Raw genomic sequence first — 142,774 nt, 5'->3', positions numbered from 1 at the left:
CTTTAGACATAAAGCAGCAGGCTGCAGTGCCACACACAGTAGGTGCTCAGTAAAGAGATCCTCACTCGAAGCACAGAAACACAATGTCTGAGCCGAAGGGTCTTTGGAGATCAAAGACTCCCAGAGGAAGCTGAAAACTCAGAGGTCCACAGGGGCCCAACAGTTGCCATAAATGAAGGGAATGGGCCAGTGTGGGTCATGGGGAGCTGGAGAGCCCCTGTTCTGGATGCAGGGACTCCACTGCCAAGAGCCGTTGACCGTGGACCTGCAGGGGTGTGGGCCCAAGGTGCACAATGGGCTCACATCAATGGCTTCTCCCCTCATCTAAGGCTGTCTTTCTATTGAAAACAAACTGGAGTCTCCAAGAATCTTAGTGGCCCAGCTATGCACAGCACCAGGACAGAAGTCTAGCCCAGGTCCCCAAGGAGCATGGGCGTGGCCGGGCTGGTGAAAGCAGCAGGTGGTGTTGGTGCCAAGCCCAGATCTCCCTTGTCAGGAGGTGCACCCATCCCTCAGCCATTGCCAAGGTCTCCACCATTGACTCACAGCCATACTTTACTGGAGAAGCACCCACAAGCGCCCGGAAATACCAAAAAGGTTTGTGCATCATCCCACCCGCACCCCCAGGGCTGCCTGTAGCTGTTACAAGGTCCTGTAGGACTGGACTTCAGCTCCACTGTGCCCTTTACTCCCCAGCACTCCCCATGGGGTCAGGCTGAGTCTAGACTTCTCCTGCACCCTCATGCTTGCTTGGTGTCATCCCCCACCTCACCTGCTTCTCTCCGTCAGTAACCACAGGCACCCAACCCCTGTCTCAGGCTCTGCTCCTAGGGAAGCAACCTGAGCAGCAAGGGTGGCAGCGGGAAGACTGGGTGGGCACAGCGAAGGCCTGAGCACACCTGAGGGTGAGAGGAGGGAGACAGATGCGGTGTGCAGAGAAGGAAGCTGCTGGGGAGAGGGGTCCCCATGCAGCCGCGACCGGCAATCTCCAGGGGAAGTGTCCAAAGACACCAAGTGGATTGATAGTCATTGTCAATGTGGAGGAAAACCAGGGAACCATCATTATCACCATCTTCCCTAAGGAATTCCGCAGCCAGTCAGTCAAAACAACTCATTGAGGGCCTGCTGGGTGCTGCGGCTGTGGGGGACACATACAGGTGGGTGAAGCCGCAGCCTCTTGAGCCTCATGGAGGTGGCTGCCTGCTTCTATCCTTCCTTTTGTCCACCTGTCCTTTCTCTCCAGATCGCCTTTCAGCCCTTACATTCTTCCACATTCTGTTTATAATAGATTTCATGTGTGCAGCACAGCTAAAGTTTCTTGAAACCCTAAGAGAGGAATCGAAGGAAAGCAGCTCTGGAAAAGCCCCAGAGAGGGAGATACTGAGTCAGAATGCAAATCCCAGAGGGCTTCAGAGAGAAGGAGACCCCCAAGTTGCCCTGAGGGAGGAGCACATGAAGGGTGAAGCAAGATTTGATCTGGGTAAGGGGAAGACTGTGATTTTTTAGCTGGCAGCATCTCATCTCTCTCTTCAAGCCCCCAGATGTTTCTCAGAATCTCCCCTTTGCCATTCTAGGGGCCCTCTTGGCAGAAAGAGGCGCTCGCCTCCCACCATGGAAGTTCAAGGCTCCAGCTCCCTGCTCCCTGCCCTATGGCAGCTCCAGGTGGGCATGGATATGGGCTGAGCTGGTCACATGTCCAGCCCAGGACTCTACGTCTTGAGAGAGCCACCCACAGGCTGCAGAAGACTGAGGAAGGCTGAAGGAAGGCCACATGGTCCCTGCCAGCTCCCTAGAGAGCCCTTCAGACTGGCCCCTTTTTGTAAACATAATGCCAGATTCGGTGGTGGTTGAGCCCCTCACTTTTCTGTCCCTTTGCTCTCTGTAGGCACGTATCTGTGAATTACACACAGTATTATTTTGACTGATTTTGCATTTTATACAGAATTATCAATTGCAAGTATCCTTCTTGCACCGTGCTTAGTCTGGTTCAGTGTTGTATTTTTTGAGATTTATCTATGCTGACCTTGGTAGCTCAAGTTCATTCATTTTAATAGCTGTATAGTTATTCCAAAGTATGACCACCACAGAACTGCCCAGATGAGCCACAGATTTAAGCACAATAACAAAAGCTTATATTTTAAGCAAGCAAGTTTTGGGTTGTTTTGTCATGTAGCAGTACCTAACTAATGCAGACAACATGTGTCTTCGGATTTAGCTGCTACAGACAGAGAAAACAGGCTTACATGTCTCTTGGTGCCCACACATGTGAGCAATTCTTAGAAGTGCACTCAGCGTTGGTGTCACAGGTGGGGAGAGTTTGTCCATCGTCAGCTAATCTGGATCTTCTGGCCGCTTTCTGGACTGACCCCAGTGATTCTGTGCCCTCCCACTATCTCTTCAATGAATTCTCATTTCCCCTAGACAATGAGAGGAACCAACCAGCGGACCTGAACTTCTAAACAATAATCAATGGTTATTTTCTAACTTCTTTTTTAATTATTGTTACTGATTTGGGGGATGTTTTGTTACATGGCAATTGCTGATACAGCTACCTAAATCCAGCTGCAATTGAAAAGCACCCATCAGCCAGGCGCAGTGGCTCATGCCTGTAATCCCAGCACTTTGGGAGGCCAAGGCAGGCGGATCACCTGAGGTAAGCAATTTGAGACCAGCCAGGCCAACATGGCGAAACCCCATCTCTACTAAAAATACAAAAAAAAAAAATAGCCAGGCTTGATGGCAGGCGCCTGTAATCCCACCTACTCAGGAGGCTGCAGTAAGAGAATCACTTGGACCTGGGAGGCAGAGGTTGCAGTGAGCTGAGATCATGCCACTGCACTCCAACCTGGGCTACAGAGCAGGACGCTGTCTAAAAAAAAAAAAACAACAACAAAAAAAACACCCATCCAGCTTCTTAGATCCAAGTTCTTTGAAATCAAGAGAAGGAATTCCCAAGCAGTCACACTCACAGCGGCTGGTTGGAGCATCCTCATGCAAAAAAGTGACTATCAGAGCTCTTTAACCCCTCTAAACTGGGGCTCAGAATAACTGGTCCCATTGCTCCTGCTGGAATATCATGCAAAGTAGGGCAGCTCCCCTCCCATCTCTGAGTCTCAGTATTCTTTATTGTCTGTAAAAAAGGGCCCTAATTTCTGACTCACAGGCATATTGTGAAAATTGAGTAAAATGACAGGATCTAGCACAGTTGCTCTATTTCAGTTCCTCTCCCCCGATGACAGTAAACTGGGGTACACCTCTGTCACTTTTTGGACTTCTTCATCTACAGTTTAGGAATAATCACTACTATCTCAGGAGAATTTGTGGAGTAGATGACAGAATGGATGTCAGATATTGCATCAGGAAGGATGCCTTTCGTGACAAGTCACAGAAGACCCATTTTAACTAGTCCAAACTATAAGGGGAATGTATTAGATCACATAACAGAACATTCCAAAAGCGGATGGTTTCACACATGGTTTGATCAAGGCTCCAACTTTGTCTCTCTACAACTCTTTCTCCTCTACAGCCCTTTGGATGTTGGCTGTGCCTCAGGGTGACTGTCCCCATGCAGTGATTGACTTGGGCACTCACTATGGCTCCATCACTCTGACAAAAGAAATGAGACTGTGCCTCCTGGTTCAGGCTAAGCAGTGCTCATGGCAGAGCTAAGGTAAAGACAGTCACCTTCAACATGTCATGATCACTGCATAGTGGGGAAAGGAGAGGACTGTGTGTGAAGAGGCCACACTAGGACCCTGACAGGTGTCCAGCCCTATGACAGACATATGGGTTAAGGTACCACCTCCTCTATCACTGGCATGTCCCTACCTGGGCCTCAGTTTCCCCTCCAGTAATATAAGGGGGCTGCCTGGATGTTGCCTCTCAACTTCCACCCTGCCCCAACTCCCAGAGCCCAGGCCTTGATGGACTAGTTTGAGTCTTAAGTGGGAGGCTAGGGCCCACTACCTGCCACTTGGGTGGAGTGGGCTCCACGGGCAAATGCGTCTGAACAGAACAAATTGCTAGGGCATTGTTTCTCATTCTTTCTCAGGGTGAATGATTTCCAGCAGCCGACTGGGTGGGTGAATGATTTCCCAACACTGCCAAGCCCTTTCTAAGACCATAATTGCATTTCTCGTGACAGGTTCCCAGTCGGGGCTCCCCGTCCAGGGCCAAGGTCTGGCAAACTCCATTCACACATTTTAAAGCCATCTATCTGTCTGCTTCCCGGCCACCTTCTGCCCGCAGCCTGGGGTCTGGACCCTTGGGCTACAACTGAAGAACTGAGAGTTCCAGTACTGGCTCTCACACTGCATCATCCAACATAGGGTAGCTAGCCGCATGTGGCTGTTTTAAAACCCATTCGTCAGTTGCACTAGCCACATTCCACGTGCTCAGTGGCCATATGGCTAGTCTACCATATCAAACAGCGCAGCACGGAACATTTTCATCGCTGCAGAAGGTTCTATTGGCCAACCTGTCTCCAGCAGAAATTCGGTGGGAGACCCCAGGTAGTCCCTTCTCCCTTCTGACGCCGATGAATGTTTCCATTCTTTCCAGCTCTGACCCTCAGTTTCCTCCTATGTAAAATGGGGGCGACAGTGCTAAGGGATATGTTTGTGAGATAAGGGCTGTGAAATGCTGAGCCCCGGGTTCAGGCTTGGGCCACTCCAGGGGAGGGGGAAGATGTCACAGGGGAGGGGCCTTTGAGCAGGCTTCACACAGGGAACTTGCTTGGTGTCCAATGCAACAGTCACTCCTTCTTCCTGTGGGGCTAAAATGCATAGTCCTAGGGAATAAATGATGATTGCCCATGCCAGTCATGATGCCCATAATCATTTGTCTGCAATGGGGCAAGGGGTGACCATGTGACAGCAGGGGAAGTCTGCTGGAGGCTTCTGGGAAAACGTGTCCTCCCTGATAACAGAGAAGCACATCCAAAGAAGGCCCCTTTGTAACCTGCACTCCCACTTCCTGCTTTGGCTCTATAATGCCTGATGCTTTTGCAGCCATTTTGGGGCCACGAAGCACCATCCAGAAGGGGAAAGTGAACACACTGGGGAAGCTGCGTGGGAGGACGGCGAAGGCTGGTCCCTGATGTCTTTGTCTGCCCCCTCACCTCCAGGCTACTTTAAGATAAAAATGAATGTCCTTGGTGGATGGATTATTGCAGCCAAAAGCATCCTTAGTAATCCTCTTCCAAGGGTGAGTCAGTTTGCCAGGTGAGCAAGATGCAAAAGAACATTCCAGGCCAAGAGAGCAGTGTGCTGAGGACACAGGGGTGGGGGTCGAGTGCTGCGTCCTAGGAATGGAGAGTGATAGGTGAGTGCGGTTGTAGGTAGAGCTGGAGTTGGGTGAGGGCAGCTCAATGCCAAGTGACAGAGTTCAGACTTTCATTTGCAGGCTGGTGGTGGAGTGGGGAACACCGGAGGGCTTTAAGGGATGGTGCTGAGTTACAGGGTGAACCATGGGTCAGGACAGGTTGGCAGGGGGAGACTGGAGGCAGGGAGGCCAGGGAGGAGGCAGGGGGCTGATTGTGTGAAGCCAGAGTGGAAAGGAGGTAAGGGAATCGGGAGGGAGGGAGAGGGAAGGAGCAGACAGGTGTTGGTGACTGCGCTACTGAGGTGATGAGGGGAAGAGGAGCTGAGGATGGAGAAGGAACCAAGGACAGGGCCCTGGGGATGTGGACACTGATGGAGACTTGGGGAGCAGAGGGAGCAGAGAAAGCCAGGAGACGAATGCAGAGATGGTTTCCAGAAGGAAGGCTGGGTACCTGCGTGGAATACTGCTGAGCCCTGGGTGCTGTCTTCACAATGGATCCAGAGCTGCCTGTACTAGCACCACCTCCCAACTCCCACCTGAGTCCACACCACCAGCCTCCCAAGCAGCTACAGCTTCCTGCTTCCTCCCTCACTTCTTGCACTCAGTCCTCTCACAGCAACCAGAGGGAGCCTAGCAAAACCTAAGCCAGTCACACTCCTCCTCTGCTCCACAACCCACAACCCCTATGACTCCCACCTCCCTCAGAGTAAGCACCAAAGTCCTCACCGCCACCTTCAATACCCTGATAGACCTGCCACCTCCCACCCCCCCTCCCCAGTCTCATATTTCCCTACTCTCTCCCTATGGTGTTTCAGCCACGCTGGCCTCCTCACTGTTCTGTAAACAAGCCAAGCATATTTGCACCTGCGGGATTTTGCGCTGACAGTGGGCATCACCTGGAACTGCTTCTTCAAGATTTTGCAAAGCTCCATCCCAACAACGAGCAGGAAAGACAGGTCTTCCTTAGCTACCTCATACAACACCCTGCCTCCCCACAGCACTCTGCATCCTCTTCCCTGAGTTATTTCTCTCCGTAGCGTAAATACTGGGCGATTTAGCAGCTTGAAGCAGCTCCATGTGCCTTTTCTGTTCGTTGTGGTGTCCCATGCCTAGAAGATGCCTGGCCTATAGTAAGTGGTCAGTGAAATTGGTAGAATGAATGAATGAATGAGGTTCAAGTAGGATAATGACTGCAAATAGTCCTCTCTGAGTTTGGTGATGAATCCAGAAAGTGGGAGGACTATCCAGCAAGTATCGAGGACTCATTTAGCAAGTTTGGTGGTGAATGGGAAAAAGAAACAGGATGGGGAAAGGAAGTGAGGGAGGGCTTTATTTTTCTGATGCATGTTGTTTACACATGTTTAAAGGCTGAGTGAAGAAGCCAGTAGAAAAAGAGAGTTCAAGACCCAGGAGAGGGTTGACTGACAAAGCTGGCCAGGGGAGGTGGGAGGGAGACAGACCCAGAGCCTTGGACGGTGGCTGCATGCCTTTGGCGGGGACAGGAAGTGGGGTGTAGAAGGAGGCCCAGTTTGATAATGTACCTCTGAAAGTGGTTCCTGCAGTGGGCAGGGCACATGGAGGATGCACAATAACAAAAGTAATTCAAAGTAGTTTGGTTTATCCAAAGGGGGTTTTGACAGGCCACTCACATTCCACACAAACAGAAGAGTCAACAATAGCACCTAACAAACCAAACATTGATCAGGGGCCCACTCTCTGCCGGGTACTAGGCCCAGGCACTGGGCAAAATTCTGTTTGTGATGTAGCCCAACTAAGTAATAGGAAAAATGGAAACTCTGAAACTCTATTTTCAACACCACCTCTTTTTTTTTTTTTTTTTTTGAGACAGAGTCTTGCTCTGTCACCCAGGCTGGAGTGCAGTGGTACGGTCACTCACCGCAACCTCCGCCTCCTGGGTTCAAGCAATTCTCCTGCCTCAGCCTCCTGAGTAGCTAGGATTACAGGCGCACACCACTGAGCCCTGCTAATTTTTGTATTTTTAGTAGAGGTGGGGTTTCACCATGTTGGCCAGGCTGGTCTTGAACTCCTGATCTCAGGTGATCCACCCGCCTCAGCCTCCCAAAGTGCTGGGATTACAGGCATGAGCCACTGTACCCGGCCCAACACCTCCTTTTTAGGGATGATGAGAATGAAATCCATGTTGGCCTTTCCTCCTTTACTTGGCCACTAGGAGGCTCAAAGCCAAATTTGGAGGTCAGCTTGTAAAGCTATGTAGAATTCTGTGACCCAGGTGGGTGCATTCCTACTGCCTTCCCAGACTTGATTTCTAGTTAGATTTTTATTTTGCCTTTCCCTGAAGTTTTTGTTTGCCATTGTATGTCTGTGAGGTTGCACAGCATAGAAAACCTAAACAACAGTGGCTTAAAACATAATAGAACTAGAAGCCAGGAGGTATACAGAGCAGACCTAGACACTTACTCTACACTATTCCCAAGTACTTGGGCTGCATTCCACCCTACTCTACCTTATTTCAGGCGTGCCCCTTTCTCACGCTCATAAAGCAGCTACAGAGTTCCAGTCACCACATCCACATCCCAGGCAGAAAGGGAAATAATTGCCAGGGAACAAACAACAAAATGAGTTTCCCAGAAGCCTCTCCCAACAACATCTGCTTAGAATTCATTGGCTACAACTGTGTCCCATGTCCACTTGTAGCTGCAAGGGAGGCTGAGAAATGTTTCTTTACCTGGGCATAGGGCAGCTCTGAACAAAATTGAAGCCCTATTACTGAGAAGAGGGGGAGATGAGTATTGGTTAGCTAAATAGCAATGTCTACCATGGTCACCTATATTTTTCTTTTTCGTCCTTTATAGAATAAAGAAACACACAAACGTTGGAATGAGCACTTAAGCCCTACAGTTTTCGGGGCAGCTATAAGCTCAGTCTGCCTTGTTTGTGGCTCTGTCTTCAGTTTCTGGAGCAGGATCCGGCACATACAGCTGGCATTCAACAAATATTTGTTGACTTGAAAAGGAACTGAGCACCTCTTGTGTGAAGAAGAGTGTCATTATCCCCATTTTATAGGAGAGAAAGAGGCCTCTTCTCCTAACCTCAAAAAACATCAATCCACAGAGTCACTGGGCTTAAGGCTGTTATTTCACAGAAGAGGAGATGTGGCCCAGAAATGTTGAATGACTTGCCCAAGATCACACAGCAAATTCATGGCAAAGGCTAGAACCTAGGTCTTCCAAGTTTTCTTTCAGAATAAACCTGGTCCAGACAGAACTCAGCCTAAAGGTTGTCTAAGGCAGGGTTTCTACAGTCCCCAGGACACCAGAATTCCAGTATCCACAGTGAACTTAGACATGGGGCTCCATGAGGTGGGAGACTGGAGTCATCTTTGAATCATACAGCTGCCACAATGCCAAAGGAATGGTGAAAATAATTTAAAAATCACTTTCAATCAAATTCAGGGTGAAACTGGTAAACAATGAACTTGAGGCAGAGAGGGGGGTTGTTTTCCACTAAAAGTCCATTTCGTTAGGTCAAAAACATTTTTGGCAGGATGGTTTTCCAGTAGACCATGAAGACCTGAACATGCCCAAAATATGTAATCCCTCAATAAGTGCCAGAGAAACCCCACGTTGGCATCCTGACAAGTTGCCACCCAAATCACAATACAGTTTCAGCCCCCAGAGAGGAATCAAAGTCCCCCTTATTAAAATGCATTATTTATGGCTTCCAGAAAGTCTTCCAGACCCCTGACAGCTTAGGAATGAGCTCAGAAATTAACTCTTTGATATTATCAGGGTCAATCCATCTCTCTGGATTCTTTGCACCGTGTTCTTTTTTTTTTTTTTTTTCTGAAAGGCATGTACTGGAGAGGAATTTCATTCAAGGCACAAAGGAATGACGAAGTCAGCTGGGGAATTGCATTAGTCCCTTCGCTGAACAGCCCTCTGATTCATCTGTCCTTTCTGTAAAGACAGAAATGACTTCTTGTTTCATTAAAGGTAACCATGAGGACAGGAGAACCCAGGAGGTGGCCGGGGATGCAGAGAGTGAGCCTGGTGCACTCCTACAGACCACCTTGTCCCACAGAAGCTCAAAGGGGGCCTGAGGTCTTGCCTTTGTCACACAGCAAGCCAGTGTACCAAGGCTGTGGGAGGGGAGGGAAAATCAGAATCTCAGAGCCAGTATGGCCCTCTTGGAAGTCCTTGGCAAAATTCTGACTGCTTGGAGCCTCAGTTTTCCTCCCTGTAAAATGGCTGTAGACCCAAGCCCAGTGTATTACAATTGAATCCCTATTTATTTTTCAAGCAAAACCATTCAAGGAAACCTTTAAAAAAAAAAAAAAAAAAGATGTAAAGTGTAGTCGTTCTTCTCCCAGCCCAGCCCACCTACCATAGATGCCAAGGGACCCTCTGGAACTCTGCGGCTCCATGAATAGCTGAATTTCAGCATAAGCTCGGCACTGACACACCTCCGATGTGGAGCTCTGGGTTCTGCGGCGGTGGGAAGATGCCTTCACCACTGAGCTCATTTCTGACTGTGCTGGCTCCCTTCTTGCCCACAGGTGCCCCCATGGCAGAGGCAGGACCCCTGCTGGAGGGGTGGAAGAACTGGCCCACCCCGCCCTGCCCAAGCAGGGGGCTCCTTGCCCCCTCCTGGCTTATGTCTCCCAGCAGCCATACTGTCCAGGTTAAAGCATGGGAAACCATGGGAAGCGAGGGCTGGTTACAGACAGGAGACTTCTGGCTGGGTCTGTTACCGGTTCACTTGATGACTTCGGGCAAGTCACTTTCCCCCTATGGGTCTCAGTTTTCCCTACAGGGACAATGCCAAAGAATATATAGGTCAAGATTATTTTAGTTGCAAAAGGACATCCAACTCAAATTTACTTTTAAAAATGGAGACATGGAACATACTGGCACCAAGTACGTGAAAAACTCAGTAGTGGTTGCAGATCCAGGCAAGGTTGGATCCAGGCTCCAAAAGATGTGGGCAGGACCCTGTGTCTTGCTTCTTTTAGCTGTTTCCATTCCTGTGCTTCATCTTAGGCTGGGTTCCCCACAGTGGCAAGATACCTGCAGTAGCTCCGGACTTACAGCCACGTGGCCCCAAGCCCAGCACATAGCAGGAAGTACCGCCCAGGGGATGCCAAGCAGAATCTCAGGATCCATGCTCATTGGTTTGTCTCATGTCATGTGACCATACCAGGACCCCAATCACTGTGCCCAATCAGGCAATCTCTTCTCTAATTGGCCTGGCCCACCAGGCAGGCCAAATCCACAGATGCCTGCTGAGAGGACCACGGGCTCCAGTTTCTTTGTGCTGTGGAACCCTGTCTTCAAACGACAGCTCATGCAGGTACCCATCACCTAATGCAGAAGAGGGTTCTAGTTGCTCTGATAGAGGGAACTGGGCAGTCCAGGCCCCATTCACACACTGTCTCGCCTTCAGCTCACAGGAGTGATTCACCACCCTGCTCCTGGCCTAGCTGCGGTGGACCCCAGTGGGGTGGTGGAAGGACCTCTCGGCTCCTTGGATGAGATGCTCTGGATGGCCTCCAGGGCTAGGAATCAGGGTCTGTAAGGCCAACAACAGCTTGAGGTCAGGGACCCCGCATGACCTGCCCCTTCCTGCTGACAGAACCCAAGGTCAGTCACCCACCCTCCTAGCTGACTGACAACTAAAGCCCTCCTCAGCAAGCCGCCTCTCCACCTCCACAGGCAGGTGCTTGCCTACTAGGTGTTAATGCTTGCTTAGTCTTCACTCCAGTTCAACGGTGTGCTTTGTGAGGGCAGAGGTGGTGCCAATTTTCATCACTCTCCCCAGGCTAGTACAAAGTATTGATAAATATTAGATGGATGAATGGATGGATATGGATGGATAAACAGGTGGGTGGGTGAGTGAATGGATGGATGACCAAGTGAGTGGATATGTGGGTGGGCTGGTGGATAGGGAGGTCAGTGGGTGGATGAATGGGTAGATGGATGGATGGACACATGGGTAGGACAGTGGGTGGGTGCGTGGGTGGGTGGATAGATGAATGGATGGGTAGGTTGGTGGGTGGATAGGCGGGTAGGTGGCTGAATAGATGGATGAGTGGGTGGGTGGGTGGATAGATGAATGGATGGATAGGTGTATGGGTGGATAGCTGAGTAGATGGCTGAATAGGTGGATGAGTGGGTGGGTGGGTGGATGGATGGAATACATATCTTCCTAGATATACCTTCTCTTTCCCAGAAACTAGGACTAGGAACAAGCATGTACTGAGGCAGAACTCCCAGCTTCCTTCCGTATCAGACACCTACACATAGAGGGTCCCAGCCCACACACTTTCCGGCTCCTCCCACCTCCAGCCCCTTCAGGGCAGCCCTGCAAACACTGGAGGAGGTAGTGACCAGGAGCGCTGAGGCTGCCTCTCCAAGTTGAGTGACCCAGCTCCTCCAACTGCCCCCTACAAAGTGAAGTCTCTCCTGCCTGGCCGCACTCTCTGGACACAACTCAGTCCATGCCTGTCTTTCAGTAAAGGATCCCAGCTGCAGCATTTAGGGAGTTCTGAAGAGTACAGAGGTGGAGGCAGCAATCAGCTCCCTCCTTCTAGGCTCTATGCCCTAGGTAATGTGGCCTCTGGGCACATTTGCTTTTATGTGCCACACGGGGCTGAGCCCCTGAGCACCATGAACAGTGCTAAGCCATATCTTCCTATCCTGGCCACGTGCAGTTTGCTTTTTGGACCCAAGTGCTGGAATTGACATTTATTCCTAGTCAAATTCACTTTGCATGATTCCTGCCAATATGACAAGGCCATTGTGAGTCCTGAGTCAGGCTTTTGCGCCATTTCCACCTCAGCCCAACTGCCCCTCACCATTCTTTGTGCAGCCAGGAGCCAGACATGGAGACATTTCTCCCTGAGGAGGCCATGGTGGGCAGGGGGAGTGGAAAAGGGGAGGGCAGCACAATGACCTCATGGTGAGTGCCTGAGTTGGACCCTGGCCCTTGCCCCTCATCCCAGTGTCTTCATTTTCCATCCTTTGCTTCCCCCATTATCCTGGGTTGGGGGCTACAGTCCCCCTCCAGCCAGAAGCTTCCCAAAGACTCAACCCTACTTCCCCCCAAGAACCCTGAAAGTGGACATGACACGAGTGTGTTGTGTGCTTTACAGATGAGGAAACAGAGGCCTGTAGAGAAGATGGGCTGGTCAAAGGTCTTCCAGTATATCTGTGGCCAGACTGGATTCCAGCTCTATTGAGGCATCTCTACCACTTACTAGTCTGGGCCCTGCAGTGGTTAGACAAGGGGGACATATTTCTGGGGTGGAATATCAGCTCCATCCCACACGAGCCAGGCGTCTTTGGACATTGACCTCTCTGGGTTCAGTTTACTGAGTTGTAAAATGGGATTAATACAGGACTCACCCCACACCACACAGTGTTAGAGGGATGAAATGAGGTAGTCTATGTGGAGTGTGAAGAACGGTCCCCCTGCCTGGAAATGGGCAGCAGCTCTGCATGTCTGCCCTACTGTGTGCTAGATAGAGTGCTGGGCACACCGCACATGTCCTCACCTTTCTTCCTCACAACACACATGCTACTTAGAAGGTTGTTCACACAGCTGGGGAAACTGAGACTCAAAGAAGGAAGCCCAACCTGCTGCACTCCCTGTCCCAAACTAAGTGTTCTATTGAACAAGAAAGCAAAGGTGCCCACACTTGGGTCACTGCCCACCTGTTTCCAAGTTCACGGTTATTCTAACTCTCATTTCCAGGCACCAATCTGGGCTCTGAGGAGCCATGGGGAGCAGCAGAGATGAGGTCCCTGCTTTTTCTGTTATGTAGAGACCAGGATTGACCTTCAGCCACCACCCACTACTACCTTTACTTGGTGCCACACTGCACCCCTGAGAGATCTGGACCTTAAGCAAGCAAACAAATATGTACAAAGACACATTCCCAAAGTGATCCTGCCGTGATGAAGACAGACGGGATAGTGAACGGATAGGAGCGGTGCAGGCACATTGAAGCCAGCGTGGATAGCCAGGAAACCTCTTTGGAGATACAGTTTAAGTTGTGGAGCAAAAGATAGATGGTGGCTATCTGGGGGAAGAGATTCCAGGTGGAGGAAATGGCAGGTGCTAAGGCCCTGAGGCAGGAACGTGTTTGGCATGCTTCAGGAGCAATGAGCTGGCCGGCATGATGCAACCCAGAGTGAACTCCAGTTCAGAGAGCCGGTGGAGATGAGGCTGGCATTAAGGATCCCAGGAAGAAAGCCTGCCTCCCCAAAGGGTATCAGCTCTTCCAAAGCATGGGGAATTCTGTTTGAAGGAGGAAACACATGTAGCATGGATCACTTTTAATCCTAGAACATTTTGCATAAAAACTAACACACAGCTGTGGGAGTAGGAGCTGGTATCACAAATCAAACATCAAAAATGCTCACTCTGAACAGGCAATTTTTCTTCAAGACACTGATTCTCAGGAAGCAGCATTAGATGTGGACAAAGATTTAGTGGCAAGCGTGATCAGGGGCATGTTTACCACAGCAGGGAAAACCTAGGAAACACCGCAGTGTTGATGGAGGGTTTGGCTGCACATACTACACCCTGCCAAGGCGCCGGATACTATGCGGGCATGTGAAATGGTATTATAGAGAAATGTTTAACAGCACAAATTCATGAGCACTATATACTGTTAAAATGAAAAATAGCATGGTCCTTTCTTTCTAAATATACATATGTGTGTATGGGCATAAGAAAAGAGATTAGCAATGCTAATGACCATCTCTGTGAGAGGGACTTGCAGGCAAGTATTCTTGTCCTCCTTTTGTTTACCTGAATATTTTTTCAGCTAAAAGCCGCTTCAGTTCCCGAGTTAAGTTCACAGGGAAAGTTTAAAGAGATGCATGAATTTGTGGTCCTTTAGCCAAGAGGGGTCCCAGAATGGCAGCCTCATGACTCTGGTCACTGGGATGGGTCAGTCTGCCATCTGCAGTCCTCTGGTGATGCAGTACCTATCCTTTCATGCCCTCATGTGCCAAGCCCTGTGTCCAAGCTTACCCCGCACAGTTTCCAATCTGGGAGATACTACTGACATCTGACAGATGGGGAAACTGAGGCTCAGGGAAGGGTGGCAGCCTACCCAAGGTTTCACAGTTAAGCATCGCCAAAGCTGGGGCCCAAACTCAACCAGAATCTGGAAGCCTATGATTCAATGAGAGCACAACTTATTCTACCCACCCACTCACCATTTCTCAGTTCCAACCATGTGCCGGGCCCTGTGTAGGGCAGCTCTACACATGCCCTCACCATGATGGGAAACTAGGCACAGAGAGGTTAAACAATTTGCCTGAGGCTACCCAGCCTAGAAGTGTCAGAGCCTGGAGACCTGACTCCCCACTGCACACTCCAGCCTCCATATTGGGGGAAGTCCAGAGGGAGCCGGGAGGATAACTGCCTTCTATTCCTAACGACTTGGTGGGGAAGCCGAGGCAGTTGTGAGTGGTTGCAGGGAGCTGCTGATGACCCACTTTCCAGACAGTCCAGTCTCCCTGTCTGAACCTCCCAAGAGATTGAGAGGCTTGGGTGGGAACTGATCAAAGGTCTCCATTAGAGGTGCTGTCAGAGCCCTGGAGTTCCAAGCAAGCCCAGAGAAGGGTGGTGACTTGTCCAAGGTCACACAGCCCAAGAGCAGCAAGGCAGGGCCTATAAGCCTCCCTTCCCCAGACACAACAGGCTGGAGTAAGGGGACTGTCAAGGAGAAGGAAGGAGAGAGCCTGCATCTTCCAGGCAGAGATTCCTCACGTCTGGCAATCACGTCATCGGCGGGGACGCCGCAGCCCCCGGAGTCACCGTCCCCGTCCTTCATGACCTCATCTCTTGGCTGGGACCCAGCCCAGAGCCTGGTGCCTGGAATCAATACCTCTTGGCAGCCCCCTTGTCTTCCTGCCCCCACCCTGGGCAGCCCTGCCCAGCACCTCGACCTATGTCCCACGCCCATCACAGCAGGCTGGAAGCCAGCACTGAAATCCTCGGGGAGCGCAAACTCATTCCCTCCCCAGCGGCTCGCCTGTGCTGAGCTCACTGTAGGCGGGAGGAAGGAGGCTCTGTTCAAATCCAGACATCTCCCTGCAATTGCCACCCCATGGGGGCAGCTCACATGGCCTCCTTGAACCTCAGTTTCCCTGTGTGACTAAGGGAGGGATGAATCCAACTTACTGGATGGCCATGAGGTTCCACCATCAAACACAGAGCCTGGCAAACAGCAGGGACTTCATACATACTAAGTCCCTCCTCTCCTTAGTCTGGATGCTTAATAAAGCAAGTTCAGGGCTTGCTTAATAAAGGCAAGTTCAAGTTAATTGTTATCACAGTTAATAGCAACCATGTGAGGGAGGCAGGGGGACCAATGACTCCTCTTTACAGATGGGAAAGTGGAGGTTTGGGGAGGGTAACATGGAAACAGGCTTTGAACCCAGCACTTTATGACTTCAAAATGCGGCTCGGGGCTGCATCTCAGCACCTGGGCTGGAGAGCCTCTTACAGAACATGTCACCCAACCCACACACCTGTTCACAGGTGGGGAAACTATGGTTCAGAAAGGTCAAGGGAGCGCTGAAGGTCACAGAGCTAGTCAGAGATGGGGCTGGGTGTCTACACTCCAGGCCTGTGGGGACTGGAAATCTTCAACACCTGCGATCTGTAGGAGGCTGTGACAGGATGGTTTCTCCTCTGTGGCCACCCACTCGCTTGGTCCCTGTGCATTAGCGGGAATCTGCCATGTGTCCATCCAGCGAGAGGGCCTGTCCTCATCACCCAGCCCTGGGGATTGACATCCTTGTATCAGCTTTGACCAGGATGTTGTGGCTTCTCGAGGGTTTGGAAGTGTGTCCCTGCTTCCCAGGCCCCACCAGCTTCAGAGCACTGGGACAGAGTGTCCCAGGAGGGGCTAAGAGAGGTGAGGCCCTACACCAGCTGGGCTGTAGAGTCAATGCAGGTAACAGAAGGGAGATGAGAGAGGCAGCTCGACTGCTCCTGTTGGTGTTTTTGTATTGTTTTTCGAAAAAAATAACAAATCCAGATTTCTATGTAAAATCTCCTCATTGAATCACTTAAAACACTAAGCCTCAGATAAAACCTCCTGCAAGCTGAAGAAGGCCCCTCCAGAGAGGGCCCTGGTGGATGGAAGGGCGCCTGCGGTGAGGGAGCAGGAAACTTAGGGATGAGGGAGGGGATTTTGGCCCTAAACCTGGAGCCTCAGTTCCCTGCACTGTAAAGCGGGGCCATCAGTCCCAACCCCGCTGGGTGACTGTGCAAATGCCGTTCAGGCTCTCCAGAACTCCACAGGGCCAGGCTCACCCTGGGCTTTCTCAGGCTTCCTGGTGTGATGGGGTCTCCAAGTGATCTGCTCCTGCCCTCAGCAGGCTGGCACTCAGGCTGAGGACATCCTGGTGTGCAGCCTTGGATTTGTAGCCGTGGCTGTGGGTTTGGGGCAACTCCTGGTGTCTTCACTGACACTTTCCTTTTCTCTCCTCAGCCCAGAAAGTGGGTGGGAAGCCCCAGATGGGAAGGGCGAGAAGGGAGAGCTGGGAACATGCTCTGGTTCAGAGGTGGGAGCAAAAGGAAACTATTCCCACCTCAAGTCTCATGCATATCACTCAGGGCATGTCCCACACCACACACCTCTCAGCAGCTGAGACAGCAGATGGGACGGCCACAGGGCTTGCCTGGACTCAGCTACCCATCCTGAGCCACTGGGGCAGCCTACGGCCCAGAGGAGTCAGGGTTAGACAGTCCCCATGCCAGCATCGAGTAGGATTAGGCCACTGTGGTAGGAAAATGTTGCATCTCCCCCATGCCCTGCCAAAAAAAAAAAAAGGACACATCCTCATCTCAGGAATCTTTTGCAGAGCAAAAGAGACCTTGCAGATGTGGTTTAATCAAGGATGCTGAGATGGGGAGATTACACCAGGCTGCCCAGGTGGGCCCAATGTGATCACAATGTCCCGGTAAGAGGGAAGCAGCACTTTGCAAGGCTGAGGCCAGCGGATTGCCTGAGCTCAGGAGTTCAATACCAGCCTGGGCAACATAATGAAACCCCATCTCTACTAAAAATACAAAAAAATTAGCCAGGCGTGGTGGCACATGCCTCGGACTGATGGATCCGCTTTACAGCTACTCCGGAGGCTGAGGCAAGGAGAATCGCTTGAACCCGGGAGGCAGAGGTTGCAGCGAGCCAAGATCTGCCACTGCACTCCAGCCTGGGCGACAGAGTGAGAACCTACCTCCAAAAAAAAAAGGTGGGGGGAGGCAGGAGGTCCGAGTGGAAAAGATACAGTGGCCTCGCTGCCGGCTTTGAGGATGGAGGGAGGGGCCCCGAGCCCAGGAGAGCAGGTGTCTTCGAGAAGCTGGAAAGGGCCAGAAAGGGCTTCTCAGAAGGCACAAGGCCCAGGCGACACCTCGATTTTGTCCCATAAAAGCCATTTTGAACGTCTGGCCCTCAGAACCGTCAAAAGAATAAGCGTGTGTTGTTTTCACCTGCCCCGTTTGTGGGAATTTGCTACAAGTCCCACAGAAAAATAATCCAGCCTGAAGAGGGCATGGGGCAGGAGCAGGTGGTGCATGAGGGAGCCCTGGGAACGCCTGCCACGGGACACTAAGCTAACCCTGGGAAGACCGCATTCCTAGCGTGGGCATAGCCGTGGGCACGGCGGGGGACTCCCTCTCCCACCAAGCCGCGGGCACGCACACCTGCCGCTAGGAACTGGCTCGCCAGGTTACCCAAAGCCAGTCTATGGCATCCCGCCCCCCTCGCCTCCACGATTGGTCCAGATGAACCAGGACCAAGCCAATCAGTGCATGGCCTCCTCCTGCCCCCAGAACAGGCATAAAAATGGTCCAATCGGTGCAAAGGCCAGAAACTCTGCAGGCGCTGCGGGAAACCCTGCCAGAGAGGCCTGGAACCAAGGCAGCAACTTTGCCATCATGAGGGAGCTGAAAACCAGAGGAGGCAGGAGCGAGAGAAGATGAGCCCTGAACCAGAACAATGGCTGTGGAGAAGGGGCAGAGGGGGCCAGAATAGTAGGACTCATCTTCCCAGAGAACCGGGAAACCTGGAACTCTGTGGCACTGGAGGAGAGAAGACAGCCTGTGGGGAAACTGAGTCATCACCCTCTATCTCATCTACATTCTCCTCACAGAAGTACGTCATGTAAACCTAGGTCAGACCACCACCCTCCACTGTTCAGAACCTTCTGGCAGGGTCCTCGCCCAAAGTCCTTACCCAGCCAAACTCCATACTGTGGCTTCAAGGTGCTGCACACCATCTGGCCCTGTGGCCTCTCTGATCCCCCTGCACCCAGTCTGCTACTCCCTGGCCTTGCACTGTATTCATGTGCACCAGGCCCATGCCTGCCTGGGGGCCTCTGCCTGGGCTGTGCCTGCCGCCTGGAGGCCCTGTCTCAGAGGCCTGCTTGGCTCACTCCTCCTCTTGCAAATGTTTGCCCAAGAGTCACCTTTCCAGTGAGTCTGTCATTGACCATCGCTTCGCCATCACTCTAACCCCTACCATCTCTCCCACCCCACTTCCTGCTGGGGTTTGTTCCCTAGAGCTTAGTGCAGGCCATTTATTTGCCTATTTGTTAATTGATTGTATTAATTGACTCCTGGAGGGCAGGGACTTTTCCTTTGGCCAGGGCCTGTGACAGTGTAGGCCCAATCAGACCATGGCCTCCACCTGCCCCCAGAACAGGCATTAAAATGGCCCAACCTCATAAAGGCCAGAAGCTACACAGAGTGGGTGCAAAATTCATACTTGACTCAGAACCAGGAGGCCATCAGATGGAAGCACAGCTCTGACCCTGATAACCCCCTCCGCACCCACCTTGGTGCCTGGAACTTGCTCTGGGGCGCCCTTCACCCCCTAGTCACCCGTCAGTGGAGCCAGACTTCTGGAGTCTGCACAGACAACTCTGCCTTAAAACGAGCAGGCATTCCTGGGCGCCCCCCTCCCGCCACCCCGGCCCAGGGGCTCTAGTGCACACAGGCACGTGTACGAACAGGCCGGCAGGAGCAGATTCCAGGAGCTGAGGGAGCAGCCTGCGAGCCCAGAGAGGCTGCCCACCGTGGGGCACCAGCAGCCCCCGCCCTGTGACAGCCCCACATCTGCTACCTGTGCTCCTCAGCACACACGCCACACACACACGCCACATACACGCATGCATGTACAACTGCCATGCGCACGCACACACACACACACTGTGTTTGGAAATTCCAGAATCTTATGATTTTGAAAACTCATTTATTTCAATTTAGCCCACATTCTGTTCTTGAAGCCTGGGTCATGGACAACTGTACCTTTCCAAAGCCTCAGAATCTCCAAGACTCAAAGCAGAAGGACCCGACAAGATTGTCCTGTGGCAGAGTCAGCTGGTAGACCCCAGGACAATCCTCCCCTTCTTTCCCTGAATTTCAGCTGGGCTCCCAGAATAAAGCCCTCACTTTCAGCCTTTCTGGCATCTAAGGGTGGCTGTGAGATGAAGCTCTTATCATAGGATATAAGCAAAAGTGTCCCACATCAGGTTCCAGGAGCATTTCCTAAAAGACATCTGATACCCACAGTCTGTCCTTTTTTCTTCTTCCCTCCTACTTAGAACTTAGATGTGATGGCTGGAACTCTGGCAGCCATCTTGGACCACAAGGACCAGATTTCCTCCTTGGTTAGGTGGAGCCAGGAGCTAGAAGGAAGCTGTTCCCCATGCCAGATCTGTACCACCTACCTTGAGGCTTAAATATGAATGAGATAGAAATTTCTCTTTTCTTGAAGCCATTGTTCTTTGAGTTTTTCATTTACAGTCCAGCCCTCCTATTGCCTAGATGGGGCAAGCGAGGCCTGAGTCAGGCATTGACCCATGCAATGAGTCAGGGCAGAGCCAGGGCAGAACTAACAGCACCTGCCTTGACTTCTTGTGAGCCCCTAAGATTCCTGAGTTCTGACTCACCCTTAAGTCTCAGGACTAGAGGTCTTCAGGGGTCCGACAGTCCAAGACCTGCCCCTTTTACAGCATCACTGGCAGATGGTCACCCAGGTGCTGCTTGGACATCTCAGGGAACAGGGAGAACGGTTCCTCCCTGCCAGTCCAGCCCAGTCCTGCTGAGTTCCAACTGGGAAACCCAGGCCACACACACAGCTGAAACTGGCCTCTAGTCCTTAGCTCCAGCCTACCCTCTGGACTCACACAGGGGCAGACACCAGGACTCCCCGCGGCTGCTTCTCTCCAATCTCATGGGCATTTGCCACCCTGCCACTCTCTGAATTCTGCTCTTGGGAAGAAGTTCAAGCAGGAGAGAGGAGGGAAGAAAATACAGACTCATTGGGGCCTTCCCAAACTCTGGATATCAGTGGATAACAGAGCAGCAGAAGCTCGCCCAGGCCTCCCATGTCACAGGAAGGGACCTAGAGCATGTTGAGCCCTGGCTGTAGACCATGTAGAGCGCTGAGTGCTTTTCATCTACTGTCTGCTTCAATTTCCATACAATGTTCTAAGGTAGGCCCAAATATTCACCCCATTTTACAGAGAAGGAAACTGAGGTGCACAGAAAGTTGCCTAGGATGGCCTTGCTAAAACATTCATCTTCCACCCAGATGTGTCCCACTCCAAGATCTGCACTCTTTCTGGGCCCAACCATGCCCCTCAAACCTGGAGCAGGTCTCAGTGCTGGGTCTGACACTGGCCTGCTGCTCCTCAGCATCCCACACCCACCCCACGTCCCAGTCAGGACAAGACTCCAACTTGCAGCAGAAATTATGAATAAGGCGAAAGAAAGTTGTCCTGGCCCCTGTGCATGCCTTAAGTATTTAAATTCTTTTTCATAATTATCTCAAATAGTAATTATTGCAGGAGCAATGCGCTTATCGCAGACATGAAACCACCTGCCTTCCCATTTTTGTCAAAAGTGGAAACACTGACATTATTTTTGCGATTCATTTCAATAGCTGTTTTCACTGTAAATACCACCTTAACCACAAGAAAAATACCCCGGGAGACGCTGGAGGTATTGGAGGTTTCAGAGGAATTATTCCAAGAGGGCTGTGGGTGTCTCCCAAGCACACAGAGAGAAAGGAAAACATGGGAAACTGTTTCCTCTCCAAGCCAAGGGGGAAAGTGCACCCTGGAGAAAACTCCCATGGAAGGGGGCTCACATGTGCACCCCAAGTCCCCTTCCTCCTCTCTGCATCCAACTGCCATCCACACTGCCACCTCCACCCACCCACCCTGGGCTGCCCACCCACTGGAAACACCTCGTTCTCTCCATAACACATCAAAATCAGGAGGCTCCCTCCCAGGCACCATCAGAAACTAGGGGCCGCAGCTCCAATAGGATGTTCGAAGAATTCAAAGACTAGAAGGGACCAGATTTCCAAGAATGCAGCTTTCCAAGATTACACAGTCTGGCACGGGTGTGGGCGGGGGGAAGTTGGAGAAGAAAAAGGAACATCCGGAGCTGCAGCCTGAGAAACCATCTGCCTTAGAAGGGAGGGCCCCAAGACATGGTTGGATGAGCCGTGAAGGGAAGCAGGCATCTCGGATTCTAGTCCCATGCCCACCACAGGGTGGCCTTGGCCAGGCTGCCCACCCTCTCCCGACCTCAGAGTCCCCATCTGTCAAATGGACAAGAGTCTTGAAGGGGCCCCTCAGCCTCTCATTCCTGGTGAGTACATGGTGGGCAAACACCTCTTCTTCAAAAGCTTCAATGTTCTCCTCCAAACAGCAGGTCTCTCCCGACTCTAAGCCCCCAGGTCATCCATGCGATTGTCATGATTACTAGTTATTGTCACTGGGCCTTGACTAAGTGCCACGATCTGTGCATGCATTATGCCTGTGTACCTGGCATACAGAAGATCCCCACACCATAGTCCTACCATCACTTTACAAGTGTGGAAACTGAGACTCAGGGAGTTGCCCAAAGTCACACAGGTAGTTGTGTGAGGCACACATGGTTGCAAGCAGACAACATTCCTGAGCACTTGTGATGTACCCCCTAGAGATGAAACTCTGATCGCTTCCACTTCACAGAGGCAGGCATGGAGGCTCGAAGAGATGAACCTTCCAGAGCAGTGGAGTGGAGCTGTAATTTCAGCAGGCACTGTTGAGACTGCTTAGGAGGGAGGAACTTTCGAAGAGAGATGTGAGGCTGGGTACAAAGAAGCAGCGAGGGAGGTGTCCTGTCTCCAGCCCCAGCTACCTGGGAGTCCCCAGGGTGCTCAGATTCAGTCCTCACGCGCCGCCCTCGTCCCAGCCGTGTTCTCTGCTGCCTCCGTGTGGTCGCTGGGGTTGACGCAGCTTCCCGGAGCCGCACAGCTCTGGGGCTGTGGAGCTTTGGGGCCGTGGAGCTTTGGGGCTGCGGAGTGGGCTTGAGTAAGGAAGGGGTGACTGCACTGGGCAGAGGGCAAGGGGGCACTGGGGTGCAGGGCACAGTCCTGCCCGAGGGTCTCGCTCACTCCGCTCCAGCCACGCCTCTTGTCAGCACATTCCCACTTCCCAGCCTTCGCTCCTGCAGGTCCCTCTGCCTGGCGCACTTTTCCCTTCGCTTTTCACATCATCCTGTTTCCCGCCCAGTGGCAGCCCCGCTGTCTAATCAAGGCCCCTCGCTGGTGTCCTCTGACCCCAGTCCTGCTTTGTTGTTCATCTTCCTACTTGTCTCCATCTAACATCATACTATCGATTTGTTTATTTGTTGACCGTCAAATTCTCCAGTAAAATAATATCAGCTCCAGTGTCTGGCACACAGTAGGTGCTCAGTAAAGACTTTTGGAAAAATAACTGCATGAACATTTCCACTAAATATCCCAACTTGTTCACCCCCATATGGCAGCTATGAGTAAAATTGGGAGACTTCTTCATAAGCTTGGGACCTGTCTTCCCAAGGTCTCAGTCCTGCCCACAGATGTACCAGCTCCTCCTAACCCTCCTGCCCCAGGACAACCCTGCAGAGAATTAGGCACAGCAGTGGGAATCCCCTCCAAGCGGAGCCACCCCATCTCCTAATAGAATGCTGTCTCCAGGGGTTGCTGTTCATCTCAAGGTCCACTGATGTGTCTGGAGCTGAGCACAGGAGTCAGAGAGCCCAGAGAACAAAGCAAAACTGGATGTCCCCTCCTTCATTGCATTGGTAACATGGCCTGACAGACACAGTCATCCACTCAACAAATATATCTTCATCCTGCTCCATGTTGATACAGAGGGGTCTATAGAAATGAATCAGGCCTGGACATTGCTCATGCAAGAGACATACAGGCTTGACCCACTTCGTCCTACACATCTCTGTCTGGCCATGTGGCTTTGGGCAAATCCCTTAGCCTCCTCTGCTTCAGTTCCATGTAGGTACAGTGCGAGGCTACTGAAGATGGTCACAAAGCCCCCATCTCACTGATGTCAAACCTGTCCCTGCTCTGAATCTGTGCCTTCACAAACACCCCCACCTGGTGTGCCCCCTCTCCAACTACTGTTCACCTGCCACTTGCTGCTCAGGGCGTGGAAGCCACAGCAGGGAAGAGGGATGGGTGGCTCAAGGGAACAGCTGGGGGCACCGAGGGCTGCCCTCCTCCTGCGCAGCACCCTTCGAGGATGGCCTGACAGCTATTGTCATCACTCTCTTCTGGGAGGAAGGAGACAGCCGGCCCAGTTTCCCCATGAAAGCCTCCCTTGCTGTGTGACAAAGTAGGGAAGACTCCACACTTACTAAGCACCTGTGTGCTACACCCCACCCCTGGCATGCCCCGCATGAGAGGCAGCAGTGCCCATTTTACAGATGGGGAGCCTGGAGCTCAGTGTTTTGCAACTGGCCCCTGCCACCTAGCTGGTTTGCATCTCCAAGGCCTCCGTCTTGGCCTGGCACAGAGTTCACCGCTATGACTCAATGTACTGGGGCCTCTCATTTTCCTTTTCTTCCCAGGAAGAGAAAATTTTGGACCAAATACTCCCTGCAGGGTAGATCCTGCTATCTTTCCCGAGACCCTGAATCTCTGTGTCCAATGTAAGTCTCTGAGTTCCTGACCCTGTGAGTCTAATCCACTGTAGCAAGTGATGGTAATCACCACTTCTGGTGCTGTGCTAGAGCTTAACTGCACTGAGCCTCTAGTCCTTGCCACAACCGGATAGGACTGGTACCGTCACTAGCCTCATCTCACAGGTTGGAAACCTAGGCACAGAGAAGTTAGGGGACTTGCCTGGAAAATGGCAGAGCTGGGATTTGAACCCAAGCCATCGGGTGCCTCATGGCTACACTGTACCAAAACTCTGAGGGCAGGGGTCCTGAATTCTGGCGCTGAGATTCCAAAGAAGCAATATTATAGACACCTAAGGGAGTGTCATCTCCTTAATGGAATGTTCCCGGGACTTCCTCCTCCTCCTCTCTGGGAAAGCCTTCAGGCCCAGGGAGGGATGGCACCTGTCTGTGCCTTCCAGAGAGGTGGCCCAAGGCGCCCTGTAGTCTCCGGCTATCTCTGGGCAGCCGCTCCCCTCGAAAGTGCGAGGGGGAGGCGTCTCCCTGGAGGAGGGGTCCCCCAGGGTTGGCTTGGCAGGTCCCTCCAACCCAGGTCCCGCTCACACAGGCACTAATGGCACTAACGGCACTAATGGGCAAAGCCAGGGCGGAGCGTCAAGGAGACCATCAGGCGCCCCACGGGCACAGGGCAGGCGGTCGACGGCGGATGGGTCTTGGGCGCGCCTGGGAGACCTTCAGGCCTCGCGCGTCCCCGGCGCCGCAGCAGCCCCTGGCGGCGGGCGACCTCTGGCGGCGGCCCTGGCCTTGGGCGCGGGCGGGCCCTTCCTGCCGAGCGGGACGCGCCGGGCGGCCGGGGCGCCGGGAAGAGGAAAAGGCGCTCAAGGCCCGGCCGGGAGCGGCTCGGGGACGGCCGCGAGCGGGCAAGGGCGGAAGGCGGCGGCCGGGCGGCAGCCAGCGGGAGGAACCGGCTCCTTGGCCGGCCGAGCCTCGCCACCTGCTGGAGGGAACCGTCACCACAGGGGCCTGGCGTCCCGGCCCCAACCCCGGGCCAGGGCGGCGGGTAGAGCCCGTCTGAGAGCCTAGCGGGCTGGAGAGCGACCGCCCGGGATCAGGGACACTCCTGCTGCAGCGCCGTCCTGGGGATACCTGGGCAGGGGGTTGGCATCCCATCGCCCAGCTGTGCTCACGAACAGGTCCCCTTTCCTGTATCGCCCGGCCCTAAGGGGCCTGAGGCAGACGGGATGTCTCCAGCTGTAGCCACGCCTAGAGCTGCCCTGTGTCACTCCCCGCCAAGCCCACATCCTACCCCAGTGGGCATGGGAGCAGGGAGGTGGCCCAGGCACTGGTTTGATCAAAGTAGAGCTGTGTGCAGAGGGAGTGTCAGGGCTAGGGGAGCAGAGGATGATGGGGGAACTGCCTAAAGCCACTTGAGGTGAGGACACGCTCCTGCTCCCCGTGCCCTGGGTCCTGATGCCCCTGACTTTCCACCCCTAGCTTGGAACACTCTGCCCTTTCATCATCCTCCTTACAATCTAGTGAAGCAAACTGCAAGCTGGGGGCTGGGGAAAGGACGGCCAGAGTAGGACCAAGTAGAGGCTACTGGCCCCTCAAGAAGCACACACACCTCCGCAGAAGGGGCCCCCAGAAAGCAGGCCCTGGGTCTAACAAAGGGAGGTGGATGCTGCCTCTGCTGGAGCCGCCTGCCTCTGTTTCCATGGCAACCCCACCTCCAGGACAAAGCAAAGGCTCAGCATTCCCAGGACACGTGAGCGGGCAGAGAGACAGCCTGGGCCTTATGGCACAGAAGGGGAAACTGAGGCCCAGAAGGGCAGCAACTTGCTGTCAGTCCCCAGGCGATGCCCCAGTTTCCCCCATCACAACACCCATCATGCCAGAGTCTGTCTCCCAGGGGCCCCCAGATTATACTCCTCCGACTAAATATATAAAGCAATATCCACAAGTGAAGGCGCCTTGAAGACACTCAAACAAGAGTGAGGAGGCGGATGCCAGGCGTTCGGGAGGGTATTGTAGATATGGCAGTCAGGACAGGCCACTCTGATGAGGTGACATCTGAGGAGAGACCTGAGAGACGGGAGGGAAGGAGATTTATGAACACTGGAGCCAACACGTGCCAGGCAGAGGAACCGCCACGTGCAAAGGCTCCGAGGTGGGAACGGGCTCACTGAGCTGTGGACAGAGCAGAGAACGGGGAGGGAGAGGAGGTTCAGGGGGACACCAGGACTCCGAGGGTCTCACAGGCTGTAGCAAGGAATGTGACTGTATCCTGGTGTGATGGAAACCGTGGGGCTGGGAGCTGAGAACAGTCATTAGTCATAATGGCTCAGCCAGCTGTGAGGAGCAAGGTGGGGACAATGATGGGTGAGGGGGTGGAGAGGAGAGGAGGCAGAGGCCACTGAGGAAGCGACTGCAGTGATGTTGGTGAGAGATGCAGGTAGTGGAAGCAGGCTGGGGCAGCAGAGGCAGGGGAAGAGGCGGGAAGGGGCGAGTGCTGGAGTGGGTGGACAGAAGGCTGTGCAAGACTCACCACTGGCTAGGAGGTGTGGGGAGGGGCAGGGGCCAGGCTGTCCAGGTTTCTAACTGAGCAACTGGTGACAAAAGACACCATCTCCTGTGTATACCCTGATCCAACTGGCCTTGCGCCTCCTCCCACCCCCAGTTCTTTCCGCTACAACCCCTGGACTCAGATTGCTGCCAGCAAACCCACTAAAACCACCTCTCCCCTTACCTCCTGCCCCTGGAGCCCCAGCCAGCGTTTGGCGCCCCTGCTGAGGAGGCGCTCCTTCAAGCCCCAGGCCTGGAGAGACGGTGTGCAAAGGATGGCCCAGCAAAGACCATGTGCACTGGCACTGGCAAGGGGAGCTCCCCGAAAGAAAATGGGGGACACTGCAGGCGGGCACATGAGCTGAGGTCCTGTGGGCATGTGCTATCCTAGAGCCCCAAAGGGTGGCTACTAAGGCAATGTCCATTTACAGTTGCGGAAACAGGCCCCAGGAGGCAAGATGTCCCAGCCAGCCAATGTCTCTCAGCTGGACAAAGACGCTTGCAGTGTTCACTTGGGACCTAATCTGCAGTGGCCTCCTGCCAATCCCCAACCCCGGCCCACCCCACACCCCAGCCAGCTCCCAGCCCTCAGGCTTTGCTGGGCCCCCTGCACGGATGGCTAAGCACCAGACCAAGGGCGTAGGCCTGGTGACCAGGTCTGGGGGTGGGAACATCAGGGCATAAATCCTGACCCGGCTGACAGTGCCCCGGGGCAGACACAGAGGTCCTACTGTCACCTTCCTGTCCCCACCCTTCCTGGCATGTTTCACAGGGTCAGCGGTGCTGGGTGGGGAGGACAGGCACATAAACCTTGGCCCCAGCCAGGTCAGCCTTGAGCTTCCGACCTGATAAATGGAGAAGAGGACCAGGCCTGGCCCTGCACTGACCTTTAGGCCTAAGAAAGAGGGGGTCACAGAGGACCAAGCTGCAGGGGGGATATCCAGGGGCCTGAGTGGAAGCCACAGCCAAGCCCCATCCAGGAGCATGCAGAGAGGGATCTGGGTAGCAGCTACCTCAGGTGTTAGGGTGGGGTGTCCAGCTCACAGGCCCAGCCTGGGCCTCCTAACCCCAAATGCACCCACCACCACCCCCAGCCTGCTCCTCCCTTCAACTCTGGCTCCAGCCTGGACATTGGACAAACTCTGATTGCAACCTGAGCAGCTGGAAGGGACCCAGCCCCTCTCTCAAGCAGTTCATGAGGACGGGGGGCAGGTGGAGTGTGCACACACACATTTGCTTATTCATTCAAGACGCATTTGTTAGCGCCTGCTTTATGCATGCCTGGTGCTAGGTGCTGGGGACTCAGATCATGTTTAGCTGCATCAGTCCTCAGAAGGGCTACCTGCAGGGATGTGTGAGGGCAGTGGGGGCACACAGCAGGGAGAAGCCAGTTCTGTGTGGGGTACTCAGAGCTGAGCATTGCAGGACGCATAGGAGTTTGCCAGGCACTCTAAGCAAAAGGTACAGAATGGGCAGAGGCGTGGAGACGAGAAGGGTCTTGGAGGGTGCTAGGAAGGGCTGGTGGCCAGGGTGACTGGAGTGCAGGGAGTGGACAGGGAGTGATGGGCAATGAATCTGAAGCAGGGCACAGAACAGAATGTCCGGCCATGGAACTGGGACTTTATGCCATGGCAATGGGGAGTCCTGGTGGGGTTTACACAGGGGAGAGGCCAAAAGCTTAGCATCCTCTCTGCTAGCTCAACCGCAGACATCTTCCTCTCACCTCCTGACACAGCAGATAAGGACAGCAAGGCTCAGAAAGGTCAGGTTTCCTGTCCCACCCCGATCCTCAGCCCCTCATCACCCATGGCTGGACTCCCTGTGTCGCCTGGGCCAAATATTCAGCTCCTCTGGGCCTCAGTTTCTGTGTCTGTAAAATGGGGATGATCATGGAAGGGAGGATGAGTTTAGCGAGGTAAGAAGGCTACACATGTAGCCCGCCTGTCTCCCTCAGAGGAGGCAAGACAGACTGGTTCTAGACCATTTGCTACCCCAGGAAATGGCTGGACAAGGTCTCTCTGAGGGCTGGAATGACCAGGCTGAACACAGGGCTGTAGGTCAGGCATCTGGTAGAACCCAGGCACTGGAGATCAGAATGCCCTACACATACACACACACACACACACACACACACACACACACACAGAGAACAGTGACAGACACCACCTCCCCACCTCAGATGCAGTCCACCGGGTTCCCCCATACTCACAGCTACGTGCCTACAGAGATGCAAACTCACACACAGCTCCTGGTGTCCTGCAGGCCTGGAGGTAGCCCTGGTCCCAGTGTGCTAGGGGCAGTCCCACCTCATATCCACTGCCCTGGCCTAATTAGCAGTGCCCCTTTCTTACTCATGTCCATGTCTACAATAAACGATCTGATCAACCACTACATAGCGGACACACTGGTGTTGCCTTTCCTCTCCAGAGAGGTTCCCAACCATGCATGTGTGTGTGTGCACACGTGTGTGTACATGTGTGTACATGCAAGTGTGCGTGTGTACGTGTTCATGTGCATGTCTGCGTGCATGTGTGTCTGCTTGTGTGCATGTTAGTGTATGTGCGTGTGTGTGTGTGCCAGAGACGCCTTTGGCAGTCTGGGCAAGCCTGTAGGCTCTTAAATGCCAATTAGATTTAAATTATAGTTATCAAAATACTAAAAGGGGTCTGTGACATGGCACTACATGGGCTCCCTTCTTAACCCGGTGAATGACACGGTCTAGCAGCGGGTCTAATACCCACCGTAATTTCAAAGTACTAAGGAAGGAAAGTGAGATTGCGCCATTTCTGAAATGAGTAGTGCTACTGTAGCTCATTGCGTTCATAATTAAAGGACATGCTATGTTCCAATTAGAGTATAAAAGATGTTATTTCTGCCCATCCACGTTCACGCACCCCCCGATTTCTCTCCAGGTCCTGGAAGCTGCTGTGGGACGCGGCCCTCAGACCCGGCCACCTGCCTCGCCGCGGCCCGGCCTGGCCCGCACAGGCCCGCACCGGCCCGCACCAGCCCGCACCGGTCCACACCGGTCCACACCGCCTCTCCGCTGTCGGCTCCTGCGCAGCCGTCCGCAGTTCCGCGTGCCACCGCCAGGTGTCGCTGCACACACGCCGTGACCCAGAGACTCCTCTGCAAACCGCTCCGCGAGGCTCTAGGGGCACCCAGGGTCCTGTTGCCCGCAGCCCGCAACTTATCTGTGCACGGGGCACCCCCTCGCTGCACTATGAACTTACGCTGCTCCCCCAACACCTCACTCGCTGGTGCCTTTGAGCACGCTGCCTGCAGTGCCTTCCCTGATCTCCAGCTGGTAATTCCTGCTGCATGTCAAAACCCACTGGAGGCAACACCTCCTCCAGGAAGCCTTCCCTGATGCCACTATAGTGGCTCCTCTTGAGTTTCCACAGCCCCCTGTGGCTACCTCATCATTGCAGTGACTGTCAACATGGTTGTGTCTGTTTCTGTGTCTGACTCCCCACTAGAATGTGAGCTTTGGGAGTATGGGGAGGGCCACACAGTGGGCTGTTCTGTTTTGTTTTTTAAGTAGACTTAATTTTTTAGAACAGTTTTAGGTTCACAGGAAAATTGAGCAGAAAGTAGAGAGTTCCCATACACCCCCTGCCCCTACACGTGCACAACCTCCCTTCTATCAACATCCCCAGCAGAGGAGTGCATGAGGGACCTGCACTGCCACATCAGCGTCACCCACAGCCCATGGTTTAAGTGAGGGCTCATTCTTGGAGTTGTACATTCCATGTGTTTGGACAAATGTACAACGACCTTTATCCACCATTATTGTATCACGTAGAATAGTGTCACCGCCCTAAAAATTATCTATGCTCCACCTGTAATCCCCTGTGCTCCCTTCCCCCTAACCCCTGGCAACCACAGATCTTTTTACTGTTCCCACAGTTTGGCCTTTTCCAGAATGTCGTATAGTTGGAATCCTAGAGTGTGCAGCCTTTTCAGATTGGCTTCAGATTGGCTGGGCCACATGGCAAAACCTTGCCTCTACAAAACAAAACACAAAAATTAGTTGGGCGTGGTGGTGCGCGCCTGTAATCTGAGCTACTGAGGCTGAGCTACTGAGCTACTGAGCTACTGAGGCTGAGGTGGGAGAATCACCTGAGCCTGGTAGGTTGAGGCTGCAGTGAGCCATGATTACTTCACTGCACTCCAGCCTGGGTGATGGAGAAAGACCCTGTCTCAAAAAAAAAAAACAGCCAAAATGTTTTCCAAAGTGGCTGTGCCATTTTGCATTCCCACCAGCAATGAATGTGAGTTCCTGTTGCTCCATATCCTCGCCAGCATTTGGTGTGTTGGTGCTTTGCATATGAGCCACTCCAGTAGGTGTGTGGCAGTATCTCACGGTTGGTTTAATTTGCAGTTCCTTAATGACATATAATGTGGAGCATCTTTCATATGCTTATTTGCCATCTGTGTATCTTCTTGAACGAGGTGTCTGTTTAGATCTCCTGCCTCCTTTTTAATTGAGTTCTTTTCCTATTGTTGAGTGTTAAGAGTTATTTGTAGATTCTGGATAATAGTCATTTATCAGCTATGTCCTTTGCAAATATTTTCTCCCAGTCTGTGGCTTTTCTTCTCATTCTCCTGAACAATAAGGTTTCCCTCACAGAGTTGAATTCCTGTGTGGCCCTAAGCACGTTATACACTCTCTCTGAACCTCAGTATCCACCTCTGTGGCTGGGGCTGGGAGCCCTCCCTCCAGGTTGTAGTGGGAACAGGATCTGAGCAACGCAGAGCCTGCCAGCACAGGGCCTGGAACACGGCAGGGGCTGCCGGTAGATGCTGGTGGAACTGGGTCACCTCCATTCTCTTGGGGGGTGCATTTTGCCCACAGTTCCATCATTAAAGCCCCTAGCTATCAACGATGGTTCCATCCATGGCACAGCAGGCCAGGCCAGCCCACAAATCTGTTTGCAGGAAGATTCCTGTGGGTGGGAATCCCTTGGTCTTAGGAAGGGGTCAGAGGAGCAGACCCCAGGGAGACTTTGGGGTCATGGACAGACCTGCTGTTCAAGGGAGAGGTTGGCCACTCTGCCCAAGTTCCCTCAAGGACCACCCCTCACTCAGCATCCTATCCTCTCCCCACTTGGTCCCCACAGACCTCTGGCCTCTGCTCCCACCACACCCTTCCCTCCAGCCACACTGGCCGTGGGGAAAGCCTTGCAGCCCTCCCTGCAGTCAGAAACACCTTTCCCCCATGCCACTTGTCCAAATCCACCCCTCCATTAGTTGCAGGCAGAGCGGCCAGGCTGGGTTGCAGCCACGAGGGGGCACTGTTGCCCCGCAGCTGGTCAGAACTCATCCACAAAGCCGGACCAGGCGCTTCTGTCCCACCAGCTTGCGGAGCAGCACGTGAGGTGAATGCCTGTCTCACAAAGCCGTGGAAACTAAACCAGAGGAATGTCAGTGGTCCCATCCCACACCCAGGACCTGCTGGGGCCGCTCTCACACCTCCTGCGATGGGTGCTCACTGCCTCCAACCAGGCTGCCCGGCTCTTCATGGGAAAAGCTTTGCCTGGAGAAAGGGCTTTGCAATGGTCCCAGTCTCTTTTGCAGAAGCCATAAGGTCCTGTGGGGCCACAGGGTCTTCCAAATGAAAAACGCTGAGAAGAACAGATTTACCTTGGGAACCATAAGAAAGAAGCAGCTTGGGGTTTCCAGAGAAGCCCAAAATCTAAAAGTGCATGTGAAATTCCTCAGTGTTGACATGTTGGCTCAAAACTTTTCTAAATATTGTGCCCAAGCCAAGCAATGACCCACTTGAGCCTACAGCCCACAGGATGGGATGCTGGTTTTGGGTGTAGCTCAGTGACTCAGAGAAAGCAGAACACTTAGCACACGTGTGCAGCACAGCCGGCAAGCAAGCGCGGCACGCCCCACCACTTGGCACATATCAGGAAGTGGGATGATTGACAGGGAGGCACAGGTTTTCTGGAGGGCAGCCTGATAAAATGGGGTCAAGACTGTAGTACAGACACCCATGATCAGCAGCTCGCTCCTTGGTTGTGCGTCCAGGGAAGTTCACAAATGGGCCCCCTTCTCTACAGCAGTTTGTGGGGTGGGTACCTGGGAGCAGCCTGGACACATGATCCCAGGGGAAGTGTGGGGTGCCCCTCGGAGGACTGCGGAGCAGGTACCAGCAACAGACAAGACGTGTGGCAACAGCAAGGAACACTTAACACTGCTGACTACACAATCAGGGAGCTGAGTGGCATCTGTAACACCACGCTGCGGAGCAACTGCAAATATGTGCACCCAGGAGCACGTTGCAGCAAGTGAGGAGGAAGAGAAATTCACGACGGAGAGACCCAACCAGCACGACCTCAGCCAGGCGGGCAATGCCAGCATCACAGGGGACGTGCCATGTTGACAGCAGCTGCCCTCCCCATTGGATGGGCTGACCAGGGCACTTTACCTCTGTGATCTTCCTCCCCAGACCCACAATCCCAGTCTAACCATGAGAAAAGCATCAAAGCCCAGTAGCGGGCATCCTACAATGTACCTGGCCAGTCCTCCTCAACTGTCAAAATTGTCCAAACCAAGGTACACGCACAGCGGCATGTACCTGTCGTCCCAGCACTTTGGGAGGCTAAAGTGAGAAGATTGCTTGAGACCAGGAGTTCAAGACCAGCCCCCATCTCAAAACAAAAGCAAAATCCCAGAGCTAGTCTAAGAAACCATAATGTGTATCCCAGAGGAGGTCCTGGGACCAAAAAACGGACATTAAATAAAAGCAAAGGAAGGCTAAATAAAGGATGGACTTTAGTTAAGAACGTATCAATATTGATTGACACATATCTCACTGTGCACATATAGTAATGTAAGGTGTTAACAGTAGAGGGAATTGGGTGAGGGACTACTCAGAATTATCTTTGCACCTTTTCTAGAAATCAAAAACTATTCTAAAACTAAAACTTTATTTTAAAAAATGCACGCCCATCACACTACAGTACCCATTTTCTAAATCAATTTTCAGCACAGAGATACACAATGAAGGTGTTAGGATGGAGGCCTGGGGGGCAGGAATGGGGATATTGACACAGCCCCCAGGGACAGTGGTGTGGGTGAGTGCCAGCCCTCACCCCTTAGCTCTCCAAAACCACCCCAGGCACTCCCCACATGCCCTCTGCATGCCCCGATGGTGGGGCAGTCACACAGACCCACCCATCATGGTGTGCCCATCTCTAGCTGGTTCCAGGCTGGCCATGCCCAGAGAGGACAGGCAGGCTGACCCACGTGCAGGCCCCACAGGCAGCAGGAAGACCCTGGCAGGAGAGGCCAGCAGGTAAACTGGGTGCCGCCCTGACCGTGTGGGACTAACACATGTGAGTATGTCTGGGGCCTGGGGGCCTGTGCTCCATTCCACACACCCCTCCTGAGGGCCATGAGAGCAGAGCAAATGCGGGGGGCCAGAAATCATGAACATGGGTGTGAATGTTGCTGCTATAGCTGAGATGGGTCCACCAGGCTTGTCCAGTCTGAGATGGGTGAGTCACCATCTTGTCCCTGAGACAAGAAAGGGTCCCAGACATGAGATGCAGCCCAAGTGATAAGACTGGCATCCCAGGACCCCACACCACAGCGTCCCAATATCCCCAGAGGATCAGCTCCAGCGTGGCCTCCCTTGTCATCCGTTCTCCAGACTACAGCCACAGGGGTGTGGGGAAATGCAGATCCAAGGCTGTCACCACTGCCTGTGCTTCAGCTGCTCCCAATGCTCTGGGGATTTGCTCAGAGCCCTGGTGGAGGCTTGTGGTGGCTTGCTGACCCTGCCTCACCCCACCCCTTCCACCCTCATCCCTCATCCAGTCCTTCCAGGCAGATCAGGCTTCTCCACTGCAGAAGCTTTGCACATGCTGTTCCCTTGGGCTGGCATGCCCTTCCCTGCTTTCCACTGCATCCAGCTGGACATTTTTTATTATGTTCCACAGAAAATTCACGATCAGGTCTTCGGCCTGCCACTCAGCTCTGTCTGCCCTTCCCCTTCAGGAGACAGGTGCCACTTTGTGAGCTGCCACAGGCCATCTGCTTTCCGCTTAGCCGCCAACCTCCTACTCACAGCTCAGACTGTCTCATCCCTCTGCAGGGCAGCGCAACTCAGCAGTCCGATTCCTCTATCTTTGTAGTCATCATTCGCTCAAATTTTTCCCATGCCTGCATCAGCATTCCCAGCCACAGCATTCCCTCTACCAACATTTCCTGTGAGTATGCCTGGGCCACCACTGGTGCCATCTTTAGCCATTGTGCTGCCACCTTGTGCTGGGGAATATCTGTGCCCCAACCACCAATGACCTCCAGTAAAAACTCTGGATACCAAAGGCTCAAATAAACTTCCTTGGTTGTTTATCTTCTTTGTGTATTATCATTCATCATGTCTGGGAGGAGGTCACGCCATCTGGGACAACCAGAAACTCCACGTTTGGACCCTTCCTGGACTCTGCTCTCTGTGTCTCTCCCCTTGGCTGGCTTGGATCTGTATACTTTCACTATAATAAAATTGTAACAAGTACAGCACTTTCCTGAGTGCTATACTTTTATTTGAGTCATTCAAGTGAATTATTGTATCTTTAGGGTGGTTACGGGGACCTCTGACTATATCACCAGTTGGTCTGAAGGGAGGGTGATCCTGGAAACACCACTCTCGGCCGGTGCCTGAAGAGAGGGCAGTCTGGTGGGGACTGCTTCCTTCAACTCTATCATTTGCTGAACTCCTTACAGTTGGTGTCAGAACGGGGCTTTCTAGACCAACCCTGACTCACTGGAACATGTGGTTTGGGAAGAGTAAAAGGGTAGGAGCTGAGGAAATTTTCATTCCTGGTGGTGGCTGTGCTGCAATCAAATTTTTTGTCTTTTTTTTTTTCAAATACACTTGCAAGTAGAACCAATACAATCAATTTTTTAAGGTAAAAATGACCAATGGAATTTAGAAATGATGGATCCAACTCCTAAGCAGTTGGCTCACTAGAGTATAAGGAAATGCAAAGAAACAACAAAAAGGGAAAATGTGAAATCCCTTGGTTATTGTTATCTGCAGTAGTTAAAAGGTAAGTAAGGGTAAGTGTGGGAGGGGACTCTGGTGCTGAGCCAAGGTTCTGGTCAGCCTGGACCACAGCCTCTATCTAGCCTGAGGGCCTACCCAAGGGATGTGTGGGGTAGATTCCGATGCTGGGCTAGGGTCCAGTCAGTTGACCCAAGGTGTGGCTACTGGCCTCAGAGTCTCCTCCAAAGGGAAAGGGTGCCGAGACAACAGATAGCAAAGGTTTTCATAAGAGCATGGACAAAACAAAGAGGTAGGACCGAGGAGACAGTCAAGGGACATCCCAGCAGGGTGGAAGCTTTTAAGCAGGTGTTAAGAAATACGATGAATAAGGTGGATATTGATGGGGACGAAACAACGGTCTCAATGCAGCATTCACAGAAGCTGGATGGACCCTGCCGGCCGCCCAGTGTGAAACGGCCCTACAAAAATCTGCTTTATTCATTCTAGTTCGGAGGATTTTTAAAACCTGGGAGGCCTAAAATGACAGTGAGAATTCTGATCTTGAGTTGCCTGAGGTAGTGGTCTCAGGAGAAGGCCTGAGTCCTTTGGCCCACCCCCTAGCTGGGGACCCAAAGCCTTACACACATGGGTGGGTAAAATGGCCTGGGGAGGAGAACAGACTCCGTCTATGGGAGCCCCTGCTCTGTGATTCCAAACCCTGTCAGTGAAGCCCAAATGGAGCTCTTGGTCCATGGGGAGCATTTAGAAATATGATGGTTGATGGAATTAAGGTGGATACTTAGGTGAAAACTGGAATGTTGGAACAAAGTCTCTGTGAGGTGGCTGCACCTGCTTTATCGGAGCATATGCTGGGGATGGAGATGGTCTGGCTGGGGAATGCTTCTCCCACCGATTGTTGTAAAATAGAAGGCAGGTAAACCTGCCCTTCTGGCAATAGTGATTGAGGACCAGCATCTGGTCAGCTGATTCAGACTTTGAAGGGTACACACTCCACATCCAGGAATATTGCAACTCCTTTCCATAAAACTACCCCCAAAAGCCCTGGAGTCCTTACACAGATGGGGCTTTCTGGCAAAAGCCTGTTAGTGCCACCCAGGGGTGACCACTGGGATTTGGGACTAGAAAATTTTCATCTGAGGGCCGCGCGCAGTGGCTCACGCCTGTAATCCCAGCACTTTGGGAGGCTGAGGCAGGCGGATCACGAGGTCAGGAGATCGAGACCACCCTGGTTAACACGGTGAAACCCCATCTCTACTAAAAAATACAAAAAACTAGCCGGGCGAGGTGGTGGGCGCCTGTAGTCCCAGCTACTCAGGAGGCTGAGGCAGGAGAATGGCATCAACCCGGGAGGCGGAGCTTGCAGTGAGCTGAGATCCGGCCACTGCACTCCAGCCTGGGCGACAGAGGGAGACTCCGACTCAAAAAAAAAAAACAACAAAAAAAAAGAAAAGAAAATTTTCATCTGAGAGACAATGATTGGGCTTTGACTGAGGCCACCCTTATGATTGAAGCCTATAAAATAATCGCTTTAAAAATCTGAAATACATGTAATGTTCTGGACAATGTTAAAGAAACCCTAATGAGGAAGGCAACACCCAGAGTTTCCTTTCTTTTTTTGAGACAAGGTCTGGCTCTGTCCCCCAGGTTGGAGTGCAGTGGTGCCATCTCAGCTCACTGCAATCTCCGCCTCTTGGACTCAAGCCATCCTCCCACCTCAGCCTCCCAAGTACCTGCGACTACAGGCATGTGCCACCATACCTGGCTAATTTTTGCATTTTTCATAGAAATCGGTTTTTGCCATGTTGTCCAGGCTGGTCTCAAACTCCTGAGCTCAGGCGATCCACCCGACTTGGTTACAGGTGTGAGCCATCATGCCCGGCCACAGAGTTTCTTAATAAAATGGAAATGTTTTGTGCAGGAATGTGCTGCCTGGGGAGGCAAAGAGGTACTTGGCGTACTCACGAGCAGGCAGGCTTTCCCCTAGGGCCAACTTTGGAACCACCCGAGGAGCTGCCAGATCCTACTGTCACTTGGCTGATGCTCTGTGAGAGCTCTTGCCTGGCCAGTGTGTATGGATGGCGGTTCCAAGGTATGTGGACAGCACGGTTTGGAAAGCCAGCCCTCCAATGGAAGAAGGTGGAATGAATCAGCTCGGTGGGAGGGACTGCTTGCCGTTCACTCGTGTGTTTATGTTTTTACTGATTCATGGGTGACCCTGTCAGACCCTATGGTCAGGCAGGAGGGCAGCGGAAACCAGGCCTATTAAAGGGATACCCGTGTGGAGCATGGCCCTGCGGAATCACCCTGGGAATCTGAGGGGTGCATTAAAGTGGGACATGTTGATGCCCGCCAAAGACGCCCCCTTCCAGGATCAAGAAGTGATTGGGATGGCAAGTAAGTGTCCTGGTGTGCTCATTTGGGGTGGCCCCCTGGGTCCACGGAATGAGTGGACATTGGGGCTGCAGATGAACCTAGACACATTCCTCTTGCACCCCCAAGGCGCAGTTCATAAGAACTGTTCTGTCTGCCAACAGACGGAGACAGAGACTGCTGATGGCTGTGCAGTCCCACGAGGGAAGGCCCTGCATTGAGCCGGCAGGACAAACCAAACACAGAAGCCCCAGGAGGCCACCAAAGGGCCCTGACAGGGAAAGGCGAGACACTGACTCTCGCCTGGGCTTTGCTTCCCTGGCGGCAGACGCTCGAGGTGCTATCAAAGTGTGACGATGGGAGACAGTGCACCAATGTGCACTGCCCACTCACTCTTCTCTGGACCAAGGGACACACTTTACAGCCCCAAATGTCCAACAAGGGGCAGAGCACTCTCCTCCTTGGCGTAAGGTTGGATAGAGAACCGGAATATGTAATTGATACTGGTTGTCTAAAACAGAGATGGTGGGGCAGGAAAGAGTGACCTGCACGCCATCACAAGTGTGTGCCCACCCCAAACATGAGAGGGGCCAGGAGAGGGTCCCCACTAGATAGAGTCCTATGCCTTTTCTTTTCTGCTTTTGTTGTGTTTCATTTTGTTTTTTCGAGTCTTGCTCTGTCACCCAGGCTGGAGTACAGTTGCGCGATCTCAGCTCACTGCAACCTCCACCTCCTGGGTTCAAGTGATTCTCCTGCCCCAGCCTCCCAAGTAGCTGGGATTACAGATGTGCACCACCACACCCAGCTAAATTTTGTTGTTGTTGTTGTTATTTTAACAGAGACGGGGTTTCACCATATTGGCCAGCCTGGTCTCGAACTCCTGACCTCAAGTGATCCACCCGCCTTGGCCTCCCAAAGTGTTGGGATTATAGGTGTGAGCCACTGCACCTGGCCTCCTATGCCTTTTCTAAGAGAACTGGGGAAGGGAGGTTGTGGTAAGACTGCTTTTTTTCTTTCTTCTCCACATCACCTTGCCTTCCTCCTTTCCTGTCTGCTGCAGTGGCCCCAGGACCAGGGCTGCAGCTGCAAGTGCTGAAGTAGCAATGACTCCTAGGCAGGAAGGTGCTCTAAAGCTTCATGCCAGAGCTCCTGAGGGCTGATGGGGCAGATGGTGCCTTCACGCCATCCAGAAAAATCAGGGCTGCTCGTGAGGGCAGGCATATTGCCTGGTGGTGGAGACAGCCCACTTTCTACACCTGTGAAACCCCATCCTACACCAACCGGAGTGGACTGTCAGGGAGGCACTTGCTAGGCTGGCGTTGCTTCTGACAATCTGGCCCAGCAGCATGGCCGAACCTCCTGGCCCTTCTAAAGGTGGAAATACCTCAATACAAATGGAGAAAAGGAGGAACTGGAGCTGAGGGTAAAGGAACCAATACGTGGGTTATGTGGTGAGGGAAATTCTTTTTTTTTTTTTTTTTTTTTTTTGAGACAGAGTTTCACTCTTGTTGCCCAGGCTGGAGTGCAATGGCACAATCTCGGCTCACCCGCAACCTCTGCCTCCCTGGTTCAAGCAATTCTCCTGCCTCAGCCTCCCGAGTAGCTGGGATTATAGGCATGAGCCACCACGCCTGGCTAATTTTGTATTTTTGGTAGAGATAGGGTTTCTCCATGTTGGTCAGGCTGGTCTTGAACTTCCAACCTCAGGTGATCTGCCCACTTCGGCCTCCCAAAGTGCTGGGATTACAGGTGTGAGCCATCGCGTCCGGCCGGGAAATCCAATTTTAGGTGAATCCTACATTACAGTACTACCTTAAAAGGGGTGTGGAGGACATCATCTCTTAGCTCAACTACACCAGATGCCTGAAAGGGTGACGTCAAGGCCACCTCTGCTTTTGGAACTTGACAAGGTCGAATGGCAGCCTGCAAACCTGAGTGGCCTGGCCCTGGAGGACATCTGCTGGTCTGACGTGGTGATGGACTAGATAAACTGCTATGACTGAGTGGGACTCTGGTCTTCCTTTCTAGGTGATATCCACCAAACTGCAATATGGTCCCACCTGGCCCTGTTGGTAAGGTTGTAACGTTGATGGTGATTGCAAATGTATTGAAACCCTGAGTTCCAGCCTCCTCAGGATACAGCAACAATAATGACATCTGTGGAAGAGCTGGGTGGAGCCAACCCTGGGCTAATGCCGGCATGCAGCGGTTCTTTTTACGTGCATCGTAGGCACAGGCAGCCCTGCAGCAAGGCAGGAAGCAGGCAATGCTAAAGGAGCTGCCCAGACAAACGTGACTATTCCACTTCGAGAGCGCGGGGCTGGGGCCAGGGGTGGCCTGCAGGGTGAGCTCTCGGCCCCCAGAACATCCTGGCTGTCACTGGAGTACCAGTGTTTCCAGGGACTTCGCTGCCTCAGTTCTGACCTCTGTGAGGGACTGCAGACTTAGGGCCAGCCACACTGACAGCCATGTGGTCAAGCTCCCAGACATACCTGGACCCCAAAGGCGCCTGCTCAGCACTATTCTGTGTGCTGCATCCTGAGGACACGGGAGCTCTGTGACTGGGCTCTCCTGGACTCTGCTCTAGGCCTCACCAATGACTTTAACCTGCTTCCTTTCACCATGAGCTGTCTGAGTCACACAGGTAAATTAACGAGCCTGAGGGTGGACATAAGGACCCCCAAATCTGTAGGCCATTGCTCCGCCGTGAGGGTGGTCCTGGGGATGCCTGAGCTTGTTTCTGGTGTCTGCAGTGAGGGTAGTCTCACAGGGGCTATTCCCTAAAGCTGCAGTTTGCCAAACTTGCAGGCATGGAATTCCAGAATCACCTTAGAAACTCTAAAGTCAGAAAAGAAGTTGTTCTCCAAGACCCTCCGTATGGATGCGCTGGGTGCCAAGTTCATTTTATTGGCTCAATGGCCTGTGCACGAAGAACAGCTGATGCCCCTGTTCACAGGGGAAACCAGTGAGGCCCAGGGAGGTGAAGTCACTTGCCTGAGGTCCCAGAAGGAGTAACTGGGGCTGGGTAGGAGCAGGAATGGCTGCTGCCAGCCAGGGGTATCCCTAACCTGCCTGTCCTCTTGAATGGAGCCTGTCGCCTACGGGCTTCCGCTGGTGGGGACTATGCACCAGAAAGGTGCCGGATCTAGTTTTTCTGAAAATCAGCAAAATAGAAGGAACAGAGACAGCCGGGCCAGGGACAAGGAAGACCTGGCTTCTGCTGCACCCTTGGGGATGGGGGCTGGCGAGGAGCAGGGACAGAGGGCCCCCACCGCAGCCTTCCGGCAAGAGGCTCCCAAACACCTGTTCTTTAGAAGCCTGAACCAGTCGCCACCTCTTAACACTGGGAGAGCTTGTGTTGAGGAACAAGAACATCTGGCCATCCCGGGCCACATGCCCAGAAGGCGGCCGTTGCTGGAGCCAAGTGTAGCCGCCCCCTTCACACAGGGTGTGTGCTCCCCAGCGCGCCCCAACAGGCCTGCTTCCTTCCACCCACAGTGAGAAACACTTTCTCCCACAAGCCAGAGCTGGCGTGCCCACGCGTAGGTACACACGCCACACGCACAGACACGTGCTGTGGTTTGGTGAAGCAGTTCTCTTTACAGGGTGTGAAGCACTCACATCTCATCTGCTCTATTCTACGTCACTTTAAAAGTGCTGGCTGCTGCCCCCTATATTTAACTCTAGACCCATGGAGCCCGAGCAGGATCCTCAGAGCTGGGTCCCAACGTGTTGTCTGATGCTCGCTGTGGGCTGGGGGCATATCCCTTCCGCTCTCAGGGCCTCAGTTTCCCAGGTTCCTTCAGGCTCCTGCCCAGGTCTACTGCCTGACCTGACAGCTCAGCAACAGGGGCCAAGCTCTGGATGACATCCAAGTGACAGGCCAGCGGCGGAGGTCCCCATATGGGGAAGGCAGAGGAGGGAGCGGGGAGAGGGAGGATGGAGGATGGAGGAGGAAGGAGGAGGGAAAGCTGAAGTAGTAAAAGCAGAATAAAGGGCCCGGTCAGTGGCTGCTCACACTGCGGTGCCCTCACCCCAAAGTGAACTCCAGGTTCGGGGCTCGTTATTTGAGAAGGACACCAATCAATGAACTGACATGCTGGCCAAGCCATAGAGCCCTGTGACATCTGGACAAGGCTGTCAAACTCTGAACACTTTACAAAAGTAAAGGGACCAAGAGGCGTTTTCCTCTGTTACTTTATAACCCTTTCATACTAGTTGAACTTTTTTTTTTTTTTTTACAATGTAGATGTACTACTTTATAATTAAACAAAAAACTTTAAAATGATTTTTTAAAAAAGAAAAGAATCACAGTGGAACATGATATGGAATGTCAACTTTGGGGATGGGTCATCCAGAGGAGTCCAAGAGCCCCAATGTGGTCGTGTGTCTCTGGTCCTCAGGTCATCACCCAGCCTCACCCACAGGGCACCCACCATGGCCATGGCCCACCCCGCAAGCTTCCACTTGGTGCCTGCGTGGGAATGCACCACCTGCCATGGAACTTCCTCCTGCGGGGCAGAGGAGGGGTCCAGAAGCCCACAGGAGTCAAGTCAGCAAAATTAAGTTAATTTACAAAGTTATAGTAAAAACCACAATAGTGACCCAGTCCCTCCCAAGCAGTGTGAACCCTGGGCTGCGTCGCATGCGCAGGTGGCCAGTGCTAGCACCTCACAGGGCAAAGGTGGTGAAGAAGATGTGCATCTTGGCCAGGAAAGTGGTGACAGAGCCCTGCCGCCAGAGCTTCATCTCCACGTCCAGGGCAAAGTCCCGGGGCTCCAGCACAGCCCGCTGCAGGTAGACCACGCCTGTGTAGGCATTGAGCCTGCGTGTGCCAAAGTAGCCCTCCTCGTTGCCCTTGATGATGGTCAGGGCGATGGTGTCTCCCGTGAAGGCTGGCGCGGGGCCAATGCGGAAGATATGTGCAGGCACCAGGAGGCCCGTCTGGAAGTTGAGCTGGTAGTGTGTGATGCGCGCCGGCGAGTTCTGGCACTCTAGGAAGTCGTGGCATGTGGTGCGCTCGCACTTCCTGCAGGGAGGATGGGCCGGGTCACCCATGGCTCGCCCACCTCCCCCCAACCCCAGACAGGAACACAGATGGCACAGCTCAGCGGCAGGATCAAGGGCCAGCTCTCTCCCTAATGGCCTGGAAGCCTCAGGTAAGACCCCTTACATCTCCTAGGTCTCAGTTTCCTAGCCTGTGAGATGAGGTTAATAAAAGCTTCACAGGCTCACTGGAATGGGTGAGCTCAGCATGGCACCAGCCAGGCTCATTAACAGTTCTTACCTGTCCCCATGCTCCCTTCTTCCTCCCTCCTGCCATCCTCCCATTCTTCCTTTCTCCTTCCTTTTCCCTCTCTCCTTCCTTTCCTCCTCCCTTCTCCCTTCTTCCCAGTGCACCCAGTGTCCCTCCCAGGGTCCCTCCCAGGGTCCCTCCCAAGTGCTGGGCTGTGTGGCTGGTGGCAGAGTAGCGGTCTGTCAGTTCTGAGGTTAAGTGTGGTTAAGGGGCTGTCACTCGCACTCCTGATACCCTGAGCTGGCGAGTGGCATGTCACAAGCAACCTCCTGGAGGGGCTCCTGTGATGTGGAGCTGAGGCCTCCTGCCCAGAGCCACAGAGCGGTGGCAGGACCCTGCAGCTCAGACAGGCAGCCCCTGAGACCCTGAGCCAGACCGCCTGGCTGTACCACTCCCAGGCTCCTGGCCCTCAGACACTGCATGACAAAGAGTAAGTATCTGTTGTTCTATGGTGTTAAATGTTGGTTGGGATAACTGGTCACACAGCAGTAACTACTATGTGTGTGAATGAGGAGGAGGGCTGGTGTTTTCTGTGTGTCTTTTCCCCTTTCTTCTCCCAACCTTGAACTCTCTACAAGGTACTTATATTTGTTTTGGTCACCTAGCCCGCAGACCCAGCAGTTAGGGGCTGGGAAGAGAGGAAGGTGGTCAAGGCAGGCGCCCATGTCTCGGCCTCTCCCCTGGATAGTACAGGACCAGGACAGGCTCCCTGGGACTGGGACTGGGGTGGGGACACTCACGTTTTGGAGACTCGGACATAGTTGGGAGGACACTCGAAGCGTAGGCAGCGGAAGCTACCCTGGATGTTGTGGCAGGTCTCAGCCTCGGAACAGTTGTGGGTACCCAGTGCACACTCATCCAGGTCTGGGGGAGAAGAGGGGCAATGGCAGGGTCCCCACAGCTGGGGGGCCCAGCCTGAAACTCCCCAGCCTGCATGAAAGGCCTGGGCCCCATGACCTGTGAGAACAGCCCGCGTGCCTCCCTGCACACACATGCCCCATCTCACCTGCTCGGAACCTGCAGCAGGGGGCCTTGTTCTAAAGTGTAAATCACCTCATGTCATGCCCTCCCAAGGTTTCTCGTGCTCCAGAATAAAGCCCAAGTCCCTCCTCTGGACGCCAAGCCACACAGTGTAAGGCCTCTCTGGCCTCTCCAAGCCCCTTCTCTTCCACAAGGGCCACAGTCCTGCTGGACATCCTTGGGCTGCCCTAATAGCCTGACCCTTATCCTACCCCAGGGCCTTTGCTGCTGCCGGAACGCTTTCCCCAGCTTTTCCTACTGCTGGCTCCTTCTCATCTTTTAACTCTCAGATCTTGAGTCACCCCCTCCAGGATGGCCTCCCTGACCACTCTACAGTGGTCCTCCTGCCCCATCACCCTCCATCCCACCCCATTTTATCACCCTCCTACAGTTCGTCACACTCTGCAACACACCGAGGCTGTTTTGTATGACTGCATGTTTTGTATGTTTCTACCATCCCCCCCCAACCTGGGTTCCAGGAGGGCACGGGTGTTTGTCTTTCTCATTCCCATGGTGTCCCCAGTGCCCAGTGGAGTGCCTGCCTGCATGGAGCAGCGCTCAATACATCTTGCTGGACAGAAGTCCAAGACCCATCACTTGCAAGTTCAGACTCAGAGAGGCAGAGCTATGAGTAAATGTCCCACATGAGCAACAGATGTGCTCACGCTTCCTGTAGGTTCAGAAGCAAACATACATGTGCAACTCCAACAGGCACATAGGCTCAGCACACACGTGCGCACACGCACACCCACACGAGTGCACAGAAACACACACAGAGGGCCCATTTGGGACAAAGAAACATACACATATAAACGTCAACAGACATATGAATAGATACCGTTCACAAAAGCTCAGAGAAGCAGGGGTAGGGGTAGGGGTGTCTCTGTGTGTGTGTGTGTGTGTGTGTGTCTGTGTGTGTGTGTGTGTGTGTGTGTAACCCACAGGCACCCTGGAGGACAAAAGGTCTTAGAAATGGGTTCTTGAGAAACTTTGAGGATGAGCTGCTCAGCCCAGACAGGGTCGCCTCAGGAGGCCTCAGGGAAGTCCGGTGAGGTAGGGGCAGGGGGTCTTCCAGGGGCAGTCACAGAGGGCTTCAGTTTTTGTTTTCCAATCCTTCATATTGACACCATGTAGGAATTTCTCCTCACTCAGTCCTCACATCAGCCCTGTGCAGCGAGGGTCACTGGATTCCTCAGAGGAGGGTGTAGAGGTTCAGAGAGGGGCAAAGCCTTGCTCAAGGTCACACAGCAGTGAGCAGGGCAGCAAGCCAGGCATGCCTGATGCCAAAATCTGTGATCCAATCATGATGCCAAGCTGACTCCTAAGAATAACAACAACATAATAGTAATAACACCAATAGTCAGCCTGCCTCCAGAGTTTACCGCCTGACATCCCTGTGATGCCTGAGGGACTCTGCATCAACCCCACGGGGTAGGTGCAGGTGTCCACAAATGTGCCCAGGGTCACACAGCTGCCAGGGCAAGGCCAGGACTCAATACCTCTGGCCCACCTCAGACTCTGGGCTCTTGGCCACCAGGCTCTCTTGTAGGGGGTCAGCTCACATCATCTGTTCACCTCTCTGGGCCTCACTTCCCTCCCTCCATAAAATGGGCCCCAGGGTGGTGCAGAGATGAGTGGGAGAAAACATGGCAAGAGGCCAGGCAGGGTAGAGCTCAACTGGGTGGTCCCGGGTTGCTGATTATTCACTAGCAGACTCCACATGGAGAGGGCCTCCTCCTGCTCCTCAGCCTATGCCCCGGGTGGCCCGCTTCAGTGACCCCAGAGCTTGTGTGAGTGGGGCAGGAAGGATGTGGGAGCTTTTTGCTTTGGCTCTGGGCTGATACTGATGGAGATGCCCAGAAGGGAAGGGCGGAGAAGGGTGAGTGGCTGCGGCCTGGCCTCACCAAGCTTGCGGGAGGCGGTCGGTCGCAGGTCTTCCCTAACGCCCCAGGGCCTTGCCCATCGGTGCTGCCAGGCCCCTGGAGAGTGAGGGCTAACGTGGGAGCCAGACTAGGCCCTGTATCCAGGGCTGCCATCGCAGCCTCATCAGAGACAGCCAGGGTCAGCCGCAGGTCAGTCGCAACTCAGATGTGCAAAAGTGGGAGACAGAGCAAAAAGGACGAAACAGGGGAGTCCCACAAAATGCAGCCCCGGGAGAGGCTTCCAAGGGCTTCTGAAGGACCTGAGGCCCAGAAGCCCACAACAGCTCAGGGTCAAGACTGAGGGCACTGCTCAAAGCTGGCCTGGCCCATCGAGTGGCATGCAGAGAAGGGCTCTTACTACACAGAAGCAAGCAGGACGCAGGGTGACTTTCAGCATGGCCTCGACTGATATTTCATACAAGTGGGGTGTGTGCGTGTGTGTGTGTGTGTTTATATCTGCTTTGGGAAAGACTGGAGGGAAATGCATGCAAACATGAGCAGTGGTTCCCTCTCAGCTCAGTCATGGGGTCAAATGTCCAGTGAGCACCTACTATGTGCTGGGCATTTGCTCTAGATGCTGGTGAGCCAGACAGACAGGGCCCTACCTTCATGGAGTGTGCATTCCAGGGGAGAAGGCTGAGTCTAAATTCCTTCAGATTTTCCTGTCTTTTTTTTTTTAACTATTGGAGAGGGGCTAAAGACTAACAGAGACATTATCCAGCACGTTCTTTCCCCCAAGCCAGCCTCCCCCACCCTGTTTGAGCCGAGAGACCTCAGAGTTTGGCCCAAGCCAGAACACGACAAAAGGACAGCCTCTTGGCTCTGAAGGTCAGGAGCTGCAAAAGTGGCTACATGGAGTGACCTGGGAAATGGACGAGGCCGGGGAACAGGCAGCCCCCACTGTGCCCTCGCCTACCATGTGAGTCAGAAGGCTCCTCCAGAAGGAAGGTCTGGAGAGGAAGCGAGGGTGGCAGATGTGCAGGTGTGGGGCTCTACCTTGCCCCGATCTCCTGGTGGGGGCTGGTGGCACAGTGGGAGCCTGCAGAGGGGACCTGGCCTTGCCAGTTCTTCAACACAGAGCAAGCCGTTGGGGCAGAGGGGCAGCCACCCCAAGAAGAGGACGCAGAGACGGGGTGGCGGGCAAGCCCAGGCAAGAGAGAAGCGTTGGGGTCAGGTGCACCCACGATGGGCATATGCCAGGTCCTGGGAAGCCCTCTCCAGAGGCCAGCCAGGCACATGTGGGCATCCAGGTATCCCGAGCACCCCCCAGGGGCTCGGTGTGGGTCGGAAAATAAAGAGCCAGGGAGTCTGTCCTCAGTGTAGACAGGTTAGCAACCTGAAACTCCTCCAAGAGCAAATGTCACTGCAGTGTCTGATGGGGCTTCCTTGAAGTGGCCACACCTGTGTTCTGCCCCCAGGAACAGGGCCTTGGTGTCACACATGAAATCACAATCCAGAAGGATAAAGTCGTATTTCCCGCCAAGCTGAGGACATGGTGAGTAGAATCCTTACCTTTTATGGAGTCCATATCAACTTTTTTTTAATTAAAAAGAAGAGGGCTTTGCAGGCAGCCAGACCTAAGCCAGCTTCTGTGGGCCCAGCAGGCCTCCCAGTCAGTGATTTATAGGGTCTTCTCATGGTCTTCTGATTTAACTTATGACTCTGATATGTTTGCATCCGCCCAAAGGACTCCTTGTGCATTGGGACTACGTACACATCTAAGGGCTGGAACCTAGGGGCACAATGCACTCTGACCTGCCCCATGCCGCGCCACTCCACCCTGCCCTATACTGCTTTCTGTTCTATGCTAATAGAAAGGAGAACACAGACAGCTGGCTGAAGTCTACCGACTCGATCTCAGGATCCACTGACAGGTAGCAACCACCAGCCTGCACTGTGCTGGCCTAACTCCAAACCCTTCTGAGTGCTAACTCTGACCCCTGGTCCCCAGAACACCAAGACCTGCTTTTGTGGGACAAGAAGATGCCCAAGGCTGGGCCAGGACCCTGGTCACACCCTGAAGGCTGCACCCCAGGGAACTCCATGTTCTCAGCTCCATGTGTGGGGAAGACCTGGCCACTGAAGTCAGGAGGAGGTCTGAGCTCTGCGGCGCCAAGGGACCGAGGGGCTGAGGGGTTAAGTGGTTGATCCTCCTGAGGCAATGGCCCCTTCTGCATCCTGGCCCCTCACCTTGCCCTGGTGGCTTGCCAGGCCCAGAATCTGGTGGCAAATGGCACTGACCTTAGAATTATGACTCTCTAGCAGAGGAGGAACATTAAATACCAGAGAAGATGGTCTCTCTCCAGGGACATAGTACCCTCTCTTGCAAATTCGACAGCTAACTGCCCAGCCCTTGTACATTCTCAATAGCAGGGGAGTGGGGAACCCTTCCATTGCGCAGCCCCTCCCAGCTCTACACAGCTCTGATGAGGAGAGTGCCTTTCTGCACCAGGGCTGGGATAAGCCTCCCCATGACACCCTCCCCTGCTCCCCGGGATCTCGCCCTACCCTCTGGGTCCACAGACCTGCCTATCTCCTTGTCCTTGCATAACACTGCAGAGACTCGGGACACTGCCTGGGATCCCTGTGGCTGTTCTGCACTTTCCTCACTAGACAGGCCTCCTGCCTCCTTAAAACCACCCCACAGTATCCCTGTTCCACTCTCAGGACAGAGTCCAGAGCTGAGCACAGGCCTAGAAGATTCTAAGCTGGATTGAGCAGCAGCAAGATTGTCACCTTCTTCATCCCAGGCATTACCTCAATTAACATGGCCACTGGTAGCATTGGCCATCCTGCATTTATTCATCGGGTACGGGGGCTCCAAGTGCATGCAAGCTCTGTGAGCTTTTCTGTGCCTGCTTGGAGCCTGCCCAAAGCCCTGGAGGAGGCAGGGGCGGGGGGACTTGCTCACCCTTGCAGGACCTCCCGTTGGCCGTCATGGTGTAGCCCTGCTCAGGACACGCACACTGGTAGCTCCCTGGCACATTGAGACAGCGGAAAGTGCAGAGGATGCCGGCGCCTTGAGCACACTCATCGATGTCTGTCGGAGAGAGGTGTAGCCCCTAGTGAACCTTATCCACCCACAGAGCCCAGCCACTGACGTCAGCCTGTCCCTGTCACAGCCACAGAGCTTAGGGGCCCATTTTTTAAATGAAGACAAGGGGACTGAGAGAGTAGAAGAGAGTTGCCTGAGTCCACGAAGCAAAACAGGACTCTCACTCCAGTGCTCATGCCCGAGGGCTGCTCCCTGACTCCTACTACCAGCTGAGGGGACAATCAGATGCCAGTCACGGGCACCTATGTAAACTTAGTTCTTCATCCCCCTGAAGTCGGGACCATTATTCCCATTTTACAGAGGAGAAGCCTGAGGTCAGAGTGGAGAGGCAATCTGCCCAAGGTCACACAGCCAGGAAGCTGCAGGGCTGGGGCTTGAACTCAGATCTGATGCTAAAACCTTTCTGTATACATGGCCCAGGAGGGACTCTCGGGGAGCCTGGCACAAGCAAAAGGAGTGCCTCTCTGGAAGGCGGCCCTTGGACAGGGGAAGGTACCTGTGCAGGTGTGCCCATCCTCAGCCAGCTGGTAGCCCTGGCGGCAGTAGCACTGGTAGGAGCCATAGATGTTGGCACACTCCTGGCTGCAGCGCTGGGCCTCACACTCGTTCACGTCTGCAGGGACACCAGCAGGCAGTCATAGCAGGGCCCAAGTCTGCCTTGGAGAGCCCATCCAAATACAGTCTGACAGCCAGGCCCACCGAGCTCCCTGGGCTGGACTGGGGTTGACCCATTCGAGGGCCAGCTTTCCTGCCAGGCCCGGTGACTGGGAAGGGATCCGTGGCCTCCCAGGGGTCTCAGCCAACTCACCTCACCAGGAGAAAATGAGGGAATTTCCTCCAGCCTGGGGAGGGGCTGGGAAAGACCATGCCAGGTAAATGGGGCCGAGACCCCATGGCCCTCTAGCTTGGCCCCTCGCCCCCTCAACTGAGCAGCCTGGTGGCCTTACTCCACATCAGTCCCCATTGAGCTGGGCCAAAAGCACCATGAGCACATATGGGAATAATGTTACAGCCCTTCCCTCAGCGGGATTCCCACAGGCGCATCCCGCACAGGTGGGTACACGGACCTTGGAGGCCTCAGATACCCCATTTGTGGGTATAGATGACACAGAGACCCAGCCTCTCTGGACTGAGGGAGCTGAGGCCCCAGGACCTCAGCAGGGGAATTCAGGACAGAAAACAACAGGAGAAAGGTGAGCATGGAGGCCAGAGAGGGTTGGGTCAGACAGAGGAGGAGGGAGGGGCCAGCGTGGGTGAACATGTGAGAGTGAAGGGTGGGGAAAGGCTCTGGGTTTTCCACGGTGGGTCTGCCCCCTGCGGATACCAGGCAGCATGGGGTCAGAGATGAGGGCCAGCGTACCTTCACAGTGCTTGCCGTCGGCTGCTAGCAGGAACCCAGAGGCGCAGGAACAGCGGTAGGAGCCTAGTGTGTTCTCACACGTGTGCTGGCACAGGCGGCCTGGTGAGGTCCAGCACTCATTCACGTCTGTGGGAGGGTAGGCAGCAGGCACAGGGTGGGTGGCCCTGAAGCCAGCTCCCCCAGGGGCCATCCAGGGCTGAAGGGGAGGCTAAGTAGGAAAGGGACCCAGAAGGAAAGACAGGGAGAGGCCAGGACAGGCAAAGAGAGAGGCAAAGAGACCAGGTGGCGAGGAGACAGCAAGGGTGTCGGAGGAAGGCAAGAGGAAGAGGCCAGAGGGACAGACACAGGCAAGGCAAGAGACAAGAAGAGATGGTGACAGAGACTGAGGGAGGCAGGAAAGACCAGAGTAAGAGGGGCAGAGCCACAAGGATGAGACAGGAGGGACTGAGAAGGTGGGGGCGGGGGCCAGAGCCAGGCCCTGGCAGGCCCAGCAGGAGGATGAGGCCAGCTGGAAGGCGGCCTTGGGGGCTCCAGCAGGTGGGCCCCACTCAGGCAGTGGAGGTGCTGGGCACGGGGAGGTGGAGTGAACAGAGGGCAGGGGCCCAGCCAGGTGTTCCCCACGGGTCCTGGCCACCAGCCTACCTACCGATGCAGCCCCGGCCGAAGGCGTCCTGCTGAAAGCCCGCTTTGCAGTCACAGCGGTAGGAGCCGGGGAGGTTGTGGCACACCTGGCCCTCACCGCAGCGGTGCACACCCGTCTCACACTCGTTCACGTCTGTGGGGGGTGAGCAGGGTACCTTGAGTTCTGGAGCTCCCTCCACACACACCTCCCACGGGTGGGGAAGCGGACAGGCCGGGCTGGCTGGCAGGGTGGGGGCGGCTGGCCTTACCCACACACTTGGCCCCATCATCGCTGGTGTGGTAGCCGCGCCCGCAGATCAGCGGGTTCCTCTGGCACGTGTAGGAGCCCACTGTGTTGATGCAGCTGAAGCCTGGCCGACATGGCTCGGACAGTGACGTGCACTCATTGATGTCTGCAGAGGCAGGTGTAGGTGAGAGGGAGCCTGGCATGGCGTCCTCCCAGGCCCTTGCCCCTCCCAGGGCCACACTGGGAGGGGTCGGTCCTAGGCTCCAGACCAGCCCTGGTCAGAGCTGCAGGGCCAGACTGTCCCACCTCTGTACCCCACTACCCAAGGGATACACCTCCCAGAACCCAAGTTCCTGTTGGCTGGCCCTATGCCCTCTCACATCTGCCCAACAGAGCAGCTGGAGGCAGGGCGGGATCGAGGTTGAGTGCTAGGATAACTACACCAACCACGTGCCAGGGGTATAGGTGCCGGGGAAGTACAGCACATTAACAAGACGTTTTAGAGGCACAGAGACTAAGTTAGCAACCCATTTTAGGGAAGGAGTTGTTGCGGGGCGCAGAGCGGGTTGAATCTCAGACCCCCTTGGGGACTAGGCCGGCGTCTGTAAAACTGTAAGTCTCAACCCTCGAGTGCAGCACGGAATCATTCTAGGAGGTCTCACTCCAAATTTAGAGAATTTAGGAGCATTCTCCAAAAATGGGAAATTTCAGTGGGTGTCACACGCAGTACTGTGTGGGGACATTTGTGTTCCAGTTCTTCCTGGATGTGTGTAGATGTATGTGCCAGGTCATGATCTATCACATAGCCACTGCTGACTGGTTAAAAAAAACTGGATACTCATTCACATCCAGATAGCTTCACAGAGGCCACTGAATAATAACTCAGCCAACAGCTCAGGGTAATAGGAGCAGCTACACTTTGGGGGCAGTGGTGCCCCCAGGGGTGAACACTTGACATGCCCATTCACAGGTAGGGACAAGGGGGCTGGGAGAGGAATGGAGCAGCAAGCCAGGCCTCCCTGGTCTCTAAAGCCCTCAAAGCCCCCGCAATGCCTCCAGTAGAGCCCTAGGCTGGTGATCCCCAGCGCTGCAGCCCCCACTCACCCACACAGTTGCCTTCAGGATCCTGCAGGAAGCCATCCATGCAGCGCTGCCGGGCCTGGCAGTAGAAGGAACCCTTGGTGTTCTGGCACAAGAAGCCCGCCTGGCAGGTGTGCGTGCCCATCGCACACTCATCCACATCTGCAGCAGAGAGGCTGGGTGTCAAGGGTTGGGGGACAGGTCCTGCCTTTACACCCAGCAGCCCTGCCCACACATCTCTGCCCACAGACCCATGACCCTGATGGCTACAAAGATCTCTCCGGGAAGCTGGCAGAGCCACATTGTTGCTGGCATGGCCTTTGTCCCAGGAGTAATAGCAACATAACCATGTTTACTGCACTTCTCCTTGGTCCCACCATTGTTCTGGGCACTCTCAGCCCAAAGAAGTAGATGTCATGACAAGCCCCATCTTACAAACAGGGAAGCTGAGGCACAGACAAGGCTCTACTGCTGGGGAGCACTGCACCAGGGCCAGAACCTGGGGGACTGGCTCCCAAGCCTGCTCTGTTAGCCGCTGTCCCATACTTGCAGGGGGCAGAAGTGGGGATGTCCCCACCATGTGCCTAAATCTGTAAGGTAAGGTCATGTGTTCACACTTTAGGGAGGTAGCACAGGTAGCAAGGCTTCAACTCTGGAGACTTTCTGTTTCTGGAACATGCCAAGAGCGCTTCTTCCCCACACCCAAAAGGCCTTGGCATGCTGCCCCCTCTGCCTGAAGCTTCTCATTCAGGTCTCAACTCCAACACCACCTCTTCTGGGGGCCTCCCTGGACCCACCACTTACAGGGGCCCCCGCCCCCAGTCACTCTGCCATCTCCATGTGCCTATGTGGACTCCACTGCCCCCACCACGAGGTCAGAGAAGGGCCACAGCACCCCACCCTGGATCCCTGGTACCCAGGACCTGGCAGGCACGTAAGAACAGCTCAGGAAGTACTTGTTGAAAGGGTTGGATGAAACCCCTCCCTCTGCTTAGAAGGCTGGAATTTTCCAGTGAAAGGGACGGAATGAACCCTCTGTGGGCTCTACCTCAATGTACAAACCAGGCCACAGCAAGGGGCATAACTGGCACCCAGACATCAGCAGGCAGGAGCAAAGCCAGGGTGGACCTAGCCTGCCCTCACCCTGCCTCAGACTCCCATCTCTGCCCCAAACACCACCATCGTGGGGTCTTCCCACCAGCAGGAAACCCAACTAAAGGGAGCTTGCTAGAAAGGAGGGGATGGAGAGGGGCACGGCCAGGCCTGAGCGTGGCCAGGGCAGGACACGGGTGGGGCCAGGGAGGGGTGGGGCAAAGCTGGCCATTGGGCAGGGCCTCCAGTTGGTCCTTCTGGGCCCTTCTCACCTTCACACTCGCCATCCTTGAGGGCATAGCCTGGTTCGCAGGTGAGTGCCTTGTAGCAGTGGAAAGAGCCCAGCGTGTTCACACAGTGCTCGCCCCGGCTGCACGTGTGCAGGTCTGTCACACACTCGTTGATGTCTGCAGGGAGAGCGAGGCTGTCAGAAGCTGCAGAGTCCCTAGGACAGTGGCTGAGTGCAGCCAGCAGACCTCGGGCCACCAGGAGGGAGAGAGCTCCAGGTCCCGCCCTCAAGGTGCTCACCATTCAGAGATGTGGCTGATGTCTCGGCACCCAAACATCCCTTCATTCAACAAAGATTTATTGAGCGCCTGCTATGCACTAAGCACTGTTCTTGGCACTGGGTGTACATCAGTGACCAAGACAGAAATCCCTGCCCTTGTGGGGCAGACACTCAAGGGGAAAGGACACAATAAATACATAAACAAACATAAATGGAGGTGGTGCTGAGTGCTATGGACAAAACAGAGCAGGACACAGGAGACAGGCAGTGCCCAGGTACAGTGGGGGGCGTTGCCGGGGGGTGGGTCAGGGATGGATTCTCAGAAAAGAAGACATCTGAGCAAAGATGACACAAGATGACAGACTGGGCCATGCAGACAGACCAGGCAGATGGGTCAGGGACGTGAAGGCCCTGAGAAGGAAGCCAGCTGTGCAGGTTCAAGGGCCCACTAGGAGGTGGGTGTGCTGCAGGGCAGAGAAGGGAGAAAGAGGGGGAGCAGGAGGAACGGTGGGAGCCACAGAGAGTTCCAAGCAGAAGAGAGAGTGGTCTGATTTATTTGGAGCAGGGATCCCTGGCAGGGGCTGGAGAATAGGGGTGAGAATCCAGGCAGGAGATTCAGTGGCTCGGACTACCTTTTATGGCCTGGGAGAAGCAGCTGGATTCTGAGGTATTGTGAAGCTGGAACCAACAAAACCCACTGATGGATGGGATAAAACTGAGGTGGGAGGAGGGGCCCAGAGCTTCTGGCCAAGCAGCTCGACAGGTGGCAGAGAGGGCCGGCTATGAGGTGTAGGCTGCGGGGGAAGGTGGGAACCCTGCTGGCCGTGAGAGTTTGAGGGTGAAGAGGCAGCCAAGGACATGCCTTGGAGTTCACACAAGGGGTCTGAGTGGGAATACTAACTTGAGAATGGTCAGATGGCTGAGGCCACCCAGGGAAGAGAAGCACACAGAGAGGAGGCCAAGGACCAGCTCCTGGGAGATTCCAGGGATACGCAGTTGGGGAGAGGAGAAGCCAATGAAGGAGAGAGAGGATGCATAAGGGAGGTGGGGAGCCACAGAGGCTCAGAAACTGCCCCCGGGCCACAGAGGCCACCAACTCAGAAACCACCCCCAGGCCACACAAGCCACCAACTCAGAAACCGCCCCAGGGCCACAGAGGCCACCAACTCAGAAACTGCCCAGGGGCCACAGGGGCCACCAACTCAGAAACTGCCCCAAGGCCGGTGCCAAGCCAGTGTGGAGGGCAGACCCATTTACTCCCTCCTGGTGCTCCACTTTGTGGCGGCAGTCAGGTGCACTAGTCCTCTCCTTGTCTATCCATTCCACACACATAACTCTGTGCTAGGCTCCTGTGACCAAGCGGGTGGGTCGGCCCCAGCCCTGGCCCTCAAGGACAGGCAGGTGGAGGCTTGGGGGCTCCGGCCAGAGAACTACCCACTGTGGTCTGGACCATCAGAGCCACTTCTCAGGAGTGGTGACATTCGAGTTGAGTCTACAAGGATGACTAGGGGACCAGGTGGAGAGGTGGAGGCCAAGGCCCTGGGGAAAGAGACCCTTCCAAACTCACAGGTGAACCAAACAGTGTCAGACCAGGCAGACCTGGGGATGGCTGGGAATGGGGAGGAGGGAAAGGGACAGTTCTGGGCCAGTGGTTTCCAAGGAAGGCTTGGTTGGGCAAGATAAAGACTTCTGATTTATAGGCTGGACTTATAGGAGGAGACCATTCCCAGGACCCCAGAAATGCCCATAACCCAAGGAGCCTCCCACAGCCTGGAGGAATTATGGTAATAAATAGCAGCACCATGGGCGGAGGCTCACCAGGGTCAGGTGGTTTAGAGGACATCGTTCTGCAAGCCCCATTTCTCAGAGGAAGAAATCAACCTCCCAGTAGTGCTGTGACTGGACCAGAGTCACACGGACAGCCATGTGGCAGATCAAGAACGGAAGTCAGAGCGCCCGGCCCAGAGCTGTACCCTTGCCCCATCATTCAGGCACTGCTGCAGCACCACTTCATGGGGGGCTCAGAGCTGGGGGCTGCCTCCCTCACATCTTCTTGCAGCCCAGCCCACCTGAAACACTTATCCCTCTGCCCAAGACAGTCTTCAAAGTACAGACCACAAAAGGCAAATGGTAAACACAGGGGAGTCCCTGGCACAGGTCGCACCCAATACTGTCCCACTTTGATTTACATACCTCCAGTGATGGGGAGTTTACTACCTCTGCAGGTTGCCTCAGTGTAACACTGGCTGAATTATAACAATGCTGTCACAAGACTAGCAAATTCTTTAAATGGACTAATTCATTTAATCCCCACAATGACACTTTGAGGTAGGTGCTGTTATCTCATTCACAGATGAGGAAACAGGCTCAGAGTTTAACCAACTGTTTTAAGGCTTTATATTAGAAATTGAAAGAGCTAGGATTTCAGCACAGGCAGGCAGTCTGGCTGCAGAGGCCACACTCTTGATCCTAGCATGAGCCTCCCATCTCACCTGCCTGGGTTAATAAACAAGTGCAGAGCAAACAAATGAACTGCAGGAGAGCCCAGTGGACATTTGTGGACGTACAAATGACGGAAAGAATGCGCCGCAGGTGCTAACACGACGGCATGAACACGTGTGCGAGGGGCATGGAAGGATGAAGAAGAGGTGCTGACGGGTTTGTACAGGATGAACAAGGAGGGAAAGAAATAAAGGAATGCGTGTGAGCTCATAAATTTTGCTGAATGGAATGTGCCCTTGCTCTTTCATTCCCAGAACCCACTTTGCAGCTGCCTGGGGATCCCTTTTAGCGTGAGGTCTTATCTCCAGGCAGCCAGAGGAGCCTGCATACTCAGGCATCGTGAGAGGGCAGAGCATCATGGGAGGGGTACTCGTGGGCCCTGGTGGGATCCGCCTTCCCAGACGCACACACACGGACCCAACACAGACAGGAGGAGCCGGCTGGCTGCTGGCAAGCAGGGTCAGGAGGCGCATGTTGTGCCGACAGCTAGAGGCCTAGGGCAAACATGTCTGTAGCAGGCGTTCAGCCCAGCACCATGGGCTCATGTGCCCAGCGGTGAAAGGCGAGGAAGGAAGGGAATATGTCCAGGCTGGACATGGTCCCCAAGCACAGAGAAGACAAATGGGGCTCTGGTCACATGCCCTAAACACACTATGTTCTGATCTTACTTCCACACCTTTATTCGAGCTGTTCCTTCCACCCCGCATACCCTTCCTGATTTCCAAATGCTAACCCGATGCCACCAGCTGGAATGACCTCGCCCTCTGCGCGTGTCTCTGTGATGGCATTTACCACAGCCTGCCCTGAGTCCCAGCTACTTTGGGTCTATCTTCGTTTGGGACCACAAACTGGAGGAGGACAAGGGCTTACAGTCCTCTGCGAAAATATCAGAGGCTGCAGACGTATGCACAGAGCACTCCCAGAGCCCTGGCGCCTGGCCCACATGGGGCCTAAGAGAGGCGAAGAAAGAGGCATCACTGAGCACCGACCCAGGCGATGTGCAGGCCAGATGCCGGTTATGAGCCCGCACCCAGTCCTCTGGCCCCACGGTCAGAGGGGAGGAAAGGGAGGCTCAGAGGAGAGCTCTGCTGCTCGAGGTCATATAGCAAAGGAATGCCAAGCTGGTGTGCAAGGGGGGCTCTGCTGGACCCCAGCCTCTGTCCACCAGCCTCTGCGGAGGACCCTGGGGAAGGCATGTAGCTGTTATAGCATGCTCACGGTGCCCGGGCTCTGTGCTACCCCGCACACGTCACACAATTGTCAAAAGAGGATCAACAGCCTCCTTATTACAGATGAGAAAACCACGGCTGGGGGAAGACAAGTCATTCATCCAAGGCCACAAAGCTTCTGGGGGCCTGCTTGGAGCCCAGGCCTCCTGCCTCTAGACCCCACACATGCTATCCTTCTCCCAGCATGTCTGACCCCCTCATTTGCCTGCAGCCCAGGTGGGGTCCATGATCCACTAGGCCAACACATCCAGTTCCCTGACACATAGACACGTCCCTGGGGAAAGCAGCCTCCGGGTGGAGCTGGCAGCCAAGCGGGACAAGACACCAGGACACAAGGGCATGACATGGAGCACTGCGGTGCCGGCTGTGCTGAGAGCTCACATGCAAAGGGCAGGCCCTTTGGCATGTGGCCACAGTGTGGCAGGTTTGGCGTGGAGCAGAGCGGAGAGCTGTGACGGCGGGCGGCAGGTGGGGCCCTGGCTTACCCACGCACTTCCTGTGCGCATTGAGGATATAGCCATCTGCACAGAGCACTGTGTGGTTGACACAGTAGAAGGATCCCAGGGTGTTCACACAGAACTGTCGCCGGCTACAATCGTGAGCACCCATCAGGCACTCGTCTCGGTCTAGTGGCAGCCGCAGGAGGAAAAACAGAAGGACTGTTAGAGGGGCATGGGCTGCCACGGAGCATCAGTGACAGGAGAATGAGACCCAGCAAGGGGCAGGGGCCTGCCTGGGGCCTCCCCGCCTGACTGTGTGTAGCTGGGCCTTGGGCCCAAGCCGGAGTGTGCAGAGCAGATCCCCAATGCCCCAGTAAGGATGGTGGCAAGGTGAGACTCAGAGAGGGTGGGTGGCTGCCCACAGTCACAGTGGGGACAGGACCAAAGGATGCCTCCCGTACGCACTCGACACTTCCCACATCCACAGGCGCCAAGAGAACCATGCCACTGAGAGCTTGCAAAGTCCAGTACTTAGACCAGGCCAGAAACATAAACCAGGGAAGGGCCCGCAGGGGTTCCAGGACACTGAGTGTCTGTGCTCCATCCAAAAGGGGACAGGGGTGTGGACACCTTGTATGCAGATTTCACATAGTTTCAAGAGAAACCTGAAATCTGGAAGTGTTTTAAACATTCTTGTACTCAACATGTTTAGAACTCACTTGATTATTTCCAATGCAGCAGAGTTGAGCAGTGCTCCTCCACAGGGCAGGTGCCCCTCTGAATGCCCGTTGCAACCTGTGGCCTGGACCCTGGCTTTCACTGCCAGGGCCCCCAGAGGAGGGAGGGGGTCCTGGCGATGTGCAGACATGGGCCAGGCTGCATGACCAGCACAGGCAGAGGGGCCTCACAGGGCTGGGCCCAAAAGAGGCCTGCCCCAGGACAGATGCAGCCCTTATATCTTCAGGGCCCTGGGAGATGGGGAGCGGGGCCCAGAGAACCCAGCACCACCTGGACCTGAGAGCTGCCCCCAGCATCGGAGAGGAAGGCCTGCCAGTCACTGCCACGTCAAGTACCCTGGGCAAGTCTACTCTCCTCTCTGGGCTCACAGGACAGTGTTTGTCCACATCAGAACATAGTCTCAGCTGGGGATGGACACGGGCTTTCAGCTTCTGAGAGGGATGTGGGTATTCACCCAGGCAGACTTGACTCTGTTCTCCCCAGACATCCATGAGGGTCTCATCTCTGAGCCAGAACTGCCAAACTTCCTAGACTCTGCATACTCCATTTCTGTCCTGCCCCCAGGCAGGAGGTGAAGTCTTGAGACCTCTCAGCTTGGTTCTTCAGATGCCATTCACTGTGGGAACCAACCCAGCAGGTGCTGGATCCAATGGCCTCATTTTACAGTGGGGGGTCCTGACCCACAGAGGCCCCACAGAGACAAGACCCAGACCTAGGCAGGGTCACGGGGGTGGAAGGAATGTGATCCTTGGAGAGCTAATCATCACCAATGTCCTTCATTTGGGAACAGATTCAGCCAGGCATTCCTGCTGTCCAGCCTCCCTCCCACTCCCCACTGGGGACACTTCCGGCTGCCCTTAAAACAACTGGCATTGCTTCCCCTTCCCCCTCTCCACCCAGGCCTGGACATGGCTGCACAGACCAGGGCAACCCTCCAGGACAAGGAGAGTGGAGGTAGCGTCCACAGACCAGCAGCACCCATATCGCCTCATTAGAAGCACAAATTCTCAGGCCCACACACCCAGACCTATTGACTCGATCTCTGGGGATTCAGCAGAATCTCAGGACCGCCTGTTTGACCCAGGCCTCCAGGGACTCAGGTGCACACTCCGCGGGAGAAACATTGCTCCAGGAAATGTGGAGCAACACCATGGGAGGAGCCCAGGCCCTGTTCCTCTGCAGCCCGCTGCAGCCCAGCCTGGAGTGCATGTACACACCGCACATACAGTGAGAGGGAGTGACTGTTTAACCTGCTCCACTGGGGGTGCTCATCATAGCAGCCAAGACTTTTCCCGCACAAACTCAGCAGGTTTTAGGTACCAGCCACGCCTACCTGGAGGCCCCCATCACAGGCCAACTCAGGTTTGCACAGGTAGGAGGGCACCCCAAGGCACTCACCTTCACAGGACACGCCATCTGCCATGATGGCATAGCCGGGAAAACAGGAACACATGGCTGAGCCCCCAACAGTGCTGCACACCTGCTTGCAGGGTCCGTTGTCTGGAGAAAACCACACAGAAATCAGAGACCACCAGGCCCTGGCCTTGGCCCACACTGGTTCATTCCCCATCCCTGGCTCTAACCTACTAGTGAGACACAGAAACAACGCCTCTGGGAGGCAGGCAGGCAAGGAGGCTGGGAGACAAGGAACCCCACTCCTGATCCTTTCCATAGGTTCATCCATTAAGTCTGCTCCAACACCATCTGGCGTCAGGGACGATGTTCTTGGTCTACCTCCCCCACCACTCAGATCCCAGCCCATGCCTTGAGTGACAGCAAGAACAGCGAGGAGATGGAGGAGAAGAGAGAAGGAGGAAGAGAAAGGAAGGAGGCAGGGAAAAAAGTGGGGGAAGGGAATGAGAAGAACAATAAAGCAGAGGGCTTTCTAGGCATCGCTGAACACAGTCTCCACAACCGGTGGGCAAACCAGGAGATGACTACCTCAACGTTACAAGAATGGAGACAAAAAGCAGCTAATTGGCTTGTTTGGGGTCACACACCAGGCCCTAGGCTGCCCCCCACATCACATCTCCTCAGTGACTTCCTCAGCTCCTCACTCAGTCCCAGGTAAGCCCATCATCCCAAAACAGATGCACACCCTTTGGAGGGGCCATCTTGTACATATCCAGCACCAGAGAGCTCATCACCTGCAAGCAGCCCAGACCCACTCCCTGGACCCTGGGTCCTGTCCTGGAGACACCACCCCCACTGCTTACCTTTGCAGGTGTTGAGCTGCGGCAGTGGCAGCGGGATGGTATTAGAGGCCACCTGGGAAAATTCGGACTTCAGTGCAGGCTCCCGTGGGGCTTCTGGCTGGGGAGGGTGACCCTCTATCATGGGTAGAGCAGAGAGGGGGTTGGGGGAGGTCTCAGGTCTTCAGCCAGGCTTCAGGCACTTCCAGGCACCTGCCCTTCTCACGCAGAGCACTGACGTTTAATCCCCCACCCCATTTCACAGGAGAGGAAAATGAGATTTGAAGTGTGCATATACCTTGGGAAAGATCAATCTCAGCTACTGGGGGCAGAGGGGGTGGAAGGAAAGGAGGCAAGGAAGAAGAGAGGGGGGAAAGGAAAAAGAGTGTCTAGATTAAAAACCAACCATCAATTCTAGGACCACTGGCTGGGAGGAAATCCCTCTGGATCACCATGGGCCCAGCACTGGGGAGATAGCTGGGTTTTGGTAAGAGCCTGTCCCTGCACTCAAATATAGGACAAGGCACTGGGGCCAGGTCCCTGCAGATGGAGCTCCAGGAAGGAAGCTTCTATTTTCCCTGCCTCACAAATCTCCCATCACTGGAGGCCTCAGGCTTCTGTGGGTTCCAACGTATGGGGTAGCAGGAGGTGAAGGACCCCACAGTGTGCACCTCAGAAATGCCACACTCCCCTGGCAAGATCAGCCCTGCCCACAGCCCCTGCCCTGGCCATCAGGGCCCTTACCTGGGCGGCAAGTGCGGCCATCATCCTGTAGTGAGAAGCCAGGAAAGCAGGCACAGTGGTAAGAGCCCACAGTATTGATGCAAAGGTGCTGGCACAGCTCTCCCGGGAGGAGAAGGCACTCATCCTGGTCATCGCCCGGCAGGCTGTTGGGCAGCTCGGCCTCTGTGCCAAGTGACAGGGCCTCTCGGCCCGCCATCTCTGCCTCTGAAACTAGGACAGGAGTTAGAGCTCAAGACAGAGCCGGCTTGGTCAGAGTAGGTGGCTGAGACCACCAGCTTTGGGAAATTAGTGCAGGTCCTCATCAAGGCCTCTGTGTGCCCAGCAGACAGCAAGGATAGATGAAGCAGGATGGATGGGTGGATGAATGAAGGAGGATAGATGGATAGGTGGATGGGTAGATTGAAGGATGGGTGGATAGATGGATACATGGGTGGATGGATGAATGGGTGTGTGGCTGAATGGATGGATGGGTAGGTGGATGGATAGATGGATGGGTAGATGAATGGATGAGTACATGGATAGACGGATGGGTGAGTGGATGGGTGGGTGGGTGAGTGGATGGAAGGATGGGTAGGTGGATGGATACGTGAGTGAATGGGCAAATGGGTGTGTGGCTGAATGGAGGGATGGGTAGATGAATGGGTAGATGAATGAGTGGATGAGTGGATGGGTAGATGGACAGGTAAACAGACAGACAAACGGATGGATGGATTGGTAGGTGGGTGGGTGGATGGATGGATGGATGGATGGACAGACGGACGGATGGACGGACAAATGAACGAACAGACCTCAAACAGTAAGAATGAACCCATCAGAGCCAGGTCCAAGTCTTCATCACTGCGTCCCCTACAATAGGACAGGGTCAGATCCACAAGGAAGCTCTCACTAAAGTGTTATAATGGATTCAGACCCCTAACCTCAGTGACATCAGGGAGGACCTTCCTTAGCAGCAGAAAGAGCTCCAAATCTGGGCTCCACTGGATCAGATGTGACCACTGACCTGGGCCCTTACTAGCTGGGTCAACTTGGGCAGCACTAGGCCTCTCTGTGCCTCCAGATTCTGGGATAAACCCATCTCCCAGGGTTGTGCTGGGGAACAGGTGAGAGTGGAAGAGAAGGCTCCTGGGGCTGAGCTTCCTTGGGAAGTTCTTTGTTTAACAGCTGTGGGGAAAGCATGCAGCTAGGACTTCAGGGAGAGGCCTACAGCCCCTCTAAGCTCTGTGCCAGCCCAGGGCCTCCGCCCTTCCCACCCAATCCAGGCAGTGGAGCCCACATAGAGAGTAGCTGCATGAAGTCACGTCTGAGGAACGTGTTTCATATGGAGGGTGTTTACATTAAGCTGAGGCCCAATCAGTCCCAGCCGGTGCCTCGAGACAGGGCCATGATGGCTGGTGGTCTGGCCCTGCAGAGACTCAGCACTGCAGGCAGGCGGCGGACAGACCTGGGCCCAGGACTCCTCCTAGCACACCACAGGCTAGACAGCACCTCCGGATTCAGGTTCAGCTCACCCTCACCAGCACCTTCCTCACAGAAGGAGGGAACATTGATCTCTGGCCTGGATCATGCCTGACTCTGTTGCCCACCTCCCTTCCACCCACCTGCCCGTTGACTTTTGAAGCCAGACTTCCTCCCAAACTCTACCTTCGGTCAGACTCTTCTGGGTGCTAACCTGGCCTTCACACCAGTACTCAACCAGCCCCTTAGAGCCAATCTCGGCAAGTAGCATTTTCTTGGACTCGACTTACTCTCTGTACCCACATGGGATGAGCGAGGGTGGTTGGTCCATCTGTTTTGGTTGATCTGCCCAGGCTGGGCCTGGTCCAACCCCCATGCACTTGGCCCTGCCTCACCCTGATGGGAGATCCAGGTATCTGTTCTCCCACCTGTACCTCACAGGATATGAGCTCTTCCTGTATGATCTCCTGGGCCCTGGCACCTGTGGACAGCAGGCATCTTAATCCCTATGCACAGACTTCTGCCATCTTGCATTATAGTGACAGAGATCTGGGTTGACTGAAGCCAAGGCTGACTGGGTCTAGATAAAACTCTGGGCAGCAGAAAGCCTGGGGCAAAAGTGAGAGTCATTAGAGCCAAGGTGTCCAGTCCTGGCTGTGCCAAAGACCCGGCATGTGCCTGGGGCAAGATCCTGCCCTTCTCTGGGCCTCATCTTCCCCCTCTGAGCTACTGAAGCATGGCAACGGTAACAGCAACAGTAGTGGCAACGCTGAGTGCGTCGCTAGGCACTGCCAAAAGCCCTTGAAAGGCATCCTCTCATTCATCCTTGCACTGAGCAAGGTAAAGAATACAACACCATTTAATAGATGCCACAATGAAGGCTCTGAGAAAGAGCCTTCCTTCTGTGTGACTTGCCCCAGGTAAACAAAGGAACTGGGATTCCAACCAAGTCTGCCTGACTCCAGAGGCCATGAGTTTAATCTTGATACGAGGATCTCATCTGTGGCTTTAATTCCCACTCCATGAAGTGCCCAGGACAAATCCACAGGGGACCCAGATGATGGTCCATAGGGACAGCAAAAAAACTGGGCTAGTGGTTCTAGAACCCACCTGGACTTCTGATCCCCAACCAGTTGAGGCTGAACATGTGGATACCCACAAAGCAGACCTGCCAGGAATCTTATGGTGCCAGCCCCACAGCCACCAAAGCCCATGTACATAAAGGACATCTGCTGACTCACTGGGGTACCCTCATCAGGCTCCTGCAGACCTACCAGGCACAGAGAAGGCTAATGGACATGGGTCCAGGAGACAGCCCTGGCTAGGGGACAGGGACTGGACATGGCAGCTGGAACAGTGGTCACAGCACAAGAAAGGAAGAAGAAGGGGGTGACACCAAGGACAATAAGGATGGATGGATGGATGGGTGGATAAGCAGATGGATAAATGGACAGATGGGTGGGTGGGTGGATGGATGAATGGATAGATAGGTGAATAGATGATCAGACAGATGGATGGATAAATGAATGAATGGATGGGTAGGTAGATGGAAAAATGGATGGATGGCAGGATGGATGGATGGATGGATGGATGGATGGATGGATGGATAAACAGACAAAACGGATGAGTGGATAATGAATAGGTAGACAGATACATGGATGAATGGATGGATGGATAGATGGATGGGTGGATGGGTGGGTAGGTGGGTGGCTGGAGGGATGGATGGATAATTGGGTGGGTACGTAGTTGGGTGGGTGGATGGATGGATGCATTAATGGATGGATGGATGGATGGGCAGATGATGGGATACAGGATGATTGACGGAGTGAATGAACGAATGGATGGAGAGATGGACAAAAGGATGGGAGGATGGGTGGGAGATAAGTGCAATGGATGGAAAAAGAGCAGACTGGTAAGTGGATAGGGAGGAAGATGTACAGACAAAATAGATAGGGAGGAAGATGTATAGACAAAGAGAGGGGAAGGTGGTGAGTGGACAGTGAAAGGGTGATGGGCGGTAGTTGGTGGTTAGGTGGGTGGAGTGGGTAATCCACAGAAAACAATGAAATCACCATCCTCAGAACTCTGTTTAGAGCAGAGCTTGTGTCAAGCCACAGGTGATGAAGGACCCAGGGTCTCCACAGAAGGCCAGAGGTCACCCAGCCTTCGCCCCATATGTCACAGCCAGGGAAGGGCAGCACTCACCTCTCCGTGGTGCAGCCGCGGGCTCTGGAGGTCGGCGGACCTCAGGTACTATGAGAGGCTCTTCACCCTCACAGCAGGAAAGCATGACATGATTGCATGGATAGCCCAGGTTGGGATTGGACTCACATAACTGGCCCTCAGCCCGCACGCGGAGGCCCAGCCCACAGCAGTCACAGCATTGCTGCAAGGAGAGACAGTTATCACTGCCCAATCCCTGGCCCCCGCCTGGAGCTAGGCTCAGGGAAAGGACTGATAAATGGAGGTGAATTCACCATTTTCTTTTCTTGCCTTTTTTTTTTTAATTTGAGACGGAGTCTCGCTCTGTCGCCCAGGCTGGAGTGCAGTGGCACCATCTCGGCTCACTGCAAGCTCCACCTCCCGGGTTCACACCATTCTCCTGCCTCAGCCTCCCACGTAGCTGGGACAACAGGCGCCCGCCACCGCGCCCAGCTAATTTTTTGTATTTTTAGTAGAGATGGGGTTTCACCGTGTTTGCCAGGATGGTCTCGATCTCCTGACCTCGTGATCCGCCCACCTCGGCCTCCCAAAGGGCTGGGATTACAGGCGTGAGCCACCGTGCCTGGCTGAATTCATCATTTTCTTATCTCCTCTGCCAAACTATGTACTCTCCCAGGGCAGAGAGGTCCTCTGCCTCTATTTCCCAATTCTGGCACAGGGTAGGACTATCATAAGTCTTTTGAAACAGATAATAAATAAACGGCCTTTTGTGGAAGGAACTAAACTAACCCCCCAGCCACACTCATTATCCCCTTATGTTTACTAGCAAACCCCAATTCTACTCAAGTCAGTTAAAAGATGGCATTTCCCAGGGGCCTTTGCAGTTATAGATAGATGCACTCGGCAGAGCCTTCAGGAGGGCTTTAAACTGGGGATGACTCTACTTGAATCAAGTACATAGCTTTTGCTCCCCCTCTTTCTCCTTCTTGGAGCACATATGTGATGGTTGGAGCTTTAGCAGCCAACTTGGGCCATGAAGTAACCCTGAAGATGGAAGCTACAAGTTAAAGATAATTAAACATAAAAATAGAAGACTAGGTTCCTAAAGATGTAGATCTACCCCAGCCCAGGCTGCTTTTCTTCAAAAATAAATTGGTTTTATTTATTTTAAAATACAGTGGTATACTGGTTGCAATAACAGCACCAATTATTCACTCTTTTCTGTGTTCACTGTCTTTGCAATGTGATAGTGCAGCTGCTTCTATTAAAAGAAAGTGTGTATTTCCCAACCTCTTGGTTGTGCCTTCTGTCTTGCTTTGGCCAATAGAATGAGATAAACGTGATGGTGTGCCAGTTCTTAGCCTAGGCCTCAAAAGACCTTGAATGCTTCTATTTATTTTCTTGGAACTCTGCACATCCACTAACTGAACAGGCCCATGCTAGCCTGCTGGGGGTTGAGACACTGCAGGGAGCAGAGACAAGTCATCCCAGCTGAGGCCATCCTAGGTCATCTAGCTCCAGTGGAGCTGTCAGCTGACGGCAGCCACATAAGCAAGCACCTACCCCCGCCCCCAGGATCAGCTGAGCATGGCTAAGGTCAGCAGAAGTACTCGGCTGACCACAAATTCATGCATTAAGCCAGCAACAGGCCACTATGTTTTGGAATGTATGTTACCCAGCAACAGCTAACCGATACTCTATTCTTGCATCTCTAGGTGTTGAACACTTCCCACTAATGAAGGCCCATCACGCTTAGTTTGCAAACTAACACTTAGTTTGCATTATCTCTGATCCCCACAACCACTCAAAAAGACATGGATTATTATCCTCATTTTACAGATAGAAAAGCTGAGGCTCGGAAAAGAGAACTGGCCGGGCACAGTGGCTTATGCCTGTAATCCCAGCACTTTGGGAGGCTAAGGTGGGTGGATCACGAGGTCAAGAGATCAAGACCATTCTGGCTAACACGGTGAAACCTCATCTCTACTAAAAATACAAAAAATTAGCCAGGCATGGTGGCGGGCACCTGTAATCCCAGCTACTTGGGAGGCTGAGGCAGGAGAATGGCATGAACCTGCTGGGAGGCGGAGCTTGCAGTGAGCCGAGATGGCGCCACTGCACTCCAGCCTGGGCGACAGAGTGAGACTCCGTCGAAAAAAGAAAAGGAAAGAAAAGAAAAAAAAGGAAAAGAGAACTGGTCCAGGGTCAAATATAAAGACAGAAAAGGGGATTCTAAACGTTTCTAAACCCTGTCAACAGGGTCCTATCACTAATACTAGTGGTTTTAAGGGAAAAAGATGACCCTAAGATGACCAAAATTGAAGTCAAAATCCTCTCCCAAATGCCAGAACCATCCAGCAGCCTCTGTCACCATCACCCAGGTTTGAGACCGTGGGCTTCTTCAATTCCTTCCCCCGCTCCTCAATCCAGATGAGGTTTCCTGAAACTGTGCCACTGTCCTAGTTTGCCGTCGCCTTGCTGTAGACAGCCAGCTATCCATCCCAATATCTGTTTCCCTTCTTTCTCACGTTCAGTGAGGCACCTGACCTCCCAGAATAAAGACACCACATTCCCTAGTCTTCCTTGCAGTTACATGTAGCCAGGAAATGAAGCTCCAGCCAATGAAATCTAAGCAGAACTACAGTCCACCCTCAAAAAAGGGAGCTCTTCTTCTGCTCATGTTCACAGCAGCATTATTATTCGCAATAGCCAAAAGGTGGAAGCAACCCAAGTGTCCGTCGATGAACGGACAGATACAGAAAATGTGGTCTGTCCACACAAGGGAATATATTCCATCTCAAGAAGGAAGGAAACACTTACATTTGCTACACAGGGCATGGATGAACCTTGACGACATGATGCTAAGTGAAATAAGCCAGACGCAAAAGACCAAACACTGTATAATTCCACTTACATGAGTTCCCTAGAGGAGTCAAACCCACAGAGACAGAAAGTGGAATGGTGGTTACCAGGAGCTACAGGGAGAGGGAATGGGAGTTTAGTGTTCAATGGGAACAGTTTCAGCTTGAGAAGATAAGAAACTTCCTTGGATGCTTGCTGGTGATGGCTGCACAACAATGTGAATGTGCTTAATGCCACCGAGCTGTGCAGTTACAAATGGTTAAGATTTTACATCATGTGTATTTCACCACGATCAAAAACAATTTAAGCCGGATGCAGTGGCTCATGCCTGTAATCCCAGCACTTTGGGAGGCCGAGGTGGGTGGATCACTTGAGGTCAGGAGTTCAAGACCAGCCTGGCCAATGTGGTGAAACCCCAACTCTAGTAAAAATACAAAAGTTAGACAAGCGTGGTGGCATATGCCTATAATCCCAGCTACTCAGGAGGCCGAGGTGGGAGAATTGCTTGAACCCGGGAGGTGGAGTTGCAGTGAGCCGAGATCGTACCACTGCACTCCAGCCTGGGTGACAGAGACTCTGTCTCAAAATAATAATAATAATAATAATAATTTAAAACAAGGGGGCTCTCCTGCCCCTTTCTGGAGTTCATCCTGGACCATGAGGTGGCAAATGAGAGCTGGCAGGACAAGACCACCATGCCTGTGCCCCGTTCCTGACGACCATGGAGCTGCTCACTCCTCGAACTCAGCCCTGCCTTCCTCCAGCCTGCAGCATATGATAGAAAAACCAGTGTTCCAGGAAATTAATTACTTGTAGCCAAACTGACACCCTATCCCCAAGTGGCTCCCATGAGCTCGAGCACACAACCTGATCTCCTGCTGCAAATCCCTCCCACGGCTTTACAGACACTCTGCTTGAAGCCCAAAGCTCTCAACATTTACTGTCCTTTATGTTCCAGCCTAAGGACTCCTGGTGGCCTATCTTTACTGCTGCCAGACCACTAGACCACACACCCCATTTCCCAACGTCCTCGCCTGTGTGTTAGCTCACACTGTTCTCTGCACCACTACTGCCTGGTGGGGTTTTACCCCATCCCAATCCCACCTCCCAGGTGCGAGAAACACCCTCAATAACCAGTCCCCACAACTGCCAGAAGGGACCCTCAAACTCTTCATGGGGTCCACCTCACTCAGAGTCAAACCGCAGTCATTCTGATGATGGCCAGGAGCCCTGGCATCTCTCTGGGCTCAGCTCCACCTGCCCCTGTCACTCGATGCACTCCAGCCACACAGTCTAGACATGCCAAGCAGACTCTGACCTCAGGGCCTTCGCACATGCTGCACTCTGCCTGAAAGCATTTTCACAGACGTCCCCCACCCCGGGCATTGCACAAATGTCCCCTTCTCAATGAGGCTGTCACTGGCCACTGTCAGCTGATACTGCAGTCCCTCCCTAGCCCTGACACTGCTTATCCCGCCTCTCTTCAGGTTTTCCTCCTTAGCACAATCGCCTGCGACACGCCAGGTGCGAACATATTCATTGTGATCTTCCTCTGTCTTCCTGGCCAGAAAGAAATCCCCCGGAGGGCGGGAACTGCCATCTGTGTTACTCATTGCTACATCCCTGATGCCTAAAACAGGGCCCAGGGCACACACTGGTGCTCTAAAAATATTCTGTGAATTAATTGGTCAATATAATAACTGACGATGTTTTCTGCACAGATGAAGAGTCCTTCCACCCCAGGCGTGAGGGTCCCTCCCAGGAGGAGCCCCGAGGACAGCCTAACTTCTTGGGCCGCAAGGACCTTCAGGCCCAGGCCAGCCTCCCGCCCTGCCCCGCCCCACCCCACTGAGAAGGCCACAGGTCAGGCTTGCCTTATATAGGGAGACGCCGCAGGTGTCGTTGTCCTCAGCCCCACAAGTCTCACCCTCCTTGGCTCCCAGGACACCGGCCATGCAGCTCTTCTCCTTCAAGTAGGAGACACAACAGTGCCTCTGGGCTGTCCTGCAACAGAGGGGGCAATTCAGCCCCCAATCGCCCACCCCATCCTCCCAGAGTAGAAAATGAGTGAGGTTCAGAGGAGGGAAGCCCTGCCCAAGGTCCACAGCAAGGGAGCCAGTACAGGTGGCAGAGCCGGCACAACCTCCACTGGGTTGCACAGGTTTCATTTCTTGGCTTAACCAAGAAGATGCAGGCCTGGGTCCCACTGGACTCGGAGTTGTATGTCCCTGACTTCGGAGACAGAGGGGTTGGCATCAGAGTCTCCACCCCCACAACAGTCAGGGAGGACAGAGAGACCCAATCCCAGAAAAGGATGGCAGGTCAGTCTGGAGGAGCACAGGTTCCGGGTCCCTGGTCACTGCCTGCCAGTCACTGTTGGGCTGCCTGGGGCAGAGGTGGCTGATGAGTCAGCTGCAGAGGCCAGAGCCAGGACAGGGTGGTCGGGATTATGGGGGACAGGGCTCAGCACCCCCTGAGGTGGGGCACATCCACAAGAGGGATGCAAGCATGTACTAGGACCACTTAGCGTCAAACTCCAGGGTTCCCAATGCTGCATGCTCTAAGTAGCCCCATCTTGGTGGAATGGCAGAAGGGAAAGACAAGGTTAGAACATAAATTATTCCAGGAAGCAGAGTGGTCTGGACATTGGGAAACATGGGGTCTAATCCTGGCCACGCTGCCAGTGAGCTGTGTGGCTTTGAGGGCATCACACTGCCTCTCTGAACTTCATCTTTCTTATTTGGAAAAATGAGCAGGTTAGACAGGGTCCCCAGAAAAAAAGAAAGCATGAGCAGCTGACCAAGAGCTCTCCTGGGCCTGGAAAACGGAAGGCATGGGGATAAAGGATTGCTTTGCTGCAATATCAGAGTCAGAAGAAACAACAAGCACAGCAGCAAGGGAGCACAGCGAGAGGCCAGCCTCCTGAAGACCCAAGGGTAGCAGCGCGGAGAAAGGAAGAGGACAGAGGAGAGAAAGCCTGAGGGGATAAGTGCGGCAGCAACTGCGGCATGCGGCGAGGGGAGCACCCGGCTATTCCTAGGGGGTAGCAGTCCTTTAAAACTTGTTTCGAACTGTACATTCCTTGGATCTTGCTCACTAGGCCAGCTACCAACTTATGTGGCTGGTTTGTTACCAGGACCAGTCTTGGACTTTCCACGCCTGGAGAAAGCCTGGCCAGATGGCGCATGGCAGCCACACCCAGTTGCCCTCATGCCCCAGAGGCAGGTGAAGGTGCACTCTCTCTGGGCTGCCCTGGGCCTGGGGTCCTAGGCAAGCAGGATTCTGGAGAAGGCAAATGGGCTGCTCTGTCCGCTCCAGGGAGCCCACCCTACCTGCAGACGTTGCCGTCAGTGCCGCTGTCAGGTATCTCCAGGCACTCATCATTGTCGATGGCCCACTGCTGTCCGGCTGCGCAGCAGGTCTCAATCAGGTCCTTGGTGGAGCCTGTGGATAGCAACATGAGGCAGAGTCACCATACAGAGGTCATCAAGTCCAGCAGATGTGCAGGGGCCTGTCCAGGTCTTTACTGAGCAGGCAAACTCACCCACCCCTGCTGCTCTGCATGTTGGTCGCTAACAGCCCACAACACAACTTTGGAGAACTGTCTGGGAGGTGGAGTCCTCCCTACGGGGTCTGGGAAGAGCCCAGCCCATAACAGACTAACATGGGGCTAGAGCTCAGCCCCCAGTCTCAAAGCAGTTAGCTCTGTGGGGGCCACTCACACTCTAGAGCTCCCAAGGGGTCAGACAGCACGCGGGCCACAGCTTTGTCTGCCTCTCATCCCTCATTCCTCAGAGAGTTTCTCCTGAGAGGTCTCCCCAAATGAACCAACATGTGCACAAGACCCCCCCAACCCAGGCTCTGCTTCTAAGGAACCCAACCTAAGATGCTACGACAGGACAAGAGATAAGAAAACAGCAGCAGTGGCAGCAAGAGAAGTTTAAGCTCATCCAGGAAATTCACGGAAGGTTCATGTTGAATACACAGTTGACCCCTGAACAACACAGCAGCTTCTTCCGCCTCTGCCACCCCTGAGACAGCAAGACCAGCCCCTCCCTCCCCTGAGCCTACTCAGCATGAAGACAGCAAGGATGAAGACCTTTATGATGGTCCACTTCCACTGCATGAATAGTAAACATATTTTCTCTTATGATTTTCTTAATAACATTTTCTTTTCTCAAGCTTACTTTACTACAAGAATACAGAATACAGGCCAGGCACGGTGGCTCTTGCCTGTAATCCCAGGACTTTGGGAGGCTGAGGGGGGCGGATCACAAGGTCAAGAGTTCAAGACCAGCCTAGTCAACATGGTGAAATCGCGTCTCTACTAAAAATACAAAAATTAGCCAGGCACGGTGGCAGGCACCTGTAATCCCAGCTACTCAGGAGGATGAGGCAGAAGAATTGTTTGAACCCAGGAGGTGGAGGTTGTGGTGAGCTGAGATCACGCCATTTCACTCCAGCCTAGGCAATAAGAGTAAAACTCCATCTCAAAAAAAAAAAAAAATACAGTATATAATATATATAACATACAAAATATGGGTTAATTGACTATTTGTGCTATCAGTAAGTCTTCCTGTCAACAGTCAGCTATTAGTTAAGTTTTTAAGGAGTCAAAAGTTACACGTGGATTCTTGACTGTTAGTGGGGTCAGCACCCCTCACTCTGAGTTGTTCAAGGTTCAACTGTATTTGTGGCTGGGGAGGTTGGAAGGAGTCAAGGGAGGGGAGAATGTCTTAAAACTCAAAGGCACAGGCTATAGGTTACAAAAATTAATGAATTTGATTACCTCAAAATTCAAATATGTGTAACAAAGAATTCCATGTACACATATAATAGACTGCTGACATACCAGGAGACGTTTCTGGAATGTCCAAAACTGACAAGGAATTGCCATCTACAAAACATAATAAACTCTTGAAAATTAACGAGAAAATAAGAACTCCAAAGTAAAACATTCCTTAGGCCAGATGCGGTGGTTCACACCTGCACTCCCAGCATTTTGGGAGGCTAAGATGGGTTCATCATTTGAGCTCAGGAGTTTGAGATCAGCCTAGACAACATGGCAAAACTCCAACTCCACAAAAAATACAAAAGTTAGCCCAACTACTCGGGAAGTTGGGGTGGGAGGATTGCTTGAGCCCAGGGATGGGGAGGGGGGTTGGAGGTTGCATTGAGCTGAGACAGAGCCGCTGCACTCCAGCCTGGGCGACAGAGTGAGACTCTGTCTCAAAAAATAATAATAAAATATCCATTAAACTGGAAACATGAGAAAGAGTAAGAAATGCCACGCAGAGGTGGGGACCCCCTTTTCTCCCTTCGTGCTGTATTCCTCCACACTGCTGCATGTCTGTGTGTCTGGGGTGGGAGTGGAGACTGTGGCCAGCTAGAGAGACGTGGCATCGCTTATGCAGTTAAGTACAGGCATCATCGAGGACCCAGATGCTCTGCTTCTGGTGCCTCAGAGGGAAGGGAAGTCCCCACCACAGCCCATAACACAACCAGTATAAGGATGCCCATGTCAAGTGTTATTTGTGGAAGGGGGTTGGGGACAGCCTGGGTGTCCATCACTGGGGGAAAGATGAGGAAACTCTGGGGCCATGCTACATGGAGGAGCTGTCAGAAACAACAGACTGGATACACACACAGCAGGATGAGCTGGACGCATGGACACACAGCAGTGTGGAGGAACACAGCACTAAGGGAGAAAAGGAAGAAACCAAATCAGTTCTACTATACAAATTTAAACTATCACACATAAAATAACAATGCATACTTTGCAAGAACACATGATAGCAAAAAACACACTGATGAGATGAAACTGTCAGCTATGGGGATGGAGATGGTGGATGGGAACGGAGAAAGATGATGAAAGGAAATAAAATATTATTATATAAATAAAACATGAGAGAGCCTTGCAAAGAGGATAGTAAGAGCCATGCCAAGAAATGAGAAGTATAATTAACCCAAGCGCTTGCCCCTGAGGTCTGAAAGTGATATTCCTAAGTCAAGTTCATACAGAATGCCTAGACATTTGTGCTGGGGGCAACAAGTAACAGATGAGTGCCTCTGAGCCTGATGGGCCTGAGTCCACACCTCAGCATTACCACTGACAGCTGCTTCTCCTCCCTAAAGACTCAGTGTCCTTCTCTGTATGAGGACTGAATGGCTGTGCAGGTATTAAGGCCCACAAAGCCCTCTAAATGTCCCGAGCAGTTCACATAAGGGCACAGGGCTGAGCGACAGATGCCGTAAAGGACGGCACCTGCACACTCCAGCAGGAGCAATAGCTCACTGAGGGTCATCGGCTGCGTCACCTTAGCAGGCATGGTAAGTTACCAAGCTTTCCTTAGTTTTCATTATTTTTCCGTAAAACAGGGAAAACAGCCTCCATCACAACCTGTTACTGTTCTGCTCTGAGGCACGGAGAGGAATGAGAACTGGTGTCTACCAGAAGCACATAGCAAACATCATACTCAATGGGGGAACATTAGACACATCCCCCACTGAATTATTAAATATTACAAAAATAATGCCCATGGGCCATGCTACTGTATAGCATTGTCCTGGAGATACTAGCAAATGCAGTAAAACAAGAAAAAAGGAGGCTGGGCATGGTGGCTCACACCTGTAATCCCAGCACTTTGAGAGGCCGAGGTAAGCAGATCACGAGGTCAGGAGTTCGAGACCAGCCTAGCCAACATGATGAAACCCCGTCTCTGCTAAAAATATAAAAAAATTAACCAGGCTTGGTGTCGTGCACCTGTAATCCCCGCTACTCGGGAGGCTGAGGCAAGAAATTTGCTTGAACCCAGGAGGCAGAGGTTGCAGTGAGCCAAGATCGCACCACTGCACTCCAGCCTGGGCGACAGAGCAAGATTCGTCTTAGAAAAAGAAAGAAAGAAAGAAAAAAGGGCCAAAGAAATAATAGAAAGAAGAAGCAATAGTCATTATTGGCAGATGTTATGGTTTCATTGTCCTAGACAATCCAAGAGAATCAAAACTCAAAACCTATTAGAATTAATATGATTAACAATAATGATTATAATACAACAGCCAAAAACAAAAACAACACACTCAAATTAGTGGCTTTCCTATACCCCCATAACAATTAAATAGAAAAGTTAATAGGAAAAAATTCCCATTCAAAAGAGAAACAAACCTAGAAATAAATCGACAGTAAACACGCTTGATCCACATGAAGAAGAAAATTTGATTGTCTAATGGGTACAAGGTACACTTTATTCAAAATACGTATCATGTGTCTAATATGTACCTTAAAGATGTCAGTTCTCCTCTACTTACTCTACAACTTCAATGCGATTCCAACCAAAGCAAAGTGTAAATGTCACAGAATTTGTCATGTTAATTCTAAAATTCATCCAAAAAAAGAAATGTTTAAGAATACCCGAGAACATTTCTGAAAAATAAGAACAGAGAAGGTAGACTTTCTCTAACAGTATCAGAATACACTTCAAAGTTCTAATAATCAAAACAAGAAGACAAGGAGCTCAATGGAAGAGAAAAGAGTTCAGAAACAGACCCATGTACATATGGGAATTGAATATATGATAAAGGTGGCATTCAAACTTAGCAGGGAAAGAATTTAATATATGATGCTGGGATCCACATCACGCCATACACAAAAGTAAGTTCCAAATCTATAAAGGCAGTATTAGAATAAAATTTCCAAAGATGATTTTAGAAAAAAGAGAATCTTCTTCAGAAATAAAATCCATAGCCTGTAATCCCAGAACTCTGGGAGGCTGAAGCAGGAGGATCACTTGAGGCCAGTAGCTTGAGACCAGCCTGAGCAACATAGTGTGATTGTCTCTTAAAAAGAAAAAATTTTACCAGGCATGGTGGTACATGACTGCATTCCCAGCTACTCAGGAGCCTGAGGGGAAAGGATTGCTTAAGCCCAGGAGATGGAGGCCTCAGTGAGCCATGCTGGTGCCACTGCACTCCAACCTGGGTGATGAGAGTAAGACCTTGTCTCAAACAAACAAATAAATAACCCTCTCACAGCAGTCAGCACTGTGAGAGCCTCTTGTTGATGAGTTTACTTTCTCAGTCCCCTGTTTCCTTCTCGGCAATGTCAGCTCCCAGACAGTAGGTAGCTCTCTTATCTATCTTCTTCACAGCCGATCTCAGCCCCTGGCAAATGGTAGGTGTTCAACGAGTATTTGCTGAATGAATCTAGGAGACCCTTGGCAACTGAGAGGCGCCGTGTCAGAGGCTGGCATCAGTGCTCACTGTCTGAATGGAACATGGCTCAGACATGTCTGTCCCAGGACTCAGGAGCAGTGGGTGCCAGGCAGAGCCCTGCCTCCACCTCCCAGGATGCCACAGTCCTGACTTGAGTCTCTGCGGCCACTGAGAGTGACGCCACCATTCAATGCCTCATCCCCTCTTGTTACACTCCGGGCATGTGGGAGACTCTCCTTATTTGAACACTTCTGGTGACAGGAGGTGACTCTGCCCAGGCGGCTTATCTTCTCTTCTGCACAGCTGAGACTCATAATATTTTTCCACAGGACCAAATCCTTCCTCCCTAAACTTCTTCCAAGATTGCCTTACAGAGATTACGGTCCCTGGCTCTTAGCCAGATGACATCAGTGGGATGCCCAATGAAGACAACAGTAACAGCTGAAATATAGCAGCGCTAGCAACCAGCCAGGCAGGGTCACAGCACACGAACCTCACAGTTACTGAGTGAGAACTGTTAGCATTCCTATTTCACAGATGAGTTGGGGAGTTAGAAATCTCAAGCAGAGTGACTACACATAACAAAAATGCACTGTAGTCAGGTGGACACCCCCAACACCCTGACTTGATCACTATGAATTACATACATGTCACAGAATTTCACATGCACCCGCCCCATAAATGTGTACAAATGGCCAGGCACGGTGGCTCACACCTGCAATCCCAGCACTTTGGGAGGCCAGGTGGGCGGATCACCTGAGGTCAGGAGTTTGAGACCAACCTAGCCAACATGACGAAAACCCGTCTCCACTAAAAGTACAAAAATTAGCCGGGCATGGCGGTGGGCACCTGTAATCCCAGCTACTCAGGAGGCTGAGGCAGGAGAATCACTTGAACCCGGGAGGCGGAGGTTGCAGTGAGCTGAGATCCAGCCACTGCACTCCAGCCTGGGTGACAGAGCAAGACTCCGTCTCAAAAAAAAAAAAAAAAAAAAAGTGTACAAATGTAAAAGTCACAAGCCTCAATTTCCCCTCTTCCCCTCCTTTCTCCAGGCCTGAGCTTCTCCATGTCTGTCACACAGGTGACCTGATGCAGGCGATCCTGAAGGTCCTCTCTGAGACTCTAACCGTCACCAGCCCGAGAGGGGCTCTGCTTTCATGGGTGTTGAATGGCGCTCTCTGCCGGCTCCTCCTTGATCAGGTGCCAGGGTTCAGCCTGCGCTTAGTAGGCTTCCCCCCATTCTCTCCTGGCCACCTTCCTTCTCAAACAAAGCTCAGGAACTATGACCCTTATGCTGGGAGGGTCACCCACTTGCAGCAGGAGGGGAAATTGTGTAGGTACCATGAGTGGCATTGCCAGGTGCCACCCAAAATGTGGGAGGCAGAGCCAGGCAAAGCCCAGCAAGGTGAGTGAGTACCCCTCATCTTATGTCCAGAGGCCCCAGCCCTCCACCCTGATTCTCCAAGGGCCCAGCAGCCACCTCCTCTCTTCTAGGACCACCTCTCACAGGTCCCCTAGACTCTGCCTGGCACTCGCTCTCTCTCTCTCTCTCTTTCGCTCTCTCTTTCTGTCGTGTTTTTTAAGTTCCTGAGCACCAGACTCCTGAGCACCAGGAGTCTCAGCCCTGGGGCTTCTTCTATTCTCCAACACACCCTGGCCTGGCTGATCTCATCTCCAAGCTTCCAATGCCACCTTCCTCTTGCCCCCAGCCCCCACGTCACATGCACATGCCCACAGCTGGCCAAGAAACCACCCCAGATGTCTCCCTGGCATTTCTCCAGCTGGAATTTGCTCAGCTCCGGATTCCCCCAGCCGCCCCTTCCCTGGGTCTTCCTGTGTCAACAAAGGCCCTACCATCCTCAGGACCCTCCCAGGCCAATCCCCTATCCCCCGCCTCCCTCCAATCCATCACTCACAGGGCCATCTCCAAAGGCATCCCAGTCCACCGGCCACGCCTCCTCCACCACCCTATCCTGCACTCCTTGCTTCCACACTGTCACCCTCCAGCTCATCACCCACACGGCTATAGAATGACTGTCCACAAATACAAATCAGATTGGATCGTTCCTGTGCCTATGGCCCCCCATGGTTCCCACTTTCCTTGCAAAGTCCTACACAGTGGGGCCCTGCCCGCCTCCCCTAGTGACCTCCTTTCTCTGACTCACTCTCCAACTCGCTGTCTCTCCTCAGGACCTCCTCGGGCTCAGTCCTGCCCTAGGACCTTGGCATTTGCCATGCTGCCTGCCTGGAATCTTCCACCTCTTCCTGTGCCATCTGTTGCCCCCACTCTCTATAGGGCAGGTTCCTTCTCTTTCTGGGGGTCTCTCCTCCTCAGAGAGGGTCTCCCTAACTTCCATATCTAAACTAACTCCTACTCAACCCTCATCATGTCATCTTACCTAGTCTTCCTCACAATGCTCTGGCCTTCCACATCCCAGAGTCATCTTGGGGAGCCCTGGGGCTCCACAGATCCCATGGAAAAGCCACTGCCCCACAGGATAAGGTGCCTCTCTCTAGAGTGAGACTCAGGGCCTTCATAGTACAGCCCAGACTCAGTTCCCAGGAACACACATCTTCTCTTGTTTTATGCCTTTGCACACGCTGTTCCATGCTGGGATGCCCTTCTTCTACCTTGGCCAACTGGCGAGTATCCAACTACCCATCCTTAATGAGCCAGTCCAAATGTGACTCCCTGCCTGTGTGTCCGTCCAGTAGGCTCTGTCTAGCACCCAGGAAAAGCAACTCCCTCCTCTGACTTCACTCATATCCTTCCACCACAATGTCCCTGTCGGGTGGCAAGCTGTCCCAACCACCAGACTGGGAGGGTCTCATGGGCCAACAATCATCCTAATCATTTCAGGGTCTCCAGTGCCCAGCACACAGCACAGACCAGGTCCCTGGTAAAATCTGGGGCTGGGTGAAATATTTCAGGCTCTTGGTGTATATCATCTCATGTAAAGCTCACATCACAATGGGAGGTCGGTGTGATGATCCCCCTGTCCCAGAAGTGTAAAAAGAGGTTCTAAGAGTTTAACAGAGGCAGCCCAGGGGCACAGCCTTAGGGAAATTACAAGCAAGAATGCAAACCCTTACTAGCCACCTCCCCTTACACCACCTCTATGTAGCAGATGCTACCAGGCTCACAAGACGAGCACAGGCATGTCCTTCCACTGCTGGAAGCACAGGTGTGTGGCTGGGCCATCACTCACTGGCTGGGGCACTTGGGCAAGTCACTCAGCTTCTGAGCCTCCATGTCCTTGCCTGCAAAATGGGCAAGTAACCCTCCCCACCCACATTTCACAAGTGGGAATGTAAGATTCAGTGCGTGGCAAATAGCTGGTACTCAGTAAACACAACCTCCCTATCTCCTGGCACATACAAGATGCTTGGTGACTACTTTCCAAATTAATTAACAAACAGGCAGACAAATCCATGGAAGGATTAGCAACCATCCCTTCAGCAGCAGAAGCTGGTGCAGCCTTCAGCCACGCCTACCCTGCCTCTTCTTTCCTCTGGCTTTTCGAGAATTCCCCATTTCTGTCCACTTTGCTGCTTTGCAGGAGCTCAGGCCAAGGGGAAACAAGACCTTCCCCACCTGCTGGTTCTCAGCAGCACTGTGGAAAGAGAGATGCAGGTGCTCTCCCACTCTGACAGCCCAGCCTCGACCCAGAGGTTCTCTCTGGCCTCCTGGATTGGCAGTGACATGGCCCGGCAACCTCCCAGCTTCAGAACACACTGCCACGGTTGACTTCACAGCATCAGGGCTCCGGGCCTGGCAGCAGGGTGAGCATGACCCTTGCCCAGCAGGAACCCCGCTGTTCCCACACCGAGCGGCACAGAGCAGGTCCACTCTGGAAAACCACTCATTGTCCCCTGGTAAAGCAGAAGGCGCCACACCCATGACACTGAGTATTCTGATGGTCTCCAGGTGATTTCCAAGTGCCCACAAATGAGAGGAAGGGTCCACAGCCTGCAGTGTGACCACATGATGCCAGCCACCTCACTGCCACAATGTGCCACGACCCACCAGGACCACACCAGCACTGCACTGGGGAAAGAGGCAGCCACAAGGGAGTACTGCACACAGCCTTTCATGCGAGGCTCAGTAACAGAGAAGAGTGAGGCAAGAATGTTCAGGGGTAAATTATAAAGAAAAGGAGGGAACTCCTGCTGACTGCCGTCAGGACGGTGGTAACTATGGAGTGGGGTGTCAGGGACGACCCTATGGTTTCTGTCTTGCTGCCCATGTGGACACTTCCTGAACTGCTCTCCTCCTCCCAAACAAAAACAGTACTGAAAAAGGTAGAATGATCAGAAAACTCTAAGACTAAAGACTAAAAGACTCTTTTAAAAATAGATCCAGGCCAGATGCAGTGGCTCACGCCTATAATACCAGCATTTGGGGAGGCCAAAGAGGGAGGGTTGCTTGAGGCCAGGAGTTCAAGACTAGCCTGGGCAACACAGCCAAACTCCATCTCTATAAAAAATTTAAAAATTAGCCAGGCATGATGGTGTGTGCCTATAGTCCCAGCTACTTGGGAGGCTAAGGGAGGAGGATCACTTGAACCTGAGAGGTCAAGGCTGCAGTGAGCCATGATCGTGCTACTGCACTTCAGCCTGGGCAACAGAGCAAGACCTTATCTAATACATACATATATACACATATATATACGTATATGTGTGTGTGTGTATATATATGTGTGTATATGTGTGTGTGTGTGTATATATATAAACAACAATAAATTTTAAAAATAAAATCAAGGTAAGTGAAACAAGCCAGATACACAAGGATAAAGACTATGATTCCACTTGTATGGGGTCCTTAGAGTAGTCAACTCACAGAGATAGAAAATGGAATGGTGGGTGCCAAGGGCTGGGAGTGGGGTTATAGGGAGTTAGGGTTTAATGGAGACAGAGTTTCAGTTTGAGAAGATGAAAAATTTCTGGAGGTGGATGGTGGTAATGGCTGCACAATGAGGTGGATGTAATTCATGCCTTGGAAGAGCACAACTAAAAATAGAAAATGTCATGTTATGTGATAAAATAATAATAATAATAACGCATTGCAGTGTAAAAAAGTTGTGGGCCGGGTGCGGTGGCTCACGCCTGTAATCCCAGCACTTTGGGAGGCCGAGACGGGCAGATCACGAGGTTAGGAGATCGAGACCATCCTGGCTAACACGATGAAACCCCATCTCTACTAAAAATACAAAAAAGTAGCTGGGCGTGGTGGTGGGCACCTGTAGTCCCAGCTACTCGGGAGGCTGAGGCAGGAGAATGGTGTGAACCTGGGAGGCGGAGTTCGCAGTGAGCCGAGATCGTGCCACTGCACTCCAGCCTGGGTGACAGAGCAAGACCCGGTCTCAAAAAAAAAAAAAAAAAAGTTGTGACTCCACAATTCTTGTAGGGATCTAATCTGCTGATAGATTAGATGCCCCCATGAACACAAACAGGAAACATCACAGATTCTGAGGCACCTGCATTTGTGACAGCAAAGATCCAGAAACAACTTAAATCCCACCTGCAGGGCAGTGATTAAATAACCGATGCTGACCAGCCTAGGCAACACAGTGAGCCTCCACCTCCACACAAACATTTAAAAAATTAGCCAAGCATGGTAGCATGCACCTGTGGTCCCCACTACTTGGGAAGCTGATGCAGGAGAATGCCTTGAGCCCAGGAGGTCTAGGCTGCAGGAAGCGGTGATCACGCCACTGCACTCCAGCCTGGGGACAGAGCAAGACCTTATCTCCAAATGAAAGCAAACCTGATGCTATATCCATCTAATCGTATGCAGCTGTTAAACAGCATTAGATCTGCATGCACTTACATGAAAACAATTTCCACATGTACTATGAATAATTTTTTAAGGGTCAATCCTGAATAGTATCTTTAATAAGCTACCATTTGTCTTTCTAAAAAGATGCATGGATATGCATGGATTATTTCTTGAAGGAGACCCAAGAAACTGGTAACTGTGGCTATCTTGGGGAGGGACTCAGCCCTGGGGAGGGAGGAAGGAAACTGATTCTTTACCCTTTTTGTATTTTGTATTTGTTTCTTATCTTATGCAGGTATTACCCATTTTCTGAGGATTCTAAGTTCCTTTGATCATAGGACAATGGGTTCCTGGAACAATCCAAAGCAGAGGTCATGACCCCTCTAGACAGTCCCAGTCCCTTGACATTAAAGCCTTAAAGAATTCTGGCTTTGAAAATGCTGCAGAGAAGTTTCCACACCTGGCAGGAGGCTGGTGATAGGGCCATCTCCGCCAGGCCCCTGTTTGGACAGGATGTTTGTAGGACCTGAGCAAACAGCGCAGAGAAGGCTGCAGCCCTGATGTTCCCGCCAGCCTTGGTGTCCTCCTGGGCGTGTGGAGGGACAGGGTGGGGGGGATTACCTGAAAGTCTGGGGGCGCCTTGAATTTTTTTTATGAGGACTGTAAAATGGACAGACAGAAAGGGTTTCTGAACCTGGGTCTGCCTTCCTCCCCGGGATCACAGAAACCAGCAGGGGATGGCTAAGAAACAGCAGGAGCGGCTAGGTGGCGGGGTCTGCCTGAGCTCACCCAACTCAGCCCGAGGGATGCCTTCCTCAGCAGGCAGAGTAGCCCCAGCCAGCCCCCTCAGCACCAGCTTCTGTGTCCCCACTGCTCTCTGCGGCCCTCACATCACCTTCTCCTCTGGGTGTTTACCATCTGGACACCCCAGCCTAGCCCAGAGGAGGCACCTGGCCAGTCCTGCCAACCGACCGGATCTCAGGCTTGGCAGAATTGCCTGCTGGACCCCAGCCTGCACCCATGGTATCTTCCCTCTGGTTCTAGAAGGAATGTCCCAGTCCCAGCCCCCATCCTGCAGACCAGCAGACAGCTGTGGAAAGAGGAGGCACAGCTTGCCCCAGACCACACACCCAGCTGGGGCAGCCACAGGATCTCACCCCAGCTGCACGGCTCCAGAGTGCAGGCTCCTGAGCCAAGCATCAAAGAAAGGAAAGAAGGGGAGGGAAGTTCAAGTACCCATCCACATCAATTCTTCCAAGGGAAGCAGGGCCCTCCCTTGACCACCCCTCTGGCCCCTTCCCCAAGCCCACTCTCACAGCAGGCTCTCAGCTATGCACCATCCTGCACACGGTCTGGAGCCAGGGGCCCGGGCTCTGGGGTCCCTCTGCGTCCCCAGTAGAGTGCCACCTGAAAGCCAGCCTGACCATTCAGCTCTGCCAGCTTGAGATGCCTGGCAAGAGCTGTTTCCTGGGCCCAGGTCAGGGGCTAGGGCTCCCCCTCCCTCCAGAGTCCACAGAACCAGGATCACTTTAGTAACAGCCACCACCCAGCTGGGAAAACCAAAGACCCAGGGAGGCAGAGTGACGTGCCCAAGGTCACACACAGGGTTTAAATGATAGGTTTATTTTGTGAGGTGATCCTCACTCCCCAGGAAAGGAGTCAAAGCTGCCCAAGCTGCAGGTCCCCTGAGCCCAGGAATGGTATGGGTCTGAGCACAGAGAGAAGCCCATCACAGTGAGGGACCTCCACCCACCAAGAGAGAAGCCCATCACAGTGAGGGACCTCCACCCACCCAGAGAGAAGCCCATCACAGCAGGGACCTCCACCCACCCAGAGAGAAGCCCATCACAGCAGGGACCTCCGCCCACCCAGAGAGAAGCCCATCACAGCAGGGACCTCTACCCACCCAGAGAGAAGCCCATCACAGCAGAGACCTCGGCCCACCCAGAGAGAAACCCATCACAGCAGGGACCTCCGCCCACCCAGAGAGAAGCCCATCACAGCAGGGAACCTGTGCCCACCCAGAGAGAAGCCCATCACAGCAGGGAACCTCTGCTCCACCCAGAGAGAAGCCCATCACAGCAGGGACCTCCGCCCACCCAGAGAGAAGCCCATCACAGCAGGGAACCTCTGCCCTGCCCAGCACCACTCCCAGCCCATCAAGCCTGGGCAAGCAGCTCTCTGAGCGACGGAACTCTGCCCATGTTTCTACACGCAGCCCCCAAACATCAAGGAGGGTGGGTTTAACCACACTCTTGGTATCCTACCCACCCACTGGGGTCTATGAGCTTTCCAAAAGTCTCCAGAAAAAATGCTTGACTCCTGGGCCTGGGAAGAAAATATAATGGCTCCAAAATCTAAAGAGACAACCACAGAAAAAAACTGGGAAAATGTTCACTTAAAAGTCTATACATTTCACAAGATATCAGCTTGTCGACTGTAGCACAGCTCAGCTCAACTCTGAAGTGGAGGTAAAATGAGTGTTATAAAAGCTTGCAGTGTCGGGGGCAGAGGAGGAGGAGGTACGGTGCTTTAAGACAGGCTGCTTCCGGGGCTGAGAGAAGAATTCATACTTGCTGATGGTTACAGCCGCCCACGCTGGGAACTTTTGAATATATCACCCACTAAATTCTCCCCACAACCCTGCAGGCTAGGGGCAATTATCTTCCACTTTTTTTGTTTGTTTGTTTGTTTTGAGACACTTTTTCTGCTGCCCAGGCTGGAGTGCAGTGGTACAATCTCAGTGGTGCGATCTCGGCTCACTGAAACCTCTGCCTCTCAGGTTCAAGCAATTCTCCTGCCTCAGCCTCCAGAGTAGCTGGGACTACAGAGGTGCACCACCACACCCAGCTAATTTTCGTATTTTTAGCAGAGACAGGGTTTCACCACGTTGGCAAAGCTGGCCTTGAACTCCTGACCTCATGATCCACCCACCTCAGCCTCCTAAAGTCCTGGGATTACAGGTGTGAGCCACAGCGTCTGGCCAATTATCTTCCTCTTAAAGGTGAAGAAAGTGACTATACCGAGATTGGAATGCAGCTCTGCCTGTCCCCAAAGCCCAGGCTGTTGTCTACCAGAGACAAAGTTGAAAACATTTCCTTATGTTTATATCACAATGTGAGTGTGCAAATTAACTGTAACCCATGCCTGGGTAGTTAACATGTGCAGGACTCCAGTGAGGATCCAACCCTCCAGAGGTGGCTGCTAAATTCAGTGTGAATATTGCCATCCTATCTGTGACGACTGCAGAAATCGCCGCAACGCTTTGCAGTTCCTCCCATTGAGAAGTGGCATCTATTTCCCCACCTGTTGAATCTGAGCTGACCTCGTGACTATGTTGCCCTGGACAATAGGATATAGCACAGGTGAAATCCAAAGGGGCCTTGTGGCTTCTGCTCTCTCTCCTGGACTCTGTAGTCTGGACTGGCCTGATGGAGGATAAGAGCGCATAGACAACCATCCCAGCAGAGGCCATCCCAGACCAGCCATCCCCCAGCTGAGCCCCCAGCTGACCACAAACACAGGAGCAAGCTTAGCTAACATCAGCCACAACTGGCCCACATCAGCAGCGCCCAGCCCAAATTCCCAACTCACAAAATGAGCTAACTAAACTGTAGCCAAAGCAAATTAATATGAGCCACAAATACATAGAAAATGAAGTGTTAAAATCAATACAATTTGCAATAGTCTTGAAAACATCAATTAGTCAAGAATACATCTAATTAAAGATATGCAAGAACTCTACACTAAAAATGACAAAACACTCCCAAAAGAAAATAAAAACAACCTAAACAAATAGGGGGATATATCACGTTCATGGGCTGGAAACTTAATATTGAGATGCCAATTCTCTCAAATTTGAGCTACAGATTCAATACAATACCAATTGAGATGCTAGCAGCCTTTTAAACGGGCTAATTCCAAATTTCAATGGAAATGCAAAGTACCCAGAATAGCTGAAACAATCTTGAAAAAGAAGAAAAATGCTGGAAAACTCTCACTAGCAGATATTAAAAATTACTACAAGGCTACAGTAATTAAGACAGAGTGGTAATGGTGCAAAGACAGATAATGGAACAGAAAAGAGAAGCCCTAAAACACTGGCTGGGTGTGGCGGCTCACGCCTGTAATCCCAGCACGTTGGGAAGCTGAGGTGGGTGGATCACCTGAGGTCAGGAGTTCGAGAGCAGCTTGGCCAACATGGTGAAACCCTGTCTCTATTAAATATACAAAAATTAGATGGGTGTGGTGGCAGGCGCCTGTAATCCCAGCTACTTGGGAGGCTGAGGCAGGAGGAGGATCGCTTGAACACAGGAGGCGGAGGTTGCAGTAAGCTGAGATTGCACCACTGCACACTCCAGCCTGGACGACAGAGTGAGACTCCGGCTAAAAAAGAAAAGAAAGAAAAGAAAGGAAAGAAAGAAAGAGAAAAGAGAGGCCAGAAACAGACCATACAGACGCAACCACTGGATTCCTGGAGAAGCTAACAATGTAATGCAGTAGGGGAAAGACGGCCTTTTCAACACGCAGTGCTGGGCCAGCTGAATGTCTATTTGCAAAAAACTGAATTTTGATTCCTACTCACACCGTACCCAGAAACAAGTTCCAGATGGACTAAGGAGCTAAATTTGAAAGGTAAAACAATAAAACATCTAGGATGTAACAGAAAAATATCTTTATGACCTTGGGAGAGACATCAATTTCTTAAATAGGACACAAAATCTTGAAAAAGAAGAACAACACTGGAAAACTCTCACTAGCAGATATTAAAAATTACTACAAGGCTACAATAATCAAGACAGAGTGGTAATGGTGCAAAGATAGATAATGGAACAGAAAAGAGAGGCCAGAAAACATTGGCCGGGTGGGGTGGCTCACGCCTGTAATCCCAGCACGTTGGGAGGCTGAGGCGGGTGGATCACCTGAGGTCAGGAGTTCGAGAGCAGCCTGGCCAACATCGTGAAACCCCATGTGAGATGTCTAGGGGCTATTTGTTAACACAAATGTATTAACATAAATATACAGATCAATAGATGATACTTCATTCCAATTTGGAATTTGTGTCCCTCGGATGACAACATTTGCAATGAATTCATCAGGAAGTTTTATTAAGAGAGTAGAAAGGCAAGTCCTAGAATGAGATCACATATGTGGAATCCAACAAGAGACTCATAACCAGAACACATTTTTAAAACGCCTATGAATCAATAAGACAAAGAAACTTAATTTTAAAATAGGTAAATGACAACAAAATAGCCAAGAGTAATATGAAAATGTAGACAACATCATAACTTGTAAGAGAAGGCAAATAAAGGCCACAGTGAGCTATTACTACACACCCTCCAGACTGGCCAAAATTACAAAGAATGGCAACCACCAGAGCTGGCAAAAATGTGGAGCAAATGGAACTCTTATGCATGGTAGGGATGTAAACTGGCAATGTACTTTGGAAAACCATTTGGCAGTATCTGCTAACATTAAACATAACCTTTGATGCAGCAACTCCAGTCCTTGGTATGTATCCAACAGGTATGGATGCCTAAGTCTTCCAAAGACACAGACGAGAATGCTCACAGCAACTGTGTGCAGCATGGAACCCAAATGTCCATCGACACTAAAACTGATTTTTAAAACTATGATTTATTCCTGCAATGGAATCATAAACAGTAATTTTCTAAAAATGAACTACTGCTATATGCACGAACATGCATGAGTCTCAAATACTTTATCTTGAGCTACAGAAGCCAAACACAAGCAAGATCACGCTGTACATTCCCATCATTCAAAATATATTCAAAAATAGAAAACAAAACAGGGCTGGGCATGGTGGCTCACACCTGTAATCCCAGCACTTTGGGAGACTGAGGCAGGTGGATCATTTGAGGTCAGGAGCTCAAGACCAGCCTGGCCAACATGATGAAACCCCATCTCTAGTAAAAATACAAAAATTAGCCAGGCGTCATGGTGGGCACCTGTAATCCCAACTACGTGGGAGGCTGAGGCATGAGAATCACTTGAACCTGGGAGGCGGAGGTTGCAATGAGCCAAGATGGCACCTCTGCACTCCAGCCTGGGCAACAGAGCAAGACTCTGTCTCAATAAATTAATCAATTAAAGACTAGGCAAGAGTTAGGCCAGGCACGGTGGCTCCTGCCTATAATCCCAGCACTTTAGGAGGGCGAGGCAGGAGGATTGCTTGAGGCCAGGAGTTTGAGACCCACCTGGGCAACATAGGTAGACCCCATCTCTATAAAAAAATCAAAAATAATAGGCAAGAATAATAGATGGTGATAAAAGTCAAAATAACGGTTTCAGACAGCAATGGGGTGTAAGAACTCAGAAAGGGCACCAGGAAAACTCTGGGGTGCTTGAAATGCTTTCTATCTTGACTGTGGAATGCCTGGGTTTACACATAAGTAGAAACTTGCTGGGCTATTCTATTAAGGCTTGTTGCTTTACTGTCTATACATTTTACTCTAATAAAAAGCTCTGAGTACTGTTATATTAATTTGGATTAAAAGACACTCCACAGCATGTATATTATGCTTCAATAGAAACTTTAGGAAAAAAGAAAACTCAGGACACATAACCAAAAATAAACCAAATTATCTAATCATCCTTGATTAGACATTACTTTTACAAAACGAGCTATACGATACCCTTTGGGAAGAAGAAGAGAGAGATTAATATAGTCTGAATATTAGAAGGCATTAGGGCATTGGTAATTGTGTTAAGTGTAGGGTCATAGTATGTGATAACATTACAGAATATCGTCATTTTTTAGAGTTGCAAGATACAGTGTCAAGATTGAAATATCCGTGTGTGTGTGTGTCCCAAATGAGAGAGAGCACTGGATAATGATGAGGCTGAGCCCCTTCTTCACTGAGCCCCCTTCCCCCTCAAACAGCCCCACTGAAAGTCTGTACCAGCTGCTTGGTGTGGGCTGGGGTTCCAGGTGGAACCCTGAGATGTTAGTGAGCTGTGGCTGGGAGAGTCACAGTTACCAAAGGGGGCTTGATGGTGGGCTTCAACAACATGGCGGGGAGGGGCTGTGAGACCCCATAGTATCTGACTTCCAGCTGCTCCTTAGAAAGCTCTGGAAAGTGGTATGTTCTCAGTCAGATGACCCATGGACAAGCCTCACCCTTCCACAACCTTCCAGGGAGCCAGTGATGCCTGCGACTGTCATCGGCATTTTCATGGGTTATTTTTGTTGAGATGTCTAGGGGCCAACTCTATGCGAAAGAGAGAAAAGTATCCTGCACAATTCTGGGCCACCCTGATTCAGGAGAAGCACAGAAATTCTTGACAAGTTTAACTCTGTTTAAAAAGAAATGTGTGGAACTTGCAAGACACTAAAAGTGTACACCGTCCCTTCTCAGAAAGAACTGTGAATTACATTATTTTTTAAGGAACTGCTATTACCTAAGAGGCTGTATTTCTGCTCAAACTGAAGTTTGATGTAATTCTGATTCTGAGAATAATGTTTTGTGTTACTTATAGATGAATCTTATAAATGACTTAATTCTGTTTATTGTTTTTTATTTCTCGCTTAATTTCCAGCCCATCATACGTACAGTTTAGTAGGATATATTTTACTACATAGCAATTTTGGTGTTCCCAGGCCAGTATTTACTGTGAGAAATGTAAACATACCTTTTTAGAAACATTAATAAATAGTGATTGATAAAAAATAAAAGTAAAAATATCACATAATATAAACTAGATCTTTTTCTCTCTTAGAAGTAAACAGGAAATGGGGCACTAGAGCTGTCCAGCATGGTTTTCTGCAAAGCCTTAGGTGATCCGCGCTGGCCCGGGAGGCATTGACTCAGAAGTCCTGCCTGGAGAAGAGGCAGCAGGTACCCCGGGAGCAGCCACCAGCTGTGCTCTGCCAGAGCAAAGCCAAGGTGGTCTGGGACCTGGAGCTCAGGGTTCCCAATGAGAAGCCACGGGGCCAGGCTGGGGCCCTTCCAGAACCGAATGCCCCGTGCCTCCACCTGGCAGATTTCCATTACCCTTCACCCCACACAATTATGCATTACTTAACGTATAATTAAGAATTATTATACGAATGTGTCAGGGGACACATTCTGAGAAAGGACACTTTATGTCCTTACCCACACCTAAGTGGCATAGACTACTACGCACCTGGGCTGCATGATGTAGCCTTGCTCCTAGGTGACACACCTGTCCAGAACTTGACTGTACTGAGTACTACTATAGGCAACTGGAACACAATGGTAAGTATTTGTGAATCTAAACAAAGCTAGACATAGAAAAGGCACAGTAAGAATACGGTATAAAAGATAAAAAATGGTTCCCCTGTATAGGGTCTGCAGACCCAGAAAATCTGAGACAGGTCTCAGTTAATTCAGAAAGTATTTTAAGTTTTTTTTTCAAGGTTGAGGATACGTGCCCAAGACACAGCCTCAGCAAGTCCTGACCACTTGTGCCCAGGGTAGTTGGAGTGCAGCTTGGTTTTGTACATTTTAGAGAGGCATGAGACATCAATCAAGTACATTTAAGAAACACATTAGTTTGGTCCAGAAAGGCAGGACAACTCAAAGCAAGATTGGGGGGCGCCTCCAGGCCATAGGTAAATTTAAACATTTTCTGGTTGATGATTGGTTGAGTTTGTCTAAAGACCTGGGATCAACAGAAAGGAATGTTTGGGATAGGATAAGAGGTTATGCATGGTGTAGTTTTATCATGCAGATGAAGCTTTTAGCTAGGCTGTAAAATGTTTCTTATCAGACTTAAAATCTGTGTTGATGTTAACATGAGAGGTATAATGAGGCCTGTCCGACCCCCACTTCCCTTCATGGCCTGAACCAGTCTTTCAAGTTAAATTTTAAGAGCCCCTGCTGAGGAGGAAGTCCAGTTAGATGGTTGGTGGCGGGGGAGGGAGGGGCTTTAGAATTTTAATTTTGGTTTACAGGGCCCTTAACACCCATGGAGCTTGCAGGACTGGACGCTGCCCTGGGTGACTCAGTGAGTGAGTGGTGAGTGCATTTGAAGACCTGGGGCACTACTGTGCACTACTGTAGATTTTAGAAACATTGGACACTTCAGCTACACTAAATTTAGTTTAAAATATTTTTCTTACTTCAATAAATTCATCTTAGCTTACTATAATGTTTTTACTTTATAAACTTTAATTTTTTACCCTTTTGTAATAGCGCTTACCTTAAAACATAAATGCCCTCATTGTACAGCTATAGAAAAATATTTCTTTATATCTTACTCTATATGTGTTTTTATTTTTATTTTTATTTTTATTTTTTTTGAGACAGAGTCTCGCTGTGTCACCCAGGCTGGAGTGCAGTGTCCTGATCTGGGCTCACTAGAAACTCCACCTCTCAGGTTCAAGCGATTCTCCTACTTCAGCCTCCCCGAGTAGCTGGGATTACAGTCCTGCGCCACTGTGACCAGCTAATTTTTGTATTTTTAGTAGAGACAGGGTTTCACCATGTTGGCCAGGCTGGTCTCAAACTCCTGACCTCAGGTGATCCGCCCTCCTCAGCCTCCCAAAGTGCTGGGATTACATGCATGAAACACCGCACCCAGCCTATTTTTATTTTTTTACTTTTAAAACTTTTTTCTTAAAAACTAAGACATAGGCCGGGTGCGGTGGCTCACTCCTGTAATCCCAGCACTTTGGGAGGCTGAGGCAGACGGATTGCCTGAGCTCAGGAGTTTGCAACCAGCCTGGGCAACACGGTGAACCCCGTCTCTACTAAAATACAAAAAAAAAAAAAAAAGTAGTTGGGCGTTGCGGCATGCACCTGTAGTCCCAGCTACTCAGGAGGCTGAGACAGGAGAATTTTCTTGAACCCCAGGGGCGGAGGTTGCAGTGAGCCAAGATCACACCACTGCACTCCAGCTGGGCGACAGAGCAAGACTCCGTCTCAAAAAAAAAAAAAAAAAAAAAAACTAAGACATAGGCCAGGCATGGTGGCTCATGCCTATAATCCCAACCCTTTGAGAGGCTGAGGCAGGCGGATCACGAGGTCAGGAGTTCGAGACCAGCCTGACCAACATGGTATAACCCCGTCTCTACTAAAAATACAAAAATTAGCCTGGCGTGGTGGTGGGCACCTGTAATCCCAGCTACTCAGGAGGCTGAGGCAGAAGAATTGCTTGAACCCGGGAGATGGAGGTTGCAGTGAGCCGAGATCACACCACTGTACTCCAGCCTAGGCAACAAGAGCGAGAATCCATCTCAAAAAAAGAAAAAAGAAACTAAGACATAAACACACACACTAGCCTAGGCCTACACAGGGTCCGGATCATCAATATCACTGCCTTCCACCTCCACATCTTATCTCACTGGGAAGTCTTAAAGGGCAGTAACATGCATGGAGCTCTCATCTCCTATGATAGCAATGCCTTCTCCTGGATACCTCCCAAAGGACCTGCCAGAGGCTGTTTTATAGTTAACTATTTTTTTAAATAAGTAGAAAGCCAAATAACACACCAGTGCACAGTAGTGCCCTAGGCCTATCAAAATAACAACAAAAATACAGTATATACATAAACTGGTAACACAGACATTCATTATCAAGTATGATGCACTGTAACTAACTACATATGCTAGGCTTTTTGTTTTGTTTTGGTTTTTTGAGACAGAGTTTCATTCTTGTTGCCCAGGCTGGAGTGCAATGGCGCAATCTTGGCTCACTGCAACCTCCGCCTCCCGGGTTCAAGTGATTCTCCTGCCTTGGCCTCCCAAAGTGCTGGGGTTACAGGCATAAGCCACCACGCCCAGCCCGTGTGCTAGGCTTCTATACTGTTGGCAGTGCAGTAGGTTTGTTTATACCCAGCATCACCACAAACACGAATAATGGCTACGCTGTCACTAGGCAAAAGGCATTTTTCAGCTCCTTCAGCTTCACCATAATCGTATGGGACCATCACATACGGAGTACATCATTGATGGAAATGTCATTATGCGGAGCTTGCGGCTCCTCACCCAGTCCTGGGCCTCTGTGTCATCCTCGTGGTGTCATGAGGGGCAGCAGAGGGAGAGTCCAAGTTACAGCAGCAAGCAGGTGCCTGTAGCATACTTTCTGGGTGCTTTAAAAATATGTGAACGAATTGCTAATATTTACAAATTGGGAGCTGTCATATGAAGTTCCAGATCCCAGGCTTCTTGCAGAAAATCCAAAATTTCGGGCCATCCCGGGCCTCCACAGCCCCAGGGCAATAGCAGGAATGACTGCCCTTGTGTTCTAGGTACAGTCTCTGGTCCCCACGGCCCCTACTTTCCCACAAGCTGTTTCACTCCCAGACTTCTAGTGCTGCTTCTCCATCATATGCATTCTAAAGGCCAGCTGCGGGAGTGACAGCAGGGACCCTCATCCCTAAGGGTCTTCACCTTTGTGGTTCCCACTGAATCCCTGGCACCCAAAGGGTGAGGGGGGCAGGTGAGAGGGCGGGGCTGGAAGCAGGAGAGAAAGCCTCTTACTCCCTCTCTTCCCACTCCCCCACCCCCAGGTTCTGGGCCCTGTGTGCTGAGCAGGCTTGCCTACCTGCTAATCCCAGCGTCATATATGGGGTCCATCACTGACCAAAACGTCCTTATGTGGTCCTTGACTATACCTGAAACCACAGCCCCACCAGGTCCACCGGCCTAGACCTTGACCAGGCAGATACCAGGGAGAAGCCTGACAGGTGGGAGGTGGGGGGTGAGTGCGGAGTCTGAAGCCTGCCAGCTTGCCCTGGGCTCACCTTTGCCCCTCGAGGGCCAGCCATCCAGAGAGTCCTAAAGCCTCAGTCTGCCCACAACAGGGAAATGCCTGCTCACGCTGGGCAGCCAGGCAAACTCAGGGAGGCCGCAGGCAGGAGGTGGAAGTGCCTGGTGCAGAGGGCCAAGTCAGGGGTTTGCAAACATCTACTTCACTGGTTTCAGGAAACTTGGACAATTCACTTAACCTGCCTGGGCCTCAGTCACCTTGTCTACAAAACGGACAAAATGATGACATCCCCTCACGGGGGGTCATGACGCATAATGGACTGATACGTGTCCAGTGATGAACACAGTGCCTGGCACATAATAAATGCTCCACTGATGCAGGGTGACCTGTGAGGGTGACGAAGAGGGCCCCACATGCAGACTCAGTAGAGAAGGGTGCCCCTCCCCTTGTCTGTGGGAAGCCAGCCTCGCAGCCAGGCTGTGTGGCTGAAGGAGGGTCTCGCAGCTCGCGCGTTTGCTGACACAGTTGGCAGGGGCCGAAACAAGAGGGCAGCATGGGAGGGAGACAGCCACTGAGGAACACGCTGCTGCACATCTGTAGGCAACTGGAGTGGCAAACACAGCAGCTGAACAGCCCCTGCCCAACCCCACCAGGCCTGGCCCCTCTGTTCTTTTGCCAGAGGGGACAACTTCTGGCCATCAAAAGATACACATCTACATCTGTCTGAAGAAACAAAAACACAAAGCCCTCTTCTCATCCCTCCCCCGCCACCCCAGTTCCTGCAGAACTTCTGGCAGGAAGAGGCAGGGAGCAGCACTCCGTGCTGGCTGCCGTTAGCCCGCCTGCTCCTCTCAGTAATCCTGAGACTACCCCATTGTACAGATGCAGAAACTGAGGCTCAGAGAGGGTGAGTCACTTGCCTGAGGTCACACAGCCAGGAGCGGCACAGGCAGGAATTCACTCTCTGAGGACCAAAGCAGGCTCAATCTCACTTCAACTTGGCCCCAAGCCCACTTTCCCAGCATGGAAGCCTAGGAGTGGACAAGGGGGTGGAGGTCCCACCAGAGCCCCAGCCCACACAATTCTGATCTCAACCAGAAGCTTCCCCTCAAAGCCCCAGATGCTGCAGGCCAGAGGTCCCAGAGGCACACAGCGTGGCCTAGCCTAGAGGAGGTGCTGGCAGATAGAGGATGCTGACACTGCCCGCAGGGAAACCCGCAGCACAGATCCTGAACTCCAGCTCACTCAGGCCCCCAGGATTCTGGAAGGCTCAGGAGGCCAAGGACTTCCAGGCATGGTTCAGCCTCAGGAAAGCCGCATCTGCTGCCTTGACCTGGGTGCGTGAACAGGATGCAGCCCAGGGCTCAGAGACTGCCACCCTCCCAGCAGGGCCTCAGGACTTGGAACCACAGCATCCAGGATGCCAGCCACGAGTGGAGCTCCGCTTTGTGGCAGGCCTACCCTGCACCTGGTGTCCACCACAGGCGTTCTTCCCATTGAGAACACAGCTCTGGGAGGGAGCCATCAGTAAGCCCCTTTTACGGGTGAGAAATCTTGAGGCCCAGGACAGTTAAGCAATTTGCCCAAGGTCACACAGCTGGTGAGGGGTAGAGCCAGCCTCCAACCTGGGGAGCCCTGTGCCAGGACCCAGGCAGAAAATACAGAGATGCCTTTTACATCAACAGATCTGGGTTCAGAGCTGGGCTCAACACTTCCTTGCCCTAGGCTGTGGCCAGGCACAGGTTGACACCACAGTGGGAAGGGACTTGTAATCCCTTTGCTGTAGGGTCACTATGGGAACTAAATAAGATGAGGCATGTAAAGCAACGGCACGGGGTCTGGGGCTTGGTGCTCAGGCATGGGGCACCCACTGAACTGACCGCCTGCATTCTCCCCCTCCTTAATCCCCACCATGGCAGCGGGACTCTGCAGTGACTCTAATGGCCAGGAGCCTTCACCCTGGGCTGGCCTCCTAACTGGCTGACAACACAATGTGGCAAAAGCACTGGCCCAGCTAGTTCTGAGCCCAGGTGCAAGAGCCCGTGGGTGTTGAGGTTTACCACACGCGTACTGCCTCAGCCTCCATGTCTGATTGGCCATGTAACTTAGATGATAAATTCCTGCTGTCTTTCCTCTACTTCAGCCCCGAGAGCTCTCGCCCCAAACCCACACTTGGCCTCCAGGCCAGCAGGATTCCAAAATAACACATCCATCCAGGAAAGGACTTTGCATTGGTTTGTTTCAAATCGCAGGCCTGCTTGCTTTAAACTGCCCAACAACTACCAGACTTTCATGTTCCCCACCCTAGACCCCAATGAAAGCCAGTGCCCCAGGCCCACACCTCTCCCCGCACCTCCCCCTCCGCCCCAGCCTTGTGCTCCCTGACTTCCCTGTGTGTGTGGTCCCCAGGTGCACCACGTATCTCCCAGGAAGTAATAAAATCTCAAACTATCTTAATAATTGAAGGAATGCTCTCCATCTTCAAAATCCTAAATTAAAACACCTGTGTGTTTCTAATCTCTCTCTTGTTCCCACAATGAGAACACACCAGCGCTAACCAGCTGGAGACCACGTGGCACAGACATGAGCCATTCTGGCTGAGGCCATCCCGAACCAGCTCAGCTGCCAGGAGATCACAGACACACACTCAGGCCCAGCTGATGTCAGCCACGCCTGGCTACGTCAGCAGGACTGCCCAACTGGCCTGTGGACTTGGTACCAATAATAAATGTGCACTGCATGTGCTATGGAGGTACTGTGGTTGCCTCACTTGCATTATTGTGACAATGGGTCATTTATACCATGACTGAGGTGTGTCCAAGGAGGAAAGACTAACATTGGTTTGGTGAGAATGGCAGGAAGGCCACCCCACAGCAGTGTTGGTGGGAGTGTGACCAGGGAGACTCACTGGGGAACCCTCAGACAAGGTGGGTGGAGAGCTACGCACAAACTAAAACCACTAGGAGAGGCTGCCCCCCACCTCTCAGACTGGCAAAGTCCAGAACCTGCTTAATTTCCTCTTTAGCACTTTCACCATCTAACGTGCCAGATTTCAGATGTTCATTTTGTTGACTGTGTGAATCCCCACCCCACGAGTGGCAGCTCCAGTCTTGTCTGTTTTGCTCACCATCTCCCCCACACCTGCAACAGTGAGATAGGCACTCAAGAAATATTTGTTGCATGAATAGAATGAGGAAAGAGACATTCTTATGCACTGCAGGTGTAAGTAAAATCCAGTACACCCTCCAGGGCGAACAAATGAACAACATCTACCAGGGCTATAAAAATACATCCGTATCTCCTAGTGCTGAGCCAGCCAGCACCTCTCAACAGAAATGCACAGGCATAAGGACCAGGACCCTGGCAGAGAAAGCTCACGGCCTCCACTGGAAACAACCCAATGCCCCTAGCCAGGGAACAACCTAGGCAGGGTCGATCCCTACAATGGAACACTACGCAACAATCAAAAAGACCTCCTGCCGATACACGCGACAGCACAGTCTGTTCATTTATAAAAGTTTAAGAGCAGGAAAACTAACCTCTGCCATTATAAGTCAAGAAAAGTGGTTTCCTAGGAGGGGCACAAAGGAGGCTTCCTAGGGGCTGGTCTTGTCTCATGAGCCGATGGTCAGCTCCACAGGTGTGTTCACTTGTGGAGGTGCTGTCAGCTCCACAGGTGTGTTCACTTGTGGAGGTGATGTCAGCTCCACAGGTGTGTTCACTTGTGAAAATTCATTTGCGCTGTGTGCTTCTGACAGGTTCTAGTGGTTGTGTCAATGAACAGCATACAAAGAAAAAAAGCACAGACACATTGACCTCACAATTCCACAGTGGGGCATGCTAGAGAGATGCTCACAGCAGCATCGCTTTTTAAGAGCAAAATACTGGAACCAACCTGAATATCCATCAGTAAGGGAACTGGTAAATCAAAGACGGGGTCTGCATGCTGTGGGGCATTGCGGCCGTCAAACACAGAAAGGGGACTTTCCATGCAGTGACAGGGAAAAGCTCTAATATTCATAGTTATTTGAAAAAGGCATAGAACAGAATGCTGTGCATCCTATATCTTGTGAAAAATACGTGCACGCACCTACATGCTTGTAGTTGCACTGACGAGTGGTTCTCAAGTGTGGTCCTGGCCCTATAGGGTCTCCAAGACCCTTTCAGAGATCCATAAGGTCAAAATTATGTTTGTAATAACATTAGGACATTGGTTACCTTCTTCATACACTCTCCCCCAGAGCACAGTGTATAGTGGAGTTCTCCGGAGACTACATGACAGTGTGATGATGTCATCACTTTGAGGCTAATGGGATGTGTGCTTGTGTATTCTAGAAGTTTCTAGAGCAATCTCATGAACACATGCTCAGCATCATTAGTCATCAGGGAACTGCAATCTAAACCACGATGAGATGCTATTTCACACACACTAGGATGGCTGTAACAATTGGTGAGGATGTGGAGAAACTGGAACCCTTGCGCACTGCTGGTGGGAACGTAAAATGGTGCAGTCACTTGGAAAACAGTCTGATAGTTCTTTTTTTTTTTTTTTTTTTTTTGAGATGGAGTCTCACTCTGTCGCCCAGGCTGGAGTGCTGTGGCCGTATCTCAGCTCACTGCAAGCTCCGCCTCCTGGGTTCATGCCATTCTCCTGCCTCAGCCTCCTGAGTAGCTGGGACTACAGGCGCCCGCCACCTCACCCGGCTAGTTTTTTGTATTTTTTTAGTAGAGACGGGGTTTCACCATGTTAGCCAGGATGGTCTCGATCTCCTGAACTCGTGATCCACCCGCCTTGGCCTCCAAAGTGCTAGGATTAGAGGCTTGAGCCACCACGCCTGGCTTTTTTTTTTTTTTTTTTTTTTGAGACAGAGTTTTGTTCTCGTTGCCCAGGCTGGAGTGCAACAGCGCAATTGTGGCTCACCGCAACCTCCGCCTCCTAGGTTCAAGCAATTCTCCTGCCTCAGCCTCCCAAGTAGCTGGGATTACAGGCACGTGCCACCATGCTCGGCTAATTTTTTATTTTTAGTAGAGACGGGGGTTTCTCCTGGTTGGTCAGGCTGGTCTTGAACTCCCGACCTCAAGCGATCTGCCTGCCTCGGCCTCCCAAAGTGCTGGGATTACAGGTGTGAGCCACCGCACCCGGCCTCAGTCTGGTAGTTCTTCTAAGGGTTAAACACAGAGTTACCATGTGGCCCACCAATGCCACTCCTAGATATGTTCCCAAGATGAATGAAAACATGTGTCCATATAAAAACTTACACATGAATTACTCATGATACCAAAAAGTTGGAAGAACAATATCCATCAACAGATGAATAGATTTTTGAAGTGTGGTATATTCATACAACATTATTCAACCATGAAAGGGGATTAATGACACATACTACCACATGAATGGACCCTGAAAACACTGTGCTAAATGAAAGAATCACACACAAGAAACCACACAGTGCATGATTCCCAGAGAGTCCAGGGGTATCCAGAATATGCAAATCCATAGACTCAGAAGGGAAATTCCTGGCTGCCAGTGACTGGGAGAAGAAGGGAATGGAAAGTGACTGCTACAGGATGTGGGTGTCTTTCTGGAGTGATGACAATGCTCTGAGATTAGATTCTGGGGATGTCTGCACAACTCCGAATCTACTAAAACCCACTAGATTCTGCTCCCTCAAAGAGGGACTTTATGGCATGCAAATAATATCTCAATAAAGTGGTTTTATTTGCATAAACCCACAGAGTTAGTTTCAAAAATTAAAATAAAGAAACCCACCACAGGCCTAGCCTTGGCCCCAGACCCTCAAGATGGGTTAGGTCCAGCTGTGAAATGCACGCATTTTGCCCAGGCAGGCAAACACAGGGAGCACCCAGCTACCAGCCACCCAGACCCACTTGTACCTCTAGGTCCCCCATGGGAACCACAAGCCCTCCTCCTCCATTGGGAGACTGGGGCCCCCCGCCACAGCCCCAAGATGAGAGTTTCTCTTCCATGAAATGGGACGTCCATGTGGAGTATCTCCAGGTTGTCACAGGGTGAAACTTGCTGCTTCTGACAGATGCCCCTGAGCAGAGGGCCTCAACCCAGCCGCCAGCCAGGGCTGGTGGCAACGAGACCTGGGGAGCTGGCCTGGAGGGGCCCGCAGCAAACGCAGGGCACCTGTCCAGCCTCGGAGCTCTGTGGACCCAGGGCAGCCACCTGCTCCCATCCTCTCCGACAGAGCCTCTAGGCACAGCTGTGCTCTGGGTCTCTGTGTTGACAAGAGAGGATGTGTTCCCTTTCGGGAGCTCCTTGTGAGGGCCCTGTACCAACTCTGCCACTCCTCCTAGCCAGGGATCCTGTTAACACATAAGTTGGCCAGTGTCACTCCTCTCTGCTCAACACCCTGCTGTAGCTCTCACCTCACTCAGAGTAGAAGCCAAAGTCCTCATGGTGGCCACAGGCCCTGGATAGCCTGCCCCAGTGACCTCCCAGATCCCCTATCTCCCTTCCTCTCCCCCACTTATCTCGGCTCCACTGACCTCCTGTCCGGGCACCTTCCTGCCCTGGGGCCTTTGCATTCGCTGCTCCCTCTGCCAGGTGTCCAAGTGGCTCGCTCCTCCCCTCCTTTCAGCTCTCCGCTCAGGTCACCGCCCCAGGGAGGACTCCCGTGTCCACCCACCCTTCCTCTCACCGTGCTTTAATTTTTTTCTTTTTTTTTTTTTCTGAGACAGTCTCTCGCTCTGTCGCCCAGGTTGGAGCATGGTGATGTAATCTTGGCTCACTGCAACCTCTGCCTCCTGGGTTCAAGCGATTCTCCTGCCTCAGCCTCCTGAGTAGCTGGGATTGCAGGTGCCTACCACCACGCCTGGCTAATTTTTGTATTTTTAGTAGAGACAGGGGTTTCACCATGTTGGCCAGGCTGGTCTTGAACTCCTGACCTCAGGTGATCCATCCACTCACCTTGGCCTGCCAAAGTGCTGGGATTACAGGTGTGAGCCACCACACGCGGCCTCACCCTGCTTTCTCTTGGCAATACCTGACATTACAGCAGGTAACTCCCATGGACTTGTTTACTGTTTTCTTCCCCAACAGAATGTCAGCACTGTGAGGTGAGGGTGGGGACCATACCTGTCATATTCTCTGCAGAGCCCAAGGGCCTCTAGCAGGCTCTGCACACAGCTGGAGTTCTACAAATATTGGGTGGATAAATGAGTAAACCGGGGGGATCCCCCTGACCACCCTTTCTCTCAGTAATTCCTCCTCACCCTAGTTCTACTGACATCCTCTGAGCATCCCAAACCATCTCCCCTCTGTTCCAAGCATTTGCTTACACCTGTTCCTAGCCAGCTCAGACAGCACCTCCTCTGGGAAGCCTTCCTGGATCTTTGTGCCTTTGCTCAGCCCCTCCCCCAGCTCCAGCTCTACTTTCTCCCTGTCTCCCTTCTGAGGTTTCTAGAGATCTGTCCCCACAGCTGGATGCCTGTGTCTTGTTCAATCCCATATCATTTCCTCTACAACCTTCATTAGGTGTCAACTGTGAGCATGTCCTGGCATCCCTGGGGAGGCAGAGATGAACAAATATGGACTTGGTTCACAGGCTGGGGGCTGGGAGGAAGACATGCCTGTGGGATATCTGGGAAGGCTTCCTGAAGGAGGGGGCATGAGGGGCTCTGGAGTGTCAGCAGTGTTCCCATCCACTCATTCTGCTGCCCATACCTGTGGCCTTGGGCAAGGCTCTTAACCAGCTTGGATCCCATTTTCCCATCTCTCAAGGCCTCCCACAGCATTTGCTGGGCATGGATCATGTGCAAAGTCCATTCACATGCAATGAGGATGAAACTGGGGTCTCTGTGGGCTCCTCCAGGCCCACCAGCTGCCACCCCTGCCAACTCTGCTTCCAACCTGCTTACAGTGGGCAGGGCACAGAACTCGCCCTCGCCAAGCACCTCCTGGGTGCCCGGCTCCTGTTTCTGTGATTTGATCCTCCCAATAAGCTGGGGAGGTAGGCTCCACTCCCTATTCTCAGTGGAGCACAGTCCAAGAGGTGTGGCTAGCAGTACCAGGTCACAGGCGGGAGGTGGCGGGCTGGGATGGGAGAGGTGGGGAGCATGCATGTTGTGGGTGGGGTATGTAATGAAGTGCACGTGTGCCAGGGAGGGCATGCAGCCAGGCTCAGGAGCATGGTGCATGCAGTGTAGCTTCCAGGGTTTCTGAAATAGAAGCAGCCCCACCCCTGGCCCCCAACCCTGCCTCTTAATGCTCAAGGCCTCTCTGGTCTGGGCTGTGGGATCCTGGAGAGCAGCTTTGTTCTCAGGAGCCCCAGTTTTCCCCTCTGCCCTGAGCTTTCTCAAATGGATTTTTGGGTGTGGGCTTTGATGAGGCCTGCTGGCTGACAGGCCCCCAACTAAGTCCCCCTTATCTTGTCTGACTGCTGATCTGGCAGGGGACCCAGCACATGCAAAGGCCCAGAGACCAGAATTAGGGCAGGGACAGGCAGCTGCAGCTTTTGGTGCGCAGGGAATGGAAGGTTTAAGGACCCAGTGGCAGAGGATGATTTCAAAGCGGACCCAGAAGCTCAGGTCTGGCCGGATAAACATCCACACCCGCACCCCATCTCTCACCCTCCTGCCTACCCATGGCCCACTCGTCATCACCAATTCATGGGCTCTGGCTCTACAACCCACAGAATTTGAGTATGTGGCTTATGGTTTTGTGCCTCAGTTTTTCCATCTGTAAGCAGCAGGGAAGTCCCTGCGTCATGCGGCTGCTTTGAGGATTAAATGAGCTAATTCGTGTTCATCGCTCGGCTGAGGACTTGCTGAGTAATTAGAAATGTGACCATGACTAGTCACCATCTGTCCTCAGCCCACCCGCTGATATCTTCAACAGATATTCACAGAGCACACTCACTGAGCCAAGGCTGCGTGCGACAGTGAGCAAGGCAGGCGCAACCTTGCCCTCGTTTAGGGTCTAAGGGGGGAGGAGGGCGTTACAGAGATGTACACAGGCAGGTTTATCCCTGGTCACAGCCATGTGTATGCAGCATGGGAGGGGTGGGAGATGGAAGCCCAGCAGGTGGGGCATCGGGCTGCCCAGCTGAGCCTCCTGGACTAAGTGGGGTTTGGGCCTTAGAGCCCCTGGCTGCTGTTGTTGGGGGAGACCTTGAGGGATCTGAATGATGGAGGAGCCCTTGGTGAGGAGAAGCTGGAGAGGTGGCTTTGCCCTGCTCAGCCCTGGGCCCTGCAGAAAGAGGTAATGGGGCCGGAAGTGACCCCTCCAGCCACGTTGCCATGGCAGCCCTGGGGCCTAGAGAAGGGGTTTCCAGCCAGTGCCCCAGGCCTAGCTGGGCTGGGGGTCCTGTCTTTGAGCTGGAGCCCTGCCAGGGATCCAGACTGCCTCGGCCAGGACGTCCCTGCCTCTGAGCATGTCCAGATGTGGCCTAATGGAAGCCACATGCCCAGCTCCCTGGGCTGGGGAGAAGGGGTCTGACGTCTGTTGTCACTCAAGGGGCTTTGTGAGGGCGGCTTTTCCTGCAGGGCTGGCACAGTGGAGGACCACATGGAGGAATCCTGGGGCAGGGCGTCCCTCAGGAGGTTGGAGGTTCCCAGAGCAACTGGGGAAAGCCCCTGACCTGCAGAAGTCCTCAGCACAGCCTGTGGCCCCAGGAATGCATGGCAGGAAAGGGGCCCCTTCCTCAGGGCCTTACACAAGCAGGTTCTGCAGGGCAGGAGTATCTGAATGCCGTGATGCTCTGGCTAACAGGGAAACGCTAAAACTCAAATGACTGCTGCTGTCGACTGCAGACATCCCTCAACGCTGTGACTCTGTTAGGCACCGTGCTCAGCACTCTGTGATTACTGAGCCCCGTACTCCTCACAACAGTCCTCTTAGTTTACAGGAGCGGAGAGTGGGCTACAGGGAGCTCAGGCCACCGCCTGTGGACACAAGGGCAGAAAGTGGTGGAAGCAGGCTTCTCTTCTGCCTTCTTCAGCTCTTCACCCTCTGACAGTCATTTCTTTTTTTGTTTTGTTTTTGTTTTTGTTTTTGAGTTTCACTCTTGTCACCCAGGCTGGAGTGCAATGGCACGATCTTGGTTCATGCAACCTCTGCCTTCCAGGTGGTGATTCTCCTGCTTCAGCCTCCCAAGTAGCTGGGATGGCAGAAGCCCACCACCACGCCAGACTAATTTTGTATTTTTAGGAGAGATGGGGTTTCACCAAGTTGCCCAGGCTGGTCTCGAACTCCTGACTTCAGGTGATCTACCCACCTCGGCCTCTCAAAGTGCTGGGATTACAGGCGTGAGCCACCACAACCAGCCCACCCTCTGACAGTGGTTTTTGAGTGCCCAGCATGTGCACAGGAGCCAGACAGATGCTGAATGTACAGGTTGGGCAAAACCCAGCAGAGACCCTGCCCTTGGGGAGCTTGGGTCTTTGACGGGGAGATAAAGACCCCAGCAGTCACAGAGGTGTGATGTTCTGAGCAGTGATATGAGCTGAGGAGTGAAGTGGTGAGCCTCACTCAGGAGATCTGACTCCTCCTGGGGGTCAGGGAAGGCTCCCCGGAGGGAGCCTTGAGCTTCCACTTGAGCTGCAATGTGGAGGATGAGGTCGTAAGTGGGCAGTGGTGAGAAGGGGGTGCTCCAGGCAGGGGAAACAGCACGTGTAAAGGCTCTGTAGCCAGAGGGAATTGAACTTGATTGAAAGGAAGCTCTGACTGTTGTGAGAAGAAGCTGGGGAGGGGTAGGAGGGAGCCATATAGGGCAGAGGATGGCATGATCTGAGTTGTGTTTGAGGCGCTCCCTCCAGGTGTGGGGCTGTCCCGTCTCACACTGAGGGAGCACTGGGCCTTTCCAATGTCCATGGGTCTGTGAAGCCCCCAGATTGCCCAGGCTGTGGCAGCACAGGGTTATCTGCCCAGATTAACCTGTTTGCTAGAGGACTCCTGAAGCCTCTCCTCTCCAGTGTTGGCCCACAGGGGTTTCAAACATGGGTGGGGTCTTAGGAGCATCACCCCAGGGTCCCATGGAAGCTAGACCAGGTTTCTGGATCTGCAAGCCCCCAGCTGATGTGACAGAATCATACCCTGCAGAAGTTCAAGGCTGCTAAAGTGAGCACGAAGGGGTCAGCCTCGTGGGGGCTGTGGCCCCTGTTTAAGCAGCAGAGCCCTTTGAGGATGGCTCTTAGGTAGGCTCAGCGGACCCTTCCCCTCCTCACCACAGCCCATGGGGTCTTCTAATGGGGTGTCTGACTGTGCTGGGCTATGGAGGACCTGCTGGGAGCAGGCATGGACAGGCAGGAAGAGGCCTGGGCTGCCTACCTGCCTCTGCACAGCCTCAGGCCAGTCCCCATCTGAAGCCTGGGTGCCCTGGTCCTGGCTGCCTGCGCTGATGTGTCCAATGGAGTGTGTTGAACTCTGTGTCAGGTGGCTTGGAGGATATAGGATATACAGTCAGGCTCCAGGGCCTTCCAGGTCCACTGCTCACTGGTTGTGTGACCTGAGCCTCCAGCACCACCGCAAACCCCAGTTGCCTCACTGGTGAAACACCGTACATGGTTGTAAGCACTCGGTGCTGCTGGAAGGACTGACGGGAAGCTGCCTGCCCAGCTTGGAGAGGGGCCTCCATGGAGTGACAGTACAACTGGTGTGGCCCCACCAACTCCACTGGCCCAGCATGGCCAGCGGCCCTGCTCAAATGGCCCACCCACCTTGCCTCTGTCCACGAGTTCACTTCCTTCTACAACACATGCTTATGAGGTTAGAATTTGCTGCAGACACTTAGAAATGGGAAGACGTCACATAAAATCCAGCTTTCTGGCTGACATTTGTTGAAAACTTGGCAGAGGTGGCCATGCTAGGCTCCTAGGTTACAGGCCAGCCACCGGGGCAGCTGAGAAGAGACTGCCCTTCACATTTCCTGCCAGGGCATGCAGGGGCCTACTGGGCTGAGGCAGGAACCCTTCTCAGGGCCCCCAGCTCTGAAGATGTGTACCTTCTGGACCCTTGACCACAACCACAGCCCTACCGGAGGGCCCAGCACCTCCCACAACAGGAACCCCACTCCCACCACCCACCCACCCCATCCCAAGAGCTGGGCCTGGGAGAAGGTGCACTCTCACAGCCTCCTGCCCACATCAAGGGCCTAGGCTGGCCGCCCTAGGCCTGGCCCCACAGATCCAGCATGCCCAGCCCCAGGCAGAGACCTGGGGCAGTGGCCAGAGCCCGAGGCTGCCCTTCCCACACAAAGTGCCCTGAAGGAACCAGGACAGGGTCTTACCTTCAGGGCTGCTTCTGGGGACAGAATGGACAGAGTTGGGGTCTATGTCCTCCTCCACGTGGGAATGGGGCAGAACCTGCGGTTTCCTGGGTACTTCCCGGGTGGGTGGGATCCAGACTGCATCAGGCAGTGGTGTGGACAGGATGGTGTGGGGGCTGGGCTTGACTGGGTCCCTGGGAGAGCCAGGCATGGCCTGAGTCGGGATGAGAGCGGCCTTGCCCAGGCCCGGTGCAGGCGTCATACCCTCCAGCCCACTGCTGCGGGACGTGGCTTGGGCATCCGGGATGAGGTTCTCTTCGGGCCTTGCCCCGGCTTCTGCCCTCTCCTCCTGGATGGGAAGACTGGGTCCAGCTGGGGCTGTAGCGGGCAGCCCATCCAGCCCCCTGTGGCCACCTGCTGCCAGCTGCTCGGTGACAGCCATTTCCTCTCTCTCCTCCTCCTCCTCTTCTTCTTCCTCACTGTCCTCAGTCACTCTCCTAGCTTTGGCCTGCACTGGGGCTGGAGGACCCAGGGCAGCGGCTGCTGTGGGCCTGGGGAGGGCAGCTGGCCAGGGGGGTGCCTGGATGGTGGACAGTGGCTGACTCCCACCTCCCAGAGCAGCTGGGGGGCCCCCTGCACCTGCCTGGACTGCACCCGCCTGGACCTCACCCCCCAGGGCTGCTGCTGCTTCCACCTCGGCCACTTCCTGGTCATAGCTGTAGGGGTCTTCATAGTGTCGCTCAGGGTCACCCTCCTCGCCATCTGAGAAGTTCCCGTGGCAACCAGGGAGCTGGTAGCAGATGAGCTCTCCGCCGGCATCAGGGCAGTGGCAGGCCCGGCAGGGCGGCAGGTGAACAGTGTGGCCAGCTGCATACTTGCGGCCCGCGTGGACGCAGCCCACCTGGCCGCACTGTGGGCAGCTGTCAGCCACCACTACAGCCTCGATGCAGTTGGGCGGCAGCTCCGGGCACAGCATGAACTGGCAGCTGATCTTGCCGCCGCCTGGTGGGCAGGAGCATTCAGTGCTGCCAAAGTCCACAAAATAGGACTGACCGGCAGGCACGCGACCGCGCACGAAGCCACCCTGCAGGCAGTCGTAGTACTGGTAGCCCTCGCAGGCACAGCCCTGCTGCACACACGTGGCGCAGCAGGCACCCGGCTCCAGCGCCTCCTCAATGCAGTTCTCCAGCGGCGGGCACTCCACGCCCGTGCAGTCCTGCCGAGGGGCAGCTGCGGCCACGCTAGGGCCCAGGGCCAGGGCCAGGCCTAGTGCAAGCCAGGCTCCTGCAGGCTCCCAGAGCAGCACCATGGTCCAGGCCAGCCCAGGACGGTCCCCTCTCCTGCAAGACCCTGGGGGAATCGGAAAGGAAGCCTGTCAGTACTGGGTGTGCGCACACAGACAGAGTGCACACTGGCACACACATGGGCAGGGGGCCCAGCCTCAGCCACCTCACATGCATGCCTCATCCCCAGGAGCACACTAAGGACTGCCTCCCCCCCACACACAGGCTCTGCCACACGTGGGGCAGATCACAGACATGAGTGTGCAGTCACTGGGTGCCACAGGTGTTGAGCTGGAGTTGCTTACAGCCCCACGTGTGTTTGCTGGGCCACTCAACCCTCCACCCTCACCTGCATTCTGAGGCAGACCCTCTGAGTGAGCCCTCGTGCCCACACACATGCATGCACAGCCCCACACCCACTTGGTCGCACTCACCGGGGCACATCAGGCAACATGCCCCACAATCCTCCACGCAGTCACACACACTGTCTCACCTACAGCATGCCCATGTGCCAGTACACACCCTGGGCAGTCTCACACGCATCGTCCCATGCACACACCCGACCAATCCCTGCCCAGATCCCTGACTCAGTCCCCAGCCACGCACCACAGCTGCTGGCCAGAAAATACGGTCAGTGGGGAAATGCTGGGCAAGAACAAGACCCCCACTATAGCCCCAGCCCGCAGACCCTAGGACTCAGGAACACCCCTGTGAGACCCCCGGGACTGCAGGCTTAGCCCCAGGGGATGCTCCTGTCCACCTCCCCACTAGCACTGGCAAATGCATCCTGATGCCTTGCTGTCCCTAACACCCCACCAACTCCCCCAGTCATGTCCATTCTCCCCGCAATCCATCTCCACTCCCTCCCCACGGTCTCTACCCTTCCTTCCGTCTCTAGGCCCTGTCCCCGCTCTCCAGCCTCACCTCCGGTCTGCACTGGAACAGCCCCGCCACCTCCCTGCCCATCCTGACTCCACTCCTCCCCTTTCCCAGGGAACCCAGTCTGGTCTGACGGCAGCTGGCCCTGACGTGCCACGGCCCCACAGCCTGTCCCAGTTTCCCATGGCCAGCAAGGAAAGGTCTGGATTCCCAGCTGAACCTGGCACTCAAGGCCCTACAGGAGCCATCCCAATCTGACCCTCCCACCGGCCCTTAGGCCTGAACTTCCCCAAGGGATCTCTTCTCTCATCTTGCACAAGCCACTCAAATGCCACCTTTTCACCAATCCTCACGCCTCCTCCCTCCTCCACCCTGGCCCAAGTCCCCGGTGCCTGTAGCCCCACTTTTGACCCAGTGGCCATGCCTGCCTCTTCTAGACAGCGTGCTCCCCAAAGTCACAGGCAAGAGCTCCTTCTCCCACTCCCAGCCTAAAGCACAGCCCCACAGGGCAGTGACAGAGGGACAACGGGGCTCATCGTCACAGCAGTGGACCCCAGGCTGGCCCCATCTCTGAAGGAACGCCTCCTCTGTGCCTAGCCCCTCTAGGAACTGGGGGTTTATCAGCCAGCAAGACAGGTTCCCAGCATCCTCCCAGCACTGACACCCTCAGAGGTGGAGGGGCAGATAATAAACCCAAGAGCAAATCTGTAGAGAACTGAACGCCAGGCAGGCATGAGCCCCATGATGAAACAAACGAAGGGAATCAAGGAGGCGTGGCAGTGTCCGTGGCAGTGTTGGGGGAGCCTGCGTCAGCCTGGTGGAAGAGGAGGGCTTCTCTGAGGAGGGCATCCGGCAGGGAATGGCAGGGCCAAGGGGCTGAGGCCAGACCAGCAGCAGGCAGGTGAGGGACAGAGAGGGCCGCTAGAGCTGAGCCACGCCAGCACAAGGGTGGTAACTGCGGAGCAATGGGCTTACGGCCTGCTGTGAGGGCCTCTGGGTGTGCCTGCAAGTGCTAGAGCCTGGGACTCTCCAGTGCAAGGGACCCACCCAGCTGCCTACAGCAGGGGAGCCAGCAGCGAGCAGGTGAGAGAGCCCAGGGCAGTGAGTGAAGAGAGGCAGGAGTCAGGGGATCTATTCTGAAGGTAGGACTCACAGGATTTGCTGATGGATAGGATGCAGTGGACAGAAGAGAGAAGTCCAGGACCGCCTGAAAGGGGGAGCTGTGTGACTGAGGCAGGGAAGGCTGCAGTGGAGGTCCATGGACAGGCGGGGGGATGGAAGCCCATGCCCAGACCAGGCTCAGGGCCGGGGGAGTACCAGGGAGCCTTTGTGGCCTCGAGGGCTGACGCCCCTGCCCTCACACTGAGATGCCACCTCAGGAGACTGGAGGACTCCGTAAAGCCACTGACATTAGGAGTGGGCCGCAGGGATCTCTTCTCTCATCTTGCACAAGCCACTCAAATGCCACCTTTTCACCAATCCTCATGCCTGGGAGAATCAGGGCCTTTAACCCAGTCAGCAAACGCAAGGGCCCTCCAGACTGCAAGGGAGAGGTCCTCAGGTCCACTCTCAACAGTTCCTTTCTGTGTTTGTTTTTAGAGGCAGGGTCTCACTCTGTTGTCCAGGCTAGAGCACAGTTGTGTGATCATAGCTCATTGCAGCCTCAACCTCCCGAGCTCAAGCCATCTTCCCACCTCAGCCTTCTGAGTAGGTGGAACTACAGGTACACGCCACTACACCCAGCTAATTTTTTTAACAGGGGTCTCACTGTGTTGCCCAGGTTGGTCTTGAACTCTTGACCTCAAGTGATCCTCCCACCTCAGCTTCCTACAGTGCTGGGATTACAGGCATGAGCCACCATGCCAGCTGACAGTGCCTTTTAGGAAAGGAAATCTTTGGCCAGGCGAGGTGACTCATGCCTGTAATCCCAGCACTTGGGAGGCCAAGACAGGTGGACCACTTGAGGTCAGGAGTTCGAGACCTGGTCAACATAGTGAAACCCCATCTCTACCAGAAATATAAAAATTAGCTAGGCATGATGGCATGCACCTGTAATCCCAGCAACTCGGGAGGCTGAGACACGAGAACTGGTTGAACCCCGGAGGTGGAGCTTGCAGTGAGTCGAGATCGTGCCACTGCACTCCATCCCGGACAACAGAGTGAGACTCCATCTCAAAACAAAAGGAAATCTTTGGTGAACTGAGACCCAAGCTCCCTGCCCTCCTGCCTTCCAGTGCATCACACACCTAGGCATGAACATTGCGTCCTGAGAGGACAGTACCCTGGCCACAGGACACAGGGCTGTCCGAGAACTTCTTCCAGAGGAACTTCCTGCCCAGCCCACCCTGCCCCACCACCTGGTCCACCAAGTCTGTCCCCTTGCTCTGCTCACTGGCACAGCCCCCAGGGTGGCCCGGCCCCTCGGCCTCCTGAGTGCCCGGCATCACATTCTGTCCATGCTCAAGCAATCCCAAACCTCAGGCTTGCCCATCTCCCCACTCCAGGCCCAGGGCAATCATAAAGAACATCAGGCCCAAGCCTGACTCGACATTCTCCACATCTACTGTGCAACCCTAGGCACGGCCCTTGCCCTCTCTGAGCCCTGGTTCTGCATCTACACATGTTCCACCACACCTCAGGTCATGGTCAGGGGCCCACCAGCATTCTCTGGCCCACAAGTGCATTTTGTTTGGCCCACACAGTGGGTTTCTCATTTTAAATTGGTTACCAGCATGCATAAATTGAAAACGTTCACATAAAAATTCAGGTTTCCAACTCCTGTTTCAAGCCACAGAGCTCCGGCCACCCTGAGATATCACATGGGGTGTGAGCTCCCAGGTTCCCCATGTCGTCTGGGCCCCCCCAAATGCATGCAGCTCAGAGTACCCTGGTGCTGCTGAAGGTTGTCCACTCAGGAGGTGAAAGGACTATCTGGGATGTGTCGAGAGGGAGTGGCCCACGTGGGGGAGGGGGTCCAGGCCCCTTGGGGTGGCTCACCTGGGAGAAAAGCAGACCCCCCTGTCCTCACATCTCCACAGTTGTTCCCAATGGAGCGTGTATGTGTGGCGTGGAGGTGGGGGCGTGGAAGAGATGGTAGATGTCAGCTACCATCAGCTACCACCAAGTGGAGAACGCTCCCTCCAGGGCAGGGACAGACCAGGCTGCTGGGCAGGAGTGAGCTCCCTATCACCGGAAATAAGCAGGGCTGGGGACACTCGTACAAGAGAGAAGTAGGAGGGCACAGTCTCTACACTGCAGGGTCACAGAATCAAACATGCCCCTCCTGGGAGCTCCAACTGAGTTTACTCACATCCCCAGCCTCTGCAGACAGCCCCCACCCCTCACCAACCTGAAAAGAGAAACCCCTGGAGATGGGGTGGGGAAGGAGGCCTGACCTCCCTGTGGGGGCAGTCCCAGCAGTCAGAGCCCGGCCAGCAAACAAAGCCCCTGGGACAGAATGTGGTGGCCTGCCAGGCAGTCACACTGCAGCAAGCCAGCCCTCCCGGGTGGGCACGTAAAAACCAGCAAGATGCAAAGTAAAACCACTGCAGTCTCTCCCTTGCTTCCATCAGGAAGGCAAACACTAGCATAGTGGTGTTATTATCATTCTTATGCCACTGGCCGAAGTGTCACCTGGAGCAACCTCTCTGCAAGGTAGTACCCATGTGAGAATTCAGCACATGCACTCCACGACCCTGTGCTTCTGACGCCCAGTATGCGACTCAGAGAAGTCTGTACCAGGTCCACATGGCCCTGGTGGTCACCGGGCTGCCACCTGGGGACGGGAAAGGTTGGCAGGTGGAGGACACCAGGCCAGTCACTCTCCAGGCTGGCCTCAGGCTGTACCCCTAGGAGGGGTGAGGGTTGGTAACTGTTGGCATTTTTAAAAGATGCATGCTTTACATATCATCATGTGTGTAATATAAATCATGGCATTAAAAAATAGGCAGGAAACAGGATCTTGCTCTGCTGCCCAGACTGGTCTCAAACTCCTAGGCTCAAGCAATCGCCCTGTCTCGTCTCCCAGAGTGCTGGGATCACAAGCGTGTGCCTCTGCGCCTAGCCATTCCTCTGTATTTGGCGGCCCATTCTTCACAGGAAGAGCCAAAATGACAATGGGCATTTAGGTGACAATGAGGACATCAAGCTACTATGAAGTGGCACTCAGCACTTAGCATCTGGGAGTGCATCCAGCACTGTGAGCAAGGCTTTGCCGCTGGAGTAGAGACACAAGAGCAGGCTCCAGACAGGACCAGCGGTGGGTGAGGCTACCACAGCTTTGGTCTTTGTTGATCAAATCCCTGCTGTGGGTTGGGGGACCAGGGTATTCTAAAGTGGCAGCAGGGTTCACACCTGGGGTTACGTACTCAGGGCCATCACTTGAACGTGCACAGGGCAGTGTGGGAGCGGGGAGACATTCAGCCAGGGTCTTCCCCACGCAGTGTCCAGCACGGACAGGTGACTCAGCACACAGTGTGAGCCCCCTGGAGACCTGCCCAGTCCCCACAAGGCACCTGGTGCAGTCAGAATGGGGAGGGAGGGCTCTGGCACATCAGAGGCAGAAGTGCCTCAGGATGTGGCTCAGGCCCCAGCTGCCTCTCTTACCTGGCCACAAGCTCTTCGCTCTGCTATCCAGGGAAGGGCCCCAACCTACCACAAAAACAAACACACATCCTATAGTAAAGCGACACTGCTTCCTTAGATAAATTAACCTCCACATTCATCCACAGCAGGCCCCACATGAAACCTCTCTGGGCTGGCAAGGACAATGGAAGGTCAAGGCCAACTGGGGGGGACATCTCCAGTGCTGCCACTGTGGAAAGTGGGGTCCCACCTTAGTGGGTACACAGGCCACAGGATGTGACACTGGATCAGGAAGGAAAGGTCTTCCCGCCTCCAGCTCTGACCCTTCTGGCTCTGATGAGATCCAGCAAATACAGATCTGGGATGTGCATAGACATCTCAGAGAAATGATGGAGAACTGTCTAGCATTTAAAGATGTCCTGTACAGTATTTGGGATACATCCGTCACTTATCTGAAATTCCACTTAACTGGGCAACCTCCATTTGATCAGGCAACTATAGATAAGAACGAAGTCTCAGGTTGGTGCCGGTATGGCTTTAAAATTTTTTAAATATTTGCAGGGGATCTCTTTTAAAAACTAATAAGCAGCTATATCAAAACACTGGGACTTGCAAACAGCTGAGGATGACAGCAGGGAAATAAACACACAAGACACTCACAGACAAGACAGTGACAAAGAAACCCGGAATCAGTACCACCTGGTCCGCTGGCTCCGCCCACACGGCTACCCCCGGGCCCAAGTCCAAGCAGAGAGCAGGCACAAACCAGACCCCCAGCCTGTCCACACACAGATGTGTTTGTGGGGCCCACATGGTGCTTTTTAAATTGGTTGCCAATATTATTCACTGATAATTAATTTAAGATGATAACTAATGTCAGGACATCTGACAATGAAGCTGTGGGGCCCAGCAACAGGGCTTCCCTGGACTAATCGAGATCCACACTCCCTTCCCATTGGCATCATTGGGCTCCCTGGGTCATCTCTACCAGCCCGAACACTCCAAGGCTGGAGCATCTCTTGACCACACTAGGAGGAGAGAGGCCTGCATGAGGTGGGAGCTCCTGCCCCTCCAACCACCCCGCCCCAGGGTCGCCTCCAGAATAGCTTGGTTTCCTGGGTTAGGACCTTCCTCTTCTATATGTGGTAGATGCTGGGAGTTCTCGCCCTCTTCCAAGGAGACCACCCCTAGCCACATGGTGTAGTCAGCCTCAGTATGTCAGCTGCATCAGAGTCCAACCCAACACCCACAGTAATGCAAGACCCACAGTGCTCAGAGGGATATGTGAGCTGCACACTGTCTTAGACTGGGCTCCGCAGAAGCAGAGTCCGAGGCAGGGACACTTGAGGGCATGGTCTGTCGGGGGAGAGCGCTCCGGAGAAGGGCAAAGGAAAGCAGGCAGAGCCAGGGGGAGCTGGGCAAGGCTGCATCTCAGCTGCAGTCCAGAGACCCACAAGAAGCCATGCAGTGTGGGGGGGCGCCCCAGTCTCATCCCATTCAGAGGCATGTCAGTCACTGGCCAAAGACCATGGAGAGTGACTTCCCAGGCACCTCATGGGGAAGTGACACCTGCCAGCAAAGGGCAGGTGACTGGAGAAGGCACAGGTGTGAGCCATCAGCAGCCAGCACCTGTGGCCGCTGGGAGACACGTGCACCTCCAGGTGAGAGACCTGGGTGGGCACCCACCGTGGCCATGGAGTTTACTGAGCACAGACACACAGACACACACCAGGTAGAGGCAGGCAAGACAGCCTGGTCCTAGAAACTGTCCAAAAATCTACCCTTAATTTATAAGTGGGCCTGAGACCACCTGAGGCCCAGAAAGTAATTTTTTAAAAATAATATTGGCACATCCAAGTTCACTACACTGTTATTCATGATATACTCGAGTGACACGGATCAACCCAAGTGACCATCAATGGATGGACGGATGAACAAAATATTCCATACAATGGAACACTATCAGCCTTGACAGGAGGGGCATTCTGACCCACGCTGCAACACAGATGAACTCTGAGGACACCGTGCTAGGTGAATAAGCCAGATACCAAAGGACAAATCCTGTGTGATTCCATTTCTATGAGATATCTAGAGTCATCAAATTCAGAGACAGAAAGTAGAATGGTGGGTCCAGGGACTAGAGGTGGGAAGCAGGAGGAGCTCCTGCTTAATGGGGACAGAGTTTCTGTTCAGGATAATGAAAAAGTTCTGCAAATAGATAGTGATAATGGTTGCACAACAATGTGAATTTCCATAATGCCACTGAACTGTGCACTTAAAAAGGTTAAAATGGTATATTTCAGCCAGGCATGGCCTGCAATCCCAGCACTATGGGAGGCCGAGGTGGGCAGATCACGAGGTCAGGAGATCAAGGCCATCCTGGTCAACATGGTGAAACCCTGTCTCTACTAAAAATACAAAAATTAGCCAGGTGTGGTGGCATGTACCTATAATTCCAGCTACTCGGGAGGCTGAGGCATGAGAATTGCTTGAACCCAGGAGGTGGAGGTTGCAGTGAGCCGAGATCGCTCCACTGCACTCCAGCCTGGGCGACAGAGCAAGATTCCATCACAAAAAAAAAAAAAAAGTAAACTTCATGTTACATATATTTTACCAAAATGAAAGACAATAATCACACACATGCACTGTAGAGCCAAACGTAAATAAAGAAAGAACAGGGAGAAGAAAAGGAAGAAGAACTGCACTGAAAATGGACAGGAAATAAGGGCTGCTCCTGAGACCTCCCCTTCGCAGTATGCTTCCTGGCAGCCAAGGCCAAAAGGGAAATTAGAGGGTGACCCGGTACTCCTTCTCTGATAAGAGGAAGTCATCTAGTTCACTGGGGAAAAATAAACTTGTTCTTGGCACAAAGCATTAAGTAGGAATTTTAGCAGTTAATCAAGTTCGTGTCTAACTACCACTTCCTCAGTGCCAACACAATGCCAATCACTGGACTGCGAGTTTCCAGGGATATTTATTTTCCTTAACCATTTAACACCTACAAACGAGGAAACTGAGGCCCAGACAGAGTAAATGATCTGTCCAAGGCCACATAAATCGTAAAAGCTGTGGGGATTTGAACAGGTCTGTCTGGCCGAGAAAGTAGAGCTAGAGTCCTTTAGTTTGCAGCTATTCATCAAACAGTTGCTACCCGCCAGCCCACTGCAGATGCTGGGATATGGCAGTGAACAAGACGAGAGAAAGTCCTACCCGCATGCAGCCAACATTCTGACGGGGGGAAGAAATAAGGGCGTTGCGACAGAGACAGACTGCATGCTCCTTTGGCAATAATGGTCAAACGAGGAGGCCTCGGAGGCAACATTTCAGCCAACACCTACTTGGTGGTATCATGCAAAAATGTGGTGGCCATGCAAAGATCTGGGGAACGGTATCCCAAGCAGCACTAACAGTATGTGCAAATGCCCTGAGGCAGGAACCAGCCTGACACACTGCAGCTGGCATGCAGCAAACAAGGAAGAGAGTGGTCGCTGGGAAGTGAGCAGCACAGAGAAAAATGATAGAGGTTGGGGAGGGGAACATGCACATCAAGGAAGAAGAGATGCCAAGGAGGGGGCATTCAGTCAGTCACTGCATCCAGGGCCCAGGGACCTCGGCAAAGCATCTGGTACATTTAGTGGATGTTGTCCCAATAGGGTGGCAGGGCCACCACTAGGTCACAGCACACTGGGAATTCAAGAACAAACTGTAGACACCCCTTTTCAGAAATCTGAGACAGATTCTGGTCATATAAAGTATAAAACCTGGTAAAATCTTAGCTATATCATTCAGGGACTGCAAATGTAGGAACGAGAACTAGAAAGTGAAGCAGGAGTTGTCACCCTCAAAGTCTAGCAGCCAGTAAGGGAAATCGGAGGACCTATGGGGGCAGGCAGTGTCCTCTTGCTTTGCCTAGGCGGTGGTTATCCAAGCATTTCCTCTACCACCCTACACCGACTTTTAGCTACTCTTTTGTATGTGTGTGTTTTCTTCCCCTTCAAAGAAACTTTGTATCTAGCTAGCTGGGAGGCTGAGGTGGAAGGATTACTTGAGCCCAGGAGTTGGAGGCTGCATTGAGCTATAATCACACCACTGCACTCCAGTCTGGGTGACAGAGCAAAACCCCGTAACTAAAAGACAAGAGAGAGAGACTTTTTTAAAAAAATTAAAAAGTACCATTGCAGTAATCCAGAAAAAGGAAACAAAAGCCAGAGAAGGTATTGGCAGGAGAAACTTGGAAAGAAGGGGAGTGATTTGAAATTCACAAATTATCAAAGCAAAGTAATCATGTTGGCTTCAATCTTGAAAACTACAGTTGCCTTCATTTCCTCATGGGCAAATGTCTTAATAATAGCATGATGTGCAAAAAGACCAGAAGCTTGGCTGCGAGGAAAGGGCTACCGGGCCAGGAGGATGAGGAGAGGTCTATGGTCCTTTCTGTTGAGCAGGTGAGGCTGGATGGGTCGTGTGAGACCCCCAAGGAGGAGGAGGGAGACGGCAGGTCCAGGGCAAGCCCTGCATGTGAAATACAGACCAAGCCGTGGGCCGCAGGTGGGGTTTAGGGTGCCAGGTGTCTCGTGCTCCTCACACGCTCACTGGTCACTGGGTCCTTCCTTCAACAGGGTGAGCTCATGAGAACCCTGGGAAAAATAATCCTTCAAGTGGAACAGCCAGGGTTTTCTCCCCTCCCTTCCCTCTCCTCCCTAAAACAAGAAAAAACAAGAAATGAATAAAAAGCTCCTTCAATTTTAGGTAAGAGGTGACCTTACATACACAATCACTAATCTCATTACCAACATAAGCAGGTGAAAAATTACAAAGATTAATGTCCGTGACTTTTAATCAACCTTTGAGAAAAGAAAATGTTGCTTTTGGCATTGAAGAGAGCTGGTATTTTCCTTCCCCACAAGTTACTCCTCTGCAAAGAGGAAACACTCCCAGGGTGGGAGCGATGAGAAATGAGGCTGCCCACGGCCAAGGCTGAGCTCACCGCCCTCCCCACCTGGCGCTCCACACACCCTCCACCCGACCCTAAAAGGAGGCACACCCTTGCCCCCCCTGGGGTGGGGGGAGTCCTAAGATCCCCAGGCATCCTCCACATGGTCTACCCCTGGACCGAGATCCTGCCTCCAGGGACCGCTCATCACTTCTCATCCCTGCTCCAAACCCTGAATGGTTCTCTATCAGCTCTGGCCCCCTGGAGAATGTGAAAAAAGCTGTGGATAACACACACCCAGCTCCACCAAAAAAAGGCCCATAATGAACCAAGCTCTGCAGCGATGCCAGGTGGTTTCTGACCACCTGGCACATATTCAGCCTCTTTCCAAGAACAGCCCCTAGATTTCATTCTGTGCCCCCATCACCCTGCTGGAGCTCCAATCAGCACTTCCCATTCCCCCTCGCAACAGTGCCTGACTCAGAGATGGACACCAGCACAATTAGAGCCTATAAGACCCACCTCAGGTGAAACACTGGGCAAATGGCTTCTCTCTTTCCTACTGTATTAGACTAAAGATGATTTAATATCAAGGATACCTGAAGCCATCTTGTCATCAAGTGGAGACTGTTAGAGGCTGGCACCTGCTCATAAAACACATAAAAGCCAAGAAATCCAACAAAAAGAAACAGGTCATAGTGATCACTGCCCGGCACCTGGATCCAGCTGTGCCTGAAGCTAACTGAAAGCTGAACTTCACAATGACATGAACTCCTTTTGATTAAGCTAACTTGGACCAGGTTTTCTGTCCCTTGCAACCAAAAGCCTTAACAGACACATGGGCACATACCTAAAACTGCTGTGTGAGGGAGTTTCATAGACTCCCTGGAGTCCACTCACAGACCCCTGGCTGAAGATCTGTGGCCCAAAGATAAAGAAAAAGCTCCTAACGGAGACATTCAAAGCCCTTCACCATCTAACCCCACCTAGCTTTCCTAACCCATTCCCCTCTGTTGTCTTCCACACACCCAACCCCTGCTAAACTGGAAAATGCTCTCTGGTTCCCAACCCCCCATTTTTCTCTTATCATTAGCTCAACCTGCGACGCCCTCTCTCCTGAAACTCTCCTAGAACCCTGAACACCCAAATCCCACCCCATGCTTTAAGGCCAAGCCCCAAGGGTGGGGTATGTAGGTAGATGGACAGGTGGGTGGATGGATGGATGGCTAAAAAAGTGGGTGGGTGGATGGGTGTGTAGGTATATGGATGGGTGGGTAAGTACAGAGGGGTAGATTAATTAATCCGTATGGCCCTAGCACAGGGCTGGCACAGAGGATGGCATGAGTGATGAATGTGAGTATCACAAACATTTATCCCAGAAGGGCTTCAGAAACAGAAAAGGCTTCCCTGAAGTCACCTGGCTAGTCACTGGCTAAGTGACTATACACAAGCACTTTCACTCCTGCGTCTGCTTTTAGTCTCACAAAGGGCTGAGATCCTAGACTTGGGTGGCCAGGTAGGGGGAGTGGGGCCAGCAAGAGACAGGCAGAAAGAGACACAGAGACTGACAGAGACAAGGAAAGAGATCCACCAGGGAGACAGAAAGAGAGCAAGACAGAGAGATGGAGAGAAGCACAGACCGAAAGTCAAGCAGACAGCCAGAGACAGACAGCCTGTGCAGACAGGCAGGCGGGGCTGGCCTACGGCAGACCCAGGCTCCCTCGGTCACCACAGCATCTGGAAGGAGGCAGCAGCCAAGGGAGCAGGCAGCCCAGTCTCCTCTGTGACTCCCTCAGGCCTTTGCTGTGCCCAATTTATTTGCACGGCCCTGAAATTTAGGAATTTCTCAGGGCTGCCAGTGAGGCGGCCGGTGTGTAACCAACAGCGGTGTCTGGCCCAGTCTGTGGTATAACTGTCAGGCTCAAGAGCCTTGGAGGCCTCCAAGGCAGTCAGCCCCTGCTGCCAAAGCCAAGAGAGACAGCCAGCAGGACCAAGTTCTGGACTCCCAGAGATTAGAGCTCAAATTTGAACCCAGCCCTGCCAGTAGGTTGTTGGGCACCTTGGAGCACGTGACCCTCTGAGCAGCAATGCTTTCATCTGCACAATGGGTCTAATCACATCAGCCTCTCTTTTTCCTCTGGGGAACCCCCTCTCACACTTCAGGCTAGGTGGACTGCTGGATGGCCAATGAGAGGTGTCCCTGCCCCATCCACGGTGACAGGTCAGAACAGTCACACAACCCAGTCACATGGCCCACGCTGATGCTCCTGGGAGGGGGCTGCCTTGCTCCAGAGCTTCTGAGCCTGGAGCTGCTGGGGCACCTAACCACCACATGGCACAGCCTGCCTGGGAGTATGGAACACAGAGAACAGCAGAGCAAGAGACGGAGACCCAGTCCTGATGGCGTTTGCAGAGGCCCTGGATATAGCCATGCGTGAAGCTACATCCCGTACTTTTTTAGTTCCGTGACATTTTTGCTGAAATTGTACTTTCTATCACCTGTAACCAAAATTATCCTGACATTTGTGACAACAAAGAAAGAAGGAACACCTTCTTGTATTCGTGGCTGACAACCCCAAAATGTCTATGTTGCTGGTGTTATGAAACTGTATATCTGCAGTAGACTAGAGCCCTCCTAGGGCAGCAGGCTGCCTCGCTCAGTCCCCAGGCTCAGGGAACGGCTCCAGACATGCCCCTGGGGCCACATCAACGCATGACCCCCTGACCCTCCCCAGCCACAGCTGACTGGCCCAGGGCAGACGTTCTTCCCAGGCTGGGCTGGTCGCAGTGGCCGGATCTCAGCTCACTGCAAGCTCCGCCTCCCGGGTTTGCGCCATTCTCCTGCCTCAGCCTCCCGAGTAGCTGGGACTACAGGCGCCCACCACCTCGCCCGGCTAGCTTTTTTGTGTGTTTTTTAGTAGAGATGGGGTTTCGCTGTGTTAGCCAGGATGGTCTCGATCTCCTGACCTCGTGATCCGCCCGTCTCGGCCTCCCAAAGTGCTGGGATTACAGGCTTCAGCCACCGTGCCCAGCCCCTCCCTGAGCTCTTGAAGTGGAAATAAAAGAAAACACAGACCACCTGCAGGGGAAGAAACAGCAAGTTCTGAAGGTGGGCACACATTTCCTGCCATGTGGTGGGCATCATTTCGAGAGAATCAGGCAGGCTCACACAGAAAGGCAGAGACAAAAGAAAGATGGGGCGTGAGGGAGTCCTGGTGGCTGCAGCTTGACCCAGGGCTGACAGATCACTAGTCCTTCCATGAGGATGGAGTGGGGCCCCTATATCTCTTGAGTAGCCTCAGACACAGAGAAGCCTGTGCAAAGGGGCCCCTGCTTCCAGCAATGGGCAGGCCAACTTCTGAAGTCACTGTGGGGGACCAAGATCAGGTCACAGGTGGGCTACCGTGTCATGTGCTGATGCCCAACCAGCCCCTGGGAACGCCAACATCTGGGGCCAAGAAGGGGTCACTCCTCCCATCCCATGCACAGGAAGCCACGGCTTCCCCACCACACCCTGCCTTGGGGTCACAGGGTGACCATTCAGGGACCAGCAGCTGGTATTACAGCATTTCCATCCTCGGCAGTTCATTAAACCAGTCTGTTACAGGCTGAACATCTGTGTCCTCCCCACATTCCTATGTGAAAGCCCTGACCCCAGTGGGATGGTATCAGGAGGTGGGGCCACCCATTAGGAGACATGGGTGGAGCCCTCATGTGTGGATTAGTGTCCTTACAGGAAGAAAGACCAGGGCTCACTCGCCCTCCCTCCCTCTCTTCCCTTCTCTCTCTCTTTCCCTCCACTACTCCCCACTCCCCGCCCCCCACCACATGAGGACACAGCAAGAAGGCAGCCATGTGCACAACGGGAAGAAAATTCTCACCAGGAATGAAATCTAGGGCTTAGACTTCCGGCCTCCACAACTGAGAAATAAATGTCCATCTTCAATCCCCTCCTCAACTCATCTGTGACATTTGCTACCGCAGCCGGAACCCACTAGGACAGTCTTAGGGCATGGAGCTGGGGACACAGAGGACATGGCCACTCCCTGAGAGCCAGAGACTTGGTCTCAGAGAAGACATTCCTGCTAGAGGCCTGGGGCCTCCTCCATTGACCCCAGCCCAGCACGAAACCCACCAAGGCAGCCCCAGGAGATGTGAGGTATGCCATGCCCAGCCACAGGGGCCTTTCCCAGTAGGGCTAGAGATGACTGTGCAGAGACAGCTGATTTCAGGGACAAGCACCAAAGCTCGGTGGTCCTGTGGTGAGGAAATGTCCCTGCAACTCCCTCTGAAGCAATCCCACTATCAGAGACCGTCTCTGGGCAGAATGGGTGTGCCTCCCACACCTCTCAGACGCTTGCCAACCGTTCTTTTTAACAACCAGGGCGCTGGGCACGGGGGCTCACGCCTGTAACCCCAGCACTTCGGAAGGCCGAGGTGGGCGGATCATGAGGCCAAGAGATCGAGACCATCCTGGCTAACACAGTCTCTACTAAAAATACAAAAAATTAGCTGGGCGTGGTGGCGGGTGCCTGTAGTCCCAGCCACTCGGGAGGCTGAGGCAGGAGAATGGCGTGAACCCAGGAGGCGGAGCTTGCAGTGAGCCGAGATTGTGCCACTGCACTCTAGTCTGGGAGACAGAGCGAGACTCCATCTCAAAAAAATAAATTAATTAAATAAAAATAAAAATAAATAAATAAAAACCAGGCAACACTCACTCGGGCTCAAGGCTGTGGCAGGGAATACAAGGTGGCTAGGATGTTAAGCACCGTATTTTTGGTGCTACATTTATTTTTATGGGTATTGTTGGTTTAGGGCAAGTGATCCTGATTTCTATCTACAGTTGTGATCAACGGTTTCCTTTAAAAGTAAGTATAAGCAGCCAGGCGCGGTGGCTCACGCCTGTAATCCCAGCACTTTGGCAGGGCAAGACGGGTGGATCACCTGAGGTCAGGAGTTTGAGACCAGCCTGGCCAACATGGTGAAACCCCGTCTCTACCAAAAATACAAAATTAACCCGGTGTGGTGGCGTGCACCTGTAGTCCCAGCTACTCGGGAGGCTGAGGCAGGAAAATCACTGGAACCTGGGAGGCAGAGGTTGCAGTGAGCTGGAATCGCACCACTGCACTCCAGCCTGGGTGACAGAGTGAGATTCAGTCTTAAAAAAAAAAAAAAAAAAAAAAAAGGTAAGTACAAGCAAAATGGAGAAGTGATTTTTTAAAATTACATTAAGTTATTAAGTATGATGTCAATGAGAGGAGGTGGGAGGATGCAGCCGAAAATACGGTAGTGAAGCTCATCCTCACTCTGTCAGAAAGGAAGCTGACACCCTCTGGCTTATTCCCCAAGAAAGTGCACAGGTCCCTATATAAGCCCCCTGCCTCTACCAGCCCCATTATCAGACAATAGCCGTCAGGGCCCCTGGGATGCCCATGGGCCAAAGCAGTGAAATTTGTTTCCACAGCCATGCAGGGGAACAGAGATGAGGGAGGACACTGAGACGCTTAGCCAACACCAGCCACCACAAGGACAGTGAGTCTCTCCACTCCAAGGACTAGGGAAGTTATCTAAGAAACCACAGTGACGAGTGGGATCTTCAGAGACAGACAAGAGACAGAGAGAAAGACAGAACGTGTGTGTGCGGGCACGCACATGTGTGCTCATCAATGTTTTTTGACGATGTGTTTTCATTTTGAGGAGACTCTAAGAACAGAACTTTCTGGATCATCTAAAAGCTCAACTCAGGACCAGGGTCGGGGCTGGGGATTCAAGGCCAGGATGGGGGACCCAGGCTAAGGAGGGAAGAACTTTGGGAGGCTTATCAAGCACTGGGGTACCCCGATCACAAGCCCAAGGGCTGGCCCCAACACAGATGATGGTGTCTCCGTGGCCAGAAGACAGAAGCCACAGGAGACATGGGTGGCTGCACTCAGCCACACTCAAGAACCAGCTACGGCCAGCAGCACTGTCTGCCTCCCCAAAGCAGGCCTGGGGCTCTCCATTCATCCTTCAGCCTTCACACCAACCCTACTAGGGGCCCCTACCACCAGGCCCATTGTCCGGATGGAGAAGCTGAGGCTGGGAGACAAACCCCTCATGATACAGGCTCCAGGGGCTCAGGCCCAGGCAGCGCTCAAAGCCCACAGAGCTCCCCATGAGCCCAGCTGGGCCTCATCACACTTTAGAGACCTCCTCCCGTTTCAGGCTCTTCCTGGGCAACAGTGTCAGCAGAGCCTGGGGTTGCCCCTGATTCACAGAAGAACAACCAGAGACCCGACAAGATGTGAGGCCTGGGACCGGCAGGGTCTGTCTGAGCACGTGAGTGCTGCCCCCCACATCCCTGGCCTGGCACAGGTGGGTGGCACCACTTCCTTACCAGCACACAGACCTGGGCGGGACGCACTGGTCGCCTACAATACAGCCCCTCTCAGGAAAGCCGGGCTGCCCGCCCTGGAGGAAGGAAATAACCTTTCCCCAAACCAGCACTTGCTTTGCAACAATCTCCATATATGAGGAGAGAGACAGGCATTTCTGCAACGTTTCCAAATTCCAATAACTGAAGACAATGGCACAAAATGACGCACGGCTGACCCACGAGGGGCTCTGGGAAAGGACGTGCCCGGAGGAGGCGACTGTGTGGTGTGGGCGTGCAGTGGTGCCCCGTATGTGAGGGCAGCTCGCCAGGCAGGACCTGGAGGTGGACGGAGCTGGCTCCCGTCCCAGCTCTTCCTCCTCAGTCGCTATGCGACTGCAGGCAAGCACGCTCCCCTCTGAGCCTCAGTTTCCCAGCCCTGTCACTCTCACAGGCCTCCCACCTGCCACCTTGCCCTCTCCAGACCCACCCCTACACCTGGGCTGCAGAGGGACCCTTCAATCTCACGGTCTGGCCGCACCTCCTCTGCTCGCAACGCCCTGAGGCTGCCAGGACTGGAGGGCCTCTGTTTTCAGGGTCTAGTCTGCCTCGCCAGCCTTACTTTCCACTCTTCCTCCAAGCCCCCATTCTGAAAGAAGCCAGGCTTTATCCTGTCCCCAGGTGCCCCTCACTCTTCTACCTTCATATCACAGTGTCTACACCACCTTCTCCAGGAAGCCCTCCCTGACCACCCAGGCTCAGCTAGATGCCTCCCCAGCTCCCATGGCTTCAACGTTCTCCTCCTTTGTCGGGATGGTCCCGACAAAGCATTTCAGAACAACCCATGTAGGTGCCCCTGGGGATGACCTTAGAAGGGGCCCTGTGTTCCGCTCCTCTGTGCACCAGCCCCCGGCACAGCATTGGCCCACACCAGAGGCTACTGCCAGCACTGTGGGGTGATGAAGAGAATCCAAGGCCCGGGGCACACTCCCTGGCAAAGGGTTTCATAGAGATGCTAAAGCAGGAACGCCAACTCCACGGAGCCCCTCCCTGGCTCCCCACACAGAGGAAAGCCTCCCTGGCTTTCTCCCTCCCCACATAACACCCAGTCAAGGCTCCTGGCCCTCCCGAGGTGAAGTCACAAAGCCACTGCTCCCCACCACCCCATAATGCCTGGCTGGAGGCACAGCCCGGTGGTCCCCCCTGCCCCTGTAGCACACAGGAGCAGCCCCTCTGTCCGATCTGTTGGGAGGGTAGACCTCTGCAGCCCCAGCTTTCAGAAGGAGCCCTGGAGGCAGAGCTGCCTGCAGCCACAGGGACACCTGCACCACCCACACTCGGCGATCTGGGGAAGGAAACTGGATGACAGAGGGCGGCTAAGGACCAGAAGCCACGCATGGTGTTTGTGTCCACCATGGGGCAGGATGGCCGGTCTCACCCTGGCCTCCCCTTTCACTCACTCCACTTCCAATCCATCAAGAAACCTGGCAGCCCCACCTGCAAAGTCAGTCCAAATCTGACTACTTCTCACCTCCAATGCTGCCACCGCCCTAATCCAAGCCCCAACTTCTCTCACCTGGACTCTGCTGCATGGCTCCCCAAAGCTGCCCTCCAGCCTGCTCCCTGCCAGCAGCAGTGCAGGGGAAGGGACCTTTAGGATCTCAATTAGACCCCACCCCTCCCCAAACCAGAATCCACCAGCAGCTCCTCATCATACCCAATCACCTGCACCTGCTGTATCCTCACACCCAATCACCTGCACCTGCTGTATCCTCAGTCCTAATGTCCCTCTCCTCAGCAGCATCCAGGGCTGGGTCCTGGCCCCCACTGACACTTTACCTAAAACAGCCCCAATTCCAGTCCCTGTCCTGGACCAGCGTCTCCACCCCTCCTGGCACACAGGGTCGGCAAGGACACCATAGTGTGCATCAGTGTGTTTCCCATCTGAGTCTCCCTGTGGGAGCCAGCTCTGTGGGGGTAGAGGACATTGTCTTGGTCACTGCTTTACCCCCAGCATTCAGAACAGTCCCCAGCACCCAGAACAGTCCCCAGCACCCAGCAGGTGGTCAATAAACACCTACAGAATAAAGGAACGTGTGCTCCCATTTCCTCCTTTTTTTGTTTGTTTGTTTGTTTGTTTGTTTTTTGAGATGGAATCTCACTCCGTCGCCAGGCTGGAGTGCAGTGGCATCATCTCGGCTCACTACAACCTCCACCTCCTGGGTTCAAGCGATTCTCCTGCCTCAGTCTTCCAAGTAGCTGGGACTATAGGTGTGCACCACCACACCCAGCTAATTTTTGTATTTTTAGTAGAGATGGGGTTTCGCCATGTTGGCCAGGATGGTCTCCATCTCTTGACCTTGTGATCCGCCCGCCTCGGTCTCCCAAAGTGCTGGGATTACAGGCGTGAGCCACCATGCCCGACCCCTCCTTTTTTTTTTTTTAAAGACAGGATCTCGTCCCTTCTCTCAGGCTGGAGTGCAGTGGCGTGGTCATAGCTCACTGCAGCCTCAAACTCCTGGGCTCAAGTGATCCTCCCGCCTCAGCCTCCCAAGTAGTTGGGACTACAAGTGCATACCACCCAGCTAATTTTATATTTTTTGTAGAGATGAGGTCTCACTTTGTTGCTCAGGCTGATCTTGAACTCCTGGCCTCAAGTGATCCTCCTGCATTGGCCTCCCAAAGGGCTAGGATTGCAGACGTGAGCCACCAGACCCAGCCTCACTTCCTCTTTTCCTTTTTCCAACCACCCTGAGAGCTAGGGAGTTTGACACCCACTTCCCAGAGGAGGAACCTGAGACCTGAGATGTGACACACTGGCCCCAAGGGAACACAGTATGTGAGTAGCAGAGCTGGACTGGAACCCTGCAGAATGCCAGAAAGCGACTTCCCTGCACCTGGCTGCTCCCTGTCCTGCTCCCCAACCCCTGGGGCCCAGACCTGTCACCAAACCCTGGGGCAGTGGGGCAGACTGAGAAAACAGGCTCGGACAGAATGTTAAATGCAGCGATGCCCCCGCAGAAGGAGTCTGCAGTCGGCTCCACAGAAGGAAACACCCACAGGAAGAGAGGTGAAGAAGGCAAGGCGGGAGGGAGAATGGGTGGGGTTTTTTCTTTTGTCCACTGGCCAAACTGCAAAAAGTGACTTTGGTAACATATAATTTTAATCACAATGGAAACTTTCATATATCACACCAGGAAGAAGTCTGTTCAACAAGGTCAGTAACACAGAGAATTTAAAACCATCTTAAACATTTTCACTTAAAACTCACAAATGAACATTCAACCACCAACTACTTTTTAATTTCATGTAATGTGAACAGGCGACACAGTGACACAGCCCAAAAACCAGAAAATATAACAGGTCATGAGGTGGGAAGTCTCACCTCCCCTTTCACCCTTGTCCCCCAACCCCAGGTGACCACAGGGAACCACTGAAACGAGCTCCTGATTTGCTGATGCAGATACAAGTGGATGTGAATTTATATCCCAATTTTACACAAGAGGTGGCACACTTTACACACCAGTCAACACCTTGCTTTCTTCTCGTCACAGATCTTGAAGACCTTTCCATCGAGAGCATACTCATTTTTTGCAGCTGCATAATATTCCCTGTGAGGATTAGCCATCATCTGTTGAAGCAGCATGCATCACCCCGTACCTCAGCACCTATGGACAGGTTGACCTCCCCCACCTACCTGTAGCTTCTCAAAGTGAGGCCTGTCCCCAGCACAGGGCCTGGTACAGGGACACAGGCAGCTTAGCAGTCCTGCCAACATCTCTCCACGGAGGTACAAAGCCTCTCGACCTCACAGCTAGGGAAGGGGTCTTAGAATGAAAATCAGACCTCATTGCACCCCGGCTCAAAATTTTCCAGTAGCTTTCCAACTCCCTGCCTGCCTCCTCTGCCCCATTCTCCTCTCGGTCACCCACTGTAGCCTCCTCTCTTTCTTTGTCCCTAGCATGCCAAGCAGGCTCCACCTCAGGTCTTTTGCACAAGCTGCCCCCTCTTTCCCCCCTTGCTCAGCTCAGAAATCCCCTCCTCAAATGCGCCCTCCCTGCCCACCTAGATGCCGCTTCCCGGCAGGCCTTACCTCCTTGACAGAGTCTAAATACAGCTCCAATCGTTCCACTCACCCCACTTCACCACTCCAACTAGAATACAAGCTGCGTGGGAGCAATGACGGTGTCTGCATTGTCCTCTGTGAGCCCCCTATCCAGACCATGCCTGGCCCAGAATGGGCAAGTGACTCCCCATTTAGCCCAGGAGAGCCAGGCCCCCAGCTGCAGCTCCTGCCTCACAAAGAGCCAGGGAGAACACAGTGCCCAGAAGCCTGTCCCAGGTTGGAACTGTATCTCAGGGAAAGGCTCAGATGGGGGAGTTCAAGAAGCCAGAGGTGGCCCACACCCAACTGCCTCCTGCAGAGCAGTCCCAGAATTCTACCCCCCACCGCCCCACAGCAAGACCCTGAGCACTGAAAACCATCAGAAGCACCCACTTTACAGAACGCAAGACTGAGGCCCAGCAGAGGGAGGATCAGACCCAGGAGCACACCGCAGTCACACACAGACCAGCCCCGGCCCCAGACCCACTTTACAGAATGCAAGACTGGGGCGCAGCAGAGGGAGGACCAGACCCAGGAGCACACCGCAGTCACACACAGACCAGGCCCCAGGCCTCAGACGTCACCTGGCACGTCCAGGCCCAGCACCTCTCCCCCAGCAGGACAGAAATAAAAAAGCTAGGGTCAGCCTCTCCAGGAGATACAAGGAAGAAGCCAGGGCTGCTTCCCCCACCTCAAGTCCCACGTGCCGCACACAGGCCTGGTCTTCATTCAGGCAGCAAACTTCCAAGAGGCCACACATAAGGAGGCCTTTAGTTTACATGAATTCAGCCACATACAGATGGCAGGCAGAGAGCAGAGGGCCATAGGAATTGGGATAGAACAATGCAGCAACTGCCCCACACCATGCCGCCCACTCAGCCACCCAGGGGAACATGAGCTGAGAGGGGCAGCTGCCCCCTACCTAACACTGGCCCTGAGTCCCTCAGTCCCATGTGGGATCTCATGTGCCTAGGCCAACCAGGGGTTTAAGGAAAAGATGTTCACACCCACAGCTCCTAAATGCAAAGCAAACACTGCATGTGGTGTCCAACAGGACACACCATGATGGTCCCAGGACCTCCTGGACTCACCCAGGACTCAGTGGCCTCCACCTGGTGATGATATGGTCACGGTGAATGTGACCATCAAGACCCAAGTTGGGGCCGGGCGCGGTGGCTCAAGCCTGTAATCCCAGCACTTTGGGAGGCCGAGACGGGCGGATCACGAGGTCAGGAGATCGAGACCATCCTGGCTAACACGGTGAAACCCCGTCTCTACTAAAAATACAAAAACTAGCCGGGCGAGGTGGCAGGCGCCTGTAGTCCCAGCTACTAGGGAGGCTGAGGCAGGAGAATGGCGTAAAAAACCCAGGAGGCGGAGCTTGCAGTGAGCTGAGATCCGGCCACTGCACTCCAGTCCGGGCGACAGAGCGAGACTCCTCCTCAAAAAAAAAAAAAAAAAAAAAAAAAAAAAAGACCCAAGTTGGAATCCTGGGCCGGGTTTTACAGCAGATGAAAAGTGTCAAAGGTGATGTAAGTGGCTGTGCAATCACCTTAGGCCCAAATTTGCTGCAGAGAACACGGTTTCACTTACCATCAGCAGGCCCCAAGCATTTGTGAAGCACCTATTTCATGTCAGGTGTGGATGGGCTCAGGGCACTCCCGCCAGGGCCAAGGAGACCAAGTCCTCCCACTCACTAGTGGCTCACTGAGAGGGGCAAAGAGCTTTGCTTTGGAGGGAGAAGATCCTGGGCTGATCCCCAGCTCTCCCCTTTGCCTGCTGGGAGGCCCTTTCTCAGCCTCCCCTTCCCCATGTCTTAAATAGGGGCAAGAGTTCCACCCTGCAGGAGGGGTGGCAGGCTCTGGGAAGAAAAACGATGAACAAAGTGTGCCTCGGAGAATGCTGTCTGGCATGAGCTCTTGCTTCATGGGGTCCCCAAACCACCGTCCCCCACAGCCTAGCAGGAAGTGTCTGCCAACATCACAAAGATGCCCTGTGGCCCAGGGCCCTGGGCACCACTCATTGCTCCAATGACTAAGGCCTTGAAGGGTAGGAGGCCTGCCCAGGGCTTCCCCAGCCATGCACGGAGGACCAGCCTGGGCCTATGCTTGAGGCGGGCAATGGAGCAAAATCAGCCCAATGCATGCAGCAGTCACAGCCGCACAAAGGCCACACAGGCCAGACAGGCCAGGCAGGAACTGAGAAGGTGTAAGAGGGCCAGGTGGGGATGGGGACCTAACAGCGCCCCTGCCCCATCCCCTGAGCTGGGAGCGGGCAGCACCAGCCAGGAGATGCAGGTCCTGAACTATCAGACCTCGTGATTTTTTCAAGAGAAGACGGAAATCCGGACTTTTACGTGAAAACTGCCAATTTGTAAATGCTGGCAGCTAATTAATTTTTTAAAATAATAATAACATGGCAAGAGCCAAACAAAACATGCTGGGCCAGCCACAGTCGGGGTTGGCAGGTTTGTGCCTCCGGAATAAGATTCTTTGACTTCATCCCCTGCTCACCCCCATCACACAGCTCAGCTGCAGGAGGGGAGGGGACGGCGGGAAGTCAAGGGTGCACCCCAGGGGAGTAGCTCCCTCACTCTCTTCCTCCTGCTGGGGAGTCTTCACCCCATTTTGCATATAGGGAAGTTAAGGCCCAGAGCCCCTATCAGCTGGCTCCCAATCCATGCCAGGCCGAGGGAACACTTCTCAGCTGCCACCCAATTCATCAGGGCTCCCTCTGGGAGGGCCCAGAACAACACCTCAGGGGCATCACGGTAGACACAAGCACCCAAACCATCCACTTCCCTTTTTCTCTTTTTGGCCTGTCAGGGGATGCCTGCTGGCTCAGGCCAGCTTGGGACTGGCCCAAGTGATCACTGCAAAGCTGATAATGGGCAACTCCTTGTGGCAGCAAAAAACGGAGGGAGAGCACCCGTATTTGGGAGACTGGAGCAGGGAAAGGGAGAGAGGATGCAGGGAGGTGAGGAGTCAGGCCCAGCCTGAGGCTGAGCCACCCCCATGATCCCCACAGCCAGGTCCCATGGTAAGCAACTTCCACCAGAAGCAACCACCTCCCTCCTTCAAAATCGGCTCCCCACGCCCCAGGACAGGGCAGGACTGCCCATGGAGTGCCAGGGGGCTGGGACTGTGAAGTCGTGGGGGTCTGTGACTCATGTGTGAGACTCACAGTGTGTGTGGCACTCCCAGTGTTTGTGATTCCAGATATTTGAGGAGCACATGCATGTGAGAGACACATGTGTGATACATATGATGGAGATGCGCGTGTGATGGCCACCCCTGTGTGGCAGACGTGTGTGCGTGTCAGAGGGCCGTAAGGGCACATGTGTTTATCCGAGACACAACTGCCTGCTAAGAGAGGCACGCCTCGGAGGGGTGCCAGTGTGCAAGGCACGTGTGTGTGGAGCATTGTGTGCTAAGCCGACGTGAGATGAATGTCAGAGATTCTGGCCTGGGGGAGCTGGGTGGGGGGGTGAGTATGGGGCTGGGAGAGGGAGGATGGGGTGACAGGGAGGTTGGGTGTGCCAACACAGAGCGTGCAGAAACTTCTGCTGGTGTGAGTGCGTGTGTGGCGGTGAGTGTGACTTGGGGGTGACGGAGGGGGTAGTGTTAGACCGGGGACTCTAGTCTTCTTTCCCTGAGGGTGTTGACCCAGCTCTCTGAACCGGAGGGGCGGCGGGGTCCTGGGTCCGGGTGGGGGTAAGCAGTGGGACCAGGGGATGACTGGTGGGAGCTGGCCCTGGGGGAGAAGGGAGACCCAGAGCAGAGGAAGCTGCGGACCCGGGGTGGGGGAACCCGCCCTCGGACCCCCGGCCCCCACCCTGCACCGGCCTCTGTGCCCGCATCTGTACATTGGGTCGCGGCGCTCGCGGGCCGTCCCCGCGCTGGGATCGGGAGAGTGAGACCCGGTCGGACCCGCGGCGCGGGTGGAGGCGCGGGCAGCCCGCTGGGCGCATCCGAGGGTCCGCTCAGCCGTCGGAGCGTCCGAGCGCCCCCGAGTCCTGAGCTGCGAGGCGCGGACCGACGGGGATGAGTCCAGGCGGGAGGGGCCGCGTGCACTCACCGCGGGGCGCTGCGCTCGGCGTCCGTCCGTCCGTCCGCCCGGCCGTCGGCGCGTCGAGAGCCCGGGCGGCCCCCGGCTGTGTGCGCGCGGGGCGGGGCGGAGGCGCGAGGGGCGGGACCAACCGGTCCCTGGCCCCCTCCACTGACTCCGCCTCCGCCTCCGGGGCGGGGTCTCGGCCGCCAGCCGGGGAGGGGGCCAGGCAGGCGCCGTTAGCTGAGAGCCCAGACGCGCAGACCCGACTCCTAGAGGCCGCCCGACGCGCTCGCTGCGGAGCCCTCACCCTCCCTGCGCCCAGCCTAACCTCTGAGTACCAGACCTGGCACTGCTGCCCACAGGGTAGGGCTAGGGGTTGGGGTCCGGCCGCCTTAGCCAGCCTGAGCCTCAGTGATCACCCCTGGAAGATGGGCCCAGCAGCCTTGCGCACATTGTGAGAGCCTGAGGGGCCTAGGTACAAAACTGCCCAGAGACCAGGCCCTGCCTCCCTCCAGCCTTGCTTCCTACCCTGAGGGCCTGCCTGCAGCTCCACTGCTGCTGCACGTCCCTGGGCAGACGGTACTGAGCCCCCAGCTTTGGGACAGGCTCAGTTTGTCCTTTCCCTCAGCCCAGCTCTGATACCTGTGACCACTGCATGATCCCTGAGGTGTCTCTTCCCCCAGCCCACGCCGCTTCCTTTCTGGGTCTCTTTCGGGGTCTCCATCTCTGATCTAATGTCGTCTCTCTGTCTCCCTTGGTTTGTCCCTCTTGGTCTCTGCATCTCCCTCTGACTTTATCTCTTGGTCTCTGTGTTTCTCTGAGTCCCTCCCATCCCTGTCCGGAGACACATGGCCTGGCGGTCACCACCTCACATCTGAGCAGCAGCCATGGGCCCAGAGTGTGCCCGCCCCCACCCCAGGGGTCTCCTCGCAGCCCAGGACAGGGGTGAGGCAGCCAAGAACAAAGGCACAGGGCAGGGCAGCTGCCTGCCCAGGGCCACACAGCAGAGAGGACTTGGAGCCAGGAAGGGCCCATTGGCTCAGATGCGGCCACCCACAGAGGAGCCAGGAGTGGATGGAGGGGCCAAAGCCTGAGCTGGCAGCCTGGGCCTGGCCTGCCCCAACTTGTGTCTAACCCCAGGCAGGTGCCTTCCTCTCTGGGCCCGTTTCCCCATTGGAGCTCTGCGGCTTGCTGTTCCCTCAGGGCCTTTACCATTGCTGTTCCCTCTGCCTGTGATGCTTTTCCCCAGATCCACAGTGGCTGACTCATCCCTGCATTATCATGAGGTCAGGAGATCGAGACTATCCTGGCTAATACGGTGAAACCCCATCTCTACTAAAAAATACAAAAAACTAGCCGGGCGACGAGGCGGGCGCCTGTAGTCCCAGCTACTCGGGAGGCTGAGACAGGAGAATGGCGTGAACCCGGGAGGCGGAGCTTGCAGTGAGCTGAGAGCTGGCCACTGCACTCCAGCCTGGGTGGCAGAGCAAGACTCCGTCTCAAAAAAAAAAAAAAAAAAAGAAATGCCACCATCCCCAGAGAAGCCCTGCCTGAGACCCCAGCAGAGGTAGCAACTACCACTCTCCACCCTGGGACTCAGCCGCACTCTCATTGCAGTGCTTGTCACTGGCTGACTTCTCTTATTCATTTATAAATGACTATAGGTAGGATCACCTGGTCGTTAAGAAAGTCACCACACACCAGCTGTGTGACCTTGGGCAAGTTACTTCACCTCTCTGGGCCTTTATTTCCTCAACAGTAAAATGAACATAAAGACATCAAAGCCTATCTTAGGATGTTATTGGAAAGATCAAATGAACCGAAATGAGCCAAACCGAAAGTGCAGATGCTCCTCAATTATAATGGGATCATGTCCCCATAAACCCATCGTAAATCAAAAATATAGTAAGTTGAAAATGCATTTCATCCACCTAACCTACAGAACATCATAGCTCAGCCAAGCCTACCTTAAATGTGCTCAGAACACTTCCATTACTGGCCTACAGGTGGGCAAAATCATCTAACACAAAGCCTATTTTATAATGACGTGTTGAATATCTCATGTAACTCATTGAATATTGTACAGAAAGTGAAAAACAGAATGATTGCCTGGGGATTCCAAGTAGGGTTTCTCCTGGGTGTGTATCACTTTCTCAACATCCTAAATTCAAAAACTCCTAAGTTGAACCATCGTAAGTCAGGGATTATCTGTAATTTGGATGGGACTTGACCCAAGGGAGTGCTCAGTAAATATCTGATGAGTAAGTGACAGATTGAATCCTTCCTCCTGTGGGGGAAGGAGGGGCAGTGGCCTGAGGTGATAGAGACCCTGGGCAACTGCTAATGAGGCTCCCTCCCCCAACAGGGCCCAGGCCTGGAAGGAGAGGCACTGAGCCAGATGCAGCTCACCCTGCAGCCCACGGAACCCAAGGCCTGGCCCGCCTTCCACAAGATAAAATGGAGACACTTCTCCCATCCTGTTATCTGAGCCGGAGATGTGGCCAAAGCCGCCGTCCCTTCAGAGCCCTTCCAAGGCTGTTATCGCAGAGAAAGCACGCATCACCCACCAGGAATTTGGGGCCCAGGGCCTGGCTGAGACATGGTTGGAGGAAGTCTCAGGCTGATAAGGTCTAGACAGAATGATCACAGTGGGCAGCAAAGTTAGTTACATCAGTGACAATCTCACCAGCTCCCTGGGCAGTGAGGCGCCAGGGCCAGCAGGCATGAAGCTCACTTGTCCCACCTGTGCAGCCTGGATTGGGAAGAGAAGGCTTGCTGAGCTTCCTGGATCTGCATCCTCACTGGGTAGCCTTGGAGAGGCCGCCTGCGCCTCTCTGAGCCTCAGTTCTGACATCTGGAAAATGAGAGTAACAATAATAATAACCCCATGCAATAATACAGGTTTAGGAGCCTGGGCTCTGGGACCCAATGGCTTTGATTTAAATTCACGTTCTCCCTGTATGACCTTCAGCAGGTGGCTTCACCCCTCTGGCCTCCGTGTCCTAGCCTATAAAGTAGTGCTTGCCTTACAGGATTGTTTTGAAGTTAAGATGCTTACATCAGTGTCTGGTATATCATAAGTCCTCCATTAAATGTTTGCTGTTAATTACAAACAACATAAACTAACTTGAGCTGTTTGGATGACAAGAAATTTGTGATCACAGTGTCACTGGAAACCAAGCTTCGGGGAGAAAGACCCAGCAACAGGGCCCAAAATCTCACTGCCCACCTGGGTGCAGATAGCCTGACGGCTGCCCTCTCCTTGAATGGTGGGCCCAGGACTCCCTGCCAGGACTTCTCCCCAGCTCCCTCCAAGGGTCGCAGTGCCTCTCCTCCCCCAGCAGTGGGTATGGCCCTGAACCTGCTTAGTCATCTTTCCGGCCTCCCATTTAACAGCAGCTGCAGACACAGTAGGGGCAGTGTGGGTCTCCCATCTGGCCCCAGCTGCAAGACAGACTAGGAAAGTCAGTGTCCAGGCCCACCAAGACCCTCAAGGCGGAGAATTCCACACAATAGGAAAGATATCTAGACAGAGGCCCACCTCCCCCAGGGGACAGCGCCACCTGCCATCCTGCTGCCCAACAGAGACCCAGGACAGCACACCAGCTCCCAGGCTTTAGAACAAGGCTTTCTCAGACCTGGCAGTGCATTTGAATCACCTGGGGAATTTCTCTCTTTTTTTTGGAAATACCACTGTCTAGACACTACTCCAGAACAATTAAACCCCAGTCTCCAGAGGGTGGAGTTGGGCATCAGTACTTTTTTTTTTTTTTTGTTACCCCAGTAGGTTGTAAGATGCTGCCAGATTTGAAAAATACCACTTGGGGGACCTCCCTCTGGCTTTCTTCTTCCAGCTTTTTCCCTCCCCAGAGTGAAGAGTCTAAGAGAACAAGGAGATGTGCCCTCCAGGAGTCCCTGATACCCCCTCCTCCTTTCCAGATCATATTCCAGTGCCTAGAAGTCCCTGCTTAAATGGTCCTGACTCCCAAGGCCTGCACAAGTCTCTTCCCATCTTCCTTCCTCCCAAGAGTGGACTGCACACCAGTCTACACACTCCAGGCCCAGGCCCAGGCCCGAGGGCAGCTGCTGGCGGGTAGCATGAGCAGAGTATGGACATGTGGGCACACAGTCACTCCTGGGAGCCGAGTTCAGGCTCTCTCTGGTCTGGATCCCCACTGCCTCCCCAGCCCTTTACCCACCTACACGCCATCCTTATATCCCAGAGCCCTACTCTTCACCCAATGAAAAACTGCTTTCTTCTCTTACACCAAGAACTTCCCCAGCTCTCTGCCTTTCCATCCCACTACGAACGCTGTTCCACCTACCCAGATCCTTCCTACCGTGTGGCAGAAACCCTCATTGGCCCCCACCATTCATGTAAGAAACATTACTGTAGAAATTTTAGATGGCTTTCTGGCTGAAGATTTCACTCCCAGCCTCCCTGGCAGCCAGGTGGGACTACAAACATGTTGTGCTGTTGAGTGAGGGCAGAGTAATGTGGACAATTTCAGGCTCATGGCCTCAAAGGAAAAGATGAGTCTTATCCTTCCTTTCCCTTCCTGCTGGCTGGAAACAGCCACTTTGTATTACCAGGTGAAAGTCACACTTGCATGGAAGGAGTCCCTGGGCAGCAGAGGAGCACCTCACCTGGCCGATACCTTCACATAAGTCTTTTATATCCTTGCTATAACTAGCAGCCTAACCTACACCCAACTAATAACCACCCCTCCCACTTCAACATCGAGCTCAAATGCTCTACTAAGAAGTCGTAGATAGACAAGCTGTGTTCTCTAGTCTCCCACCAAAGCTCATGACTCAGAACCTTCCAAGAAGACTTGTGCAGTCTACATCTTTGGTTTCTGCCCATCCCTGTCCCCTGCTTCAGCTGCCAGCCCTTGAGGCTCCTCTGCAGGGCCTTCTTGGCTCTGTTCTGGGTTGATGTGGTTCATTTGGTTGATGTGGTATGGCCCACTGGGGAATCCCCTCCCCAGTCACGGTGGTTGGCTCAGGGAAGGGTATGTGGCCCTAGTGAAGGGCATCTGTATGTAAGACAGATTGTGCTTGCGCTGGAGCCAGGGGAGGGAGCGCTCTTTCTGCCCTATTGCTCAGCTGGGGGTGTGAGCCAGTAGCTTGGAGACTACCTCTTAGGGGAACTTGCTGAGAATGAAACCAGCTCAGAGGTAAGGGCTGAGAGGAGGAGGGGAAGGAGAGAGAGGCTTTCTGATAGCATGATGTTTAAGCACTTGGTTATAGCTCGGCCTGAAGTCATCTTGCCCTTGGATCTTTCAGTTACAGCGGTCGAGAAATGCTCTTTGGGGCTTCAGCCAATTTGAGTTGGGGTTTTGTTTTTTGAGTTGGTTTAGTTGAGGCTACAGCCAATTTGAGTTGGGGTTTCTTGTACCTGAGATTTGGTGTGCTCACTTCTATCATCCAAGAGCCTTGGCTAATAGAATTCATCTCCCTGAGACAACATTACCACCAAGTCCAGCACCTGCACTTCCCAGGCCCCTTTGAACACTGGTGTTTGCCATTGAGGTTCCGTTTTTTATGATGTCTAGGCTCTCTCCAAAGGTGGTTTGCCTTAAATAAAGGGGGGCAGTGATTGTGATGAAAAATAAACTCATGTCTGTTAACCATATACTGTGGTACTAAGCCTTTTAACAGGCACCTTACATGGATTAGTTCATTTAATCCTCTACACAATTCTAGAGGTACTAGATATTTCCCCCATTTTACAAAGAAACTGAGGCTCAGCAGCATAGCTAGGGCCGCCACCCGGAGCAGCCCAATTCCAGAGTCAGCACGTGTTTCCCTGCCCTTCCAGAGGAAGAGGGAGAACATCATAGTGACATGGTGGGGAGCTGGGGTGTGCAGGCAAGGACTGGGTGACCCCTTGGCAGAGTGGCAAAAAGGGCTGAAGTACATGGAATAGGGTGTCTGGGGAGAGGAGTGGGGGAGAGGCATTACAACTTTTATTCCACTCTGGGATTTCTCTGCACTTTCCCAAGAAGTCTACTTATTCCAAGAAAGCCGCCTGGCCTCACAACTCCCGTCTGGGAATGGTCAGCCCCTACCTCCTATGGCCCGGCTCGCTCGTGACTCATCCTGGCCCGTTCCTTCGCCTGGTGTGATGAAATTGGGCCCAGCCTTGCTGTTGGGGCCAACTCTCCAGGCAGGGGGAAGGGTGAGGAGGCAGGGTGCTGGTCTCAGAGGCTGGGACCTCCCCAGCAGGCTGGAAAAATAGGCTGAGCAGCCTCAGAGCCTCTTCCCCACTGCAGCCACCCAGAGAGGGAAGAGACTTGCCTAAGGCCACACTGCAAAACCCTAAGGGGCTGAAGGGAGCCCACAGGACAGCAAAGGCAGCCCAGAGACAGGGGGCCTGATGCCAGAAAGGCTCTTGCCTACTCTCAACCTCAGTTTCCCCATTTGTGAAATGAGAGAAACTGGCTCTGATTTTAATACCTAAGTTAGAAACTACATATAATAAAACATTCAATATTGGGAGATTCAGTCTTCCCAAGATAATCTCTTCCAACAGCTTTTGTTTTTGTTTTTGTTTTTTTAGTGGGGTTTTTTGTTTGTTTGTTTTGTTTTATGTTTTTTTTTGTTTGTTTGTTTTTTGAGACAGAGTCTCGCTCTGTTACCCATGCTAGAGTTCTGTGAAGCGATCTCAGCTCACTGCAACCTCCACCTCCCAGGTTCAAGCGATTCTCCTGCCTCAGCCTCCCAAGCAGCTAGGATTACGCTACCACACCCATCTACATTTTGTATTTTTAGTAGAGTTGGGGGTTTCACCATGTTGGCCAGGCTGGTCTCGAACTCTTGACCTCAAGTGATCTGCCCACCTCTGCCTCTCAAAGTGCTGGGATTACAGGCATGAGCAATTGCACCCAGCCCCAACTGCTTTTGTTTTATACGTATACATGAATGTATGTATGTATGCCTGCCCACAGCTTCTAATAAACATTTTCTACCATGAGATATATTATGGTCATTTTTCTACATCAATAACAGATATCTTTGGAATCACTGTCAACAGCTGCCCAGTATTCTATCAGAATTAGCTTAGACTCAATGGTCTAATTCTAGCCAATAGGGGAAAGACACAGCAGTAGGGGCTACCTGCGTTAGGGATAAAAACCCCTTCCTCTCCCTTGTGTGCTCTCACCATTGCTCCATCTGCAAGATGCACCCTTCTATAGAAGTAAAATTGCCTTGCTGAGAAAATTCATGTTCAAGTGCTATTTCTTTTGCAGCACTGAAAGTTTATTTCTAACACCTGTAATGCCAGCTACTTGGTAGGCTGAGGTGGGAGAGTGCAGTGAGCCATGATTGACCCCTGATCTCCAGTCTGGGAGACAGAGTGAGACCCTGTTCATATATATATATATATATATAATCTATATTTTGGAGCATTTGTCTATTTCCAAGAAGTTGCAAGAACGAAGGGCATGTATACGTGTATTTTCTTTCTTTTAAATGTTCAGCCATTTGAGCATATTCTTCATTCCTTTTCACTATGGAGGTGTCCATCTTGGTCATAGTAATTGATAAGCATTTTTTTTTATAGCAGGAATGCTGACCTATTGTCTGCCAAGCACATGCTGCAGACTCCTCTAGTTTAGCTTTGGTTATGTCCTTTTTTACACACAGAATTTTAAGAATTTGATGTAGACAGACCTACCAGTATTTTTCTTTGTGGTCTATGGTTTTGAGGTTGTGCTTGGAAAGCCTTCCTCTATTCCAAGATAGAAATAGAATAGCAAACTACCTGTATTCTATTCCAGTTCTTTTTTTCATCCATCCATCCAACCTTCATTTATTGCTGCCCTTAACTCTAACCCCGAGCCCCTCTGGCTGCCCTTCCCCTGCAGCTGATGGCTGGTCCTCCAGCAGGTTGCCTTGTTATGGGGCAAAAATTTCCAGTTATACCTGGAAACCTCCCCTTCTAGGAATGTGGAAAAGGGAAACACATCTCTGTTTAAATAACACACTTTGGCCTCTGAGGCTGCAAGTAACCTCTGGTTACCTGGCAGGACTTGACCCAACCACTCTTGGGTATAGATGGGTTTCGGATAATGAGGATTATGGTAGCCATGAAGATGTATCACTCAGATCTCCACATATCTCTGCAGCATAGGTCACTGACTGCTCCTCCACACCCGCCATCACATTTGCGCTGAGGCCACCATGAGCTGTTCCCGACCAACGACAAAGCACAGAGCTAGGAATGGGAATGCAGCAACATCCCAGAGAGACCTAGGACTCCTTGCACTCACCTGCTGGAAAAGTTCCCAAGGCTCCCTCATCATCTTGGCTGAAGCTTTTTGGAAGTGCATCATATTTCAAGACTCCTCCTCCCCAGTCCTTCTTCCCCACCTCCCAACACAAGTATCAGAACTGTGCTGCCCTCTGAATCTCTCTCTGCCTTCTCCTGCTCCCTCCCTGCAAAATGTTCCTTGTGCATCTAATCCTGTCTTGCTTGGCAAAATCATTCTGGGCTTCTTCACAGATCCAAACTAATCCAATGATAGAAATGGTAACTGAAATTGTCACTGTATTATACTGTTTATGAAACTCAGACACAGCTGCCTGTCTTGCATGTCCTCCACCTGCTGAATGTTAAACACTGAGTGTCCCCACTTCACAGATAACAAAACTGAGACAGCTCAGAGACAGTTGAGCTTGGGTCCCCCTAGGCAGCATAAGTGAGTCACACAGCCCCCTGGAGTCCCAGGCTCTTCTGTCTAGGCCTTTCAGTCCAGAGCCTCTGCCTGGGGCCATGGCCCAGCAGGCTTTGTGCTTCCTCATCCCACCCTAAGGCCCTGGAGCCCCACTGGGCCACTGGAATGCCAGGAAAGACAGAGCCTGGAACCCCCTTCCTTGGGTGGAAAGAGCCCAGGGACCCTGCCCCAGCTGAGCCCAGAGGAAGGAGCCAGGAACTGAGCTATGGGGTGGGAGGGCAACACCTTCTCTTCTTGAGCAACTCTGGATGTTGAGAGAAAAGTCATCCTCACACAGAGAGGTGACTCCCTTGTGGGTTCTAGCCCCACCCTCCAGTCCTCTTGGCCTGTCTGCTCCTCCTCTGCCAAAACCTCAAGGCTGCTCTTCTCCAGGCTGAGTCATCCCAGTTGCTCTAGTACCCTGGGGCCAATTCAGCCGTCCCTCTTCCAGGACTATTCCAGGGACTGAGCACAGGTCCTTAGGGTGGTCTGCATGGCCCATAGAGAACTTTCACTTTCCACATTCCAGCCTTTAGACTTCAGGCCGTGTGACCTAAGCTGGCAGTAGTTATTTGGGGTGACGTATTAAGCTGCCAACACACTGACTGCAGGGTCCCTTGACCTCCTAGCTGAAGGTCCAGAGCTGCTTGGCCATGGGCAGGCCTGCCCCTCTGTCCTGGGTATCTGCACTGAGTTGCCCTCTGGTCTCTTCCCGTCCTTCCGGCTTTCCCCCAAGTGCTTCAACCCCTCCTTTCTCCAGGCCTCTTCACCAGGGCCCTGATAAGGCAGCAGATGGGAGACCCACATCCTCTGGACCACACTGGCCAGCTGGCCAAACCCCTGGAAGTAGAGAAGACCCCCGCAAGGTGTGCCTTGATCATTCATTTCCATCTGTCAGCCCTGGCCTCCTGACATGTTCAGGACATGGGCCCAGTCTCGGCTCCACGCCCCTGATCTCCACTCACCCTGACCCCCAGAAGGAACGTTGCCTCAGTGTCCATCCAACCATCTGTGCAGCCATCCGCCCACAGAGGGATGACATAGCACATGGTTACCAGGTCAGACTCTGGAGCCAGGCTGCCTGGGTTTGAAGCCCAGCTCTGCTGCTTATTAGCCATGGGAACTGGGAGAAGTTGCCCCTTTATGTCTGAGGGTCCCAACTATAAAATAACTGC

At 53.1% G+C, this 142,774-nt stretch overlaps 1 protein-coding gene and 1 long non-coding RNA gene across 4 annotated transcripts; one reads left to right on the top strand and one right to left on the bottom strand.

Moving 5' to 3' along the window:
* Positions 1–42,425: 42,425 nt before the first annotated feature.
* On the bottom strand, positions 42,426–133,006 carry FBLN2 (fibulin 2). Of its 3 annotated transcripts, XM_033210775.1 has the most exons (18): positions 132,904–133,006; positions 106,712–108,040; positions 72,104–72,215; positions 70,646–70,775; positions 65,952–66,132; positions 62,292–62,501; positions 61,572–61,685; positions 60,754–60,855; positions 58,663–58,803; positions 54,211–54,345; positions 52,871–53,008; positions 51,789–51,932; positions 51,545–51,673; positions 50,899–51,024; positions 50,035–50,151; positions 49,395–49,523; positions 44,282–44,405; positions 42,426–43,274 (listed from the first exon to the last, which is right to left on the bottom strand). In XM_033210775.1, exons 2-18 carry the CDS (start codon positions 107,997–107,999, stop codon positions 42,917–42,919), a joined length of 3,678 nt encoding a protein of 1,225 aa, XP_033066666.1. In that variant the 5' UTR covers positions 108,000–108,040; positions 132,904–133,006; the 3' UTR covers positions 42,426–42,916. The 3 variants fall into 3 exon arrangements, with proteins under 3 accessions (XP_033066666.1, XP_033066667.1, XP_033066668.1); XM_033210776.1 differs by lacking the exon at positions 50,899–51,024; XM_033210777.1 differs by lacking the exon at positions 58,663–58,803 and having other exon boundaries at positions 132,904–132,981.
* LOC117083291 lies at positions 43,281–49,385 on the top strand. Its single transcript, XR_004437033.1, has 3 exons — positions 43,281–43,404; positions 47,902–47,978; positions 48,171–49,385. It is a non-coding gene; the product is annotated as an uncharacterized LOC117083291 (long non-coding RNA).
* Positions 133,007–142,774: the final 9,768 nt, after the last annotated feature.

This window comes from Trachypithecus francoisi, unplaced genomic scaffold (genome assembly GCF_009764315.1).
Source record: "Trachypithecus francoisi isolate TF-2019V2 unplaced genomic scaffold, Tfra_2.0 Lachesis_group0, whole genome shotgun sequence".
Lineage (NCBI taxonomy): Eukaryota > Metazoa > Chordata > Mammalia > Primates > Cercopithecidae > Trachypithecus > Trachypithecus francoisi.
This window is presented reverse-complemented; position numbering and strand designations above follow the sequence as displayed.

Coding starts and splice junctions, on each gene's coding strand:
- FBLN2 (XM_033210775.1), bottom strand. CDS start 107,999: ATGGTGCTGCTCTGGGAGCCTGCAGGAGCCTGGCTTGCACTAGGCCTG. Junction 62,502..65,951: donor CGCGGCTGCACCACGGAGAG/GTGAGTGCTGCC, acceptor CTCCTGTCCTAG/TTTCAGAGGCAGAGATGGCG. Junction 50,152..50,898: donor CGACGGCAAGCACTGTGAAG/GTACGCTGGCCC, acceptor GTGTCCCTGCAG/ACGTGAACGAGTGTGAGGCC.